Genomic DNA, 127,083 nt, shown 5'->3' on the forward strand with positions numbered 1-127,083 from the left:
AATATGCCGTTTTTCAGAATATTTAGAATATTTTCTAATTTCAAAATTAATTATCTTACACCCAGAGTGATTTAGGAGCAAAATAAAACTGTGAGAGGTGTGGGTTAACCGAAGATTTTCTATAAAAAGTAACAACCATTTTCTACATTACTCTATTAATTTCTGCTTAATTTGTTAATTACTGGGGTGAACATGGTAATTTGATGCATGAGTTCAGTGTGTCAGGATAAACATCAGGCCAGCTGACATCTTTTACCTTGATTCCAAATGACCCTGACACAGAGTCTCATCTAGTAAAGGAGGTGGTTGTGCCAGGGATCCAATGGGAGTGAGGAGCTCGGGTGTGTCCACTGCTCCGGGCTCTCTCAGCACACTTTGTCCTCCAAAGGGAAATTACCGTATCTGCAGCACACTGTGTTTGGGATGACCTAAAGTTCCCTATCAGTAACCTGAGGGGAGATTCAGTAACTAGGGCTGCTAGTTGAGTTTTGTCTGTAGACGTGGAGAACCTGACTAGGTAACTTCCAGCACATTGAACAAATGTGAAATTCTGCTCTTAATGTAATGAAGAGAAAGGAAAATGTATTTTTTCCAGTTTCCCAGTGCTCAAAAATAACTTTAACACATGCAAGGATTCAGCGGACAATGACTAATGCTCTAATGATGAGAAACCAGAACAGGGCTGGTCTTGGTAGCCCAGTATCCCAGCACTCAGGAGGTACAGGAAAGGACTGAAAGTTGAGAACACACCTGGGCGACTGAACACGATGAAGTCCGCAGCCTGACTGCATAGTGACACCTACCCTGAAAAACCAATAACTAAGGGTGTAACTTAGGGGCACCTTACTCGCCTGAGCCAGGTGTTTACACACACACACACACACACACACACACACACACACACACACACACACACAGAGTGGAAATCAGCATAGAACTCCAGATTTTTGGCAGTGACTGGTGCCAGGGTCTGGATAACATCTGAAACCCAAGGCAATTTAGGAGCAAAATGAAACTGTGGGCAGTTTAGTATTTTACTGGCTTGGGAATACTGGGGAGATATGCGTTAACTGAAGTCTTTATATAAAAAGTAACAACGATTTTCTACATTGATCTATTAATTTCTGCTTAATTTTCTTTCATAATTCGTATTTTGAGAATTTGAAAAATATTGCACAGTTTTTCTGTTACTTTAAAGCAGTCTCTTTGCTTTATGCAATAGATGAAATGTATAACATAATAAAATGCTTAATGTGGTGTCACATGATGTTTTCTTGCATTATGTAGTCTTCTTGCAGCCATACAACATTCTCTTAATTTTTACATTGCACAATGATCTCAGTGTTTCATTCATTTCCTGTGTAAATTCTGTGTTTCTATTTCCTAAGACTCTCCTGTCAATACCATTATTCACACAGATAATAGAACCAAGTGAGCTAATGCCATCATGGATAGAGACCCTTGCTCTAGTCTCTGACCAGGAAGAATTTGCAAAGAGGATTAGAAATTTTGCTGAGAATCATGAAACTGCTTATTTTATGATCATTTGAATTTCATTCTGTAATCTCAGAAGGTTTTTTCTGATTTCCTCAGTTATAACTTTAAAAAACCTTGAATCAAGAGGGGGACTGAAGACTCCATCCATGTAGAAATTACAAGGACAGAGAATCAGGAATCCTTTCTTGAAAATGAGTGTGTCTACAGGCATGCATTGAAACAGCAAAGTCTTACACTAATATGTATGATTGCAACTAATATGTAAATTTGCAGGTTAAGCAAAGTTAAAAACATTAAAAATAACTAAAAAAGACTTTTCCCTCCAATAGCCTGAAACACAGGGGAGAAGAGAGATTACCCTAGAGCTACTCCAGAATAATTTATCCCATGATTGTCGTTGGATTTCTTCCCAACAGGAGTCCTTACCAGTACATGCAGATTGTATCTGTTTTAGTGGTTCAGTCTCAGCTATGGAGATAGGAAATCACAGCTGGAGGACAGACTTCATCTTGGTTGGTCTTTTCCAGTATGGCCAGATGGACACTCTCCTCTTCACAGTCATTGCCATCCTCTTTGCAGTAGCTCTCATAGGCAACACCACACTGGTCCACCTCATCAGGTTGGACCAAAGACTCCACACTCCCATGTACTTCCTCCTCAGCCAGCTCTCCATCATTGACATGATGTACATCTCCACCACCGTGCCCAAGATGGCAGCTAACTTCCTGTCAGGCACCAAGACCATTTCCTTCCTGGGCTGTGAGATCCAGGCCTTTGTGTTTCTGAGCCTGGGTGGGTCTGAAGCCCTCCTGCTGGGCTTCATGTCCTATGACAGGTATATAGCCATCTGCCGGCCCCTGCACTATCCTGTGCTCATGAGCAGGAAGATCTGCTGCTCCATGGTGGCCTGTGCCTGGAGCAGCAGTTCCGTCAATGCTTTGGTGCACACGCTGTATGCATTTCAGCTTCCGTTCTGTGGATCTCGGATTGTTAACCACTTTTTCTGTGAGGTTCCCTCTCTCCTGCCACTGGTGTGTGAAGACACATCCCAATACGAGCACACAATCCTCATGAGTGGCCTCGTCATTCTGCTGCTACCCTTCCTGGCCATTCTGGCTTCCTATGCTCGGGTGTTGGTTGTTGTATTCCAGATGCGCTCAGGGAAAGGGCAGAGTAGAGCCGTGTCCACCTGCTCCTCCCACCTGACTGTGGCCAGCCTGTTCTATGCCACTGGACTCTCCACCTACACCCAGCCACACTCCCTGCATTCTCCTGCAAGGGACAAGGTGGTGGCTGTGCTTTACTCAATTGTCACGCCTGTTCTGAACCCATTTATCTACAGTCTGCGCAACAAGGAAGTCACGGGGGCCCTGAGGAGACAGATGGGTTGATGGATACTGGGACAGAAGCTATGGCTTTGGGTCACCTTGTGGACTGATCTCGAAGCTGGTCTTGAACACTACCTGGGAAGATGGCATGATTGACCTTCCTGTGGAAGTTCATCAAGCTTGTCTAACTCACTGAAGAAGAGCATGAAACTGTCCACTCAGTTTCACATTGAGTTGATGGTTTGAATCTGAATGTTGGTTCTGAGGGAGATCAAGGGCTACAAAGCCCTTAGCTCTAGGACCTTTGGCTGCCTGTCAGCCTGGGTTGGCTTTCTGTGGAACTTTATCACCCTCTACCCTGATGCAAGCACTGTGGCTTCTCAGACTGTGTGCGTCGGTACAGTCATCCTCTGCGCACTCACCTACCTCTTGCTCTGGAAGCTCTTACTGCAGTTTTTGAGTATAGCTGTATGTGTGCAGATACTTTACATAAACATGGAATGTCTTATTGGTTTTCCTTTGCAGGTACAACTATTATATAAGAGGGTGTGTCTGTTTTTATAATATGGCATATTTAAGGGACAATTCTGAAAGAAGTAGGGAAGAAGATAAGTGTTTCCTTTGATGCTTGCGTGACTATTACCACACAAATAAGATTTCTAGTCTCCCCTAAGCTGTTCGATGATGTCTCACTAACTCCCCTTTATTAATACCTTTCTCCAAAATTTACTAATGGCTTTGTAATGAGCATCATCAACGGATCTGTCTGTCATCACACACTCTGTCTGCCTCCACAATCACCTTATGCTGATTTCTCAGCATCATGCTAGTTCATGAGAAGGACATTAGGACACACAGAGCCAGAGTGCATCTGCTTTAGAAGTCATAGATGATTTCTGTATTTTGTCCATGGTTAATATGCAATCAATGCTGAGAGCATTAATGTTATTTCGAGGAAGTTTCCTGAATATCATTATAAGAATAAGATTTTTTATACAAGGTTTCTCTATGTAGTCATGCTATCCTGCTGCTCCCTTGGTGGACCAGAATGGCCTCAAATTCACAGAAACACTCCTACCTCTGCCTCACAAACACTGGGGTTAAAGGTGTGAGCCAGCGTGCACAGTTTTCTTCTCTTTCTTTCTTTCTCTCTCTCTCTCTTCTCTCTCTCTTTCTTTTTTTCTTTCTTCTTCCTTCCTTCCTTCCTTCTTCCTTCTTTTCCTTCCTTCCTTCCTTCCTTTCTTTTTCTGCAATCACTAGCTTTTGTTTTTGTTTTAATTTGAAGTTACACATGCATATGGATGCTGGGAATTGAACCCAGGTCCTCTGGAAGAGCAGTCAGTGCTCTTAACTGCTGACCTATCTCTCCAGTGCCCCCTTTTTTCAAATGTTTAAATCATTGCCATGTAGTCCAAGAATCAATAAATGGAAATGTCTATGCACCTATGCAGTGATATAAGTAACATGACAAGTAAGTCTCAGTGTTAGAACATGCATATTGTGGGACTAGAGAGGTGGTACAGCCATTAACAGCACTGGCTGCTCTTCTAGACGACCTGAGTTCAGGTCCCAGCACCCATGTGAGGTAGCTCACCACTGTCTGTAATTTCAATTCCAGGGTGTTCGAGGCCTGTAGCCTCCAGGGGCACCACACTTACATACACATATCCACATCCACACCCACCCTTATACATAATTAAAATAATAATTATAGATACATGATGTGAAATATTTTAGAGATTCATTATTGCTTCTTTGTAATGGATGCCAATAAAATTATCAAAGTGTGATACTTTTAATGACACTTAGAAACACCTGTTCTCTGTTCTAATAAAAATGAATTGCATCCATGCATGTTCTCGCTTTTGTTATTTTATTTTCTTGTAGTTTAATGGAATCCATAGACTCACTCAAAATCGAGAGACTGAAGTCGCTGAGTATCTCCAGGACTCTCCCCTCATGTACCCCCCGCCCCGCCATCGTTTGTGATCTGAGGGTCTGTATAGATTCTATAGATTCCTGCATCTGAATACTCAGTCCCCAGAGAGTAATGGTGTTTGGGGAGATTTGGAGCCTTTACAATATGGAACCTCAATGAAGTGGGTCACTGAGGGTGGGCCCTGATGTTGTGTGCCCTGACCCTATGTCCTGTTCTGTGCTCCAATTCCTGAGTACAGATGCGGTGTGACCAGCCAGCCTCCTGGCCGAACCACCGTGCCCTCCCTTGCTTCATCTTCCTCATCTTGATGGCTGATTTTGTGTGGGGGGGGGTTGTTGTTTTTTTTTTTTTTCAAGACAGGATTTCTCTGTGTAGTTTTGGTGCCTGTCCTGGATCTTGCTCTGTAGACCAGGCTGACCTTGAACTCACAGAGATCTGCCTGGCTCTTCCTCTTGAGTGCTGGGATTAAAGTTGTGCGCCACCATCGCCTGGGCTTGATGGCTTATTTTACTGGAACTGCACACCAAAGCACGTTTCTCCCTGCAGTTACTTTCTTCGGGATGTTTTACCACAGCACCAGGAAAAGAAACTAAGACAGAAATTGGTACCAAGTGGCAGAGTCATTGCTGGGAGAAACCTGAGCATGTGACTCTTAGGACTTTGAAACTGTCTTGTGACTAAAATGCCGAGCTTAGTTCTTTGGAATAGAAAAGCACTAGTGTGCTAGAAGCAGAACTTAGTGGGCCATTCTGGTGGAAGCTTGGAGACAAGAATGCCGAGAGACATGTGGGAAATACACGTCTAGCTTATGAGTTTCAGAAGAGAACAAGGACTCTACCAGGAACTAGGGCCCCAGCCATTCATGTGATATTTTGGCCAAGAATCTGGCTTCACTCAGCCCGTGTCCTGAGAACCTGAGAGAAGTTAAATTTCTTTAAATTTATTCTTCACTCATAAAATACACCTTGACCACAGTCTCCCCTCCCTCCACTCCTCCAAGCCGCACCCTGTGGTGATATATTGTGTACCCCAATAAAGCTTTCCAGGGGATCAGAGGACAGAGCCAGCCACTAAATTAGACATAGAGGTCAGGCAGTGGTGGCACATGCCTTTAATCCTATCACTCAGGAGGCAGAGATCCATCTGGATTTCTGTGAGTTCCAGAACATATTGGGCTACATGAGAGAAACAGAACCAGGCAGTGGTGACACATGCTTTTAATCCCAGGAAGTAATATGGGATTAGAAAGGTATATAAGGCATGAGGAAACAGGAACTCGCTATCTTGAGGCTAAGGATTTCATAGAGGCAAGCTAGTGGCTGGCTCTGTCCTCTGAACCTCTGGCAAGCTTTATTGGGGTGCATAATATATCACCACAAAACCCTCAATTTCTCACCTTGCCCAGATCCACTCCTCCTCTGCATGCCTTCAGAAAAGGACAGGCCTGCAAGGGATATCAACCAAACATGACATAACAAGATACAATAACACTAGGCACAAGCCCTCATATCAAGGCCAGGCAAGGCAACGAAGTAGGAAGAAAAGGGTCCCAAGGGCAGGCAAAAGAGTCAGAGACACCCCTACTCCCACTGTTAGGAATTCTACAAAAACACCAAGCTAACAATCATAACATATACACAGAATCATAGCGCAGACCCATACAGGCTCCATGAATGCTGCTTCAATCTCTGTGAGCCCCTATAAGTTCTGCTTGGTTGATTCTGTGGGTCATATTCTCCTGGTGTCTTTGACCCCTCTGGCTCCTACAATTCTTTCTCCTCCTCTTCGGTGGGGTTCTCTGAGCTCCAAGGGGAGGGACCGAATGGAGATCTCCAATTTGGGTTCTCTCTCTGCTTTATTTGGCTGTGGGGTCTCTGCCTCTGCTCCCATCAGCTGCCAGAGGAAACCTCTCTGGTGACAATTGGGCTAGGCACTGATCTATGAGTATAGCAGGATATCATTCGGGATCATTTTATTGTTTTTTTTTTCTATCCTAGGTCTCTGGGCTTTCCAGTCTCCAGTTCCTGACCCTCCAGGCAGTTTTGGGCATGGGTTTCCTCTCATGGCATGGGCCTAAAATTAAACCAGTGATTGGTTGGCCACTCCCACAAGCTCTGTGCTTCCATTGCTCAGCGCAACTTGCAGGCAGGACAGATTGTAGGTCGAAGGTTTTGTGACTGGGTTAGTGTCCCAGTCCCACCAGTGGAAGTTACCTGGTTGCAGAAGATGGCCAGTTCAGGTTCTGTATGCTCCATTACTAGGAGTCCTCGCTAAGGGTCACCCTCAGAATCCTGGGTGTTTCTATGCACTGTTTCCACACTGCCCCTCAGATGTCCCCCAATTCTAATTGTCTCTCCCTGTGCTCTCTCCCTCCATTACTTCTTCCCTAATCTGATCCCTCCTGTTCCCATTCCCACCTGCTCCAAGTTCACCCACTAAATTTGTTCTGTTTCACCTTCCCAGGGAGATCCATGCATTTCCCCTTAGAGCCCTCCTTGTTAACTTAGCCTTTCTGGGTCTGTGAGTTGTAGCATGATTGCCATCTTCTACTTAACAGATAATATCCACTTATCAGTGAGTACATACCATATTTTCTGGTATAACTCTAACTCATTCTGGTCTGGGTTAGAGTGACGATAAATTTAAGGATAGTGGACTAACTAGTTTGGCAGAGGAAAGGTGTGAGAACAAGCTTAAAGTTTAGACAGCGTACACAAAGGGACACTGAGGTAACTATTAAAGAGGTTAGAGCCATTGAAGAGCAGCTTGGTGCTTGACATGAGGTCAATGGAATAAGTATCTTGATGGCAAAACCATACCCATCAAAGGGTCCAACTTGTAAAGAAGCAAACTTCCATGAAAAGAGAGAGCCTGAACTGAGTTCTTGCTCCTTGAAAGCAACTGCCTAGGAGATGTTTCTCCAGGGTCAGCCCTGATGCAGCTGTGATCAGGTGGGAGATGGCGCAGACAGGCTCCGTGTTAAGCTAGCAGCAGAACTTCGCAGAATTCTCCACATGGAACTGGATTTGAAAACATGAAAAATGAAAAATTGGAGTAGGGCATGGAAAGCAGCTGAGGTCAGGCAAGTGTGTGGCATTACCAAAGTCCCTGCATGAAGCTGTGAAGGTGAAACCTAGACTGAATGGAGAACTGTGGGACATCTGCCAAGAACACTGTGGACATAATGAGGAGCAGGCCCAAGACAGAGTCTATGTGTGCTACAGGCAGCCAAGCTGAAGCCGTAGGGACTACCTAAGCCCTTGGGACTGAGAGGATTCCAAGTCCTTGTTGCCGGACATGGAAGTGCAGGGCTAGGTGTTTGCCTTGCTGGGTTTTGATCTTGCTGTGGTCTGATCTTTCTCCTTTAGATGGGGCATATGTATTATATACCATTATATATTGAAGGTACTGGTTTGGCTTTTTATTATTTTTATTTTATAGGGAGCTATAATTAAGAAATTGCCTTACGTCTCAGAAGAGCTTTCGGACTTTGGACTTTTTGACAGTTTTGGGACAGTTAAAGATAATGGGGACTTTTGAAGCTGAACAAAATACACCTTGCATCAAGAGATGGCATTGGGAACCAGGCATGGAACATGAAGTTTGGAATGAGGAATGTTCCCCAAAGGCTCACGTGTTTGAACACTTGGTCCCCAGCAGCTGGTGCTGTTTCCAAAGGTGCAGTCTTCACGAGGAAGAGTCTCACTGGAGGAAGTGGGTCCCTGGGCATGGACTTCCGGGGTTTTGTAGCCTGGCCCTACTTCCTGTTCTCTGCTTGGCCACACTTCCTGTTCTCTGCTTTGCTTCCTGATCACAGCCTTCCGCCGATACCACCATGCCTTCCCTTCCTGCTGCCCTGTCTTTCCCACCATGATGGTCTACATCCTTCTGGAGCTGTGAGCCAAAATATACCCTTCCTCCCATAGGCTGCTTTGTTGGGGTGTGTTACCACAGCAACAGGAGAAACATGAGTACACATGTGATTCTGAATTGGGGTCTTATTATACTTATCTTATCACGAAATGTATTTGGATGGAATTAGCTTGCTTCAGTCTCCGCAGTATTCTGCTGTCTCTTCCCTGGAAAGTGATTTTATTTTACTATAGTGATGTTGTTTATTGTCACAATAACTTATTGTTTCAGTGGAGGTATAATTTCTTTATTCGTGTATGTATGTGTCTATGTGGGTGAATGTGAGCATGATGGGGAGGAGGGGTGTGGGACTGTGCACAAACACACACACACACACACACACACACACACACACACACACACACGATAGAGGAAGGAATCCTACCTCCTTTCTATCACTCTCCACTTATTCCTTGAGGCAGAGGCTCTCCCTGAACCTGGGGCTCATGTTTTCTCAGCTAGACTGGAGACCAGTAAGCCCCAGTAATCCCCCTGTCTCTGACCTACTAGGAGCTAGGGCTTACAGGTGTGAGGGGGAGGCCTGGCTTGGTCCCTGGGTGCTGAGATGCCAACTTTGATCCTTATGCCTGCCTTGAACTCTGCTTGGCCACCTCGCCAGATTCGTGGTTTTCTTACTAAATATTTTCTTCTGAAACATGGTGAAACCTCTTCTGCAATCTCTAAAGCTTTCCACATGGTGGGTTATGGGAATCCTCCAGACAATGCTCAACGTTGTTTTTTGTTTCTATTTTTAATTTTATTTATTTTATGTGTCTTTTACATCATGTAGCTTCACCTCATTCATTTCCTTCAAATCTGCCCTCTACCCCTGCACTTCCCCCACCAAATAATACAAATTTAGAGCAAAAGGGAAAGAGAAAAAAAGATTAATTAATTACTTTTTTTAAAAGGGAAAAACTTTTATAAAAATCTCATCATGGAAATTGCAGTGTGAGACCGTGAGTCATGCCATGAACTCCTTTGTCCACATATCTTTACTTGCAAGTGTTCATTGCAAAGAGTCATTGGTCTGGTTCGAGGTCTCTGGTTTCTGTTGCCCTATCGATGATGGACACCTACTTGAGCTCCTTCTGGATATCCCGTTGTTGCCCTGTGTTATGGAGATCCTTCATATTTGGGTCTGCAGGTGAGGTCCCTTCTGGTGCTCCAGCAGATCATAGATGGGGTGGGTGATGGGATGAGCCACGTCATATTCTTGGGTCTGGGCCTGGGCAGCTGTGTTCTCATCAACAGAGCGACCAGACAAAGTGCAGGGCAAGTTTTCTCATGTGTTGTTGCTGGTCATGGGTTCGGCTCCCTCACCATCTCAGCCTGCTCCGTTCTCTCTTCAGACATGCCTCTGTCCACAGGACCTGAACCGTTCTGACTCTCCTCTCTCCCATGAACCACCATACCATATCCCTGCTCACACCAATAGTGTCCCTCTGGCCCTCACTGCAAGGTACCAGGTGGGCCTGTGCTCTCCCCTGCCCCACCCCCACCCCTCGAACCCAGAGTGGACAGCCCCAGATCCATTCGTAGGTCTCCTTGTCCCTCTCAGGTCATCCTGGTGGTATGTTGGGCCATGCTACCTTATCACAAAGAGATCACCATAGTGCCCAACCACCTGGCACCAAAGGCTCCTGGTTGGTGAGTTTGGTTGCATGGGGCAGGGTGGGAGGTTCTCTGGACTCCGGTCAGGGGCCGGGGGTTAGCCCATCCTGTGGCTGGCTGGGTCCTGCCCAGCCTGGCCTCATGGCACACGGCCATTTTCTGTTTCTTAAGATGAGATCCAATCTATGTATTTGTCTTTTCACATTCTAGAAACATCCTCAGCATAGAATCCCTACCCAAACTCTGGGTTAGCATTCACTGAAAACTGGACGATTCCTGCCATGGACACCTTTATAAAGTATTGTATAGAAGATGGAGAGAAAAATGGTCCAAACTAATCAATAGTGTATGTTATAGTGAAGGACAGGAGATTAAAATCATGTGTATTGGCTAGGACCATAGGAGCCAGCTGCCTATGAGGCCAGCTGAACCCATATCAGATTCCTCTGGATCTAAGCTCCAGTCCCCACTCTCCAAGCCTCTGCCCCTTTCACCTTTCCCACCTGAGCAGAAGGGTCCCTGATGTCATTTCAGTGTACAAGGAGATCCGTTCTATTCAATCTCATGCAATTCCCCTGAATGAACTTTGTCGCAACAGGAAGAGATTAAGTGGGTACTTGGCCACAATCTAATTTCTTCCCCATGGGGTCCAATGATGTATTAGCACATTTGAATGTACCTGGGAGTTTCAGAAGTGTGAGTCTCCTTCAGTCACCGAAATGGTTTTCAGGGGCCAATGTTATAATATCTGAAACATGCCAAAGCCTGGATTATTCAACCCCTTGCAATAACTTATTGTTACTTTATGTTGTCTTCCAAAGATCTACATATTTCAGTTTGTTACTTATGAGCAGTTGTGTGTATCTCACACAGACATGAAAGCTAGAAAGGGTTTTTACACTTTCAATTGTGACTGATCCTAAGTGGAACAAATATTTTGAGCATTAATTGTGAATGCTATTTTAAAGGCTTTCCTGAAATGAAATGCAGACACCAGCTCTAATGAAGCACATCTTTCGTACACAGTGTGTTTAATTGTGGACGAGAGACTAGTTTTCCCAGAAGGGCTGAGACAGAAGCCCTGTGAGTTCCAACCTTCATTAGGTAGCCTGACCATTGGAGACACTCAAAGCACTTGAGAGGATGAGAAAAATGACAGCGTTTGTTTAAGTTCCACTTTCCACTGAAGTTTTTAGTGCTCATGGAAGGTTCATTTAGTTATGGCAAACGCAATGTTTTCCAATTTCATAGAGTGGTCATAGTTCCTAAAATATGGTTGAGATTAGAGGCTGTAGGATGTTAGCCTTTCCTCTTCTGGAGACTCAGCTCTGGTGGATTCATCTCTCATCACTTTCTTTCCTGTGTCTCTTTGGTAAAAATGACCATAGATATCATAATTTCACTTAAAGCTCATTTAGGAAGACACAGCTGTGCTCTCTAGAGCCCATCTCTCAGGCACACTGTCAGGAAGCTCTTCTGTGTTTGCCTTTGCAGGTCTGATTCCCTGTAACTGTCAGAGAGAAAAGGTTTATGTGCAACAAGGTGGCTAAATGTGCCATAGCTGAGTTATTATTGAATTAGTTATTCTAGGAAATGACAGACAACTCATACACCTAGACATCTGGAGGGAAGAGCCCATCATCATTTCCCATGTTCTAGGCTCAGGTGGGTGGAGTCCAGAAGGTTGATTCACAGCAGGTTTCTTCAGCTGTCAATGAGCTGGACAGCCAGTGAAATACTGAAGTGAACAGAACTGATTGGGAAACCAGCCCCGCCCTGCTGGTTCAGGTATGTCCCACAGGCATCGCCCTGTGCAGAGTGCTGCATCCTTTTCTCATAGGCTCGTGTTCTAATTTAGATTCATTCCAGGCTAGAAGCCTTTCCAGGTATTGCTTTAAAAATATCTGTGTTATTGAGGTGTGTGCATGGAGTTAGTGTTCTGAAGAGTGTAACCATCTCACAGTTTTAAGGATGAGGGCTGTGGCTCAGTGTCCCAGCATAGGAGCACAGGTATGGTAGTCCAGTGAATTCTCCACCTGAGAGAACAGGACCTGGCAGAGTCCCGTTCTTTCTCAGGGCAAGAAGCACATCTCTTCCTCGTTTTGACCTCAGGTTTTAAAACCACTGTCTTCATATAATTACATTCCAAAATATTTCTGATATGCAGGAGATTCCATTATGTTTTTAAAATATTTTTAAAATAGAAAGATTTTCATTTACTTCATAGAGTAAATATTTGTATTTATTTGTATGTTGCATGGTACATTTCATTCTTCTCTTGATTTGGTTCTATTTCCATGCATTTGTCCAGGTCCTGGAGCAGTAAAGTTACTGGACACACTTAAGCCATTCCGTGGTACAATGCCTGACTAATCAGTATTCAGAACTCATACTAAACACACGGGCCAGTGTGAATGGTGAGGCTGGGAGGAGACACTTCCAACCTGCTGCTCATTTTGTTGATAGTAAACTCCTTGCTGAGTCTATGGTGGTCAGGAAAAATACCAAATCACCTCCTCTCTCTCTCTCTGTTAGAAGTTCTGGGATTGGCTGCCAGTACAGTTTAAGTGGGCAGGACTGTATGTCGCTGGACGCATCCTGCAGGGCTTGGCTGGGCCCTCACAGGTGGAAGGGCATCACCACCATTGACAGGGGGCAGGGTGCAATGTGTTTAACATGGTGGTGGATGTGGTGTCAGATGCTACTTCTCCGTGTTTTCTGGAATGAATTGTGATTTTAATTTACTGAGATACAGTGTGTTAGCTTGCTACATATTAGATTACAGGTGGCTAACTAATTCTATGTTGATTTCAAATAGCCCATGTAGGACTAGGGATTTAGTTCAGGAACAATGTACATCTAGCCTGCAGCAAACCTTGGGTTTGATCTACAGGATTTCACAATGTGGGTGTGATGGTACACACTTGTAAAATCCTAGCACTCGGGAGGCAGAGGCAGGAGGACAACAAGTTTGCAGTCTTATGTTTGGATACACAGTGTTCCAAAACAACATGAGTTACACAAAATTGTGTCAAAAAGTTCAAATGACCCTTTATTCAACTTCTCACCTGATGATTGTGACACAAATCCATCAAGAGTGAAGAGCTTAGGGTATGCCTGGTACCCTGGGCTTCTCAGGACACTCTGTCATACACAAGAGAAATAGCCACTTCTGAAACATGCCAGATTGGGGATGGCCTGAAGTCCAAGCCATCAGCCTCTGGAGGGGAGGTTAAAGATTGATGCTGCTGCTGCTACGGCTTAGAGTGACGATGTTTGTTTTCAGAGGTGGAAAAACCTGACTAGGTGATTTCCAACACACTGAAAAAAATTCTGCACTCATTTGTGGTCAAAGGAAGAAAATGGAAATTGGGACTTTTCCAGCTCCACAGACTTTAGAACAGCAGTTCTCAACCTGTGGATTGTGACCCCAAAGACCTTCGGAAAACACAGATATTTACATTAAGATTCATAACAGTAGCAACATTACAGTTATGAAGTAGCAACAAGATAATTCCATGGTTGGGGGTCACCACAACATGAGGAACTGTATAAAAGGATTGAAGCATTAGGAAGGTTGAGAACCCCTGCTTTAGAACACACAAGGTCTCGTGGGCTCTGAGTGTGACTAACACTTCTAGTGATCCAAGGTCAGAGCATACTTGGGCATGGTGGTGCAGGCCTCTGATCTCAGCACTCAGAAAGTGGAGGCAAGAGGATTACTGGCTCGAGGTAAGTGTGGGCTCAAGATCCAGATCCAATCCAGCCTAGTTTCAAGGCAAAGCTCTATGTCAGGAAAACAAGGTCTGATGCTGCAAAGTGGTTCAGCACTTGGCTAGCCTGTCCAGCCCTCTGAGTTAGAGCCCCATGACAGAGAGAGACAGACAGACACAGAGGAGACAGAGAGACAGAGAGAAAAACCAACACTCTTAGCAGTGACAGACATCATGATCTTGACAACACCTGATACACAGGATTGACTCTCAGACATTGAGAGCAGTGCGAGCATTTTATCACTATAAATATAGGAGCAATGTGAAAGCCATGGGTAGTTCAGCATTTCTTCTCAGTGAGAAGAATAGGGGAAGGGGATGCATGGGGCAATTCCACAGTCAAACAAGACACACAAACACAGACCGGAGAGTGTCTCTGAACTTCTCTAGGGATTGCTATTATTATTTCACATTTGCATTCATGTAGCATATTTTACTGCACCGTGAGCAACAGGCATTATAATTGTGCACATTGTGTCTAGGTTTTACAAAGAAAATCTGTCACCAGTGCTCAGAGCTGAGCTGTGAGCAGGTAACATCAACTCATGAACTAAGAATTTTTTTTTGTTTGTTTGTTTGTGTTTGTTTGTTTGTTTTGTCGGAGCTGAGGACAGAACCCAGGCCTTGTGCTTGCTAGGCAAGAGATCTACCACTAAAGCTTCTTTTTAGTGTCATGTGCAGTGTTCCAGATTGTTCTTAGAAAGCAACCTCATTTGACCCCTTTGTATCACAGAGTCATTTTGTTCTTAGAATTATAGACTCAGGAAATTTTGCCACATGTTTATTAGAAATGTGAAACTGTTAGTCCCTAAGGTATTAAATGATAAAAGCTAAGCTAAGTAATCCATATACACTAAAAAAAAAAGTACCAGTGCACAACTGACTATATTCTCAACATAATTTCATCTTGATAATTTTGTGAGATGGTGATGATGATTTTTAGACAGGGTCTCACTGTGTAGAGAAGGCTGGCCTCAAACTCACAGAGATCTGCCTGTCTTTACCTTCTGAGTACTGGGATTAAAGAGATTATTTTATTTAACTAATAGTTATGTATGTTTGTGCAAACCATTTCATAGACTTCTATTTTCCGTTTCCTGCATCACTTATTTACAACTTATGTTCCAGTTACTCGGGTATTTAATTTTCCTGCTGCTTAAGATATATATATATATATATATAATTTCATTTTTAATATTAAGGAGATTAATTTTTACTTCTTTAGAATTTTTTCATACATGTCTTTTTCAAGAAAAATACTAATACATTATAGTAGCCATGGAAGGCATAATCATTTCAAATATTTGAAAAATGTTTTCCATTTTCTTATCATCATTTTAAGAAATTTTTCTTTTTGTATTTTTATTTATTGTTTGAAATTTCATGCACTATATTTTCATAATTTTCTTTAACTGTCCCTAACCCCTCAGCTCTTTCTCCACTTCCCTACCCACTTCCACTGCCCCTACCCACCCAATTTCATGTTCTACTAAAAAAAAATCAAACCCAAACAAAACGCAAAAAAGGCCAAGTCCAACTTGTGTGGCCAACTAGCCCTAAGCACTGGGCAGTTCTCTGTGCTTTCTATAACAGCTTGGCACTATACTATGACATCACAATGCACATGGTCTACTTTGCATAGTGTGTGTATTTCAAGACGAAATTCTCGCACAGCTGGATTACTCTTCTTTATCTCTTCCATAAAATCTTACACCAAATTTTCTGTGTTACCCTCTTGACAACACTTTTCACATTCTTCTGGCTTGCTTTTTCTTTCTCAGTTTTCATGAGTTTTTACATCATGCTTTGAAATGTGTAACCTTGAAGGTTGAGGGTCCATTATCACAAAACAATCTGCTGTCATAGAGTCTATGTGAGTGCCAAGAAGTACTGTCTCGTGAATGTAATACATAAGCTGTTCTTATTATAACCATATTAAAATAGAGCCTGCATATCATTAGGTGTGTTAATAATGTGAGGTGTCTGAGGCTACTGCAAATGGTGAAAAACGTGATAAAACTCTGCTACTTTGATAATCCTAACTCATGCAGTCAGCCTGATTAATGTTTGCAAGGTTTTCTTTTTCACTTTTCTATTTTCAAAACAGTAAAATGGTTCAGTCTCATTGTAATAATTCCATCATCTTTGTGTTTCAGGAATGATTGCTCTCTGTGCTCAGATAGTCAAGGTCAAATAAAAGCCAAGAAACACGAAGCTATTTCAGACCATGTCACCAGGTGTTCAGAACCAGCATTTACCAGGGCGTCAACCCTCCAGCTGCAAACACGGAGAAGCCAGGCTTTGCGTCAGCCCAGAGCAAAACTTCCAGTTCTACAGTTTTGATTTAACAATCTGTGCACAGTACCTCAAAGAATAAGAAGTACCAAGTCAAATTTTTATTTTACTTTGTTATTTTCTGTGCATGGATGCTTGACTTGTATGCATGTCTGTGTGCTGCTTCTGTACCTAGTACTCATGGAGGCCAGAAGAGAGTATTAGATTGCCCTGGAACAAGAGTTGCAGACAGTTGTGGGCTGTCATGTGTGTTCTGGGTCTTGAACTTGTGTTTTCTGAAGGAGTAGCCAGTGCTCTTATCTGCTGAGCCATCTCTCCAGCTCTGACTCATTGACTTCTTAATTCATTGTCCCTTTTTCTCCAGGTTCAGTTTACATTTATAAATTCTAATTAATAAGGGCTGCAAACCTCTCTGCAGATGCTCCAAAAACCTTAATTTCTACTTATAATCAAAACTAAAATGTGGAATAAAGAATCATTAATTTACACTGTATTTGATCAATTCTGCCATACTAAATTAGTCACAAATGTGAGAGAATGTTTTCACTGCCAAAAACCCAAATTCTAGCCCCTCGTAAAGAGTCGACTGAGAGGAATACAGGTTTTGAAAACAAAAAAGATAAACAAATTAATTTGTTGCTTGTATTTCACTTTTGCAATCCTGAAAACCCTTTGTTTCCGTTTCCTCTTTGTGTTTACAAAGACCTTGTGAGGGAAGAGTTTGCAGACTTCAAACATGAGACGTGACCAGGAGCAGAGAAGGTGACCCCCTGACTCAGTGCCTGCATTCTGCATTTTTCAACATATGAAAGCTTGATACACAGGATGGAAGAGAGCTTGCCCTAGAGCTGTTCCAGAAGAGCCTGCCTCATATAATAATTGCCATTTACTTTCTCCCCAAAGGTCCTCATCAGACCATGCCTTTTCCAGATTGTATCTGTTTTGATGGTTCAGTCTAAGCCATGGAGATAGGAAATCACAGCTGGAGGACAGACTTCATCTTGGTTGGTCTTTTCCAGTATGGCCAGATGGACACTCTCCTCTTCACAGTCATTGCCATCCTCTTTGCAGTAGCTCTGATAGGCAACATCACACTGGTCCACCTCATCAGGTTGGACCAAAGACTCCACACTCCCATGTACTTCCTCCTCAGCCAGCTCTCCATTATCGATATGATGTACATCTCCACCACCGTGCCCAAGATGGCAGCTAACTTCCTGTCAGGCACCAAGACCATTTCCTTCCTGGGCTGTGAGATCCAGGCCTTTGTATTTCTGAGCCTGGGTGGGTCTGAAGCCCTCCTGCTGGGCTTCATGTCCTATGACAGGTATATAGCCATCTGCCGGCCCCTGCACTACCCTGTGCTCATGAGCAGGAAGATCTGCTGCTCCATGGTTGCCTGTGCCTGGAGCAGCAGTTCTGTCAACGCTTTGGTGCACACACTGTATGCATTTCAGCTCCCGTTCTGTGGATCTCGGATTGTTAACCACTTTTTCTGTGAGGTTCCATCTCTCCTGCCATTGGTGTGTGAAGACACATCCCAATATGAGCACACAATCCTCATGAGTGGCCTTGTCATTCTGCTGCTACCCTTCCTGGCCATTCTGGCTTCCTATGCTCGGGTGTTGGTTGTTGTATTCCAGATGCGCTCAGGGAAAGGGCAGAGTAGAGCCGTGTCCACCTGCTCCTCCCACCTGACTGTGGCCAGCCTGTTCTATGCCACCACTCTCTCCACCTACACCCAGCCACACTCCCTGCATTCTCCTGCAAGGGACAAGGTGGTGGCTGTGCTTTACTCAATTGTCACGCCTGTTCTGAACCCATTTATCTACAGCCTGCGCAACAAGGAAGTCACGGGGGCCCTGAGGAGACAGATGGGTTGATGGATACTGGGACAGAAGATGTGGTTTTGCAATGCCTGGTGGACTTAAGATTCCATTTAAAACTGGTCATGAAAACAATCAGGGCGATTGCAAAGACTGGTCTTCCGTAAAAGCACCAGAGAGACTGTGTTCTCATCAAGCTTGTATAACTAATGAAGCCACAGCATAGAAATTGTCCTCCCAGTGGGACCATAGTACTGATGTTTCAAATGGTCCTTTCCAATATCCTGAAATGCAGTCCATAGGAAATAGACTCTACCTAAACATTCAACATAGCAGTAATTTATATAGTGTCTAGGGTTGACAAAGAGAAAATCCTAGCACCTGCTCACACTCCCCTTCTCTCCATCAGAGGACTTTTTATGTAAATATTTCACCTAGGGCCTCCAGCAAAGAATCAGACCAAGAATATGTGGGTAGAAATAAAAAATAGAGGCTAATTCTGTTATTAAGAAGGAATTAGGCCGGGCGTTGGTGGCGCACGCCTTTAATCGCAGCACTCGGGAGGCAGAGGCAGGCGGATCTCTGTGAGTTCGAGGCCAGCCTGGCTACAAGTGAGTTCCAGGAAAGGCGCAAAGCTACACAGAGAAACCCTGTCTCGAAAAACCAAAAAAAAAAAAAAAAAAAAAAAAAAAAAAAAAAAAAAAAAAAAAAAAAAAAGAAGGAATTAGTTCAAAAGCACTAAGCCATGAGGAATGTGGCCCTACCTTGGACAGCTACATATCAGAGCCTCTCCAATACTTGTAAATACAGCAGTTTTGGTGATAGAAGAGTTAGAGGCTTCCTTTTTCTCCACCACGATGGCCATTCTGTTCATATTCTCAGCCTTGTGTGGTGTGGAAAGAAGGGACAAGATTTACAAGGTATACTGAAGAGAAGTGGTATCAGACAAAAAACTCCTAAAGATATAAGATATACTGGTAAGATCCTTAGCCAGGGCAGCAATAAAGCCAGTGGTGGTCAGCTCACAGAACTCAGTGGCTACTCCTTTCCAGGCAGAGGAGATGTGCATCACTGAGAATGCTCAGTTGCAGAAACCTCTGAAGGCTCCGGGGCCTCAGCCCTCTACTGGAATTCTAGCACAACCTGTGCTCTCATATTTAGTTCAGCTCCCAGAGCCCATGTTGGGTGGCTCACATCTGCTTCTAACTTGTAACTCCAGGGGAATCTTTCACCTTCTTCTGGACTCCTGGAGTACTTACTGCATTCCGTGTGCGTGTTTTTTTACTATTATTTTACCTAATTCTGACCATAATGAATCTGATATTTAAAGGGATTTAGAGGGTCAGTTATTATCTGGGCATTAATCAGAGGTGTGTCTATCCAAGCTGAAGAATCCATGTTCTGACTCTTCATATTATATTCCTGTGACTGAAGAAAAAAATCCTACTGTATTAAAGACCAGAAAAATTAGAATATTAATCCTCAGCTTTCAAAAAGATGCATTGGTAGGTGACTTATGTTACTTTGGGGACTTAAGATTCCCCATTATTAAGTCTGGAATTCACAGAGATTTTAAGACAGGCCATAGGAATTAGAAATTGGGAAAGGAATTCCAACTGGGAGTAGCAATGGGCTGCTTCAGGGGTCTTGAGGCAGGAGAAGAACTCATCTTCCAGGAAGGAGACTATATCCATATAAATCGGTCTTGGCTCAATCTTTTAAATTTATTATTATTGTTGTGTGTATAATGTGTATGTGTGAACACGGGTATGCACATGCCACAGAGCACCAGTGGAGATCGGAGACAGCTTTAGACATCAGTTCTGGGTTCTGGGAAACGGGGCTCAGGTTCCTACAGCAAGCTCCCCTGCTGGGTGGTCTCTCTGGCACTGGCCTGGCTAGTGTTTCTTTCCTTTCCTGTAAGAGGCTCTGTTCTGTGAGCAAGGCTGAAATAGATCGAAAATGCCCTTCTCTCAACCTTTGTGCAGAACTACAAATAAAAACTTTTCTATTTTCTCTATATTGTCTGTCACTTCCTCTTTTTGCCAGTGAGCATTTGAACCTGGTGCCAGGCCTGGTGACCAGAGCAATTGATCACAGGCTTGCCCCTTTAAGATACTGGTCATTTTGGTGTCCAGATCCCACAGTCTAAAGAAATCGGGCCACACCCTCCTGAGGGCTCCTTCTGGAAGCTAGAGTTAAGAAGCTGTTCTGTGTTGTGGCTTTACACCTCTAATTTATGGGTCTCCCAGAGCCTGGCTCCCCCATTCTGTCACAGACACTCTCCCAGACTGTCATGTGATGTAAAACTCCCATCAGCTCCTGAAAAATGATGAAGTTGGATATTTCCTCTGTTCAGTCAATGTGTCTGAAGGCTCGCTTCTCTGTCCCTTCCTCACTCTCACGGCGGCCTTATCTCTCTGTCTCACACTTATTTCCAGCTGTCCCTCTTAAGGAAGCGCCTCTCTGGAAGAGAAGCCCCTCTTTCCTTTTTGGGCCCTGTTAGGCTGTTTCTGATCAAATTATACTATTCTTTTTTCAATACTGTCCCACCACAAGGCCTCACCACAGTCACCGGGCCCTTTCTTCTAATGACTTCACTCTTGAAGAGTCATCGTGTCTCAGCTCCTTTCCCAAACTAACTGTGCTGCCTGGTTCTTTCATTTGACACAGAATTCTGGTTTTAAATTCATGCAACGTTTTGTTTGCAGATAAGAACGGCAACTGTCTTTTCCCCCTATTGGGGAAATAATCCCAGCACTCAGGAGGCAGAGCCAGGAAGATCTCTGTGAGTTCGAGGCCAGCCTGGTCTACAGAGATCCAGGACAGGCACCAAAACTACACAGAGAAACTCTGTCTCAAAAAAAAAAATGCTGTCAGTATGGGACAATTTAGTCTTCAATTTTAAAATTCACAGAGAACTGCTAGAATTATATTAAATATATCTTATTGCTAGGGTAGGCAATGATTCAGGAAATTGGGAAGGGAGGCAGATTCCCAAAGAGACAACTTAAGTTTCAAACATTAGCCTTGGCACACAATCTTCAAATTGTTTGTTACTGGTTAGTTAGAAATAAACAGGGGTCAGGAAGATGGCTCAGCATGTAAACACACCTGCTGTGAAGCCCAGCGACCTGAGTTCAATAGCCAGGACCCCCACAGTAGAAGACTCTGATACCCCATCCTCTGACTTCCACCTGCGTGCTTTGGAATGCACATTCTGTTCTTGGTTATGTTGGTTCTGGGCCCATGGAAAGGCAGACTTCACTGTAACAGGAATGTGCAGCAGAAACAGCTCACCTCTCAAAGGGTGGGAAACAGAGTAAGGGTCTAGGGATCAGGTACAACCATCAAAGACATCCCTCCCCCCCCCAGCCGCCACCCCTGCCACTGATGTACTTCCTCTAACCAAGCTCTACCCTCCACAATTTCTAACAATTCCAAGAAGGTTTCATCTTCCATATGTCCACCAGTTCTTAAGAATCTACTCACAAATGACTCCATTCTTGGATTAAAGCATCAATCAGTCAGAGCCTTTGCATGAGACTCACCAGAGATTTGCTTCACTCATCTCAGCATCTTTCAGAACAACCAATTTGGTAAGACTGACCATCATGCTGCCACAGTTGCTCTTATAGCGACCTGTTCTATCTGGGTCGATATAGCAAAAGTTCCCCATAATACCACCCACCATTAAAACTGCTTGACTACAGAGAAGAAAACATTCTTCTATATATTCCCTTTATAGAGACAGCCAGGTGACTTTTAAAACAGTCTTAACATCTTCTTTAATTAACCAATTAATTTTACATCCTGGCCATAGTTTCCTGTGGTGATATTGTGTTCCCCAAAATATTATGCACCCTAATAAATGTATCTGGGGTCAGAGAACAGAACAGGCACTAGATACAGAAGCCAGAAAATGGTGGCACACACACCTTTAATCCTAGCATACCGAAGACAGAGATCCATCTGGATCTCTGTGAGTTCAAGGCCACACTGGAAACAGCCAGGCATGGTGACTTACACCTTTAATCCCAAAAGTGATGGCAGGAAGCAGAAAGGTATATAAGGCAGGCGTGAAAACCAGGAACTAGAGCCTGGTTAAGCTTTTAGGCTTTTGAGCAGCAGTTCAGCTGAGATCCATTTGGATAAGGACACAGAGGCCTCCAGTTTGAGCAAATAGGATCAGCTGAGGAATTGGCGAGGTGAGGAAGCTGTGGCTTCTTCTGCTTCTCTGATCTTTCAGTGTTCACCCCAATACCTGGCTCTGGGTTTGTTTTTATTAATAAGACCATTTACGATTAGTTCAACATCTGGCGCCCAACGTTTGTGGTACAAATTTGCAAAAAAAAGCTACTTACTTGCCTGTGGCCTTGCTGGCCCCAGCTCAGGCCCGAGCTACAGTTACCAGTTGTGGTGGTGCACACTGGTAGGATTTGCTGAAGGAGGCAGAGGCAGGAGGATCCCAAGTTTGAGGCCAGCCTAGGAGGCTTGCTGAGGAGAAACGGTGGGACCATGGAGGCAGCGGCTACTGCTTCAAATTGCTGGCTCCTTATCATGTTGGTGACTGCAGTGATACTGCTACCTGGGATGAAGGGTTTACTGCTGCTTGTTCAGAGAAGAATTGCCGGGACCATCGAGTTACAAGTAAACATTGGCAAAGGTCAGTTTGGAAAACTTTGGCAAGACAAATGGTGGGGAGAAATTGCTGTGAAGATTTTCTCTTCTAGGGAAGAATGTTCATGGTTCTGAAAGACATTTATCAGACTGTGATTACTCCAAACCATAGAGGTGGCGCGCGCACACACACACACACACACACACACACACACACACACACACACACACAAATAGGGAACCATGACCACGCCTAACAGCAACTTTGAAATCTTCAAAATGAGGGACCCCACAATGATGATTCCACATGGACTGTGGTAAAGCCATTAAGCTGATTAACACCACCACAGAAAGATCGACTTTGAACTACAAACTACTCAGGACAATTTTGAGATGGCTAGCTGAGATGATCCAGCCTGACAGACTACTTGAACAAGGATTTATGACAAGCCCTGCACTTTCCCATTATGCAGAGACTGAAAAAAATGATACAGGACTTGACAATTAACCCAAAAATTTTCTTTTCAGGATCCCCTAAAGATGCCTTCGCCCCCAGAAAGCAGGAAGTAATTTTAAGAAAATGAGGCCCATATTCCCAACAGGTGGGTGGGTGTTTTTTTGGTCATTCAATGGCTTATGAATAATTTTTATTGTTTACGATGGTTAGTTACAAGTTGTTAATTGTTAATGCTAAAAAAATAAAAGCTAAACAAAGGAGATTAGATACAGGGTTACAGTGTTCTTGTTTAAAGAAAAAAGAAGATACAGAAAAGGATAGATCATTGAATCTACTCTGAAAAAAGGGAAAATATAGAAATGATAAGATACAAGGTAGATTTTTGGATCTACTCAAAAAAAGAGAGAATATGGACATAAGATTTAAATGAGATAAGTAATGAAATTTTTCATCTCAATTTGTCAAATGTTAATGGTCTGGACATTGTTAATATATTATAATGGAGTTTTTTGTCTGAATCTGTCAAATGTTAATGGACTAGATACTGTTAATGTAATTCTTGACTGTATATATTATATATACTTATTGGATATAGTTTTTCTTGTATTAGTTATAAGCTTTTTTAAATTTTAGACAAAAAAGGGGAAATGTAGTGATATTGTGTTCCCCAAAATATTGTGCATCCTAATAAACTTATCTGGGGTCAGAGAACAGAACAGCCACTAGATACAGAGGCCAGAAAATGGTGGCACACATACCTTCAATCCTAGCACCCTCCTCTCCTCCCAGTCCCTCCCCCGACAGCCCCCTTCTGTCCCCACCCCCAATCAACTTCTCTGCTTCTGTTCAGGAAAGGGTAGGCCGCCCATGGATATCAACAAAACATGGCATATCAAGTCACAATAAGACTAAGCAGCTCCCCATGTTTTAAGGCTGGGCAAGGCAACCAGTATGAGGAGTAGAGTCCTGGAAGTGAGTAAAAGAGTCAGAGACAGCCTCTGCTCCGCTGTCAGGCATCCCACTAGAAGAACAAGCTACACAACTGTAACATATATGCAGAGAGCCTAGGTCAGTCCCATGCAGGCTCCCTGGTTGTTAATTCAATCTCTATGAGGCCCTATGAGCCCAGGTTAGTTGATTCCATGGATTTTCTTGTGGTGTCCTTGACCTCTCTGGCTCCTACAATCCTTTCTCCCCCTTGTCTGTAGGATTCCCCAAGCTCAGCCTAATATTTGGTTGTGTGTCTACATCTGTTTCCATCAGTTGCTGGATGAAGCCTCTCTGATGACACTTGGGCTAGGAACCAATCTATGAGTGTAGCAGAATATCATTAGGCATCATTATATTGACATTTTCACTTCCTGAACAGGACACCAATAGTGCTAAGATCAACAATCAATAAATGGGACCTCATGAAACTGAAAAGCTTCCGTAAGGCAAAGGACACCATCAACTGGACAAAACAGCAGCCTACAGAATGGGAAAGGACCTTCACCAACCCCACATCTGACAGAGGGCTGATTTCCAAAGTTTATAAATAAACTAAACATCAAAAAACCAAATAATCCAATTTTAAAATGGGATACAGATCTAAACAGAGAATTCTCAACAGAAGGATCTTAAATGGCTAAGAAACACTTAAAGAAATGTTCAACTTCCTTGGCAATCATGGAAATGCAAATTAAAATGACTCTGAGATTCCATCTCATACCTGTCAGAATGGCTAAGCTCAAAAACACAAGTGACAGCTCGTGCTGGAGAGGATGTGGAGCAAGGGGAACATGTCTCCATTGCTGGTAGGAGTGCAAGCTTGTACAGCCACTTTGGAAACCTACACGGGCAGTTTTTCAGAAAACTGGGAAATCAATCTACCAGTCTACCACAAGATCCAGCTATACCACTCACAGGTATATACCCAAAGGATACTCAGTCATATCCAAGGACACTTGTGCAACTATGTTCATAGCAACTTTATTTGTAATAGCTAGAACCTGGAAACAACCTAGACATCCCTCAACTGAGGAATGATAAAGAAAATGTGGTACATTTACACAATAGAGTATTACTTAGCTATTAAAAACAATGACATCAGGAAATTTGCAGGCAAATGAGTGAGGTAACCCAGATCCAGAAAGACAAACAAGGCATGTACTCATGCATAAGTGGATATTAGCTGTAAAATAAAGGATAACTATGCTGCAATCCACAGACGCAGAGAGACTAGGTAACAAGGAAGGTTCAAGGAGGGATGCCCAAATCTCCCTGGGAAGGGGAAATAGAAGTGATTTTGTGAGTGCACTGTAGGCAGGTGGGGATGGAAACATGAGTGATCAGGTTGGAGTGGGAAGAGTACTGAAAGGGACTAGTGGAAAGTGGGGACATTTTAGGGTCAGGTAGAGAACTGGCACAAAGAAATCTCCCAGGAATCTACAAGGATGACCCCACCTAAAACTCCTAGCAATAGGAAATATGTATCCTGAACTGGTCATCTCCTGTGATCAGGCAAATCTTAATGTCTTATATTCCAACAAATATGAGAATTTCTTCATGCCTAAGTGTCAGGGACAAGGACAGAACCTCTAGCTAATGGAAAAATACAGACCCTTAGAAGAGCTTAATGGAAAAATACAGCGTCCCCCCCCCCATAAGACAGGGAATTAGAACATCTTGAGGTCAGGTTGCCTAGTGACAGGGCATTGAGTCAGAACCCTTGGCCTTTTCACCCTGCCAAAATCCTGCACAAACGTCTTGCAGCTGCGTTAACTCACTTCACGCAGATAACAGCTTCCTGCTCCCCCGACCCTGCAAGAGCTATATAAACCCTCTTGGAGAAAAATAAAGTTGCACTTGATCAGAATCCTGTCTTGGTGTCTTCCTTTGTGTCTCCTGTCCTTATCATTCCATCCTTAGGGTGGTTGAGTTCCTGTTGAAGCCCTGCTGACCGGGGCACCTACGTGTCAATCATAAGTGAGTCAGAAGTTTTCTGATATTGCTAAACTAAGACTGGATGTTGAATATAATATAATCAATGAACTAATGATACTGAAGGATCTCAAGGGATAGCAAAAGATTCTGGATTCTGGATTATAAAATCTGGATTCATTTTAGAGATGCATAAACAGTATTTTAACGTCTATTGTTAATAGTAAGAGTGTGCCTGGGGTTTAAGAGATGACTCAAGCCCTTCTGGACAAGAGGTGAGTGTCTGGGCTCAGCCTAGATCCCATCCCTGGGCACCAGCCACTCCAGGGAAGACCTGCCCAACTTGGCCCCAGGTTCTAGCCATCGGGCAGGATCCCTTCTACCTCCACACCCACACCCACCGGGAAGGCTCCCCTTCTCCAAGACCCCCAGTTGACCCTGCAATCTCTAAGCCCTGCCCCCATGCCCATCATTGCCCAAGATGCCAGCCACTTCCTGAGACTTAGAGACTGGCCCCCAGCTCCCATCCTGCCCCAGACTTCCCATCTGGACAAGAGCTCCCATCCTGCCCCGGACTTCGCATCTGGACAAGAGAGCTCCCATCTGGACAAGAGAGAGAGACTTCCTGAATCTGTCAGCTCTGTCTGGACCAAGTGTGCTGATAAGACCAAAAACAAACCACAAGGAGATGGGCAGACGTCAAGGCATAAGTACATACAACAAAATGAAGAGTAATACAGCATCACCAGAACCTAGCCCTCCTCCAACATCTAGACTTGAATATCAAAAATTGGAAGAAGCAGAAGAAAACAGCCTTATGAATAATATCATGAAGAAGGTAGAGGCTTATATAGAGGGAAAGACAAACAAAAAAATGGGAAGAACGCTATAAAAAAAAAAAACTAGAGGAAAGGACAAATAAAGCAGAAGAAAACAATAAAGCCCTGAAAGAAAATCATGAAAAAGCAATGAAACAGATGAAGATGAAGGAAATAGTCCAAGACCTGAAAAGGGAAATAGAAAAAATGAAGAAACACAAACAGAGGGAATGCTGGAAATAGAAAATCTGAGTAAACAAATGGGAACTTCAGATACAAGTATAACCAACAGAATGCAAGAGATGGAAGAGAGGATCTCTGGCTTTGAAGATACAGTAGAAGAAATAGATTCATCAGTCAAAGAAAACTCTAAAGCCAACAGAGTCATGACCCAAAATGTCCAAGAAATTTGGGACACCATGAAAAGACCAAACCTACAAATAATAGGGATAGAGGAAGGAGAAGAATACCAACTGAAAGGCAAAGAAAATATATTCAACAAGATCATAGAAGAAAACTTTCCCAACTTAAAGAAGGAAATGCCTATGAAGATACAAGAAGCCTATAGAACACCATACAGACTAGACCCCCCCAAAAAAAGTTCCCTCGCCACATAATAATTAACAACTAAATGTACAGAATAAAGAAAGAATATTAAGAGCAGCAAAGGAAAAAGGCCAAGTGACTTATAAAGACAAACCCATCAGAATAACACTCGGTTTCTCAATGGAGACTTTGAAAGCCAGAAGGACCTGGAGAGATGTAATGCAGACAATAAGAGACCATGGATGCCAGCCTAGACTAATATACCCAGCAAAACTTTCAATCATCATAGACAGAGTGAACAAGACATTCCTAGACAAAGCCAGATTTAAACAATACTTATCCACAAACCCAGCTCTACAGAAAGCACCAGAAGGAAAATTCCAACCTAAGGAAGTCAGATACACCCTCAAAAACACAGGCAATAGATAAAGCCACAGCAGTAAACTCCAAAGAAGAGAAGTAGACACACACTACCATCAAAAAATAACAGGAATGAACAATCACTGGTCATTAATATCCCTTAATATCAATGGACTTAATTCACCTATAAATAGACACAGGCTTACAGAATGGATACAAAAGCAGGACTCATCTTTCTGCTGCATACAAGAAACACACCCCAAATTCAAAGATAGATACTACCTAAGAATAAAAGGCTGGGAAAAGACTTTCCAATCAAACGGTCTTAAGAAACAAGCGGATGTAGCCATCCTGATATCCAGCAAAATAGACTTCAAACTAAAATCAATCAAAAGAAATCAAGAAGGGTATTACATACTCATCACAGGAAAGATCCACCAAGATGAAATTTCAATTCTGAACATTTATGCCCCAAACACAAGTGTACCCACATATGTAAAAGAAACATTACTAAAGCTTAAACCACATATAAAACCCCACACATTAATAGTGGGAGACTTCAACACCCCACTTTCACCACTGGACACATCTTCCAAATCGAAACTTAACAGAGAAATAAAGGACTTAACTGATGTTATGACTCAAATGGACTTAATTGATATCTACAGAACATTCCATCCTAACAAAAAAGAATATACCTTCTTCTCAGCACCCCATGGAACCTTCTCTAAAATCGACCACATACTTGGCCACAAAGCAAATCTCAACAGATACAAAACAATTGAAATAACCTCCTGTGTTCTATCAGACCACCATGGTTTAAAGTTAGATTTCAACAACAACAAAAACTACAGAAAACCTACAATCTCATGAAAACTGAATAATGCTCAACTGAATCACCAATGGGTTAAGGAAGAAGAAAGAAAGAAATTAAAGACTTCATAGAGATCAACAAAAATGAAGACATCACATACCCAAACTTATGGGACACTATGAAAGCAGTGCTAAGAGGGAAATTCATAGCACTAAATGCCCACATAAAGAAGTTGGAGAAATCTCACACTAGTGATTTAACAGCATACCTGAAAGCTCTAGAACAAGAAGAAGCAAAGTCTCCCAGGAAGAATAGATGCCAGGAATTTATCAAAGTGAGAGCTGAAATCAATAAAACAGAAACAAAGAGAACAATACAAAAAATTAATGAAACAAAGAATTGGTTCTTTGAGAAAATCAACAAGATAGACAAGCCCTTATCCAAACTAACCAAAAGACAGAGAGAGAGAGAGCATCCAAATTAACAAAATCAGAAATGAAAAGGGGGACATAATAACAGACATTGAGGAAACCCAGAGAATCATCAGGTCATACTTCAAAAACCTCTACTCCACAAAACTGGAAAATCTAAAAGAAATGGACAATTTTCTGGATAGGTACCACATACCTAAGTTAAATCAAGACCAGATAAACTATTTAAATAGTCCAATAAACCCTAAGGAAATAGAAACAGTCATTAAAAGTCTCCCAACTAAAAAAAGCCCAGGACCAGATGGTTTCAGCACAGAATTCCACCAGATCTTCAAAGAAGAGTTAATACAAATACTCTTTAAATTGTTCCACACAATAGAAACAGAAGGAACATTACCAAACTCCTATGAGGCTACAATTACCCTGATACCTAATCCAAACAAGAATACAAACTGTTGCTGGAGGGCTTCTCTCCAGGTTCCCCAAGCCCCGCAGTCCCACAATCCACTTATAAAATAATCACTCAGATGCTTATATCACTTATAAACTGTATAGCCGTGGCAGGCTTCTTGCTAACTGTTCTTTTATCTTAAATTAACCCATTTTTATAAATCTATACCTTGCCACGTGGCTGGTGGCTTACCAGAGTCTTTACATGCTGCTTGTCCTGGCGGTGGCTGCAGTGTCTCCCTCCTCAGCCTTCCGCTTCCCAGAATTCTCCTCTCTCCTTGTCCCACCTACTTCCTGTCTGGCAACCTACTTCCTGCCTGGTCACTGGCCATCAGTGTTTTATTTATATAGAGCAATATCCACAGCATACAACAAAGAAAGAGAACTACATGATCTCCCTCATGAACATTGATGCAAAAATACTCAATAAACAGAATCCAAGAACACATCAAAACAATTATCCACCATGATCAAGTAGACTTCATCCCAGGGATGCAAGGGTGGTTCAACATATGAAAGTCCATCAATGTAATACACCATATAAACAAACTCAAAGAAAAAAAACCACATGATCATCTCACTAGATGCAGAGAAGGAATTTGGCAAAATCCAACACCTCTTCATGATAAAGGTCTTGGAGCGATCAGGAATACAGGGAACATACCTAAACATAATAAAGGCAATTTACAGCAAGCCAACAGCCAACATCAAATTAAATGGAGAGAAACTCAAAGCGATTCCACTAAAATCAGGAATGAGGCAAGGCTGTCTGCTCTCCCCATACCTGTTCAATATAGTACTTGAAGTTCTAGCCAGAGCAATTAAGACAACATAAGGAGATTAAGGGGATACAAATTGGAAAGGAAGAAGTCAAGCTTTCCCTATTTTCAGATGACATGATAGTATACTTGAGTGACAAAGATTCAACCAAGGAACTGATACAGCTTATAAACACCTTCAGCAACATAGCAGGATATAAGATCAACTCAAAAAAAATCAGTAGCCCTCCTATATACAATTGACAAACAGGCCGAGAAGGAAATCAGAGATATATCACCCTTTACAATAGCCACAAATGATATAAAATACCTTGGGGTAATGCTAACCAAGCAAGTGAAGGACCTATATGACAAGAATTTTAAGTCCCTGAAAAAAGAAATTGAAGATGTCAGAAAATCAAAGATCTCCCATGCTCATGGATAGGCAGGATTAACATAGTAAAAACGGCAATCTTACCAAAAACAATCTACAGATTCAATGCAATCCCCATCAAAATACCAACACAATTCTTCACAGACCTGGAAAGAATAATACTCAACTTCATATGGAAAAACAAAAAACCCAGGATAGCCAAAAGAATCCTGTACAATAAAACAACCTCTGGAGGCATCACAATCCCTGACTTCAAGCTCTACTATAGAGCTACAGTAATAAAAACAGCTTGGTACTGGCATAAAAACTGACATGTGGACCAATGGAATCAAATTGAAGACCCTGACATTAATCCGCACACCTATGAACATATAATTTTTGACAAAGAAGCCAAAAGTGTACAATGGAAAAAAAGAAAGCATCTTTAACAATTGGTGCTAGAATAACTGGATATCAACGTGTAAAAGGCTGCAAATAGATCCATATCTGTCACCGTGCACAAAACTTAAGTCCAAGTGGATCAAAGACCACAACATAAATCCAGTTGCTCGGAACCTGATAGAAGAGAAAGTAGGAAGTAGTCTTGAATGCATTGGCATGGAAGATCACTTCCTAAATATAACACCAGTAGCTCAGACACTGAGAGAAACAATCAATCAATGGGACCTCTTGAAACTGAGAAGCTTTTGTGGAGCAAAGCATATGATCAACAAGGCAAAGCGACAACCTACAGAATGGGAAAAGGTCTTCACCAACCCCACATCTGACAGAGGACTGATATCCAGAATATATAAGGAACTCAAGAAATTAGACATCAAAATGCCCAACAGTCCACTTAAGAAATGGGCTATAGAACTAAACAGAGAATTCTCAACAGAGGAAGCTCAAATGGCTGAAAGACATTTAAGGAATTGCTCAACATCCCTAATTATGAGAGAAATGCAAATCAAAACAACTCTGAGATACCACCTGTCAGAATAGCTAAGATCAAAAACACTGAAGACACTTTATGCTGGAGAGGATGTGGAGCTAGGGAAACTCTCCTTCACTGCTGGTGGGAATGCAAGCTTCTACAACCACTTTGGAAATCAATATGGCGCTTTCTTAGAAAACTGGGAATCAGTCTCCCCAAGATCCAGCTATACCACTCTTGGGCATATACCCAAGGAATGCTCAATCATACCACAAGGGCACTTGCTTAGCTATGTTCATATCAGCATTGTTTATAATAGCCAGAACCTGGAAACAACCTAGATGCCCTTCAACTGAAGAATGTATAAATAAAAGGTGGTACATATTCACATTGGAATAGTACTCAGCAGAGAAAAACAATGACTTCATGAGGTTTGCAGGCAAATGAATGGATCTAGAAAAAAATCATCCTGAGTGAAGTAACCCAGACTCAGAAAGACAAACATGGTATGTACTCACTCATGGGAGGATACTAGATGTGGAACAAGGATAACTGGACTGCTACTCACAACACCAGGGAGGCTACCTGGAAAACAGGACCCCAAGAAAGACACAGGGATTGCCCAATGACGGAGAAATGGATGAGATCTACATGAACAGCCTGGACAGGCAGAAACACAGCTCACTTTCTTTCCTTGTCTTTTCTTCTTCTTTGAGCCCCGTGGAAAGGCTCAGAACAGTGTTTTATTCACCATGTGTAACTATGAAATAGCATTCATCTGTGGCAGAGAGACGGACTAAGTGCATCTGACATCTCTTGATCACTGGGACAAAATATGGAAATGTCACTGATTCTCTTTTCCCAATTAAAACTTTTTTCAAACTAATGAATGGGTCAGGAAAAGAAGAAACAAGCATTGAGGCCAAAATCAGAGCTAAGGAGAAAAGAAATAGACTGAGTCTTCTTCTGCAGAGGCCTGACTTCCATAGGGAAACTCCCACCAGCAGATCTGCCCTCCTAGCCAAAGAGACAAGAATCTCCCACGAAGAAGCAGTGAAATGGGCTGAATCATTTGACAAACTGCTTTCTCATGGAGATGGACTGGATGCTTTTACTAGAGTTCTTAAAACTGAATTCAGTGAGGAAAACATTGAATTTTGGGTAGCCTGTGAAGATTTCAAGAAATGCAAGGAACCTCAACAAATCATCCTAAAAGCCAAAGCAATATACGAGAAGTTCATTAAGAATGATGCTCCCAAAGAGGTTAACCTTGATTTTCATACCAAGGAAGTAATTGCTAAGAGCATCACAGAGCCAACTCTCCAAAGTTTTGACCCAGCACAAAGCAGAGTCTATCAGCTCATGGAACAAGACAGTTATATGCGTTTTCTGAAGTCTGAGATATATTTACATTTGCTGGAAGGAAGACCTCAGAGACCAACCAATGTGAGGAGACGATCACGATCACTTACCTACAATGAGTTTCAAGATGTAAAGTCAGATGTTTCCATTTGGTTATGAGTAAAAGTAATGTCTCTTATTTTGATGGGAAATGTATACATCTGCTTCTAAAATATAGCTTATGTACAGTAAGAAGTGATCACACTTTTAAAATAAACCAAGCAAACGCATTTTTAAAATGTAATAACTTTTATATTAAAATAATACTCAAGAGGCAGAGCCAGGAGGATCTCTGTGATTTCGAGGCCAGCCTGGTCTACAAAGCAAGTTCCAGGAAAGGCAAAGAGCTACACAGAGAAACCCTGTCTCGAAAAACCAAAAATAATAATAATAATAATAATAATAATTCATAGTCTGTATTCATGAAAACCTATTTTGATATTCTGCTCATAATAAAAAAAACCTTTATTTCTTCAATAATCATCAGTAAAAAGATATCAGCAAAGTTTTGTAAAATGTTCAAGTATAATGTAAACTTTGCAGTTATGTCACATTTAGTTTGGATTATTTTTCTAGGTGTAAACAATGTACTTAGATAACTATATATCCATATGATATTGTACAGAATGATGGGTTGTAGCATATAGAAATTATCCACTTCTTATAAAGTGGAAGTTTGGACATCTATTGTTGCATTCTGATTCTGACTCCAGAATAGCTCTCTATCACTTCCATATTTAAGCCAGCAACAAGGGATCATATAAAGACACATTTCTCTCTACCCATTAAACAGGTTAATGATGACCCAGTTAGATATGTGAGACTAGACTTTGCAGTCATATTCACTGTAACTGGTGAACATCTTTCATTAGACAGAGCTACACCCCTGGACACTGGAGCAGGCTCATATTAACATATCTCTACATATCCACTAAGTGGACAGCATTGTCTCCTAGTAAATGAACATGCCACTGAAATGACACCAATCAGTGCCTGGATGATGATGACCACATGCTTTCACAGAAGTATGTATATCTGGAATGGTATGTACATTTGGAATTTTAAAGTTGGGGTAGAAATTTAAAATGAGAGGCAGTGAAAAAAGAAATCTAAAAACTTGACAACATTGGCATCTGCCAATTCTGTTCTCTCACTATTATGTTCTTGTAATTTTTGCCTAATAATAAATTATGAAGTAAGATTATACTAATAAATATATGTCTCTATATTACAGAAATATTTAATTGCAATGTGTTACATGGTCTGTAAATGTCTGTATTAAAGATGGCATATTTTCAGATTATTAAAGTTATCATTTTAGTTGAAGTGTAAAACAAATTCTACCATCTATAATAATAAACTGTTCAAACTTAAAAAAAAAAGAGAGATGACTCAACAGTTAAACAGGTATTGGTCTTGCAGGGGACTTAAATTCAGTTGCCAGGACCCATCAGGTGACTCACAACTGCCTGTAACTCTAGCTTCAGAGGATTCAGTGCCCTCTTCTGGCCTCTGTGGATATTTCACTCATATGCACATGCCCTCACAAAGACATACACACACACACACACACACACACACACACACACACACACACACACACGTAAAAATCAAATAAATATTAAAAAAAATTTTTCTTAATTTTGGGTTGAATATCTTATTAATTGTATGTTAATCTTTTTATACAATGAACACAAAATAATTGTTCTTGTTTATGGCATACAACATGATACATATATATAGTGTATGATGATCATTTGAGGGTAATTAACGTGTCTGTTACCATAAACATTTATCATTTCTTTATGGTAAAAAATATTCAGAGTCCTCTGTTCAGGTTTCTTTGAAATGAACAAGTGTTTTTATTAACACCAGTCACCTTACTGTGACTTACCAGCAAGAACTGTTTGATTGTTCTTCCATATGCCTATAGGTACCAATCTATTTAAATACAAGATTCAAAGAGCTCTGTTTGTTGACTTTAAGAATTCCTGTATAGCCAGGCGGTGGTGGCACACGCCTTTAATCCCAGCACTCAGGAGGCAGAGCCAGGTGGATCTCTGTGAGTTCGAGGCCAGCCTGGACTACCAAGTGAGTTCCAGGAAAAGGCGCAAAGCTACACAGAGAAACCCTGTCTCGAAAAACCAAAAAAAAAAAAAAAAAAAAAAAAAAAAAAGAATTCCTGTATAATTGTGAGAACACAACTCAAGCAGACTTGTCACTTCTCAGCCAGTTCACACTGAGAAGTATGCATCCAATCAGTTACAGCTTAGTTAAGTAGAATAACATAGATTTAATTTATATTTTTAACCAGTCAGAGCTGTCCTCCTTCACCTGGCTAGCCAGTGTGATGGATGAGGACCAAGCCCAGGCTTGCACCCTAACCCTTCAGGCTTACACCCCCAAGCTCTGAGTTCTCAGGGTAAGGGGTTTTTAAAGGGAAAAACCGCAAGCAGGGTGGTACAAGCCTTGGCATCATATGATTGGGTGAGGGTATGTAACCTTTGAATTTACTGGTTGGGGGTTACAGTTATCATTTGGGGAAGGCCTGGAGAAGCCCCAGGCTCTGCCCTTGAGCTGCCATGGGGGCTGGCTGGCCTAGCACGTTCACATTGACCCATGCACGTAACTCTAAGTTGGTGAGGGGTCCCAGACAGTAAACAATTGGCTGAACCTTGAACAGTCAGAGTACATGCAGAAAGGGAGTTACTGCAAGGACTATGTCTTTTGTTCACAGCCCTCCCAGAAACTGCTTGCTCAAGTCTCAGAAAACTGAAATTGAGGCCTGATCTCTGAGAAAAGACTGAGCAGCCTGTTATGGAGTCTGCTTGGATCTTTCACTTAATTCTTCTTTAGGTGTCGATCCTAAGAGGTCTTCCCAGCTTCCTGGATGCCTGTCCCAGTCTGTGTATTCTCCAGGAATCTCAAGAGTGCCTTCTCTGAGTGGGAAGGGCAACAGCAGAGTATGTATCTCTCCCATGTTCAAGATGGCTGAGCAGGGCCTCTGGGCTGTGCTTTTTGGCAGATACAGTCCATCTTTGTGATGGTGACCTCGCTACTCACCCTTAGTCATACAGTCCTTAAGGAACCCACACCAGATACTCACATGGAGGCACCCTCAGCTCCCCAGAGCTTCTGAACCCCATTCTTTCTCTTGCAAGACTCTGAATGCCTCTCGCCATTTTTGAACCCCATAGACCCTCTCAAGACTTGATGTAGTCATGCAACAATGTCAATTCTGTGACAGAGCAGCATCACTTGATAGCCTCTAAAGACCCCAGCACAGCAGTGGCCAAAACAGAAAAGGACCTACGCTCTGTTAGGAAGGATGGCCATGCTCCTGTAGAAAGCTTCTACGCTGAGTATCATGGTGGTCGCACTTTACTCACCTGGAGCCTAGAGGGTTTTGCTGTTTGCTTTTTCAGAAAATACAACAATGTGGGTTTAAATTTAGACTATACACATTCGATCGATCATAAATTCAAGTGGGATTTGCCAGTTTGATAAAGTTCCACATCTGATGAAAGAAATGTATGCAAAGAGCTGGGGGAGTAGCTCAGTTGGTAAATGCTTCCATCTCCAGTAACATATAAACAAACCCACTGTGGTGGCAATCCCGGCACCTGGGAGGTGGAGGTAGGAGGATCAGGAGTTCAAGGCCAACCTCTGCTACTAAGCTAGTTTGATAATTTGCTAGTAAGCTAGCCTGAGCTACATGACACTCAGTTTCATAAAAATAAGTAAATGTTAAGTAATGTAAAAATCTGCACTTTTCTCTAAATAAAATTAAATGGGGATTGTAGCTTACCAAATTATCTTATATTTTTTACAAGGTCCATTTCCCTAACACATAATCCATGATAAAGAATTTTTGTTTGTTTCCAATTATCTGTTTCCAGTTGTAGAATCTTGGGTTTCTATAGAGCAGTAGATAACTCAGAATTTATAAGGTATGGATCCCAAGTTCCCAGGGTGCTCAGGACTAAAAAACATCAAAAACAAAAGAGTCAGTCAGGTAGTGATGGCACACACCTTCAGTCCCAGCACTTGGGAGACAGAGGCAGACATCTCTGTGAGTTTGAGGCCAGCTTGGTCTACAGGGCGAGATCCAGGACAGCCAAAGCTGTTACATAGAAAAACTTTGTCTCAAAAAAAAAAAAAGAGCAAACGGTCAAACATCACGAAACACAGATCCATATACAGTCAACCAGGGAAGTGTCATCGATATGAATACAGCCTGGAGATGCTGTCACTGTTATTGTTATTGTTATTGTTATTATTATTATTTTACTATACAGACACACAAAAAAAAAGAAATTTAAAATCAAAATATAACAGCATGTTGCAAATGCACACAAACAAGCACATACAACACAACCTTGTCTCAAATTAAGTCCAAGAAGGAAAAAAAAAAAAACTCCACAGGCTTCATTTATTTCAATTGCTGTTTTGACAATTGAGCTGGTCTGAATGAAAGACAGTTTAATCCTCCTATCTGCTGAAGTCTGTGCAAGGAATATCAGAATCACATGACACCAGAATCACATGATTTCTTGATTCATACATTTGAAATCACAATCCCCTTTCAAAGACATTTATTTTCTTTTTTTTTTCTCTTGCGTGATTCTCTGCCATTTCCATAATTCATGACTTTATGATATGTGTAAAAAATTCACAATCTCTTGGGAATTTTTTTAATTTCTCAGCACAGTGAACACTGTTGGCAACTGAACTGTCACTCCAGCAGCTCTGGGGTATTGTTGATAGGATAGTGTCTGCAGCCCAGGCTGGCAGTGGGCCATCCTCACGACAGGTCAGTCCAGGCAGAGATATAAGGGAGGTGGAGGGCCAGGCTAGGCACAACTACCCTCCAGGTGGAGACATCCAGATGTGTCACTGAGGGCACAGATCCAGGCTGCCAGACATCAGTTTTGACTCTTGTAGGTAGGTACGACAACCTCTTCATGTCTGATTATTTCTTTGTGTAGTTTAACTCTAGAAAATGGAAAAACCAGCCCCACCACCCTGTACATTTTACAAAGAAATTCTTCCCAGTTACACATCTTGGTACTTGACGAATTAAAATGTGTGCAAGTGGGTGCTGACATTAGTTAGGTTAATTCTTTCAAAACAAACCCATAATTTTATTAATATAAACAAGTCCTCTGCTGCTACATTTATTTTCACATGCAGATTAATTTTCATTTCGGTATCCTAAAATTAGACTTTTAAAATTACATATTAACAATGAATTTGGGGAAATGTGAAAAGGATATTATGCATTCTGACTTTTCTGTGGTTTCTCAAGAGGCTTTTGTAAGAAGGAAATGAAGGCATCTTTCTCAGCCTGCAATTTCAAATGCAAAAGATGTGAGTGTAGTTTTGAGTAAAGATGCTACCATGTTCCCACTATTCTAGAAAGAACTACAGAAATGTAGCAAGGGGATGTCTGGCTCAATGGACACAGAGCAAGGACAGGAAAAGGAAGCCCTTATTTTCCAGGGTAAAACAGCTCCCCATTGCCTGCACTGGTCAGGCTGGAGGTCTTCCATTCCACAGTAACACATTTAGCATGTTTCCCAAATGAGCTAATTCTTTAGGACCAGTTTTAACCATGATGTATTTCCATGGTCAGTTTTTTAGGATTTTCTCCCTATAGTGGAGGTTATGAGCTTTTTAATTAGTAGTAACTTGTTTCATTTGTATAAACAGATATAGGCAATACTTTAATAAAGACAAGTTGACCACATGACTAGATTCATAATGACTGACTTTTAATCATTTATTTCACCTTTAAAATGTATACATATATCACATATTGCCACTAAGAAGTTGAGCAGATCACTTCTAATGTTAATATTATTTATATATAAGTAGAAACTTCATAATATATATTTTCTAGGGCTGGGAATATAACTCATTGATAGAGAGCTTGCCAAGCCTGTATGAGACCCTATGTTCAGTCTTCAGTGTTGTATAAATAGAATAAAACAGAAAACGTGTTCTAAAAAAAAAAAAAACCCAGAGAGGTAAGGGAAAGCTGTTGAACTGGTTTTCTGAAAACACATATACCTCTCTTGCATGTTTTAAACGAAGATTCATCACTGCTGCTTTGTGTGGTACCTTATTTCTTTACCAAAATACAAACTCCAACATCTGTTGTCAAGTATCTTATTAAATTGGTGCACACATATCCACAACAGGAGAGAAGGGCCTGCTGTACTGGCCACAGACCAGTGAACAACAATCACAATATACCACACAGTAGACCACTGACTTCCTGAAAAATGAAGTCAGTTGTAACATCCATGAGCCCTCAGGACTTCAGATATGGTTTGAGGTACAGTCACAAATAGATGGGTGCTGTGGGATTCCAGCATCCATATGTCTCAGGGACACATAAGAGAGAATAGCGGCTGGCAGTAGGTGTGGGGCAAAAAGAACAGGGAGTTGCCTAGTAGAGTGCAGAGTTCTCATTTGGAGGCATTAAGAGAATTTAGAAGATGGATTCTGGCAGGGAAGGCGCCTAATGACAACCCGAGTGACTATGTCACATAAAACAGTTACTGTGGCTGCAGAAATTAATTGAAGAAAGTTGCTCCCTGCCCTCCAGCGGCTAAATGACACCAACTTAGAGTTTCACCAATCTTCGATAACGAGAAGTTGGAACAGTGAAAAAATGTTAGAAGGGTTCTGAGTGGTCAGCAGTGTGATGTCCTGAGAGAGGTGGCCATGGTTCCATAGAGTTTCCATGGAGCAAAAGTGTATGTTAGAACTGGGAATGTGGGCAACTCCCGAGCTGAGCAAAGAGAACATACTTTCAAAGTTAACTTTCAAAAAATAAAATAATTTCCAAAATATTTACCTTTCAAACAACTAACTAAAATTCTCAGGGCCTTGGTCAGGGGCTGAGTGAGTCATAGTGCCATTGTTTCAGCCATAGTTGTGATTTTTACCTGGGAAGACACCCGGGAGGTACCCCAGAAGGCACAGGCTCCCTCAAGATATTTGAACTCGACAGCGACCTTGAGAATGAATTGTCCACAACTTTGTACGGTGGACGTTTTGATTCAATAAGCTCAAACAATCTTGGCACCAGCAAGTCAAAGGTTAAAATGAAAGTAAAGCTTTAAAGTCTCTTGAGAATGAAGCAGGAATCACTGTTTTCTCTACATTTAGGCAAGAGTTGGGGTCTCTGAGTTATCCACTAAAGGGGGAGTTTGTGCGGCTGTAAAGAGGGAGGGGCTCTCTAATAGAGCAAATACTTTGGAACAGTTCACTAAAGTGTGCATTTAGCATTACAGCTTCGCACTGGAGAGACCACCAAGAAGGCTGTTGTCATTTGAAGGGTCAACATATGTAAACATGAACCAAGTTAACTCCTACCCCAGGGCGAGTTAAGCCTCTGTCCACAGAGTCTGACTTTCCTTTTCTAGATCCAAGAGCAAACACCCCTTTGTTTGGCGAGATCTTGATCATTCAGTGTCAGAACCATGTGAATTTGGTGTTTTCAGTAAAGTGATGTGATTTGGGAGGTAGAATTTTTACATGCCATGCACAAAGCCCTGTGTCCAATCCCCAGCGTGACATAAATCAGACCTGGTGGCACATGACTATAATCTCAGCAATCAGGAGGAAGAGACAATGAGATCAGAGTTCCCAGATCATTTTCTACGACATAGCAAATTCGAGGCCAGCCTGGGATACATGATCCCTTGTCTCAATAAATAAACAAAAATTTTGATATAGTAAATATGTCATCTACATTAACAAGTCCCTAAGTTGTATATAACCAATATTTACTTAAGCTCCTAAGACTTGTTGATGCAAAACGGAATGCCCATGAAACCATAAATGACAAATTCACAAGTAGTTCTCAACCATTTATGTGGCTATCAGGTAATGGAAAGTCAGGAGTTACTTGCAGCTTACAGAGAACATTGATTCATTATACCATTGAACTCACCGTCCTGGTGAGATGTGTCAGGTAGACCTTGGGAATGAAAAGACTTATGTTAATGTGCGACTGTGTTGGAACATTTTGCAAGCACAGACGGGCTTGAAGTGGGTTTCACCGTTTCTCATAGGCAACCTTCCAGGCATGTGCAGTTCACACAGCATTGCTGATGATGAAACTCTCTTCCGTTCTTCCGTTTGAGGTGTCGCTTCTGCTGTAGATCATGGACATGGGGAATGCCACAGCAGGGTTCATTCTCCTGGGACTCTTTAACCACACCAGAGCCCACCTGGCTCTCTTTGTGCTGGTTCTGACTGTGGCCCTCAACTCCGTAGTAGGCAACGCCCTCCTGCTTCTCCTGATTCACCAGGACCGCCGGCTCCATACACCCATGTACTTTCTCCTGAGCCAACTCTCCCTTATGGACATGATGCTGGTCTCCACCATAGTGCCCCAAATGGCAGCTCATTATTTAATGGGCAAGAAGCTCATCTCCGCTGCGGGCTGTGGCTTCCAGATCTTCATCTTCCTCACACTAGGAGGTGGAGAATGCTTCCTCTTAGCAGCCATGTCCTACGACCGCTACGTGGCTATCTGCCGCCCACTGCGCTACTCGGTTCTCATGAGCTGGCAGTTATGTCTGAGACTGAGCTTGGGGTCTTGGCTCCTGGGAGCCGCTGATGGAGCCATGCAGGCCGCTGCCACCCTGAGCTTCCGGTTTTGCCGCGGGAATGAAATCGATCACTTCTTTTGTGAGGCCCCTGTGTTGTTGCGCCTGGCTTGTGGTAACTCGGCTGCCTTTGAGTTTGTCATGTACATCTGCTGTGTGCTGATGCTTCTGGTCCCCTTATCCCTCATCCTGACGTCGTATGGCCTCATCCTGGCCACTGTCCTCCAAATGAGATCCGTAGAAGCCGGCAAGAAGGCCTTTGCCACCTGCTCCTCGCACCTGGCAGTGGTGACGCTCTTTTATGGAGCTGCCATTTTCATCTACATGAGGCCCACGTCTTCCAGGTCAGCTAAGCATGACAAGATTGTATCTGCATTCTACACTATTGTCACCCCCATGCTGAACCCCCTCATCTACAGTCTTCGGAACAGTGAGGTCAAGGGCAGCCTGAGGAAGCGTGTTGCCCACTGCGTTCCCCTCATGAGAAAGGATGCCTTGGGTTGCTTGGGTTTTGGTGGTTGTACAAAGAGGAAAGGTATACGGTAGCCCCTTCCAGGGATAATCTCTCAGGATGCCCAGGGGATACCTGAAGCCACTGAGAATTCCAAGCTCTGTTGTTAAGAATCTTTTCTACCTTAAGTCTTCTATCCTGTGCTTGGAATGGGGGAAGCTGAGGAACCTCAGCAAAACTGAAAGAGTTTCTTTGTCCTTCCTCTCAATTTCATAGACAGCTTTATTCCTACTGTGGGCATTAGCAAAATCAGCAGGCTACTTCCTTCTTTAGTAAATGGGGAGCTTCCGTAGTTTAACTTGGTAAGTACCTTACAGCTTGTCTTTAGGGATAGGGTTTTCAAGACAGGGTTTCTTTGTGTAGCCCTGAATTTCCTGGACCTCACTCTGTAGACCAGGCTGGCCTTGAACCCAGAGATCCTCCTGCCTCTGCCAACCAAACACTGAGATAAAAAGTGATGTACCATCAGTCTCTGGCCAGTTTGTCTTTAACACATCTAAATTTCAGTATGACAGCCTTTACACTTTGGGGAAATAAAGGTCACTAGAACTGAGGTGGCTCCTATGTGACAGAAGTGTGGGTCGCATACACAGAGTAGATATGTTGGCCAGAACTGGATGCCAGCACTGTAAGCCATCTCGACATGTTGCTCAGCAGGCAGCACTGGAAGTTGACTCCCTCTGGAAGTTCTCACTGTTATCCAACTGGCAGTTGTCTCAGGCAGCTATGGGTGTGGAAAGCAAGGCCACAAGTAAGGACTGTACGTGTGTGTCTGTGCCCGTGTCCTGGTTATTTTCTGCTTTACTCTGAGGTTTTGGTAAAACCACATGCTGGGAGCTGATTACAGAGCTGCTGTCTCATTTCAAAATGAACCCTCAACAAACCTGAAAAATCACAAATTCGCCTAGAAAAGCTCTCAGGCCTCACCACACCCGGATTTTGGTGCCAGCAGGGAATGAAGTAACTTTGAGTATTAACTGCCAGTCGGTTTCAAGTCACCCTTTTCAAGGTGGAGGACACTCACAGCAAGCTTTATCTTCCTGACAGTTTACCGATCTCAGCCTTTGTGCCTGCTTGTTACCAAGAGATGCAAAGTCCAAAACTGCACAGGGGTCTCTTGAGCCTTTTCTAATGAAACATCTGCCTATGGACTCAAGACTAGTCTGAATTCCATTTCCATCCTATACTGTTCCATCGCTGGACACTGATGGCAGTGTGTGTGTGTGTGTGTGTGTGTGTGTGTGTGTGTGTGTGTGTGTGTGTGTGTGTTTAATACGTTGTGAAAATTCTCTGCATTTTACACACTCCGGAAGCTATTATTTTAAATTGATAATGGTGCCCAGTGTTTCAAAAAACACCACTTGTTCCCTGATTTGTGATGGATATGTGGAAGGCCTTCAACCTTATTTCAATTACATTTTTATGTAGATACACTTGTTAGATGGATGATGAACCTTTTATCAGATTGTTTAATTTTGAACTCCCACAAGCAGTTCACTCAGGGTGCAGCTGCCCCAGACTTTATCAACCCTTTCCACTCAGGAAGTCTGGAAACATCTCATCCTGCTTCCTGTGTGTATTTCCCTGGTAGTTTCTGAGGCTGAGTGTTTTTATACAGATTTACTGCTAGGCTGGGTATCTTCTTTTGTTAACTTTGTATTTCAGTCTTGGAAAATAAAAATAAAAAATGCTCCTGGTTCCCCAGCAAACAACTAGTGATTCACTCAGATACTCATAGGAGTATTTGGAATTTTAAAATAAAGCTGTATGTTAGAATGTTCTCATTCAATGTCTGGGCTTTTTCACTTCGTGTGGACTTGGGGTTCCTTTTCAATCTCTTCCACTTTACTCGAAGCAACGAGCCTGACTGTTGGTTGAGATGATTCCAGCTCCTGTTTCTGTTCCATCAAGGAATTCAGCCCCCAAAAAACCTGAAACCTTTCTTATGAAGAATAGTGTCCTAATACACAACATTTCAGGTAAAGGATGAAAATAAAGTTTAAAAAAACAAAGCTTTAGATGGCAGAGCATACATCCCATCATTTTCTGGCAATTTATAAGCCTACAGTAAGTTCTAAAAATTTAGAACATTTTTAAATTATCACTCTTACAATAAAATAATTACTAATATACATTTATATATTAGAAATGTTTATAAATATATTGTTTTCCAAAGACAAAAAAATGCAAAAGCAACTTTAAGATAATGATCTATAATAACAAAGATTAATCTTTTTATCCCTCTACTTTCTTCAATGCTGTTTTCATCTGAAGCCCTTCTCCATAGTATTTCCTTTTCTCCAACAGCATTAATGTTGCCCTGCACATCTCACATAAGATGGCAGGCAGAGTCTACGGAAGGTGAACCAGAAGGTGTGATGTCATCCACCTCTGCAGGTCCTTCAGAGCTTTTGAAAATGCCCCAAATATGAACATGAATCCAGGACTCTGATGCAGCTCAACCCATTTGTGATGTTAATTCGGTGGCTCCTGTGACACAGGGACACTTTGATCAAATGATAACCACAGTAACTATTTAGTTTCTGCATTATCCTTAGGACACATTCAGTAGGTTGGTGTACTCTTAGCCTGGATGGAATTGGAAATTTTTAACTTGTCATAAAATAATAATAAACTTACAATCATGATAATCATTCATTCAGTACTTCCTTTTGGACTGAATTGGTTTACTTTTGACTCTGATTTCCCCTTTCACTGAGGACCACATCCTTAGCTGTGTTTGATGTTAATCACTATGAAAATGAAGACAGCTTAGTAGAGCAAAGGGCATTGATTTTCTTTTTCCTTTCTTTTTGTCATTATGTTTCTTGTTTTGTCTTGTTTGCTGTTGTTTTAAACTTGAATTCCTGATTTGCCTGCCTCCACCTACTGAGTGCTAAAGGCCAAGTTCTGTAGAGACACCAAGTGTTCTGGGATGCTCTGCAGACCGAGCAATGGGCTGAAGCAGGAAGCGCGCTTGGGTAAACATCTCCTCTGCATGTTGTACAGGAGGTGAGCCATCTTGCCAACCCGTTTACCTCCTCAGCTCCCTTTGCTCTCGTATGGCAGAGGTCTTCAGGTAGGACCTCATTCATTAATTCTGGATTTCCATGTGTTCATTGGTATCACTTCCTCTTCTGCTCCACTGCTCAGGAGATGGAGGCAGATAGATCTCTGTGATTTCAAGGCCCACCTAGTCTACATAAATTCCAGTCCAACCATAGTTACATAATAGGACTATCTCAAAATAATAATAATAATAATTAGTAAGAAAAAGAAGGAAGTGCACACTCATTTTACATGGTATTGTGTTACACAAGGACATTTTCATTCCAGTATACGTTGGACTGGGAGTAAATCCCCCTCCATATTCCCTACCCTACCCTTTCTCACCTTCCCTCCCATCAACTAGTCACTGTTGTCCTGCACAATTTCACTTGTACATACATAATTTTGTTTTGCTATCAGATCTAGGAAGCTCAAATGAGAAGAACATACAATATTTGTCTTCCTAAGATGGCTTTAATTCACTTAATATCATATCCTGTTTTATCCATTTTCCTGCAAACTACATAATTTCATTTTTATGACTGAAGAAGATTCCATTGTGTATGTAAACCCCATGTCTTCTATCCATTCCTCTGATGATGGATACTGAGTCTGGTTCCACAGTTCATCTATTGTGAAAATCACTGCAGTAAACACTGACATGCTAACTTGGAATCCATTGGGCAGTAGGGTTTTTTTTTTAGGTTTTGTTTCGTTTTGTTGTTTGTTGGGTGTTTTGGGGGTTTGGTTGTTGTTGTTTGTTTGTTTGTTTGTTTTTCAAGACAGGGTTTCTCTGTGTAGTTTTGGTGCCTGTCCTGGATCTTGCTCTGTAGACCAGACTAGCCTCGAACTCACAGAGATCCACCTGACTCTGCCTCCCGAGTGCTGGGATTAAAGGCATGTGCCACCACCACCCATTTTTTAGTTTTTCTAGTAATCTCCATCTTGACTTGCACAGTGGCTAGACTAGTGTACACTCCCACCAGCAGTGAGTGAGCGTTCTCTGAGTAAGCTGGAATCCCTGCATAGTTCTGATCTGCATTTCTCTGGTGGCTGGTGAGACTGCACATTTTTCATGTGTTACTGGCCATTTTGTTTCATTGTTTGAGAACTGCCCATTTCCATTGGGCTGTTATTGATTGGATTGATTTCTGGCTTAATTTTCTGAATCATTGGTATGTTCTAGATACTGATCCTCTGCACAAATAACACAGACTTTTTTTTTCTTATGTGGGCATGCTCTCAATTAACTAGTTTCTTTGCTTTGCAAAATTCCATTTGTCTGTTTTGGGCGCTTTTCTGTATGTGGTGTGCTGGTTAGTTTAACTGTCAACTTGACACAGCCTAGAATCTCCTGAGAAGAGAGTCTTTATGTGAATTGTCTAGGTCAGGTTGGTCTGTCGGCATGCCTGCGGGGTTTGTATTGATTGTTAAGGCAGGGTGACCCACCCTGAATGTGGGGGGCAGACCATTTCATGTCCAGACTGAGCAGCAAGCAGGCAGTGTGGATGCACTTGTTTCTCTGCTCTTGACTGAGGATGAGACCAGGTTGAGTTCCGGCCTTGACTTCCCTGAACTGATGGAACCGTTTCCAAGTGACCCCTTCCTCCCCATGCTGCTTTTTCTCGGGTGTTTATCATGCAACAGAAACAAAAGCAGAACACGGTAGTCAAGTTCAACTTAACCTGTTGTGCAACACTGAGACTCTCCTCTCCTTTCTCTCTCCTTTTCTTCCTTCCTCCTCCTCTCCCTCCCTCCCTCTCTCCCTCATTTTTTGAGACAAGGTTTCTCTGTGTAATCCTGATTGTCATGGCACTCTGTAGACCAGGCTGGCCTCGAACTCAAGAGATCTGCCTGCCTCTGCCTCCCAAGCCCTGGGATTAAAAGCGTGCACTGCCATGCCCGACATTTTGTTTGTTCGTTTTGTTTTATTTTGTCTGAGACCTTCTCTCACACAAGCAGCTGAGCTTCAACTCCCATCACCAATGGCCAACTGTTCAAACCAGTACAAATAAGATGGGCACAGGTTACAACCAATCAGGTTGCTTCTTTACCTCACTTCCATTCTCCGTGGATGCCTCCTCTTCCCTCTGCCTATGTGATGCTGCAAGGCCTCCTGAAGCACTCTTTAGTCAGACACTACCTGACTCTAAATCATAATGTGATAGCCTGTGAAATATGTCTTGTGTAATTTTTAACAAGAGCAGCATTTATTTCGCTGGGCGGCGCACACCTTGGGAATTCAGCGTGCAACCTCACTCCCCTGAGAGAGAATGCTACTTCTGGTGATCATCTTCCCCCAAGCTCCACAGTTTAGCCTTGTACAGAGTGATGTCATTGTAGACCCTTGTAGATGTAACCAATCGTCTTATTAAAATAAGAAACACAGAGCCAATGTAAAAGAGAAAGCCGAGAGGTCAGAGCTCAGAGATAAAATCTTACCTCCTGCAGTGCTCCTAACTTCCCCGAGAGAGCTAATTTTTGTCTGTGTTTATAGTCTTTCTTTCTGCTTCTCATTGTTGTAACCCAACCACATGACTGCCTCATCACTGCTGTAAGTAGCCTCTCAGGTCTAAAGGCATATGTCCAATACTGGCTGTATCCTGAACACACAGAAATCTACTAGCTCTTCTAACCACACGCTCTTGCTATGGCTCTAATAGCTCTGACCCAGGGCAACTTTATTTATTAACATAAAATTAAAATCACATTTCAGTACAAATAAAATATCACCATAGACCCTGAAGTGGTTCAGCCTGTTGTCCTGACGTTCTGGATTGACCTAAAGGGGAGAGGACAGGATCAGAAGGAAATCTGTCAGGGAGGGGGCAGACTAGGGTTCACATGATGGAGAGTGGGGTCTAAATCAGGCCCACACCCCTGTGACATCAGGCCTTTTCCTTTCTAAACCCTGCACTGTGACATGGATCTGTGAACGTTCACATCGAAGATCCCCTGCTGCCTGAAGGGGGCCTTGCCTAAGGACTCACCACCCCTGGAAAGTAGCTCACAGAGAGGCGCCATATATATATATACTGTAGTCAGGCTACTGGGACAGCCCCTGCATAGGCTACCTCACAAAAGTGTGAGCGTGTTGAGAGATTATGGAGCATGGGCACTGTGACACATAAATCTCATTCTATGCAAAGAGGCTGGCTATTTTCCTCTTGAGTAACCATCTATGAATCCACAATAAACTTCTCTCTAAAAAGGGAGGCATGCTGAGTCAAATAATTTGTACTTTGCAATAATTTTCTGTATTGATCTGTTACCGAATGAGCCCAATTTCTACCTTTGCCATGATTTTCTTTCCTTTTCACGTGGAAAAGATTCTCTCATTGACCAAACTGCTCAGGCTGGTCTGTGCTCTATTTAATTAGGTCTGTCTCTCCGAACCTCCATATCCATCCCTGTCTTGTCCAGTTTTAGCAAAATCCCTGCTAAGTCCACTAACAAAAACCACCACCTTTAGTGGTGTGTTCTCTCGCTCCAAATTCCACCAGGATCCTCTGTCTCCACCACCCCACGTGTGAAGTCTGCTCACCTTTCCTGCCTTCAGCAATGATCCCCTCAGGTTAGGTCAAGTATAATGTTCACTTAATGTAAACTTTGCAATTATGTCACATTTAGTTTGGATTATTTTTCTAGGTGTAAACAATGTACTTAGATAACAATATATCCATATGATGTTGTACAGAATGATGGGTTGTAGCATATAGAAATGATCCACTTCTTATAAAGTGGAAGTTTGGACATCTATTGTTGCATACTGATTCTGACTCCAGAATAGCTCTCTATCACTTCCATATTTAAGCCAGCAACAAGGGATCATATAAAGACACATTTCTCTCTGCCGATTAAACAGGTTAATCATGACCCAGTTAGATATGTGAGACTAGACTTTGCAGTCATATTCACTGTAACTGGTGAACATCTTTCATTAGACAGAGCTATACCCCTGGACACTGGAGCAGGCTCATATTAACATATCTCTACAAATCCACTAAGTGGACAACATTGTCTCCTAGTAAATGAACATGCCACTGAAATGACACCAGTCAGTGCCTGAATGATGATGACCACATGCTTTCACAGAAGTATGTATATCTGGAATGGTATGTACATTTGGAATTTTAAAGTTGGGGTAGAAATTTAAAATGAGAGGCAGTGAAAAAAGAAATCTAAAAACTTGACAACATTGGCATCTGCCAATTCTGTTCTCTTACTATTATGTTCTTCTAATTTTTGCCTAATACTAAATTATGAAGTAAGATTATACTAATATATATATATATATGTCTCTATATTACAGAAATATTTAATTGCAATGTGTTACATGGTCTGTAAATGTCTGTATTAAAGATGGCATGTTTTCAGATTATTAAAGGTTATCATTTTAGTTGAAGTGTAAAACAAATTCATACATCTATAATAATAAACTGTTCAAACTTAAAAAAAAAAAAGAGAGATAGAGATGACTCAACAGTTAAGCAGGTATTGGTCTTGCAGGGGACTTAAATTCAGTTGCCAGGACCCATCAGGTGACTCACAACTGCCTGTAACTCTAGCTTCAGAGGACTCAACACCCTCTTCTGGCCTCTGTGGATATTTCACTCATATGCCCATGCCCTCACAAAGACATACACACACACACACACACACACACACACACACACACACACACACACACACACAAAATCAAATAAATAGTAAAATAAAAAATTGTTTTCTTAATTTGGGGTTGAATATCTTATTAATTGTATGTTAAGCTTTTTATACAATAAGCACAAAATAATTGTTCTTGTTTGTGGCATACAACATGATACATGTATATAGTGTATGATGATCATTTGAGGGTAATTAACGTGTCTGTTACCATAAACATTTATCATTTCTTTATGGTAAAAAATATTCAGAGTCCTCTGTTCAGGTTTCTTTGAAATGAATAATGTGTTTTTATTAACACCAGTCACCTTACTGTGACTTTCCAGCAAGAACTGCTTGATTGTTCTTTCGTATGCCTATAGGTACCAATCTATTTAAATACAAGATTCAAAGAGCTCTGTTTGTTGGCTTTAAGAATTCCTGTATAATTGTGAGAACACAACTCAAGCAGACTTCTCACTTCTCAGCCAGTTCACACCGAGAAGTGTGCATCCAATCAGTTACAGCTTAGTTAAGTAGAATAACATAGATTTAATTTATATTTTTAACCAGTCAGAGCTGTCCTCCTTCACCTGGCTAGCCAGTGTGATGGATGAGGACCAAGCCCAGGCTTGCACCCTAACCATTCAGGCTTACACCCCCAAGCTCTGAGTTCTCAGGGTGAGGGGTTCTTAAAGGGAAATACTGCAAGCAGGGTGGTACAAGCCTTGGCATCATATGATTGGGTGAGGGTATGTAACCTTTGAATTTACTGGTTGGGGTTTACAGTTATCATTTTGGGCAGGCCTGGACAAGTCCCAGGCTCTGTTTTTGAGCTGCCATGAAGGCTGTTTGACCTAGCATGTTCACATTGACCCATGCACGTAACTCTAATTTGGTGAGGGGTCCCAGACAGTAAACAACTGACAGAACCTTGAACAGTCAGAGTACATGCAGAAAGGGAGTTACTGCAAGGACTATGCCTTTTGTTCACATCCCTTGCAGAAACTGCTTGCTCAAGTCTCAGGAAACTGAAATTGAGGCCTGATCTCTGAGAAAAGACTGAGCAGCCTGTTATGGAGTCTGCTTGGTTCTTTCACTTAATTCTTCTTTAGGTGTCAATCCTAAGAGGTCTTCCCAGGTTCCTGGATGCCTGTCCCAGTCTGTGTATTCTCCAGGAATCTCAGGAGTGCTTTCTCTGAGTGGGAAGGGCAACAGCAGAGTATGTATCTCTCCCTTGTTCAAGATGGCTGATCTGGGCCTCTGGGCTGTGCTTTTTGGCAGATACAGTCCATCTTTGTGATGGTGACTTCGCTACTCACCCTTAGTCATACAGTCCTTATGGAACCCACACCAGATACTCACATGGAGTGCACCCTCAGCTCCCCAGAGGTTCTGAGTCCCATTCTTTCTCTTGCAAGACTCTGAATGCCTCTCGTCATTTTTGAACCCCATAGACTCTCTCAAGGCTTGATGTAGTCATGCAACAATGTCAATTCTGTGACAGGGCAGCATCACTTGATAGCCTCTAAAGCCCCAGCACAGCAGTGGCCAAAACAGAAAAGGACCTAAGCTCTGTTAGGAAGGATGGCCACGCTCCTGTAGAAAGCTTCTACGCTGAGCGTCATGGTGGTCGCACTTTACTCACCTGGAGCCTAGAGGGTTTTGCTGTTTGCTTTTTCAGAAAATACAACAATGTGGGTTTAAATTTATACTATACACATTCGATCGATCATAAATTCAAGTAGGATTTGCCAGTTTGATAAAGTTCCACATGTGATGAAAGAAATGTATGCAAAGAGCTGGGGGAGTAGCTCAGTTGGAAAATGCTTCCATCTCCAGCAACATATAAACAAACCCACTGTGGTGGCAATCCCGGCACCTGGGAGGTGGAGGTAGGAGGATCAGGAGTTCAAGGCCAGCCACTGCTACTAACTTAGTTCAATAATTTGCTTGTAAGCCAGCCTGAGTTATATGACACTCAGTTTCATATAAATAAATAAATGTTAAGTAATGTAAAAATCTGCACTTTTCTCTAAATAAAATTAAATGGGGATTGTAGTTTACCAAATTATCTTATATTTTTTACAAGGTCCATTTCCCTAACACATAATCCATGATAAAGAATTTTTGTTTGTTTCCAATTATCTGTTTCCAGTTGTAGAATCTTGGGTTTCTATAGAGCAGTAGATAACTCAGAATTTATAAGGTATGGATCCCAAGTTCCCAGGGTGCCCAGCACTAAAAAACATCAAAAACAAAAGAGTCAGTCAGGTAGTGATGGCACATACCTTCAGTCCCAGCACTTGGGAGGCAGAGGCAGATATCTCTGTAAGTTTGCGGCCAGCTTGGTCTACAGAGCGAGATCCAGGACAGCCAAAGCTGTTACACAGAAAAACTTTGTCTCAAAAAAAAAGCAAACGGTCAAACATCACGAAACACAGATCCATATACATTCAACCAGGGAAGTGTCATCGATATGAATACAGCCTGGAGATGCTGTCACTGTTATTGTTATTTTATTGTTATTATTGTTATTATTTTACTATACAGACACACAAAAAAAAGAAATTTAAAATCAAAATATAACAGCCTGTTGCAAATGCACACAAACAAGCACATACAACACAACCTTGTCTCAAATTGAGTCCAAGAAGGAAAAAAAACTCCACAGGCTTCATTTATTTCAATTGCTGTTTTGACAATTGAGCTGGTCTGAATGAAAGACAGTTTAATCCTCCTGTCTGCTGAAGTCTGTGCAAGGAATACCAGAATCACATGACACCAGAATCACATGATTTCTTGATTCATACATTTGAAATCACAATCCCCTTTCAAAGACATTTATTTCCTTTTTTTTCTCTTGCGTGATTCTCTGTCATTTCCATAATTCACGACTTTATGATATGTGAAAAAAATTCACAATCTCTTGGGAATTGTTTTAATTTCTCAGCACAGTGAACACTGTTGGCAACTGAACTGTCACTCCAGCAGCTCTGGGGTATTGTTAATAGGATAGTGTCTGCAGCCCAGGCTGGCAGTGGGCCATCCTCACGACAGGTCAGTCCAGGCAGAGATATAAGGGAGGTGGAGGGCCAGGCTAGGCACAACTTCCCTCCAGGTAGAGACATCCAGATGTGTCACTGAGGGCACAGATCCAGGCTGCCAGCCATCAGTTTTGACTCTTGTAGGTAGGTACGCCAACCTCTTCATGTCTGAATATTTCTTTGTGTAGTTTAACTCTAGAAAATGGAAAAACCAGCCCCACCAAACTGTACATTTTACAAAGAAACTCTTCCCAGTTACACATCTTGGTACTTGATGAATTAAAATGTGTGCAAGTGGGTGCTGACATTAGTTAGATTAATTCTTTCAAAACAAACCCATAATATTATTAATATAAACAAGTCCTCTGCTGCTGCCTTATTTTTCACATAGAGATTAATTTTCATTTCAGTATCCTAAAATTTAGACTTTTCAAATTACATATTAACAATGAATTTTGGGAAATATGAAAAGGATATTATGCATTCTGACTTTTCTGTGGTTTCTCAAGAGGCTTTTCTAAGAAGAAAATGAAGGCATCTGTCTCAGCCTGCAATTTCAAATGCAAAAGATGTGAGTGTAGTTTTGAGTAAAGATGCCACCATGTTCCCACTATTCTAGAAAGAACTACGGAAATGTAGCAAGGGGATGTCTGACTCAATGGACACAAGGCAAAGAGAGGAAAAGGAAGCCCTTGTTTTCCAGGGTAAAACAGCTCCCCATTGCCTGCACTGGTCAGGCCAGAGGTCTTCCATTCCACAGTAACACATTTAGCATGTTTCCCAAATGAGCTGATTCTCTAGGACCAGTTTTAACCATGATGTGTTTCCATGGTCAGTTTTTTAGGATTTTATTCCTATAGTGGAGGTTTATGAGCTTTTTAATTAGTAGTAACTTGTTTAATTTGTATAAAGAGATATAGGCGATACTTTTAATAAAGACAAGTTGACCACACAACTAGATTCATAATGACTGATGACATTTAATCATTTATTTCTCCTTTAAAATGTATACATATATCACATATTGCCACTAAGAAGTTGAGCAGATCACTTCTAATTTTAAAATTACTTATATATAAGTAGAAATTTCATAATATATATTTTCTAGGGCTGGGAATATAACTCATTGATAGAGAGCTTGCCAAGCCTGTATGAGACCCTATGTTCAGTCTCCAGTGTTGTATAAATAGAATAAAACAGAAAATGTGTTCTTAAAAAAAACCCAGAGAGGTAAGGGAAAGCGGTTGAACTGGTTTTCTGAAAACACATATACCTCTCTTGCATGTTTTAAATGAAGATTCATCACTGCTGCTTTGTGTGGTACTTTATTTCTTTACCAAAATACAAACTCCAACATCTGTTGTCAAGTATCTTATTAAATTGGTGCACACGTATCCACAACGGAAGGGAAAGGTCACAGACCAGTGAACAATAGTCACAATATACCACACAGTGGACCACTGACTTCCTGAAAAATGAAGTCAGTTGTAACATCCATGAGCCCTCAGGACTTCAGATATGGTTTGAGGTACAGTCACAAATAGATGGGTGCTGTGGGATTCCAGCATCCATGTGTCCCAGGGACACATAAGAGAGAATAGCGGTTGCCAGTGGGTGTGGGGCAAAAAGAACAGGGAGTTGCCTAGTAGAGTGCAGAGTTCTCATTTGGAGGCATTAAGAGAATTTAGAAGATGGATTCTGGCAGGGAAGGCACCTAATGACAACCCGAGTGACTATGTCACATAAAACAGTTACTGTGGCTGCAGAAATCAATTGAAGAAAGTTGCTCCCTGCCCTCCAGCAGCTAAATGACACCAACTTAGAGTTTCACCAATCTTCGATAACGAGAAGTTGGAACAGTGAAAAATGTTAGAAGGGTTCTGAGTGGTCAGCAGTGTGATGTCCTGAGAGAGGTGGCCATGGTTCCATAGAGTTTCCATGGAGCAAAAGTGTATGTTAGAACTGGGAATGTGGGTAACTCCCGAGCTGAGCAAAGAGAACATACTTTCAAAGTTAACTTTCAAAAAATAAAATAATTTCCAAAATATTTACATTTCAAACAACTAACTAAAATTCTCAGGGACTTGGTCAGCGGCCCAGTGAGTCATAGCGCCATTGTTTCAGTCATAGTTTTGATTTTACCTGGGAAGAAACCCGGGAGGTACCCCAGAAGGCACAGGCTCCCTCAAGACATTTGAACTCGACAGCGACCTTGAGAATGAATTAGTGTCCACATCTTTGTAGGGTGGACATTTTGATTCAATAAGCTCAAACAATCTTGGCACCAGCAAGTCAAAGGTTAAAATGAAAGTAAAGCTTTAAAGTCTCTTGAGAATGAAGCAGGAATCACTGTTTTCTCTACAATTAGGCAAGAGCTAGGGTCTCTGAGTTATCCACTAAAGGGAGAGTTTGTGCGGCTGTAAAGAGGGAGGGGCTCTCTAATAGAGCAAATACTTTGGAACAGTTCACTAAAGTGTGCATTTAGCATTACAGCTTCGCACTGGAGAGACCCCAAGAAGGCTGTTGTCATCTGAAGGGTCAACATATGTAAACAGAACCAAGTTAACTCCTACCCCAGGACTAGTTAAGCCTCTGTCCACAGAGTCTGACTTTCCTTTTCTAGATCCAAGAGCAAACACCCTTTGTTTGGCAAGACTTTTATTATTCAGTGTTAGAACCATGTGAATTTGGTGTTTTCAGCAAAGTTTAATGTGGCCATGATGTGATTTGGGAGGTAGAATTTTTACATGCCATGCACAAAGCCCTGTGTCCAATCCCCAGCGTGACATAAATCAGACCTGGTGGCACATGACTATAATCTCAGCAGTCAGGAGGAAGAGACAATGAGACCAGAGTTCCCAGATCATTTTCTACTACATAGCAAATTTGAGGCTAGCCTGGGATACACGACCCTTTGTGTCAATAAATAAACAAAAATTTTGATATAGTAAATATGTCACCTACATTAACAAGTCCCTAATTTGTATATAACCAATATTTACTTAAGATCTTAAGACTTGTTGATGCAAAACAGAATGCCCATGAAACCATAAATGACAAATTCACAAATAGTTCTCAACCATTTATGTGGCTATCAGGTAATGGAAAGTCAGGAGTTACTTGCAGCTTACAGAGAACGTTGATTCATTATACCATTGAACTCACCGTCCTGGTGAGATGTGTCAGGTAGACCTTGGGAATGAAAAGGCTTATGTTAATGTGCGACTGTGTTGGAACATTTTGCAAGCACAGACGGGCTTGAAGTCGGTTTCACCGTTTCTCATAGGCAACCTTCCAGGCATGTGCAGTTCACACAGCATCGCAGATGATGAAACTCTCTTCCGTTCTTCCGTTTGAGGTGTCGCTTCTGCTGTAGATCATGGACATGGGGAATGCCACAGCAGGGTTCATTCTCCTGGGACTCTTTAACCACACCAGAGCCCACCTGGCTCTCTTTGTGCTGGTTCTGACTGTGGCCCTCAACTCCGTAGCAGGCAACGCCCTCCTGCTTCTCCTGATTCACCAGGACCGCCGGCTCCATACACCCATGTACTTTCTCCTGAGCCAACTCTCCCTTATGGACATGATGCTGGTCTCCACCATAGTGCCCCAAATGGCAGCTCATTATTTAATGGGCAAGAAATCCATCTCCGCTGCTGGCTGTGGCTTCCAGATCTTCTTCTTCCTCACACTAGGAGGTGGAGAATGCTTCCTCTTAGCAGCCATGTCCTACGACCGCTACGTGGCTATCTGCCGCCCACTGCGCTACTCGGTTCTCATGAGCTGGCAGTTATGTCTGAGACTGAGCTTGGGGTCTTGGCTCCTGGGAGCCGCTGATGGAGCCATGCAGGCCGCTGCTACCCTGAGCTTCCGGTTTTGCCGCGGGAATGAAATAGATCACTTCTTTTGTGAGGCCCCTGTGTTGTTGCGCCTGGCTTGTGGTAACACGGCTGCCTTTGAGTTTGTCATGTACATCTGCTGTGTGCTGATGCTTCTGGTCCCCTTATCCCTCATCCTGACGTCGTACGGCCTCATCCTGGCCACTGTCCTCCAAATGAGATCCGTAGAAGCCAGCAAGAAGGCCTTTGCCACCTGCTCCTCGCACCTGGCAGTGGTGACCCTCTTTTATGGAGCTGCCATTTTCATCTACATGAGACCCACATCTTCCAGGTCAGCCAAGCATGACAAGATTGTATCCGCATTCTACACTATTGTCACCCCCATGCTGAACCCCCTCATCTACAGTCTTCGGAACAGTGAGGTCAAGGGCAGCCTGAGGAAGCGTGTTGCCCACTGCGTTCCCCTCACGAGAAAGGATGCCTTGGGTTGCCTGGATTTGGGTGGTTGTACAAAGAGGAAAGGTATACAGTAGCCCCCTTCCCAGGGATAATCTCTCAGGATGCCCAGGGATACCTGAAGCCACTGAGAATTCCAAGCTCTGTTGTTAAGTTTCTTTTCTACCTTAAGTCTTCTATCCTGTGCTTGGAACTGGAAGAAGGAAGCTGTGTGTGTGTGTGTGTGTGTGTGTGTGTGTGTGTGTGTGTGTGTGTGTGTGTGTGTGTGTGTGTTTAATTCGTTGTGAAGATTCTCTGCATTTTTACACACTCCAGAAGCTATTCTTTTAAATTGATAATGGTGCCCAGTGTTTCAAAAACCACCACTTGTTCCCTGATTTGTGATGGATATGTGGAAGGCCTTCAACCTTATTTCAATTCCATTTTTATGTAGATACACTTGGTAGATGGATGATGAACCTTTTATCAGATTGTTTAATTTTGAACTCCCACAAGCAGATTCACACAGGGTGCAGCTGCCCCAGGCTTTATCAACCCTTTCCACTCAGGAGGTCTGGCAGCACCTCATCCTGCTTCCTGTGTGTATTTCCCTGGTAGTTTCTGAGGCTGAGTGTTTTTATACAGATTTACTGCTAGGCTGGGTATCTTCTTTTGTTAACTTTGTATTTCAGTCTTGGAAAATACAAATAAAAAATGCTCCTGGTTCCCCAGCAAACAACTAGTGATTCACTCAGATATTCATAGGAGTATTTGGAATTTTAAAATAAAACTGTATGTTAGAATGTTCTCATTCAGTGTCCGGGCTTTTTCACTTCGTGTAGACTTGGGGGTTCCTTTTCAATCTCTTCCACTTTACTCGAAGCAACGAGCCTTGACTGTTGGTTGAGATGATTCCAGCTCCTGTTTCTGTTCCATCAAGGAATTCAGCCCCCCAAAAACCTGAAACCTTTCTTATGAAGAATACACAACATTTCAGGTGAAGGATGAAAATAGAGTTTAAAAAAAAAGCTTTATATGGCAGAGAATGCATCCCATCATTTTCTGGCAAGTTATAAGCCTACAGTAATTTCTTGGTAATAAATTTAGAACATTTTTAAAGTATCACTTTTACAAATAAAATAATTACTAATATACATTTGTATATTAGAAATGTTTATAAAAATATTGTGTTTTCCAAAGACAAAACAAATGCAAAAGCAACTCTAAGATAATGCTTTAGAATAACAAAGATTAATCTTTTTATCCCTTTACTTTTTTTAATGCTGTTTTCATCTGAAGCCCTTCTCCATAGTATTTCCTTTTCTCCAACAGCATTAATGTTGCCCTGCACATCTCACATAAGATGGCAGGCAGAGTCTACAGAAGGTGAACCAGAAGGTGTGATGTGATCTACCTCTGCAGGTCCTTCAGAGCTTTTGAAAATGCCCCAAATATGAACATGAGTCCAGGACTCTGATGCAGCTCAACCCATTTGTGATGTTAATTCGGTGGCTCATGTGACACAGGGACACTTTGATCAAATGATAACCACAGTAACTATTTAGTTTCTGCATTATCCTTAGGACACATTCAGTAGGTTGGTGTACTCTTAGCCTGGATGGAATTGGAAATTTTTAACTTGTCATAAAATAATAATAAACTTACAATCTTGATAATCATTCATTCAGTACTTCCTTTTGGACTGAATTGGTTTACTTTTGACTCTGATTTCCCCTTTCACTGAGGACCACATCCTTAGCTGGGTTTGATGTTAATCACTATGAAAATGAAGACAGCTTAGTAGAGCAAAGGGCATTGATTTTCTTTTTCCTTTCTTTTTGTCATTATGTTTCTTGTTTTGTCTTGTTTGCTGTTGTTTTAAACTTGAATTCCTGATTTGCCTGCCTCCACCTGCTGAGTGCTAAAGGCCAACTTCTGTAGAGACACCAAGTGTTCTGGGATGCTCTGCAGACCCAGCCCTGGACTGAAGCAGGAAGCGCACTTGGGTAAACATCTCCTCTGCATGTTGGACAGGAGGTGAGCCATCTTGCCAACCCGTTTACCTCCTCAGCTCCCTTTGCTCTCGTACGGCAGAGGTCTTCAGGTAGAATCTCATTCATTAATTCTGGATTTCCATTTGTTCATTGGTATCACTTCCTCTTCTGCTCCACGCCTCACGACATGGAGGCAAATAGATCTCTGTGATTTCAAAGCCCACCTAGTCTACATAAGTTCCAGTCCATAATAGGACTATCTCAAAATAATAATAATAATAATTAGTAAGAAAAAGAAGGAAATGCATACTCATTTTACATGGTATTGTGTTACACAAGGACATTTTCATTCCAGTATGCGTTGGACTGGGAGTAAATCCCCCTCCATATTCCCTACCCTATCCTTTCTCACCTCCCCTCCCATCAACTAGTCACTGTTGTCCTGCACAATTTCACTTGTACATACATAATTTTGTTTTGCTATAAAATCTAGGAAGCTCAAATGAGAAGAACATACAATATTTGTCTTCCTAAGATGGCTTTAATTCACTTAATATCATCTCCTGTTTTATCCATTTTCCTGCAAACTACATAATTTCATTTTTCTTTATGACTGAAGAAGATTCCATTGTGTATGTAAACCCCATGTCTTCTATCCATTCCTCTGATGATGGATACTGAGTCTGGTTCCACAGTTCATCTATTGTGAAAATCACTGCAGTAAACACTGACATGCTAACTTGGAATCCTTTGGGCAGTAGGGTTTTTTTTTTTTTTTTTTTTTTTTTTTTTTTAGGTTTTGTTTTCTTGTTTGTTGGTTTTTGGGAGGTTTTGTTGTTGTTGTTTGTTTGTTTTTCGAGACAGGGTTTCTCTGTGTAGTTTTGGTGCCTGTCCTGGATCTTGCTCTGTAGACCAGACTAGCCTCAAACTCACAGAGATCCACCTGGCTCTGCCTCCCAAGTGCTGGGATTAAAGGCGTGCACTGCCAGGCCCGACATTTTGTTTGTTCGTTTTGTTTTATTTTGTCGGAGACCTTCTCTCACACAAGCAGCTGAGCTTCAACTCCCATCACCAGTGGCCAACTGTTCAAACCAGTACAAATAAGATGGGCACAGGTTATAACCAATCAGGTTGCTTCTTTACCTCACTTCCGTTCTCCGTGGATGCCTCCTCTTCCCTCCGCCTATGTGATGCTGCAAGGCCTTCTGAAACACTCTTTAGTCAGACACTGCCTGACTCTAAATCATAATGTGATAGCCTGTGAAATATGTCTTGTGTAACTTTTAACAAGAGCAGCGTTTATTTCGCTGGGCGACGCACACCTTGGGAATTCTGCGTGCAGCCTCACTCCCCCGAGAGAGAATGCTACTTCTGGTGATCATCTTCCCCCAAGCTCCACAGTTTAGCCTTGTACAGAGTGATGTCATTGTAGACCCTGAAGTGGTTCAGCCTGTTGTCCTGACGTTCTGGATTGACCTAAAGGGGAGAGGACAGGATCAGAAGGAAATCTGTCAGGGAGGGGGCAGACTAAGGTTTACATGATGGAGAGTGGGGTCTGAATCAGGCCCACACCCCTGTGACAGCAGAGCTATTTCTTTCTAAACCCTGCACTGTGACATGGATCTGTGAACGTTCACATCGAAGATCCCCTGCTGCCTGAAGGGGGCCTTGCCTAAGGACTCACCACCCCTGGAAAGTAGCTCACAGAGAGGCGCCATATATATATACTGTAGCCAGGCTACTGGGACAGCCCCTTGCATGGGCTACCTCACAAAAGTGTGAGCTTGTTGAGAGAGTATGGAGCATGAGCACTGTGACACATAAATCTCATTCTATGCAAAGAGGCTGGCTATCTTCCTCTTGAGTAACCATCTATGAATCCACAATAAACTTCTCTCTAAAAAGGGAGGAATGCTGAGTCAAATAATTTGTACTTTGCAATAATTTTCTGTATTGATCTGTTACCTAATGAACCCAATTTCTACCTTTGCCATGATTTTCTTTCCTTTTCACGTGGAAAAGATTCTCTCATTGACCAAACTGCTCAGGCTAACCTGTGCTCTATTTAATTAGGTCTGTCTCTTGGAACCTCCATATCCATCCCTGTCTTGTCCAGTTTTAGCAAAATCCCTGCTAAGTCCACTAACAAAAACCACCACCTTTAGTGGTGTGTTCTCACACTCCAAATTCCACCAGGGTCCTCTGTCTCCACCACCCTATGTATGAAGTCTGCTCACCTTTCCTGCCTTCAGCAATGATCCCCTCAGGTTAGGTCAAGTATAATGTTCACTTAATGTAAACTTTGTAATTATGTCACATTTAGTTTGGATTATTTTTCTAGGTGTAAACGATGTACTTAGATAACGATATATCCATATGATGTTGTACAGAATGATGGATTGTAGCATATAGAAATGATCCACTTCTTATAAAGTGGAAGTTTGGACATCTATTGTTGCATACTGATTCTGACTCCAGAATAGCTGTCTATCACTTCCATATTTAAGCCAGCAACAAGGGATCATATAACGATACATTTCTCTCTACCCATTAAACAGGTTAATGATGACCCAGTTAGATATGTGAGACTAGACTTTGCAGTCATATTCACTGTAACTGGTGAACATCTTTCATTAGACAGAGCTACACCCCTGGACACTGGAGCAGGCTCATATTAACATATCTCTACATATCCACTAAGTGGACAACATTGTCTCCTAATAAATGAACATGCCACTGAAATGACACCAATCAGGGCCTGAATGATGATGACCACATGCTTTCACAGAAGTATGTATATATCTGGAATGGTATGTACATTTGGAATTTTAAAGTTGGGGTAGAAATTTAAAATGAGAGGCAGTGAAAAAAGAAATCTAAAAACTTGACAACATTGGCATCTGCCAATTCTGTTCTCTCACTATTATGTTCTTCTAATTTTTGCCTAATACTAAATTATGAAGTAAGATTATACTAATAAATATATGTCTCTATATTACAGAAATATTTAATTGCAATGTGTTACATGGTCTGTAAATGTCTGTATTAAAGATGGCATATTTTCAGATTATTAAAGGTTATCATTTTAGTTGAAGTGTAAAACAAATTCTACCATCTATAATAATAAACTGTTCAAACTTAAAAAAAAAGAGAGAGATGACTCAACAGTTAAGCAGGTATTGGTCTTGCAGGGGACTTAAATTCAGTTGCCAGGACCCATCAGGTGACTCACAACTGCCTGTAACTCTAGCTTCAGAGGATTCAATGCCCTCTTCTGGCCTCTGTGGATATTTCACTCATATGCACATGCCCTCACAAAGACATACACACACACACACACACACACACACACACACACACACACACACACTCACGTAAAAATCAAATAAATATTAAAATAAAAAATTGTTTTCTTAATTTGGGGTTGAATATCTTATTAATTGTATGTTAAGCTTTTTATACAATGAGCACAAAATAATTGTTCTTGTTTATGGCATACAACATGATACATGTATATAGTGTATGATGATCATTTGAGGGTAATTAACGTGTCTGTTACCATAAACATTTATCATTTCTTTATGGTAAAAAATATTCAGAGTCCTCTGTTCAGGTTTCTTTGAAATGAATAATGTGTTTTTATTAACACCAGTCACCTTACTGTGACTTACCAGCAAGAACTGTTTGATTGTTCTTCCGTATGCCTATAGGTACCAATCTATTTAAATACAAGATTCAAAGAGCTCTGTTTGTTGGCTTTAAGAATTCCTGTATAATTGTGAGAACACAACTCAAGCAGACTTCTCACTTCTCAGCCACTTCACACCCAGAAGTGTGCATCCAATCAGTTACAGCTTAGTTAAGTAGAATAACATAGATTTAATTAATATTTTTAACCAGTTAAGACATTAGACAAACACCTCCCCTTATACATAAATCAGAAGGCCAGGTGGGAGCAGATACCTTTGGGGTAAACCTAATGCTTCTTGGTAACCTCACTGTTCAGTAACCTCTGTAAATAAACCAGCCGGGGTTAGATATCTTAGCCCTTTTTATAGATGATTAGCCTGAGTCTCAAGGCATTCAGGTGCCAAGTCTTACAGCTACAAACTTGAATTCTGCAGTTGAGCCATCACCATTTTCAAAGAGTACCTTTATAGGCCAAGTATTTCTTACATTCTTGTCCATCTCCATCTTGCTTCCAGATCATACCACACACAGAGATTGTCATTAATGCACAGGTTAATGTGACTGATGCATTCCCAGGAGTGAGATCATGAATTTACTGTCATAGGTAATGATATTAAAAAGTGGATCCCTTTCAAACTGGCTGTCTCCTGATGTCACCAATATGGGTAGTTACATCAGGGATCAAATATCCTGGGATTTGAAAATTAACTTTAGCGAGCTGATACAGAGAACGTAGTTTCAGCTGGATTTCACTAACGGTGCTCTTACTGAGGATTGTGCGCTCTGACTGTGGGATAACCTGGACTGTGAGCAGGTGTGCTTCATACCTCACAAGTGGCACTAAGCTTTGGGTGGCAATTCATGGGATCAGAGCCACAGAGTCAGGATTGTCCTGCACAGCTCCTGACACAGGTAAGTGCAAGGACTGCAGGTGGTATTCTCTCAGGGTTTTGTTACAATATATTTCACTTACACAATTTTAGGGACTAGGCCATAATTCATAGCATTTTTGAGAATAGAAAAGCCAATGTATCTACACCTCCCTTCATAACCTTTTAAGCCTGCTCTCCTAACTCTGACATCACCTTTTGTAAAGTCCACAAAGTGTGATGCTGGTCTCTACCAATTAACGTGACATGAAAGATCATTGGGTTGTTAGATGTCCCACTGTAGCAGCCCAGTGGTCCTCCACGGCTTTTCTCATTATACATTTTAGAGGAATATTAAAAAACCTTTGTGGATATAATTTGTTCCCCCCTTTCTTTTAAGTTATTTCTTAGGATAAAATCCAGGACAACTCTCAATACTTCCTCGGAACAGAGCCAGCTCTGTTTCCACTCCTGATTGACGACTATAGATTACAATAGTTCTGTTTTATGTTCACTTCTGTCCTGAGATAGACTTCAGTACAACCCAACTTATAGTGTGAAACACAGAGGAAAGCTTAGTACTATATTAGTGCATAAGCATGGTAATTGTCTTAATTGTGCCCTTAGTGTCCATTGAGACTAGATATTTTCAGTACTTAATTGAAAACTTATAAGATTTATAAATTTTGATTATATATAGTTTTTCTTAGCAAGGTGAAGTTATTCAGACAATACCAAAGAAGTTTAGTCCAACCCTGAGATAGATGGTGCATTCTATTCCATCATTTAAATAATTCATGCACTTCCTTCTAGGAGTAGTAACAGTTCTGTCATTAAATTGTATTTTTATTATTATTATTATTATTATTATTATTGTATGTGTGCATGCACACACAAGTGAGAGGACAATGTTGGGGAGTCTGTTCTCTCCTTTCACTGTTACACAGGTTCTGGGGATCGAATCCAAGTCCTCGGACTTTCGTAGGATGTGCTTTACCCACTGGGCATCTTGCCGGCTCCAGTAATGATTCTTGAGCAGCTTCCTTGAAAAGAGCAATTGGTTAAGTACTCCATTTAAACTACCGTATTTCATTAAAACAAGTCTATATAAGACAGTTAAATCCCTACTTTAAAATACTGACCGGGGACTTTTTTGATCTACGACAGTGGTTCTCAACCTTCCTAATGCTTCCACCCTTTAATACAGTTCCTTATGTGGTGGTGACCTCCAACTGTAAAGTTATTTTTGTTGCTACTTCATAACTGTAATTTTGCTACTGTGATGAGTCATAATGTAAACATCTGACATGCAGGATATCTGATATGTGAGACCAGAGGGGTTGAGAACTGCTGTTCTAAGAGATGTGTTTAACTTTAAAGTGCTGTAATCACACGGATACACTACAGATGTGGAATCTGCAGGTACATGAACAAGACCATGGATCCACACTGACTCCTGACAGGATGGTAGTATCCCTGGAATGTACAGACTGGGTTTTCATGTCATTTAAACAACAAAAGTATGCTGTTTTTCCTTGGCCAAAGCAGCACAACTGTAATAATCTACGCTGCTCTGTGACATGCATTTCTCATCCCAGCACTCAGGAAGATGAGGCAGGAGAACTCCAAGTTCCAGGACAGCCTGGGCTACACAGTAAGACCTTGTCTGAAAAATAAATATCTGAAGTCAATTGTTCCTTCCTTCCATTTTGCTAAAGCATATTTTTGGTAGCAAAACAGCCTACTATTGCCCCTACATGGGGTTATATGTGACAGATGATATAACCTATCTGAATTCAACTTATCAATTCCTTGAAAGTTGATCATTTCATCTAGCCTAGGAATTCAAGAGTCTACTGTTTATTATATTTTTCTTTTTTGATTAAGACAATAAATGCGAGAGGGAATTTATCTGTTTTCTGTGTATAGCATAATGGAATACAAAAATGACAATTCTTTTGATCTCCAAATTTAGCTTGCACTTTATTCTTTGAAATCACATTATTATATTCACCTGAGTAAATATCTTTGTCATGAAATGACACATTATAAGATTTTGTTTGTTACCTGATTGCTTCAAACTTAAAATAACTTAAAAATTTGAAGCATGAATAAAATTCTGTGACATATAAACATCTTATTGGCTTTTAGAAGGCAATACTTTAGTGAAGGTGTAGAGAAAACTCTCATAAACACTAACTATAGACTCTCAGACATCAGAGTGACTGAATTAACTTCTGTCATGTAGGATTACTCTCCAGTCAGAAGAAATCCATGAAACATGAATGACAGGAGAGTCCAAGGAGACACTGAAAACATTTTCATGTTATTAAAACATAAGGGAAGTTCTATTGTAAGTTAGTTCTGAGATACATTTTTTCTTAAAAAATATTTGAGTATGAGACATCTATTTTCAGATCATTGTAATAGTTCTTTGTGGCTATGGGAACCAAACCCACATGGAAGGTAAACGCTCTACCACAGAGCTGCTCTACTGATCCTGGAAAAATACTTTCATTTAAACTTATTTTAAAATATTTCTCTCTGTCTCTCACTCTCTCTCTCTCATGTGTATGTCTGTTTGTGTCTGTATCTATGTGAATATGTGTGTGTATCTATCTATATGTGTGTGTCTGTGTTCATGTTTATGTGTGTATATGACTGTGTGTGTTTGTGTCTGTGTCTGTGTGTCTAGAAGGGGGTCTCATGGGTGTCACAGTATGTTTTCAATGCTATCACACAGTAATATCAAATTTACAATGATCATAGATGCCTTTCATGTATTAATAACTACTAACCTTCCCAGTATTGCACTAGTCAAACACAGTTTCTGATGTCTGAAAAACAATAATGTGCTGTAGCATTCCGAACATGCCATAGGTTTAAAACGATGCAATGAAATAACTTGAAATGAGTGAAATACATTGAAGATATATGCAATAAGTGCAACTATGATAGGCCGCTATACGTAAGTCACAAAATACTTAAGAAACATTTTTAATAGAAAACAGGAAAAAAAATTACTTCTTTTTTTTTTAATAGACTCTCACTGTGTACTGTTGGCTGTCCTGGAACTCACTATGTAGACCAGTCTGGCCTAGAACTCACAGAGATCCACTTGCCTCTGCCTCCTAGGTGCTGGAATTAAAGGCATGTGCCAGCATACCCAGTGAGAACAAAATTTCACATGCAGTTTTTCAGATTAGCCCAAAGATTAAGGGGGCCAGAGTTTTTCTGCCTCAGCATGGAACACACATGTCTTAAAACTAACAACACTCTCAATGTTCCATGAATGATGGCTATTGTTACACCTGACAACACTCTCGATGTTCCATGAATGATGGCTATTGTTACACCTGACAACACTCTCAATGTTCCATGAATGATGGCTATTGTGACACCTGACAACACCTAACTGTCAAAATAGGGAGATGAGAACACACATGGTGGGTGTGCTGGCACACATCTTTAATCCCAGCACTCGGGATTAAAGGCAGAGTCAGGCAGATCTCTATGAGTTCGAGGCTAGCCTGGTCTACAAAGCAAGTTCCAAGACAAGCAGGATTGTTACACAGAGAAATCCTGTCTTGGAAAAAAAATCTGTTGGAATTTATACAATGTCTAATACCCACTCACAAATTTATCTTTCCATTCTAGTCAAGCTAAAGAAAAACTAGAAAATGATTCTTACATAAAGATTATGGTTGAAACTTGAACAGAATTCCCTTGGCAATCATTGGTCGGCTGCTCTTCAGCTATTGGAATTTGGGAGGAAATGATGAACTTCATGCAGATAGAGAAGAAAGTCCTGAGTCGCCTTCTACTGAACAGATCTTCACAGGAAAGAGATTTAATCTAGAGTGTTGGTAAGTCAAGAGCCCCCAACACTGGGGTCCCGGGAGGTGTTCTGCATATTGTTTGTTAGGGACACTGGAAGCCCACATGACATTTTCACAAGTGTTGACTGTCTGATTCTTAAGAATATAGCATTAGTCTTAAGTGTGAAAGTCTGTAACACAATTTATGTTCCCCCTTACTTCTATGTCTTCATGAAATTGTCGATTTTCCATAGGAATATTTGATGAAATTTAGTATCATTTTTGAGAGTGTACTAGGTAAAGGTAATTAATTAGTGTAAGAAGAAATCTGCATGAGCTAGTCAGTGGTAACACATGCCTTTAAACCCAGCACTCGAAAGGATGAGTCGGGCAGATCTCTGTGAGTTCAAGGCTAGCCTGGTCTACAAAGCAAGTTCCAGGACAGCCAGGACTGTTACACAGAGAAACCCTATCAAAAAAAATTTAAAAAGAAGGAAGGAAGAAAGAAAGAAAAGAGAGGAGGAGGGAAGAAATCTACATGAACCAACGACCCTTCTCATCAGGAAAGAAATCTTGATAGTGTGAGGCATGGCACTGGGGTGTGAAGCATCTGTGGTCATTACATATGGTATAGGACAGCAGGGCCTCACACACAGAATAGAGAAATTCAGCCATGTGGTTTTCCTTTATGGAAAAGTATGATGACAAGAATGTTGCCTTACTTTCATCTGGAACTACTTTAATAGATACGTAAGAAAGGTGCAAAGGTCATGAGTCGGGTCACAGTAGCACTCACAAATTTACAGGAATTTAGGGTTCTTTCAACTGAGAAATATCAAACTGCAAGAAATTGAAATCACACAACAATGCCTCTTTTATGCTGTGATTAAAATAAGCATAGGGGTAAACACATTATGAGGCAGTAGACTATTTGTTCTGTTTTATTTAATTCAGTTGAAAGTTAAAATATGATGCAACAAATGTGGACAATGCAGAAGTGTGTGTGTGTGTGTGTGTGTGTGTGTGTGTGTGTGTGTGTTACACACTCAAGTGTATGGGTTCACTGACAGGCCAGAGGAGGGTGTTGAGGTCCTCCTCTCTCAGTCTCTGTCTTACTTCCTTGAGGCAGAGTCTCTCCCTGAACCATGCTCTTGCATTTGTGGGGCTAGGCTGGCAGCCAGAGAGCCCTAGAAATCGTTCGGTCTCTGCCCTTCACAGAGCTAAGCTACAGAGACATGAGGACCACACCTAGCTTCTTATGTGGGTTCTGAGATCCAAACTCATATCTTTAAGCTTGTGCAGCAAGTGCTCCTTACCCACTGATCTATAACCTCAGTGTCAGGTTGTAGAAAAAAATTTAATTATCCCACTAAATTGAAATCTTCTGTCATTTGAACAAATATTTTTTAGGCTGTTGCAAGTTACTTAAAAAAAATCATTCTCAGACTAGGCATGGTGGCACATGCTTTTAATCCACCAGCACTCAGGTGGCAGAGGCAAGAGGATCTCTGAATTTGAGGCCAGCTTGGTCTACAGAGTTAGTTCGAGGACAGCCTATCTCAAAAAAAAAAAAAAAAAAAAAAAAAAAAAAGTATCCTCCTGTCTTCCAGGTATGACCAGAGTCATGGAGACTCCCAGTAACACCACAGAGATGGACTTCATTCTTCTTGGGCTCTTCAGCCACACACAAGCCCACTCCTTCCTGTTTTCTGTTGTGTTAGTAATCTTCACCACCTCCCTGATGGGCAACACCCTCATGATCCTTCTCATCTGCAGGGACCCCAGGCTCCACACACCCATGTACTTCCTTCTCAGCCAACTCTCCCTCATGGACATGATGCTCGTCTCCACCATCATCCCCAAGATGGCAGCCAACTACTTGATGAGCATGAGGGCCATCTCCCCTACAGGCTGTGGCTCCCAGATCTTCCTGTTCCTCACCTTGGCAGGGGGCGAGTGCTTCCTCCTGGCGGCCATGTCCTATGACCGCTACGTGGCTATCTGTCAGCCCCTGCGCTATCATGTCCTCATGAGCCCCAAGCTGTGCATGCACCTGACCTTGGGCTCCTGGCTCCTGGGAGCCGCTGACGGGTTGATGCAAGCAGGCACCATCCTGAGTTTCCCCTTCTGCCGCTCTCGAACCATCAACCACTTCTTCTGTGAGGCGCCTTCCCTGGTGCGCCTTGCCTGTGCTGACACCAAAGTCTTTGAGTTCTTCATGTACATCTGCTGCATCCTGATGCTCCTGATCCCGCTGTCCCTCATACTGGCTTCCTACTCGCTCATCCTGGTCGCGGTGCTCCGCATGCGATCCTCAGCAGCCCGGAAGAAGGCCTTTGCCACCTGCTCTTCACACCTGACGGTCGTGGGCCTGTTCTACGGGGCTATCATGTTCATCTACATGAGGCCCAAGTCCCAGCAGCCAGGGGCGCGCGACAAGGTGGTGTCTGCCTTCTACACCATCTTCACGCCGGTGCTGAACCCCCTCATTTACAGTGTGAGGAACAAGGAGGTCAAGAGAGCCTTGAGGAAGTGGCTGCTGAAGGCGCTGTGATAAACGTGCAGGGGACGTTCACCAAAACAGCTCTTCTCACGTTAGGCACACCTCCCTCACAGACTCAGCTCATCTAATCCACCGAACTCACTCTTGTGTGCTCTGTCAACTTCTTTGATGCTCGTTTGTTGTTTTATGTTCTTTTACCAAGGGTTTGGAAAATCAATTAAAAATCAGCTTGCCCTGCTGGTGTCCCTTGCGCCAGCTACTCTGTTTTAAAATAAGGTCTTAGAGATGAGAGCCAGTGACACGGGTCTGGTTAGCTAGACTTTAATCATGTAACTCAGTTCTTGTTATATGATGTAAAACATCAAGAGATAGAAGAAGAAACGGATAGTAACTTTTTAAAAAAAATGTAGTGCCTGATTTATTGTTATTATGAAGTAAATTGTAATGACATACATAACCAATAAGGATTATTAAACATAAAGCATTTGTCAAAATGTTTCGGGAGAATTTTCCAAAACTATTTGCAATTCAGGGAATTCTTACCAAGTATATGAGCAGGTAGGGCTGGTGGTTTTAAAATTACAGCTATATTTAACGTCTTTAACAAGAGAACAAATATCACTAACCAAAACATAACTCAATCGTAATGAGATTTCCAAGTGAGTGTCTAGAGATGAAATCTTTAAGAAGTGACTGGGTCTAAAGGTTCTACTCTCATGATGGAAGCGCATTCATGCCATTATAAAAACATTAGTTCAACATGGTGGCAAACACCTGTGATCTCAGTACTTGGGAAGCTGATGCAGGAGAGCTGGATTACATAAGATCCTGTCTCAAATAATAAATGAAATAATAGTGAGTGTGGCCCTTTCCATACAAAAAAAAAAAAAAAACCACAACTCACTTAAAAATGAATAAGAGATAGTTTATCCTGGAGCCAAATATGAGTGACCATGGCCCCTCCAGATTTAGGTTACCCTCAACTCCATCTTCCAACATGGTGCAGTTTCATAAGGTTTTTATAGTAGTAGAATGAAGAAACTTAAATCAAGACGCCTTCCAAACACATTTGGGGGGGCAGCAAGTAGGCAGGAAGAGTGGAGCAGGGACATCTCGGGTCCAGGCTCCCATGCCGTCTGGCAGCGTTCTTGGTCTGCAGGCTGTTGGAAGCCAGCGCTCTGCATATCCCAAAGGATTTTCTTAACCGTCGTTCATATGTTAGGTCATGTACACGTGAAGACTAAAGACTGCCAAAGATAATTTGGTTCTGGACTTGCAACCTTGCAATCCCTCCACAATCACTGAAGCGTCAATCAGTCAGTCAGTCTTCAAAGTGCAGTCCATTCCACAAACGCCCATCGTTAGCCCCTCTCATCTTTTCTGGTCCTTCCACCATCTGCTAATACACAAGCAGAGCCCTGACAGATGCAGGGCCTGGAATTTAGAGAACTACCATTCCTTCCTTGGTACCCAGGATGTGGTATTCTGTTATGGCCTCAGAGAACGGAGGGAGACACCGAGTACAGGTGTACTAAAGGACACAGCAGAGGCAGAAGGACAGGAAAGAGTCACAGACTCCAGGAACCTCCACAAAGGCCAACATCACAGTCCATCACCCTGTTGACTTCTTTGAGGCAACTTTCAGCCTCAGAGCTTGTCATAGGAAAGACAGACAGTTTGTATATATGTTTGTTGTGTACCAGTTTTTCTACTGAGGGACTCACACCTTTCGACAAAACCGAGGCACACTGGGCAAGCCACATCCTTGGATCTCATGAGAGACAATATCAATAGCGTCTGAGCTGACCATGAGGCTACTCTGTAAAAAGGCAGAGCTAACCCTTTTCACACACCCCTCCTGTTCCCCAAATTGGAAATCCTTTCTCTCCTGCATCTTTAACATTTGAATACTGAATTTGGGGTTTTCTGTCAGGGCATGCTCTTAGTGTGTGAGCACCAAACTCGTTCCAACCCTTCTCTGGTACTGGTGCTCTCAGGAAGCCATCTGTTTTAGTGAACTATTGACCTGTGTTGTCTGTCTTCTGTGGGCACCACAAAGGTGAAGGAAGACAGATGAGGGGTTTTTAAAGGGAAAAAAACGCAAGCAGGGTGGTACAAGCCTTGGCATCATATGATTGGGTGAGGGTGTGAAACCTTTGAATTTACTGGTTGGGGGTTACAGTTATCATTTGGGGAAGGCCTGGAGAAGTCCCAGGCTCTGTCCTTGAGCTGCCATGGGGGCTGGCTGGCCTGCACTTGACTGGGGCTGACCATGCCGGCTGTCCTTGAGCTGCCATGAAGGCTGTCTGGCCTAGCACATTCACATTGACCCATGCATGTAGCTCTAAGTTGGTAAGGGGTCTCAGACAGTAAACAACTGACAGAACCTTGAGCAGTCAGAGTACGTGCAGAAAGGGAGCTACTACAAGGACTATGTCTTTTGTTCACAGCCCTTCCAGAAACTGCTTGCTTAAGCCTCAGGAAACTGAAATTGAGGCCTGATCTCTGAGAAAAGACTGAGCAGCCTGTTATGGAGTCTGCTTGGATCTTTCACTTAGTTCTTCTTTAGGTGTCAATCCTAAGAGGTCTTCCCAGCTTCCTGGATGCCTGTCCCAGTCTGTGTATTCTCCAGGAATCTCAGGAGTGCCTTCTCTGAGTGGGAAGGGCAACAGCAGAGTATGTATCTCTCCCTTGTTCAAGATGGCTGAGCGGGGCTCTGGGCTGTGCTTTTTGGCAGATACAGTCCATCTTTGTGATGGTGACTTCGCTATTCACCCTTAGTCATTCAGTCCTTAAGGAACCCACACCAGATACTCACATGGAGTGCATCTCATCTCCCCAGAGCTTCTGAACCCCATTCTTTCTCTTGCAGGATGCTGAATGTCTCTTGTCATTCTTAAACCCCATAGACCCTCTCAAGGCTTGATGTAGTCATGCAACAATGTCAATTCTGTGACAGAGCAGCATCACTTGATAGCCTCAGCAGTGGCCAAAACAGAAAAGGACCTACGCTCTGTTAGGAAGGATGGCCACGCTCCTGTAGAAAGCTTCTACTCTGAGTGTCATGGTGGTCGCACTTTACTCACATGGAGCCTAGAGGGTTTTGCTGTTTGCTTTTTCAGAAAATACAACAATGTGGGTTTAAATTTAGACTATACACATTCGATTGATCATAAATTCAAGTAGGATTTGCCAGTTTGATAAAGTTCCACATCTGATGAAAGAAATGTATGCAAAGAGCTGGGGGAGTAGCTCAGTTGGAAAATGCTTCCATCTCCAGCAACATATAAACAAACCCACTGTGGTGGCAATCCCGGCACCTGGGAGGTGAGGTAGGAGGATCAGGAGTTCAAGGCCAGCCGCTGCTACTAACTTAGTTCAATAATTTGCATGTAAGCCAGCCTGAGCTGTATGACACTCAGTTTCATATAAATAAGTAAATAAATGTTAAGTAATGTTAAAAAATCTGTACTTTCCTTTAATTAAATTTAAATGGGGATTGAAGTTCACCAAATTATCTTACATTTTTTAACAGGTCTATTTCCCTAACACATAATCCATGATAAAAAAAAAATTTTGTTTTGTTTTGTTTCAAATTATCTGTTTCCAGTTGTAGAATCTGGGGTTTTCTATAGAGCAGTAAATAACTCAGAAGTTGCAAGGCACGGATCCAAGTTCCCAGGGTGCCCAGCACTGAAAATCATCAAAAGCAAAGAGTCAGCCAGATAGTGATAGCAAACACCTTTAATCCCAGCACTCGGGAGGCAGAGACAGACATCTCTGAGTTTGAAGCCAGCTTGGTCTACAGAGCAAGTTCCAGGACAGCCAAAGCTGTTACACAGAAAAACATTATCTCAAATTAAAAAAAAAAAAAAAGCAAACGGTCAAACATCAGGAAACACAGATCCATATACATTCACCCTGGGAAGTGTCATCGATATGAATATAGCCTGGAGATGCTGTTACTGTTATTGTTTTTATTATTATTATTACTATTACTATTTTATTATTTTACTATACAGACACAAAAAATGAAAATATAAAATAAAAATATAACAGCCTGTTGCAAATGCACACAAACAGGTACATACAATACAACTTTAATTGTCTCAAATTGAGTCCAAGAAGGAAAAAAAAATTTCACAGGCTTCTTTATTTCAATTGCTGTTTTGACAATTGAGCTGGTCTGAATGGAAGATAATCCTCCTATCTGCTGAAGTCTGTGCAAGGAATACCAGAATCACATGACTTCCTGATTCATACATTTGAAATCACAATACCCTTTCAAAGACATTTATTTACATTTTTTTTTTTCTCTTGTGTGATTCTCTGTCATTTCTGTGATTCATGACTTTATGATATGTGCAGAAAATTTGCAATCTCTTAGGAATTGTTTTAATTTCTCAGCACAGTGAACACTTTTGGCAACCGAACTCTCACCCCGGCAGCTCTGGGGTATTGTTAATAGGATAGTGTCTGCAGCTCAGGCTGGCAGTGGGCCATCCTCATGACATGTCAGTCCAGACAGAGATATAAGGGAGGCAAAGGGCCAGGGTAGGCACAGCTTCCCTCCAGGTGGGGACATCCAGATGTGTCTCTGAGTTGTGCAGATCCAGGCTGCCGGGCATCAGTTTTGACTCTTGTAGGTAGGTACGACAACCTCTTCATGTCTGATTATTTCTTTGTGCAGTTTAACTCTAGAAATTTCAATTGCAAATCCCAGAATTTAAGAGGTGGAGGCTGGAGGAACAAAGAGCCCTCAGCTACATAGAAAAACCAGCCCCACCACTCTGTACATTTTACAAAGAAACTCTTCCCAGTGACATGTCTCGGTACTTGATGAGTTAAAATGTGTGCAAGTAGGTGCTGGCATTAGGTTAATTCTTTCAAAAGAAACCCATAATTTTATTAATATAACAAGTCCTCTGCTGCTACCTTATTTTCACATACTGATTAATTTTCATTTCAGTATCCTAAAATTTAGACTTTTAAAATTACATATTAACAATGAATTTGGGGAAATGTAGAAAGGATATTATGCATTCTGACTCTTCTGTGGTTTCTCAAGAGGCTTTTGTAAGAAGAAAATGAAGGCATCTGTCTCAGCCTGCAATTTCAAATGCAAAAGATGTGAGTGTAGTTTTGAGTAAAGATGCCACCATGTTCCCACTATTCTAGAAAGAACTACGGAAATATAGCAAGGGGATGTCTGACTCAGTGGACACAGAGCAAGGAGAGGAAAAGGAAGCCCTTGTTTTCCAGGGTAAAACAGCTCCCCATTGCCTGCACTGGTCAGGCTGGAGGTCTTGCAATCCACAGTAACACATTTAGCATGTTTCCCAAATGAGCTAATTCTTTAGGCCAGTTTTAACCATGATGTGTTTCCATGGTCAGTTTTTTAGGATTTTATCCCTATAGTGGAGGTTTATGAGCTTTTTAATTAGTAGTAACTTGTTTCATTTGTATAAAGAGATATAGGCAATACTTCAATAAATACAAGTTGACCACATGACTAGATTCATAATGACTGATGACTTTTAATCATTTATTTCACCTTTAAAATGTATACATATATCACATATTGCCACTAAGAAGTTGAGCAGATCACTTCTAATTTTAAAATTACTTATATATAAGTAGAAATTTCATAATATATATTTTCTAGGGCTGGGAATATAACTCATTGATAGAGAGCTTGCCAAGACTATATGAGGCCCTATATTCAGTCTCCAGTGTTGTATAAATAGAATAAAACAGAAAATGTGTTCTAAAAAAAAACCCAGGAGAGGTAAGGGAAAGCAGTTGAACTGGTTTTCTAAAACACATATACCTCTCTTACATGTTTAAAATGAAGATTCATCACTGCTGCTTTGTGTGGTACCTTATTTCTTTACCAAAATACAAACTCCAACATCTGTTGTCAAGCATCTTATTAAATTGGTGCGCACGTATCCACAACGGAAGGGAAAGGCCACAGACGAGTAAACAACAATCACAATATGCCACACAGTGGACCATTAACTTCCTGAAAAATGAAGTCAGACGTGACATCCATGAGCACTCGGGACTCCAGCTATAGTGAGGTACAGTCACAAAGAGATGGTTGCTGTGGGATTCCAGCATCCATGTGTCCCAGGGACACATGAGAGAGAATAGCGGTTGCCAGCGGGTGGGGGCAAAAAGAACAGGGAGTTGCCTAGTAGAGTGCAGAGTTCTCATTTGGAGGCATTAAGAGAATTTAGAAGATGGATTCTGGCAGGGAAGGCACCTAATGACAACCCGAGTGACTGTGTCACATAAAACAGCTACTGTGGCTGCAGAAATTAATTGAAGAAATTTGCTCCCTGCCCTCCAGCAGCTAAATGACACCAACTTAGAGTTTCACCAATCTTAGATAACGAGAAGTTGGAACAGTGAAAAAATGTTAGAAGGGTTCTGAGTGGTCAGCAGTGTGATGTCCTGAGAGAGGTGGCCATGGTTCCATAGAGTTTCCATGGAGCAAAAGTTTATGTTAGAACTGGGAATGTGGGCAACTCCCGAGTTGAGCAAAGAGCACATACTTTCAAAGTAACTTTCAAAAAATAAAATAATTTCCAAAATATTTATCTTTCAAACAACTAACTAAAATTCTCAGAGCCTTGGTCAGGCGTTGAGTGAGTCATAGTGCCATTGTTTCAGCCATAGTTGTGATTTTTACCTGGGAAGAAACCAGGGAGGTACCACAGAAGGTACAGGCTCCCTCAAGATATTTGAACTCGACAGCGACCTTGAGAATAAATTAGTGTTCACAACTTTGTAGGGTGGACGTTTTGATTCAATAAGCTCAAACAATCTTGGCACCAGCAAGTCAAAGGTTAAAATGAAAGTAAAGCTTTAAAGTCCCCTGAGAATGAAGCAGGAATAATTGTTTTCTCTACAATTAGGCAAGAGCTAGGGTCTCTGAGTTATCCACTAAAGGGGGAGTTTGTGCGGCTGTAAAGAGGGAGGGGCTGTCTAATAGAGCAAATACTTTGGAACAGTTCATTCAAGTGTGCATTTAGCATTACAACTTCGCACTGGAGAGACCACCAAGAAGGCTGTTGTCATCTGAAGGGTCAACATATATAAACATGAACCAAGTTAACTCCTACCCCAGGGCAAGTTAAGCCTCTATCCACAGAGTCTGACTTTCCTTTTCTAGATCCAAGAGCAAACACCCCTTTGTTCGGCGAGACTTTTATTATTCAGTGTTAGAACCATGTGAATTTGGTGTTTTCAGTAAAGTTTAATGTGGCCATGATGTGATTTGGGAGGTAGAATTTTTACTTGCCATGCACAAAGCCCTGTGTCCAATCCCCAGCGTGACATAAATCAGACCTGGTGGCACATGACTATAATCTCAGCAATCAGGAGGAAGAGACAATGAGATCAGAGTTCCCAGATCATTTTCTACTACATAGCAAATTCGAGGCCAGCCTGGGATACACGATCCCTTGTCTCAATAAATAAACAAAAATTTTGATATAGTAAATATGTCACCTACATTAACAAGTCCCTAAGTTGTATATAACCAATATTTACTTAAGTTCCTAAGACTTGTTGATGCAAAACGGAATGCCCATGAAACCATAAATGACAAATTCACAAATAGTTCTCAACCATTTATGTGGCTATCAGGTAATGGAAAGTCAGGAGTTACTTGCAGCTTACAGAGAACATTGATTCATTATACCATTGAACTCACTGTCCTGGTGAGATGTGTCAGGTAGACCTTGGGAATGAAAAGGCTTATGTTAATGTGCGACTGTGTTGGAACATTTTGCAAGCACAGATGGGCTTGAAGTGGGTTTCACTGTTTCTCATAGGCAACCTTCCAGGCATGTGTAGTTCACACAGCATCGCAGATGATGAAACTCTCTTCCGTTCTTCCGTTTGAGGTGTCGCTTCTGCTGTAGATCATGGACATGGGGAATGCCACAGCAGGGTTCATTCTCCTGGGACTCTTTAACCACACCAGAGCCCACCTGGTTCTCTTTGTGCTGGTTCTGACTGTGGCCCTCAACTCCGTAGTAGGCAACGCCCTCCTGCTTCTCCTGATTCACCAGGACCGCCGGCTCCATACACCCATGTACTTTCTCCTGAGCCAACTCTCCCTTATGGACATGATGCTGGTCTCCACCATAGTGCCCCAAATGGCAGCTCATTATTTAATGGGCAAGAAGTTCATCTCCACTGCTGGCTGTGGCTTCCAGATCTTCATCTTCCTCACACTGGAAGGTGGAGAATGCTTCCTCTTAGCAGCCATGTCCTACGACCGCTACGTGGCTATCTGCCGCCCACTGCGCTACTCGGTTCTCATGAGCTGGCAGTTATGTCTGAGACTGAGCTTGGGGTCTTGGCTCCTGGGAGCAGCTGATGGAGCCATGCAGGCCGCTGCCACCCTGAGCTTCCGGTTTTGCCGCGGGAATGAAATGGATCACTTCTTTTGTGAGGCCCCTGTGTTGTTGCGCCTGGCTTGTGGTAACACGGCTGCCTTTGAGTTTGTCATGTACATCTGCTGTGTGCTGATGCTTCTGGTCCCCTTATCCCTCATCCTGACGTCGTATGGCCTCATCCTGGCCACTGTCCTCCAAATGAGATCCGTAGAAGCCGGCAAGAAGGCCTTTGCCACCTGCTCCTCGCACCTGGCAGTGGTGACCCTCTTTTATGGAGCTGCCATTTTCATCTACATGAGGCCCACATCTTCCAGGTCAGCCAAGCATGACAAGATTGTATCCGCATTCTACACTATTGTCACCCCATGCTGAACCCCCTCATCTACAGTCTTCGGAACAGTGAGGTCAAGGGCAGCCTGAGGAAGCGTGTTGCCCACTGCGCTCCCCTCACGAGAAAGGATGCCTTGGGTTGCCTGGATTTGGGTGGTTGTACAAAGAGGAAAGGTATACAGTAGCCCCCTTCCCAGGGATAATCTCTCAGGATGCCCAGGGATACCTGAAGCCACTGAGAATTCCAAGCTCTGTTGTTAAGTTTCTTTTCTACCTTAAGTCTTCTATCCTGTGCTTGGAACTGGAAGAAGGAAGCTGTGTGTGTGTGTGTGTGTGTGTGTGTGTGTGTGTGTGTGTGTGTGTGTGTGTGTTTAATTCGTTGTGAAGATTCTCTGCATTTTTACACACTCCAGAAGCTATTCTTTTAAATTGATAATGGTGCCCAGTGTTTCAAAAACCACCACTTGTTCCCTGATTTGTGATGGATATGTGGAAGGCCTTCAACCTTATTTCAATTCCATTTTTATGTAGATACACTTGGTAGATGGATGATGAACCTTTTATCAGATTGTTTAATTTTGAACTCCCACAAGCAGTTCACACAGGGTGCAGCTGCCCCAGGCTTTATCAACCCTTTCCACTCAGGAAGTCTGGCAGCACCTCATCCTGCTTCCTGTGTGTATTTCCCTGGTAGTTTCTGAGGCTGAGTGTTTTTATACAGATTTACTGCTAGGTTGGGTATCTTCTTTTGTTAACTTTGTATTTCAGTCTTGGAAAATACAAATAAAAAATGCTCCTGGTTCCCCAGCAAACAACTAGTGATTCACTCAGATATTCATAGGAGTATTTGGAATTTTAAAATAAAACTGTATGTTAGAATGTTCTCATTCAGTGTCCGGGCTTTTTCACTTCGTGTAGACTTGGGGGTTCCTTTTCAATCTCTTCCACTTTACTCGAAGCAACGAGCCTTGACTGTTGGTTGAGATGATTCCAGCTCCTGTTTCTGTTCCATCAAGGAATTCAGCCCCCAAAAACCTGAAACCTTTCTTATGAAGAATATATACACAACACTTCAGGTGAAGGATGAAAATAGAGTTTAAAAAAAAAAAGCTTTAGATGGCAGAGAATACATCCCATCATTTTCTGGCAAGTTATAAGCCTACAGTAATTTCTTGGTAATAAATTTAGAACATTTTTAAAGTATCACTTTTACAAATAAAATAATTACTAATATACATTTATATATTAGAAATGTTTATAAAAATATATTGTTTTCCAAAGACAAAACAAATGCAAAAGCAACTCTAAGATAATGCTTTAGAATAACAAAGATTAATCTTTTTATCCCTTTACTTTTGTTAATGCTGTTTTCATCTGAAGCCCTTCTCCATAGTATTTCCTTTTCTCCAACAGCATTAATGTTGCCCTGCACATCTCACATAAGATGGCAGGCAGAGTCTATGGAAGGTGAACCAGAAGGTGTGATGTGATCTACCTCTGCAGGTCCTTCAGAGCTTTTGAAAATGCCCCAAATATGAACATGAATCCAGGACTCTGATGCAGCTCAACCCATTTGTGATGTTAATTCGGTGGCTCATGTGACACAGGGACACTTTGATCAAATGATAACCACAGTAACTATTTAGTTTCTGCATTATCCTTAGGACACATTCAGTAGGTTGGTGTACTCTTAGCCTGGATGGAATTGGAAATTTTTAACTTGTCATAAAATAATAATAAACTTACAATCATTGATAATCATTCATTCAGTACTTCCTTTTGGACTGAATTGGTTTACTTTTGACTCTGATTTCCCCTTTCACTGAGGACCACATCCTTAGCTGGGTTTGATGTTAATCACTATGAAAATGAAGACAGCTTAGTAGAGCAAAGTGCATTGATTTTCTTTTTCCTTTCTTGTTGTCATTATGTTTCTTGTTTTGTCTTGTTTGCTGTTGTTTTAAACTTGAATTCCTGATTTGCCTGCCTCCACCTGCTGAGTGCTACAGGCCAAGTTCTGTAGAGACACCAAGTGTTCTGGGATGCTCTGCAGACCCAGCCCTGGACTGAAGCAGGAAGTGCACTTGGGTAAACATCTCCTCTGCATGTTGGACAGGAGGTGAGCCATCTTGCCAACCCGTTTACCTCCTCAGCTCCCTTTGCTCTCGTACGGCAGAGGTCTTCAGGTAGGACCTCATTCATTAATTCTGGATTTCCATTTGTTCATTGGTATCACTTCCTCTTCTGCTCCACGCCTCACGACATGGAGGCAAATAGATCTCTGTGATTTCAAGGCCCACCTAGTCTACATAAGTTCCAGTCCATAATAGGACTATCTCAAAATAATAATAATAATTAGTAAGAAAAAGAAGGAAGTGCATACTCATTTTACATGGTATTGTGTTACACAAGGACATTTTCATTCCAGTATACGTTGGACTTGGAGTAAATCCCCCTCCATATTTCCTACCCTACCGTTTCTCCCCTCCCCTCCCATCAACTAGTCACTGTTGTCCTGCACAATTTCACTTGTACATACATAATTTTGTTTTGCTATCAAATCTAGGAAGCTCAAATGAGAAGAACATACAATATTTGTCTTCCTAAGATGGCTTTAATTCACTTAATATCATCTCCGGTTTTATCCATTTTCCTGCAAACTACAGAATTTCATTTTTCTTTATGACTGAAGAAGATTCCATTGTGTATGTAAACCCCATGTCTTCTATCCATTCCTCTGATGATGGATACTGAGTCTGGTTCCACAGTTCATCTATTGTGAAAATCACTGCAGTAAACACTGACATGCTAACTTGGAATCCATTGGGCAGTAGGGTTTGTTTTTTCTTTTTAGGTTTTGTTTTGTTTTGTTGTTTGTTGGGTGTTTTTTGGGTTTTGTTGTTGTTTGTTTGTTTGTTTGTTTGTTTGTTTTCAAGATTGGGTTTCTCTGTGTAGTTTTGGTGCCTGTCCTGGATCTCGCTCTGTAGACCAGACTAGCCTCAAACTCACAGAGATCCACCTTGGTCTGCCTCCCGTGTGCTGGGATTAAAGGCATGCGCCATCACCACCCATTTTTTAGTTTTTCTAGTAATCTCCATCTTGACTTGCACAGTGGCCAGACTAGTGTACATTCCCACCAGCATGAGTGAGCATTCTCTGAGTAAGCTGGAAATCCTGCATAGTTCTGATCTGCATTTCTCTGGTGGCTAGTGAGACTGCACATTTTTCATGTGTTACTGGCCATTTTGTTTCATTGTTTGAGAACTGCCCATTTCCATTGGGCTATTGGATTGATTTCTGGCTTAATTTTCTGAATCATTGGTATGTTCTAGATACTGATCCTCTGCACAAATAACACAAACTTTTTTTTTTTTTCATTATGTGGGCAAGCTCTTCAGTTAGCTAGTTCCTTTGCTTTGCAAAATTTCATTTGTCAGTTTTGGGAGGTTTTCTGTATGTGGTGTGCTGGTTAGTTTAACTGTCAACTTGACACAGCCTAGAATCTCCTGAGAAGAGAGTCTTTATGTGGAATTGTCTAGGTCAGGTTGGTCTGTTGGCATGCCTGCGGGGTTGTATTGATTGTTAAGGCAGGGTGGCCCACCCTGAATGTGGGGGCAGACCATTTCATGTCCAGACTGAGCATCAAGCAGGCAGTGTGGATGCACTTGTCTCTCTGCTCTTGACTGAGGATGAGACCAGCTTGAGTTCCGGCCTTGACTTCCCTGAACTGATGGGACCGTTTCCAAGTGACCCTTCCTCCCCATGCCGCTTTTTCTCGGGGTGTTTATCAAGCGACAGAAACAAAAGCAGAGCACGGTAGTCAAGTTCAACCTAACCTGTTGTGCAACACTGAGACTCTCCTCTCCTTTCTCTCTCCTTTTCTTCCTCCCTCCTCCTCTCCCTCCCTCCCTCTCTCTCTCATTTTTTGAGACAAGGTTTCTCTGTGTAATCCTGATTGTCATGGCACTCTGTAGACCAGGCTGGCCTCGAACTCAAGAGATCTCCCTGCCTCTGCCTCCCAAGTGCTGAGATTAAAGGCTTGCACTGCCATGCCCGACATTTTGTTTGTTCGTTCTGTTTTATTTTGTCTGAGACCTTCTCTCACACAAGCAGCTGAGCTTCAACTCCCATCACCAGTGGCCAACTGTTCAAACCAGTACAAATAAGATGGGCACAGGTTATAACCAATCAGGTTGCTTCTTTACCTCACTTCCGTTCTCCGTGGATGCCTCCTCTTCCCTCTGCCTATGTGATGCTGCAAGGCTTCCTGAAGCACTCTTTAGTCAGACACTGCCTGACTCTAAATCATAATGTGATAGCCTGTGAAATATGTCTTGTGTAACTTTTAACAAGAGCAGCATTTATTTCGCTGGGCGGCGCACACCTTGGGAATTCAGCGTGCAGCCTCACTCCCCCCGAGAGAGAATGCTACTTCTGGTGATCATCTTCCCCCAAGCTCCACAGTTTAGCCTTGTACAGAGTGATGTCATTGTAGACCCTGAAGTGGTTCAGCCTGTTGTCCTGACGTTCTGGACTGACCTAAAGGGGAGAGGACAGGATCAGAAGGAAATCTGTCAGGGAGGGGGCAGACTAGGGTTCACATGATGGAGAGTTGGGTCTGAATCAGGCCCACACCCCTGTGACAGCAGAGCTATTTCTTTCTAAACCCTGCACTGTGACATGGATCTGTGAACGTTCACATCGAAGATCCCCTGCTGCCTGAAGGGGGCCTTGCCTAAGGACTCACCACCCCTGGAAAGTAGCTCACAGAGGAGAGGTGGCATGTATATATATATACTGTAGCCAGGCTACTGGGACAGCCCCTTGCATGGGCTACCTCACAAAAGTGTGAGCTTGTTGAGAGAGTATGGAGCATGAGCACTGTGACACATAAATCTTATTCTATGCAAAGAGGCTGGCTATCCTCCTCTTAAGTAACCATCTATGAATCCACAATAAACTTCTCTCTAAAAAGGAAGAGATGCTGAGTCAAATAATTTGTGCTTTGTAATAATGTTCTATATTGATCTGTTACATAATGAACCCAATTTCTACCTTTGCCATGATTTTCTTTCCTTTTCACGTGGAAAATTTTCTCTCATTGACCAAACTGCTCAGGCTGGCCTGTGCTCTATTTAATTAGGTCTGTCTCTTGGAACCTCCATATCTATTCCCTGTCTTGTCCAGTTTTAGCAAAATCCCTGCTAAGTCCACTAACAAAAACTACCACCCTTAGTGGTGTGTTCTCACACTCCAAATTCCACCAGGTTCCTCTGTCTCCACCACCCCACAGGTGAAGTCTGCTCACCTTTCCTGCCTTCAGCAATAATCCCCTCAGGTTAGGTCAGCCTGAGTCCCCCTCATCCCTGGAGCTTTCTGTCAGTAGTCTCTGTTCTGTTGACCCCCACACATCGGTCCTCAGTCAGGCTCTCTCGCTTGCCCACACTGAGTTCAGCCCAGTCTCTGTTCACTGCAAATCCCAGTCTTGGGCTACTGCCCAGAGCACCATTCCCTCATCTGAATAATTCCTTCCTTCCATTTTTAAAGCAATCACCGGATAACTGATTTATCATCCATCTACAGCAATGTCGTTGAATAATTTCTTCTTTCACACTCCTCCCTCATTCACAAGTTTCCTTTCTACCCCTCTCTTTTCTGCTTTGAATGGTCTTTGCTTCTCCAGCTCTCTAGCCATCCCTTTCTCTCTCTTTTACATTCAGCCTTCTTTAGGTCAGTTCTAGGTCCCTACTGGCATCCTTCCCCCGTTTCCTGAAGGATTCTCTCTCCCAGACAATACCCTGTTATCTGAAAAGGAGCCATTGCAGGTGAGCAGTGGTAAAGACTGGACTTACAGAGTTTTGTTTTGTTTTTTATTGAAATCCCCATGGAAAAGAGTGGCCCTGAAAAGTAAACTCTGCACTGTGACATGAATCTGTGAACATTCACATTGAAGATCCCCAAACGGAAAGACAGAGACTGCAGAGACTAGAACTGTAGAATGGGTGAGAAGCTGGGCCCCTAGAACAGGAGAGAGACACACAGGATGCAGAGAGCTCTTGGGAGTGGAGGATGCTTCAAAGTCTCTCAGTGGATGAGGAGGATGTGTATCAAGCCAAGAAGCCCAGGGTCAGCATCTGACTCGGGGCTCAGCTGGATGCTGGACTCCCTCTTCTGATTGTTCCCATCCAACTTACAGCAGCCCACCCCATGTTTATTGAGAAGTGGTGTGTCTATGTGCCAGGCTCAGTTCTAGGCATCTTACAAATATTCTTTTTATTTTCATATTTCACTTTACCTTTATTATTCTCTCTATATTCTTACACCTTCTTTCTTGCACTTAAAAACCCTGTGAGATAGGTACAATAGTATTTCCATATCATAACTATGAAACGAAGTCACAAAGCAACTTAGTGACTTGTCCAAGGTCATATAACTAGGAAATATAACCCAGATTTCAACCTCGGGCGAGACTGCCTCCCCAACCTGTCCTCTTGGCTGCCCCCGGCCATGCTGTTATGCTCCCAGGAACCACTAAGCAAAGGAGCCATGCTCACCAACGGATTTGGGTCCCATCCAATTTCTTGGGTTTCAGTCTGTGTCTCTGCATATTTCTTCCTTGGGCCCTGTGCAGCATGGTGGATGAGGTTCAGGAACTTGGCTGGAATTGAGGCACAGTTAAAAAGGGGAGCAGAAACCACCACAACAACCAGCATGGCATGATAAACCTAAGGGTGTAATAGTGGCGTGCATACCTTGGTAGAAACCAACAGCTCTCTAGATGGCCTTAAGGCCCGCTCAACAAGGGGAAACCATGCCTGGAACTAGAAAACTAGCCAGCTGCCCCGGACTAGTGAAGTCATGGATCTTAGAGGAGAATCTACACCCATCACTTTACTAAAGCAGCACAAATCCCTAATTGCATAGTAAATATTTAGCTGTATGCCAACAGATGAGAGCAGTTCTCACTCCTCATCCAAGAAACTTCTCTCTGCCACAGATAGAGACCATTACAGAAAAACAAGCTGTAAAGAGCAAGAGATCATGTGACGTCCAGTCCCGGTTAACACAGCTACCACACAGTTCCTGTACCTAAGGCTCGGAGACTATTGAGGAAGAGAAGGTAGACAGGTTGTAAGTGCTAGAGAAACAGGAAGTTTCCTGTGAGATTATGTATCCTAGATATTCCATAGACGCCACCCCCCTGAAGTCTCACCAACATGGCTGCCTACACAAGACCTGAAGAATAACACCACCAACAGACGTGCTAACATGGAAGGATAAAGGCTCATGAGACCTCAGCCCTAGACCAAAAACTACAGACAACTATAGGATGCTGAGAGCAGGGGAAATAGTCTTCCCCAGGGAAGAGCCCTCAATTGGTTAGCCAATAATACCAAGTGGACAGCCCTGAAGTCATATAATACAGGTAACATTACATAGACTGATCAGGGTGTGTATGTATAACAATGATTAAAGGAAAAGGCTATAGATTTGAGAAAAAATAATGTGGGAATACATGAGAGGCAGTGGAGGGAGGAAATGGAAAGGACTAAATGATGCAATTATATTATAATTTTTTAGAAATTAGAATCTGAGTCAGACTCTTGGACAAAAAGTCTGTTCCCTATCTTTGACCTAGCCATGGGATCCCATAGAGAAAAAGTAATGGCCTCAGATTGGCCCAGGCCCCAAGATGTAGAAATCTGGTTCTCTGCCCACCTTGGACTACTCTGTCAGGCTGGATTCTGGGTCCTGGGGGCAGAACCTCAGGCAAGACAGACAAGAGCCCTGCTATCCTGTGGCTTGTGGTATAGATGGACAACAAAGGACAGAATATTCAAGCATACACATAAACCTCCCCAAGAGTGACCCATGCTTCAGAGAAAGGAGCAGGTACTGCAATACCTCCATGTATGACGAAGAAACTGAGTCACAAAGCAGCTTAGAAACTTAGCCACTGTCACACAGCTAGTGAGAGAAGGGGGACTCTGGATGTTGAGCAGGAAGCAGCCCTGGGAAGATGTGGGGGTCCAGCTCCCACTTTTTGAAGGGTTCTTAGGTGGAGGAGAGAGGAATCAGGAAGAAATAGAAAGAGAGACCTAGCCGACAAGAAGAAATAAATACAAGATAGCTTTGAGAGGGCCTGGGTCAGTACCCAACAGCCTTGTCCTTTATTGAAAAGGGCTTTTTATCATATGCCAAGGGGAGAGGCAAAAGACTGCCCCCTTGCAAGATCAAAGCACACCGTACGGCCAAGTGTAGACCCTTTCCAAACACCTGGTAAACACACCCATGCCCAAATCACTTCATTATGCAGCCCTGCTGGGGAAAGCAAGCCCAGATTCTCTGACCCTGAATAATTTGGGCCTCCACACGGAGAGACAGAGGGACAGCCCACTTCGAGCAGCAAGGACAAGAGCCAGGCTGTACACAGTTCTCAGACCATGCTGCTGTCTCTCCCTCCTGTGCCTTTTCACAAACTATGAAATGTCCTTGCACAGGCTTCCCCTGAGAGGCTCTGCCTCCACCCGGAATCTCCAAAAACTCTTCCCAGAGTGCCACTGCCTGGCAGAGGCACCACTTAGATATGGGCTCACACATCCCATTTCCTAACTCCTCTCCAGGTAAGCACAAACCTCCTTCCTTCTCCTTCATAATGAGGCCCTCTTCAGCCCCAGCCCACAGACTCTCTTACAGCATAATTAAGAAAAGAACAGCCAACATTTACACACCCCATCCTAACCACTTGCATTATTTTGCCTAGTTCTGATAACAACCCTAAAAATTATTTTAGAGAAGTTAAAAAAATAAAAGCCAAAACATTGGTTGTCCTAGTTAGCTTTAAGTGTCAATTTGGCACAGCCTAGGGTCATCTGAGAGGAAAGCCTAGATCGAGGAATTATCTAGATCAGGTTGACCTGTGGGCATGTCCGTGGGGGACTGTCTTGACTGATAATTGATGTAGGAGGGTTCAGCCCACTGTGGGCAGTATCACCCCTACTCAGATGGTCCTGGGCTGTATAAGAAAGCTAGCTGAGCATGAGTGTGTAAGCAAGTGAGCCAGACTGAGCTAGCAAGCAGCCTTCTACCATGGCTTCTACTTCAAGCTCCTGCTTGAGTTCCTGCCCTGATTTTCCTCAAGGGAAACTGACCTGGAAATGTAAGATGAAATAAACCCCTTCCTCCCCAAATTACTTTTGGTTGGAGTGTTTTACCACAGCAACAGAAGGAAACTGGAGCACTACCCAAAGTCACTTGCTTAGTGGGTAGAGGGATGGAAAATTAAAATCAGTTAATATGATAATAATCAGGGGATGGATGGATGGATGGATGGATGGATGGATGGATGGATGCATGGATGTGGGCTTAAGACATTAGGAACATCATTGTTGGCTTCATGGTTAATAACCTGGCATTGTAGCTGAATAAGTCAGTCTCCTGTGACCTTGGTTAAATCCAGTTTAAGAGGACCCCATACTTGCCTCAAGGCGGCAGAACCCTGAGAGGTGTCTACCCCAGCTTGCCCCTCTGTGTCCTGAGCCTCAGTGTTCTCAAGCCCAGAACTCACCATCTGCAGGCTCCTCCAAGTTATCGTGCCAAGACATGGGCTTCCTGGCAATTGTGTGAACTAGAGAAAAAGAAGCAGCACAATTCACATTAGCAGGTCCTAAGACTGTCCTGAAAGTCACCTTAGACTATCTCCCTGGTTAGCACTCACTAAGGAGTCTGGCATCTGCCAGGAAGTGTGCACGACTCTGAGGAGCAAGGCCTCACAGCAAGCATGTCACTCCAGTGCCATAGCCAGGAGTGCCTCCTTGACCTGAAACGATCAAAATGAAGCACAGCTAATAGTTCCTGGCCATGGGGACAGTCTCCAGGTGTCCCACATGGATACTGGCTTCAGGTTTCCAGCATGGAAAAGCATTCTCTGCCCAGTGCTGGTTGGCAGAGAAGCCAACATTCCTGAAGGGCGGTTCCTGAAGACCATCCAGATGGGGATGGACACAGAGGAGGCCATCCATCAGAGGAACTGAATCCGCATCTCCCCGGTCCTGGTGTTGACAGGAGCACAGCGGACAGTGCTGTGGGGGAGACAGGGAAGCTCTCCCTGTTCGGAGCCTTCCCTCCATGTGTGGTGACTGACAGCACACCAACATGGGATAACATGTGAGAGAACCCGAGAACAGGCTATGTGTACAGAAGTGACGGCCTGGGTGTGTGGTGAGTGTCCCAGAGAGGTGCATGTGAGTCCTGAAGGAAGGGGGTGGGGCACACTGTGTGCGAACATGTGGAAAGAAGATGAGTGAGAGTCTGGTGAAGTCAGAAACACCCAAAGGGGGTGCTCAAGAGGAAACAGCTGGTGAGAAGCAACAAACATGAGCAAGGTGATGGGAACCAATACCACCGAGAAGTTCTTTGTTCTCAGCCCCTATTCGCTGTTTTCATCCCAGCCACACCCAAACACCTACGATGTTTATGTCAAGGCATTTATGTCACTTTCCTTGTGTTACCACAATCTTTATGGATAAAAGCACGCACCAACACGCTATAGTATACTCTAAATTTATTCCAGGGAACCCCATTAGTCATATACCCAAGGGAGCTGGGTCAGGAGATAGCACTGTCTAAGAAGCCTGCATGTGGCCTTCAGGGATCATTTTCATTCTTCAAATGGACACTGTTCAAACAGAACTGGAGAATAATTTTTCTTCCCACTGTGGTGATCAGGACTCCTGACGAAAACTAGGTTACATATGGGGAAATGAAGTCTCTGCACTTTCTGCAGACAGCCGGGCTGCTGGGCACTATGGCTAAGTAGGAACAGACGTTGGAGACAAGGAACTCGTAGGGATGGGAGATGGCCTGACACATTTAGGAAATCTGTTTCTCCAGGAGTGAAGGAGAGAGGAGTGTGTGTGTGTGTGTGTGTGTGTGTGTAGCAGTGGCTGGGGCAGAGCAGAGTAGCACTGTGACTTTACTGGAGGATCTTGGTTGGGATCGGGTGGGGTGGAGTTAATATGGGGGATTCGGAATGGATGGAAGCTGGATAAGAACCAGAGCCAGAGCCAGTGGGGCCTTAGAGGTTGCTGGGTTGAAACCTGCTCAGAACCCGCAGGAGGCCACCAAAATGTTTACAGAGGGATTGGCCTCCTCTGTTTGGTCTTTTAACATAGGTAGCAGGAAGGAATGTGGGGAAGGAAGTTGGTACTCGGAGGGAGAGTAGCTTGGAGCCCCTCAGACTACCCCAAAACTAGGGGGTCTGGAGTCCACAGCAGCATACTCAGACACTATTAGAGAGTGAATGGCCTGAATGGACAGAGCGGCTGCCATGTCCATTGTGACCTTTCACCAGGCGTCGCAGACGTTAACTGGAAAAACTGAGGAATGATCAATGTGTACAGTGAGGTGGAGTGGGCTGGGGGGGGAGAGGTAACTCCTTAGCTAGTGCAGCAGGATGGTTAAACCAGGCCAGCAGAGCAGCAGAGGATGGGAAACCGTTCAGCTAGCAAGGTACCCGTGAGCTGCTCCCGGGAAGGCTTCTGGGAAGTGGTGGGACACATGAGTCTGGAGTTCTGTTTCAGGCCCAGAAGAGTTTTCACAGAACCTGACCGAGTCACATAGGCAGGAGCCAGTGGGAGGCTGGGGGCAGGAGGCGGTTTTGCTGGGGTGGGGGCGAAGGGGAAATTCAAGCTCTGAGCCTGGTAGCCCACCACTTCTGAGTTTAGGAAGGTCTGTGGCAAGAAGTCAAAATAATAATAATAACAACAAACCATACAAGAACAAAACCCCTTGGTGTATTAAAAAGAAACCAAACATAAAAACATAACAAAAAGCAGATATTAAAAAACCCTGCACAATTATTTGAGAAACAAAACTACCCTTCCCCCGCAAAAAAAAAAAAAAAAAAAAAAAAAAAAAAAAAAAAAAAGCATTTACCTTTATTTTGCATCTAAAATACTCAATTCTGGATGCATTTGAATGCATCTATCATGCCTGTGGTGACATGGGGGAGAGATCCCCTCAAAGCTCAACATGTCTGAACTCTAAGGAGATCACTAGAGGCAGGGGGTGCTTGCTCTCCCACGCCTCCAAACCCTCTTGTGCCTGCTCACCCTTGCGCAGGGGATTCACGTGATACTGAGTGTACAACTTCTGTGCTCGTAGCTCTTTGAGGAACAGTTCTCGCAAGATCTGATTCTGATGAACTTCATCCTGAATCACCTTCTGTCCCGCGTGTCCTGCCATGGCCTTGCCCTTGCTCTGAGAGGTCAGGCTATTTGACCTTCCCTTACCTGGAGAAAGGTCGCCTTCTACTGTCTCCTAGCAACAGTGTTCCCCTTGTGTTCAGGCAACAGCGTCCTTTCTGTCTCTAGGCAACAGCGCCCAGATTCCACAGCACCACCCTCCCTGGCAGTCTTTCTCTGGCTTCTGTCCACTCCACCCCTCCCAGTTCTCAGGCTCCTTGGTGTCTCATTAATCCTCCACCAGTGTCCTCAGACCCGGACCCAGCATCTGGATCTAGAGCGGCCCGGGTGCGCTGCTAGGAAAGGGCTGCTGTCCCTTCCCCCACCCAGCAAGAAAAGACTGAAGAGTGGACCTCAGCATGGCTGATCATTTCCTAAAAACGGTTTGAGGAGGAGACAGAAACTTATAGGTTTGAAAGTAGGTGCCCAGAATTGGGGGGGGGGGGGAGAGAGAGAGAGAGAGAGAGAGAGAGAGAGAGAGAGAGAGAGAGAGAGAGAGAGAGAGAGAGAGAGAGAGAGAGAGAGAACAAAACACCTCTGGCACACAGGAACACATGAGGGGGCCGGCAGAGACAGAGACAGAAAGAGTTAAATATTGCTGCTACCCTCAGAACCAGCCTCCAGCAGCTCAGGGCTTGAGATAGGGCCTACGAAGTTGGCAGACCTTTGACTTTTCTATCTGAGGGAATAACACTTAATCCTCTGGGGCCAGCAAGGGGTTGCTAAACTTTACTCTCTGGGGCAGGAGAGAGAGGGAAAGAACACACATACACTCCTAGAGTCTTTCTATCATCTTCTGTCTCATTTCTGTCTTTATTTTTCCTTTACAGCTTACATATCCCAACAAAATCTTTCAAACAATATAAAAGCTACAATGTGATTACATTCTATTTTTCAAGTGAATGATTACAACAAATACAAATAAAAAACATGTTTTCTATATCCCTTACATGATTAAACATTTTACATATTACAGATGGAAAACAAATTGTCCCAAGAACCCACATACATTCATATCCAAGCAACTTGTTAGAGATTAACAGAATGTAAGCAAGCAAGGTATTTTTCTCAGCCAGTTCTTTTGCAGGCAGGCTGCATTTTGCAGTTAAGAAAAAGAATCAATCATTGTATTACTATCTTAAAAGTGAATCTTATAAGAAATCTTAAAGGAATCACAAACCTAAATTTTTATCTATGAAAAAGAAATAGCTCTGTTTTAAGTCCTCAGGGTGCATGGTACACACTCATCAACAGTTTTCTTTATCAGGAAGCCAAGGGCAGAAATGGGTACAAGGTATTAATCATCACCTTTGGTCATCAACTGGTCCTAGCAAGAAAGGCATGTCAGCTAGTAATAATTGGGCTGCTTTGTTCTTGTCCCCCGACTTGAATGAGTCCCTCACTCAGCTCTGTGCCTTTCTAAACTTTAAATTGTGTCCTAGGATTTTTCACCTCAAGGCTATTGACAAAAACATCTTAGTCTAACCTTAAGTCATTTTCGAAGCTTTGTTTCTGCTATGATGCACTCTGAAACCTAGAAAAGCATCTCCCAACATTAAAAGAATTTAAGCTAGTTGGGCCTCTGGGACTCAATTGTTTTTCTTAATCATAAATCTAAGCCATAGTTTATATATATATGGCTCCTCAAGAGAAACTAGCTGTGTGACCTTTCCTTGTTTTATTTTTTTATTCTCTGCAGCCTCTGCCTTATCAGAGGCAGGGGCAACATTTTATCCTATGTTAATTTTTCCACTCAACTAACCTCTAGCATAATCCCTTACTATATTTATTAAAAACCCTCAACCATCAAAATTCTATTTAAACTGATACTATTATTATATATAAAATCACTGTTTCAGTTAAATATTAAGAGGAAATCATCTTCATAATAACCCACATGTAAAAATGCCCAGCAGAATGGGATATTCCCAAGACTACATTAAGGGCAGTGGAGATCTCCCCACGCCCATTCACACCATGCCAGATACCAGAGAAAATGGCAGCGGTAAACTTGCAAAGACACAGCAGGAGCAAGAAACATCCAGGGGCCAGGCTCTCAGGGCCTCACCTATCCAAGAATCACCCATCGGAGCTTTGCTTCCTGGTGGGCCGGCTTCCTGAACCTCAACTGCCACCTGCTGGTCCTCTGACAGGACACCTGCAGTCATTCTTCTGATCAGTGCCCAGAGACAGACAGGTCCACTGCTGTAGCTGTAACCGTCTTAATAAATAAGAAACACAGAGCCAATACAGAGATGAAAGCCAAGATGTCAGAGCAATAGCTAAGAGCTAAAAACCTTACCCTTCACTGTCGCTATTGTCCTACCTCTCAGAAAGAGACCTACTTCCTGTGTGTGCTTTTTATTGACTTTCTGTTCTGCCTTCTTATTGGTTGTAAACCCAACCACATGACCTCCTAGTCACTGCCTGTCTGTACAGACCTCCAGGTCTTCTATGGTTGGTATTGAGATTAAAGGTGTGTGTCTCCAATGCTGGCTGTATCCTTGAACACACAGAGATCTACCTAGCTCTACCTACCAAGTGCTGGGATTAAAGGTGTGCACCACCGCCGCCCAGCTTTCGCTATGGCTTGCTAATAGCTCTGACCCCCGGGCAACTTTATTTATTAATATACAAATCACATTTCAGTACAAATAAAATATCACTATACACTGCCCTTTCTAATCTAAGTAATTCACATCTTTATGATTTGTTTTATTTATTATTCTTGCTATACTAGGGGTTGAACTCAGAGCTTCTGCATGTTGGGGAGCTGCTCCAACACTGAGCTATACTCCAGCCTTTTCATTTTAAGACAGGACCTTGCTAAGTTGCCCAGGTACAGGTTGAACTTGTAATCCTCCTGCCTCAGCCTCCTGAGTGCTGAGATTATAGGCCTGCCCCACCAAACCCAACTACCTTCAATTTTTCATTGTAGTAAAATGCACATCTTCTAAGACCTCCCATCTTAGCCATGGTCAAGTGCGCCGTCCAGCTGCATGAAGTACAGGCACAGTGTGAGGCTCGCCCAGCTCCAGAATTCACCCCTTAGGCAACTGTCTTCTGCCCCATCCCCTGGCAACTGCCATCTTTCTTTCTATTCCTATGTTCAACCCTTAAATGCCTTCTATAACATAGTTTATGTTTAAATAAGCAGAAGTAGCCTACAGTAGGGAGAGAAGCCATCCCTGGCTGTAGTGAGCAGCTAAACACAAATGCTAAAGCTTGTACTCGTTCATTCATTCACTCATTCATACATTCATGACCCAGGATAGTTGATGTGTGACACTATTTCAAGAGTTTGTGGTCATTGCTTCCCATCCCCAAATCCCCATGTCTACCAGTGACTTCATAATCAGCTGCTTTTTCTCCTCGGCCTGTAGGGTCCTCTGCCTCTTGTCTGCAGAACCTTTCTACCCAGTGTTTCTATGAGTTCACACGCAATCGCCTTTCAAAAGCCTGGCCAAGCTTCAGAGTCCCTGTCTGTTGATGCTCTATTGCAAACTTAGTTACTTCCCTAAATGTACTTGTTTAGATCTAAGCTACTTAAGATGAGATATATCATGTCTCTCTGCATTTCCAGGCCATGCGGTAGAGGTAGGTATGTGTTTTGTGTTTGCTGGCTGGCTGGGTGTCTGTAGTTTTGTTTGTTTACATTATTATATAATCCCTTAAAACATTCAGATAGACTGTTTCACACTGACTTAATAATACGTTTATGACTTATCAATATGACCATGCCTGGCCCTCTGTGTTTCAAGCAAGGCTCAAATTGCCTCTTGGAATCTTCACTGCCTTCTGGAGGGTAAGAAGGAATAAGCTGAGCCTTCAAAGCCACATGGTTGGTTTAAAGATAATTTACAAGATTGCACCTGTGCTCTGTCAATAACACGTCCACTCAGCTTGAATTATTAGCCTCGTATCTGGGACCCTTCATGCAGGGCTGGTGCTAGGGTTGCCTAGAAGGTCAGAGGAAATCCTAGACTGAGAAGAAATGGCAATTAAGGGCACAATGAGATGTTTAGGGTGTGGAGGCTGAAGATGGACACTTAACCAAAAGTCAAAGAGGAAGTGAATATTTAAAATTCTTCAGGATGGGACAAAATCAGAGGAAGATCCAAATGACTGAAAGAGTAAAACAGTTTGACATTGAAAGAGAAGGAACAGTTAAAGTGATTTAAAAAAAAATGTGTTGCTTGTGGGATATCCAGGAAAAATGAAGCATAAAAAAATAAACATTGAAAATCCAAATTAGTGGCCATTTGCACCAGCTGATGAAAAAGACCTGAGATTCTTGTCTCTTGTAACGAGCATAGCTCAGAAAACATGATTCCACAACTATATCAGGTGGGAGATTTGGTTGATTCACTTTGTGTTTCTTATATGTATGAGTGTTTTGCCTGCATGTATGTAGTGCATCACATGATGCTTTGCCCACAGAGGTCAGAAGAGAAGGTTGGATTCCCTTGAACTGGAATTGCCGGTGATTATGAGCTACCTTGTGGGTGCTGGGAACTCAACACAGGTCCTCTGTAACAGCAGCAAGTGTTCATAATGGCTAGGCCATCTCTTCAGCCCCTGCTTTGGTTTTTTTGAGCTAGGGTCTCATGGGGACACTGGCTTTGAACTCACCACACAGCTGAGGTTGAATTTGAAGTCCCGATCCTCCTGCCTCCACCTTCCCAGTTGATACAAGCCTGGGCCACCATATCTGGCTTAGAAAAAAAAACAAGACTCATGGATGTTTCTGGAGAAATGTCATTTGTATGCCCTGTTGCAGGAGCCATAAGCTGCTGAAGTTAAAGGTCACTGGGAGGGAGTGAAGCATATCTTCAGGGACTGGGGAGGCTCCCACAGGGCCTACAACAGCCTTGATCAGCAATGCCAAGTGGCACAGGAAGGTAAAGGGGATTGGGAGGATGAACAACTGTCTGGCTCCAGCCACAGCCATCAGCCCCTAAGAGCCACACACCGCAGTCTTGTAGGACTCAGGACTTTCTTCCACAATAAAGTTTCTGCAGAGCAAACTTCATGTCTTTGTTCCTCAGACAATAGACAACTGGATTCAAAGAAGGAGTGAGGACAGAGTAGAAAACAGATGCCAGGCGACCCTGGATGGCAGAGTACCGAGAGGCAGGCCTCAGGTACATGAAGCTTCCAGTTCCATAGAACAAGACGACTGTGGTCAGGTGAGAGGAACAGGTAGAAAAGGCCTTCCACCTGCCATCCACTGAGGGGATGCGGACAACTGTGGACACGATGCCCACATAGGAGAGGACCGTGAGGGCGAAGGAGCTCATGACAATGCAGCTGCTGACGGCAAAGCCCACCTCCTCGTGGAGACGGTAATCAGTGCAGGACAGTCTCATGACTGGGGGGATGTCACAGAAGAAGTGTTCAACAACATTGGGTCCACAGTAGGGGAGGGAGAAGGTGTTGAAAGTGTGGAAGGCTGAGTAGATGGCCCCACCCACCCAGGCAGTGACCACCAGCTCAACACAACATTTCTGGCTCATGATGGTGCCATAGAGCAGTGGTCTGAGGATGGCCAGGAACCGGTCATAAGCCATGGCCGTGAGCAGGAAGCATTCAGTACATCCAAGTGTGAGAAATATGTAAAGCTGCGCTACACATTCGAGATAGGAGATGACTCCCGAGCCTGTGAAGGATATCAGCACTGCCTTGGGGATGGTGGCTGAAGTGTAGCTCATGTCCAGGAAAGATAAATTCTTCAGGAAGAAGTACATGGGGGAGTGAAGCCTACTGTCTCTCATCACTGCTATGATGATGGAGCTGTTCCCCAGGAGGCCAAATGTGTAGACGAGCAAGAAAAACGGGATGACCACCAATCTCAGCTGTGGGACATCTGAGAAGCCCCTGAGGATGAAGTGAGTCACTCTTGTATGACTGCTCACATTATGTTCAGATGCAGGGACCACACACAGCTAAGGGAGGGGACAGAAATAGGAGGCAGGCTCAGAACATGTGTCTGCAGCTCCATGTTGTCTACAGAGTCATGGCTTTCACCAGAAAACTAACACCAAAAAGCAGCTTATCTAAATGGCATTTCAAGGAAATGAGAAGGAGGAAAGGGAGGAAGAGGAAAAGGGAAAGGGAGAAGAGAGGAGGGCAGAGAGGGCACACTTGCTCTTGAATTCTCCATGGAGCCAAGTGGGAAGCAGTCCCATGCATTTGCTTTCTATGTGTTGAAGCAAGTCAACTCATAAACATTTCAATGTTGTTTCAAAGGACAGAGCAGTTTTATTTTTACTCTCATTATTAATATATTTCTTAATATCCTACAGATTTTCTGAATCTCCTCATATATTCTTTCTATTGCTGATTCAAAACACACACACATACACACACACACACACACACACCTACCTTCTTTAGTAGTAATTTCATTATTAATTTTTCTTAAGAGACTTTTTTAATTAATCATTCTACCAACACTGTTGGCCAGATGTCCTCTTGAAGAGCACATGTAACATGAAACACTTGAGTTCAAGGTTTCTGTAAATCCCTGTTCCTAGAGACCTTGCTTTTATTTATCCTCCTGGTTTGTTTTGTTTTTACCCACCCTGTGGGTGTGTGATGCAGGAACATGCTATACTCTTTCTCTGCCTGTAGAGATGGTCTGTATCTGATGAGCCCTCAGTAGACATTAGTGACTGTAATCACCCTCAGAGATCAGCCTCGAAGCCTAACTCTGAGCTCTGGGGACTGAGCTGTGAGCAAGCTCATGTGTGTGGACAAACATAAACCCCCAATACTCACTGATGCCAAATGTATAGCCTGCTGATTAGGTTTAGTAGAGTATATAGTATACATCCATGGAAGTATCTGCTGCTCTGAGTCCTTTCTCTGGTTCATCAGCAGCTCCAAAGAAGACAGCCATGGTCTGAACAGGGGGGCGCTGAGGCTCCCACTTTCATCATGTATTCCCTACACTCCTGGGAAAGACTGCACTACTATTTGGCTGAGGACGACCTCATGATCATCCCCAGGTCAGCTGGGAGTGAGCAGTGCAGGCATTGGGGCCAATGAAGGCACTGGCTACAGCCTGGGTGCTGTACCAGAGCCTGGGCAGCTGGAGAGAGCAGTGTGGGGATTTCCCTTAGAAAAGGCAAATGTGCACCGTGTTTGGGAAAGGGCAAAGTTTATAGAAAGTACAACTGCTGGGGTACTCTGGGTGGGACAGAGTGGCTTTTGTCTTACCTGGAATTCCTGACACAGCATATCAGATATTCCCATCAAAGGAAGAAGCCTGAAGGAGCTGGGTGGAAAGGATGCCCCTGTTAAAACTCCGTGTTTCCTGCAGTTTGGGAAATATCACAAAAATAAAGCACAATTATTATTCCCCTAGGATAGAACTGAGAAACCTTCTCCATCTCTGGTGGGCATGGACCCACCTGGTACCTGGCCTCAACTCCTCTCATGAGCTCTCAGTCTTGCATCTTTGGCTTCAGAACCAGTACAGCTGGATGCCACTCACATCACTGCAAAGTTCTGCTGCCTGCTCAAGATGTAGCCCGGCCCTTGAAACACGTTATAACAGGTCCTGGGAGCTAACCCTGGGGAAACACTTTCGCCAGGGAGCTGCTTTTGAGGAGCAGGGAAGGAATCCCTTGGCTGAGGCTTTTTCTCATTAAACAAGATGGTGCCTCCAATGAATCAGGTTTTCCCTCGGGACGCTCTTTCCATTAGGACACTTTTTCCACTCTCCCCATGCTGGAGGCTTCTCTGCGATGGTGCTGCTCTCTCTATTTCAGCCTGAACACCAGCCTGCCTTGAAATTTCCCCGGCCAAACAAATGAGTCCATTATCTCTCAGTTCAACCTCACTCAGGTTCGCAGGACAAGAAGCCAAATAAAGCCAAATTCTTGGCCAAAATATCACAGGAATGGTTCTGTCCCAGTTTCTGGTAGAGTCGTTGTTCCCTCTGAAATCTCACGAGCTGGCATCTGTCATTTCTCTGCATCTTGTTGAAAGCTCTGCTTACAGCACTCAATGGCTTTTTCAGCCCAAACTTCCAATTCTTCTACATTCCTCGAAACAGTCCCAAAGGCTTAAAAGCTAGGTAGGGGAGATCACAGCATTTAGACTGTGCTAAATTGACAAAAAACATCACAAACACCAAGAAAAATATCAGAATGGATCATGCAGGTGGCTGTAAAACCATTGTAAGAGTCTGCAGGAAAAAATAGCTTGAGTATATAAAATCTACAAATTCATAATTCACCCACAGGAGCACGACAGCAACAACTTTGCACCAACCAGGAGGGTGCTGGGCAGTTGGGCACTATTATGATCTCTTTGTGATGAGGAAGCGTTGTCCTGCCCAGCACCATGACAGACAAGGAGAACCACATGCAAGCCTGAGGAGGTTTGTTCCGGGCTTTGAGGAGAAAACACGGACCCACCTGGCACCTTGCAGCGCCAGACAGATGGGCACTATTGTGGTGAGCAACTGCATGGTGTGGTATGGGAGAGAGAGAGAGAAAATGGTTCATGTCCTGTGGACAGAGGCATGCCTAAAGATCAGGAGAACGAGGTGAGGAGTGGGCTGAGGTAGGTGGCTTGATTGCCACCCAGGGCCATGGTGATGTATGGGCCTGGGCTGCTGCTAGGGCCCATGTCTGGATTCATGGCACTAAAGCAGCCACTGTCTCTGTTGACATCCGGGGCTCCTAATACCGTCGAAAGCCAAGAGGATAGGGCTGTATAGAGTTGGTCCCGCCCCTCACTGACTGCAGCACTTGTGAGAACTGGTCCTGCCCCTCACCAGCTGAAGCACTCAGGAGAGAGGGTTCTACACCTCACCTGGGCAGCAAAATAGAGCTCGCCCTGTTGGCAGGGGCATGGGTGAGCTGGCCCTAAGGGCATGAGAATGGGAGAGTAGGTTGTGTCCCTCTCATATGCCACGTGGTACCATGGGTAAGGGAAAAATGCCCTCTCCCCTCACTCCTGCAGCAGGTGGAAGACCTGACTCGACCCCTCACCAGCTGCAGCACTTGGAAGAACAGGCCCTGCACCTCACACAGGCAGCCCAGTAGAGCCGATCCTGTTGACAAAGGTGTGGGTGAGCCAGCAGCAAAGTTGTGAGTGTGGGAGAGATGTCCCCACGTACTCCTTGCCCTTTGCTGCCTGTGACAGATGAGGGGGGCCCCCACCCCCTTACCAGCTGCAGCACTCTGGAAAGCAGGCCCTGCTCCTCCCCTGGGCAGCACGGTAGGGCGGACCCTATTGACAGGGGAACGGGTGAACCTGCCCAAGAACATGAGCATGGGAGATCTGGCCCCACCCCTCATCTGCCATATGGTGGTGTGGGTAGGGGAGAGATGCCCCTCTCCTGCGCCCCGCGCCACCTGTGGCAGTTGGGAGAGCTGTCCCTGCCCCTCACCAGCTGCAGCACTCAGGAGAGTGGCCCCTGCACCTCACCTGGGCAGCACAGTAGAGCTGGCACTAGTGGTCCAGGTGTGAGAGAGCCAACCCTGAGGGCATGAAAGCAGAACTGGCCCCATCCCTTCCCCATTGCTGCAAGGGGCGAACTATCCAGAGCATTGCTGGAGAGCTCCCCCTGGTGGTGGAAATAGGGGGTGGGGGTGCTGGCAGACCAATCCAGAACCAGGTCTATGAGTTGGCCCACCCCAAAATCCACCCCATCTATGATCTGATGGAGTATGTGAAGTGGCTGGTCCTGCAGACCCAAAGCTGCAGGATCTCCACGACACAGGGCAACAACAGGCTATCCCAGAGGCAGTTTTGCAAGAGCAGAGGATGGATGCAAAGGGATGGGGAAATGAATGGGATCAAGATGCATAATGTGAAAGACACAAAGAATAAATAAAGTTTTAAAATTCACAATAATATATAAATGATTCAAAATCAGTTGTTAATAAGCAAACAACTTTCTATGTGTAAAACAAACACAAGATATTCCTTTCCTGAAGCCCCTTCTACGTCCATTCTGCTCTCTGTCTGGGTTTCCTTATTCTTCTTGCTCATGAGACATCAAAATTAGAATCCACTGGCCCAGGAAACCACTGGTTTGGGGTCATTGTGATGGTGATTGATTATCCAGGACCCTAGCACCCTGAGCTAAGCTCAAGCAAGAGCCATGAAAGGCTCTGCCACACTCTAAGATCTCACATCAGAAGAATCAGATGGTCTAAGAAACAAAAGATGAGGACTTAGTGTTTTGTGGTGGGATTGAACCCAGGGCCTCGTGTGCTGGACAAGCACTTTATCACCATGCTCCATCTGCTGCCGCAACTTAGGGCTTTGAATAGGAAGAGGTTGCTGTATCACCATTTATTCCTGAAGTTCTTTTCCTAGGGACAAAAGGGTTCATTTTAATTATATACTTGATTTTTTCAAACATAAGCAACTTAATGTTTATTTATTAATGTTGAATTATCAAATTTTGCAGAATCAAAATGTATTAAATAATATAGATAAGTACAAACAATATGGGGAGTTCTATTTCTATTCTATTACAAAATATCTTATATACTAAAAAGGTACAGACAGATTGTATTTAGTAAGTATAGATTCGGTGTGTTTCTAATACTTAGCACAAGCGTTACTATGGCCACACCACCCTGAACGTGCCCGATCCCGTCTAACACTTAGCACAATTGTACTGAATACGATTTTTGTTAAAGTGACTAGTAAGATGGCTTCCATCAGGCAGCTCACTCAGTAACTGCAAATGGTTCCTGGGATTGCTAATAAAAGGTTGACCCTCACTCCAGATCAGAATCTTATAAAAAAAATAGTCCAGTGATTATACTGTATCCTTTTTGATACGGGTTTTGAATATGGAGCTAAATTTCCTGATGGCCTTTTCAGGTACAGTGAGGACTTTTTTTTTTAAGATTTATCTATTTACTATTATTTATTATTATTATTATTATTATTATTATTATTATTATTATTTGGTTTTTCAAGACAGGGTTTCTCTGTGTAGCTTTGTGCCTCTCCTGGAGCTCACTTGGTAGCCCAGGCTGGCCTCAAACTCACAGAGATCCGCCTGCCTCTGCCTCCCCAGTGCTGGGATTAAAGGCGTGAGCGACCAACGCCCGGCTAAGATTTATCTATTATGTATACAGTGTTCTGTCTGCATGTTTGCCTGCACACCAGAAGAGGGCATCAGATCTCATTATAGATGGTTGTGAGCCACCATGTGGTTGCTCGGAATTGAACTCAGGACCTCTGGAAGAACAGTCCATGCTCTTAACCTCTAAGCCATCTCTCTCCAGCACCCCCTAGTGAGGACCTTTTATGCAAACCCACATATCACACAGAGATAAAGACATTGAATCAGTAATGCTGGCTCAAGCCCCTTGAGCAGGAAAGATGGAGATCAAGATCTTTTGTCAGTCCAGGACGCAGAGCCATGACACCCATATCCTGAAGGTTGGGTGATACTCTTAGCTCAGGAAACAGATCCTCCTGCCGTATTTCCTGTTGAAGCCTGGGTGCCTAGTTCACCTGCGCATGCATTTGCAGCGTCAACTTCATTACTCAGATATCTGATATGTTTGAGCCCTGGTTTTCCCCAAACTGGTTCATAATCTGAATTCCTAAAGGACAGTTTTAAAAGGCAGATTTTGTTGCAAATGTTATTTTCATTATCTGTGGGATTGTAATCTTAGTTCCTGGAAACTATGAGCTATCTTAAATTCTAACCAAGAAAAAAGAAACAATGAAATACAGTGTTGAACCAAGTTATCCTATACTCGGAGTTACAGCCTGATTGGGCATTCACTCTAGGATTGGAAACCACCATTCCCCACTCCAGTGATTTAATTGGCTTCTCTGAATTCCACAGATATTGATTACATGGCTTCATTTATTGCAGTTCTATTATCAGCCATTTGTAAAGTTGGTGCTTGGAGAAAGGGGAATTCTGGTCATGCTGGCATTGACAGGCTGGGAAAGATGGTAGGCTTCATGGTGGGATGGGCAGAATATGTGCAAGAAGTTCAAGTTACCTGGGGAATGTGTGTGCCCAGGAGCAGTGAAGGACAGCCCTAGACACTTATAAAAGGAGAGAGCTTGATCTACGACACCCAGTGCTTTTCCTTCAGTCAGATCTTTCCATGACAGTATAAAGTGTTTATGTTGTTGCTGGTTAATATTTCAGTTGCTGCAACATGTCTGTCACCAAAATGGTGACTCTGGAGACGAAGTTTTAGAGGATGGACTCTATCAGCATGGGCATGGCAGACATGTTCACGCCAATGCAGACATCTACCTAGACTGAGATGCAGAGAACACATTAAATCACTCATATAGTTTCAGAAAAAAAATGGACTCATGGGCTTAAATGTCAGATTCTTTCTCTGCAGAGGTTCTAGAGCTGGTAGTAAAATGTTTTTAGTATATTGCTGTAACGTTACATTTGGAAGAGAAACTAAATAAAGTGAAAATAAAATGACTTCAGGTAGAAATCAAACTGTAAAAGCCCCTTTCAAACCCCCTTTGTTATGAACAACCTGTGTGTCTTAAAACCTACTGCACCCGAAGACAAATGTTTTTGTTTCTATCTTTAAAAACTATAAATTACCAATATTCCTTAATTTACAATGGGGCTGTATTGGGATGAACACATCATAAGCTGGAAGCTTTTTAAAATATTTTTTTTATTTATGTGCACAAGTGTGGCTCACAATCCCTTTTGATTTTCAAACTTGAGCTGCAGACATTTTCTCTCAAGAGCCTTCTCTACCTATCTGCTCATCTGTCCATCTATCTGTCTGTCTGTCCGTCCGTCCATCTATCTATACATCTATCCTCTATAGTTTTATATATGAGTGCTTGTTCATGGAAAAGGGGCAAGGAAGGAATAAAGAAAACAGGATCCACTGCCCTCTTCTGGCCTCTGCAGGCACCTACACAGAGGTGGCATGCACACACACACACTCACGCAGACACACACTTGTGCACATAAAGTTAAAAAAAATTAAAGTTTCCAACTTATGCCATGTTCATCTCAATACAGCCTTATTGTAAGCTGAATAACATTGGTAATTTATAATTTTTACAGATAGAAACAAAAATGCCTGTCCTTGAATGCAAAAAGTTTTAAGACACACAGGTTGTTTGCTCATAACAAAGAATGTTTGAAAGAGACTTTCACAGTTTGATTTCCATCTGAAGTAATTTCATTTTTCCTTCTATTTAGTTTCTCTTTTAAATGTAATTTGTTTGTTTGTTGTTTTGTGTTGTTTTGTTTTTTTGAGACAGGGTTTCTTTGTGTGATTTTAGTGCCTGTCCTGGATCTTGCCCTGCAAACCAGGTTGGCCTCAAACTCTCAGAGATCTGCCTGGCTCTGCCTCCCAAGTACTGGAATTTAAGGCATGCACCACCACTGCCTGACTTAACTGTAATTTTTTACAGCAACATACTAATTTTTTTTTTTTTATTTAAGCTCTAGGACTTCTGCAGAGAAAGAATCTGACATCTAAACCCATAAGTCCATTTTTCTGAAAATCCAGGAGTGGTTTAGTGTGTTCTCTGAGTCTTAGTCTTGGTAGACACGCTGCTGGAACAGGAAAGGTGTTGGGAGCCAGGCTGGATGGTTAGAATCCCTCAGTACAGGGAGCAAGGAAAGGCACAGTCTGTCTTTCGGCCTGTGGTCCCTGGTCTTCCGGAACCCAATGTAGCATCATTACCTTTGACTCAACTCCAATGTCGAGTGGTTATTGCATACAGTTGATGTAGGGTCTTTGAGGGTCTTTTTACATCATACATATATACTGGCAGTCTCCTCTGAAATGGACAATGTTTAAAAAAGAAAGAAAGAAGGAAGGGAAGGAGGGAAGGAGGGAGGAAGAGAAAGAGGAAAGAAAGAAAGAAAGAAAGAAAGAAAGAAAGAAAGAAAGAAAGAAAGAAAGAGAAAGAAAGAAAGAAGTAAGGAAGGAAGGAAGGAAGGAAAAAAGAAAGAAAGAAAGAAAGAAAGAAAGAAAGAAAGAAAGAAAGAAAGAAAGAAAGAAAGAAAGGAAGAAAGAAAGAGGAAGAAAGAAAGAAAGAAGAGAAAGGAAAGAACAAAAGAAAGAAGAAAGGAAGGAAGAAGAAAGAAAGAAAGAAAGAAAGAAAGAAAGAAAGAAAGAAGAAATAGAAAGAGAGAGAGAGAAAGAAAGAAAAGGAAGGAAAGAAGGAAAGAAAGAAAAGGAGAAACTCTTCATTTCTTGCTCTGCATCTGATAAGATGCTCCCAGATCTGCAATGCTTCATACCTCAACTACATTCAGAGTGATGCTGGTTTTGTGTGACCATATCATACACATTCACACTTAAAATCCCCCCCAATGCTGTCCAGCTTTGCAGCTGAAGGTGAAATCCTTTTCGTGCTTGCAGAGTTGTGTTGGGCCAAGCTTGGCTGACCCTCAGCCTCTCTTCTGCCTTGGCTTGTGTCCTCTAGCCCTCCCAGGCTGCTAGCTGTGTCTTTTATCAAACTGTCCCTGTGTCTGGTGTTCTTGAGTCCTTTGGATGTCTTACATTTTGCCTCTTTTATTTGTCATATTATGTGTGCACAACATGTATGTGTGGAATCAGTTCTCTCCTTCCACATTTATGTGGGATCTGCGGATCAAAATTAGGCCATCAGGTTTGTAGAGCAGGTGACTTTGTCTGTGGAGCCATCTTGCTGGTCTCTTTCAGCATCATATACCAACCATGCATATGACAGTATAAGCAGAACATATACTGTCTCTTTCGTGTTGGATTGTGATATTAGTCTGAATCTTCTAGAGTATTGCCATTGTCTCCTAATATTTTTTGTGACCTTATTTGGGATCCAAACATCTGATAATTCACTAATCAGCCTTTCTTCACACACTTCCTGACCTCTCCATCTATGTTCTGGGAGCTAATGAGTCCACTCTGAACTTTCAGAGTCCACTTAGTAATAAGAAAAATTTGCCAGTTTCTCCACGAAGTTCTTCATCATGTGCTGCCTAATTCCTGTCCACTGGACCTGGTGTCCTGTGACTCAGCATCACACCAGACAACTCTTTTGGTTCTAGTGTCCTCCCGACCCTTGATGTGTGTATTTCCATCCAGAAATTCCCCACAAATGCTGAAACTTAGAACCAACTCCCCTCCTGTCTTCCTCTTAGTGTGGAGAAGCTAAATCTGTGTGTTTCCCCCACACTGTGTGGCACTGTGTGAGGTGGGCACTGTGACAGTGTGTTTTTGTGAGGTTTCCATGGGACTTGATATGGCAGCCTCTGTTTTCTGGAACCATACAGAAGGCCTGAGTCTGAGAACTGATGAATGGAGCATTTTGTGGGATCTAGGATCATCTGGGGCTTCCTATTCTGCTATGATACCAAATTCCCATCCTTTGCCTCTTCTCAAATTGCAATGCTTTTATTTTGGTGTTGAGAGATACCTTTATATATCCAGACTCCAGAGCATTGTCAGATTATGTTCTGTGAATATTTTCTCCAGCTACTTGGGTGGCTTGGTAAGTCATTTAATCTTGAGACCACCCTTCTTGATATGCTTTGTCAATGTCATAGACTGCAACCCGCCTTTTTTATGTCTTGCAATTCAACGTGTTCTGTGTCATATTTAGGAATCCATTAGAAAACCCAAAGTCAGGAGTATTCACCCCAGTTTTCTCTAAGAAATTTTTATTTGTCACAGTTAATATTTGATAACTTTTTGTAGAAGATACAATATGTTAGTTTCACTGTTTTGTTGGCCAACTAGGTGACTCAGAATTATCCAGAACCCACTTAAGCAAGACAAACCAAACACAAGACAAATGCCACACATTCTCACATACTTAAAGAATGAGACAATCATACAGAAATACACAATGGAGCACTGATTGCTAGAAGGGGAAGTGTGGAGTAGAAGAGAACAGAAATAAACGCAAAGGGTCTTCTATGGCCTAGGAAGGATGCTGAGAGGGAGTGGCAGAGGCATCAAGGGTAGTAGAGGGGTGTATAGACTTGACCAGTTCATGACAGAGACATGTGTGAAAATATCAGTAAATCCCATTCATTTGTTTGATGCTATAATAAAGGTTAATTCAAAAAAATTATTACATGGGGCTTCTTCCCCATGTAGACAAACTCAGTTTAAAACAATTGAAAACCATTCTGAGAACAACTGAAAAAATAACTCAGATCATCTGAACCTAAACAGCTTCCCTAGAATGAGCAGGTTTACAGGGAGGGACTAGCTCTTGTGAACTCATAAGTGGACAAAGCTGGTCAAAGACAAACATTTTAAAAGTCTTATGATGAACAAAACACAGTAGGAGTCCTTAGGATCGTCCAGAAATATGTTCTCCAAGGACCATTGACAACTCGCTACTCAGAGGTCCTGTTTTCATCCAAACACAGCTTCCTGAAAGATGTAATATGTAGACACACCAAACCAACACCTGAGAAAACCAAAGCTTATCTCTTAATTTTAGTATAATTCCTGGTATCCTCTCTGGTTTTTTGTTTTGTTTTTTCAATCTTAAAATATCTTTACCTCTTCCTTAAATGTTTAACTCTCTTCCCTTCTATATAAACCATTTAGTCCTTTTGCATCTTCAGGCTCTTGCAAGCTTGTGTCTTACCCTCTAATTTATTTCCAAGTACCTTAGTTTTTATTTTTTCACTCTTTATTGTATCAATAGACATGCTTGTCACAAAAGCCTTAAAACACAAGTGACGCTTATTTATTTTACTTCCTGGGTTTTTGTTTTTGTTTTTGTTTTTGTTTTTGTTTTTTTTTTGTTTTGTGGTAGGTAGACCGGAAATTATGTTTTTGAGATCTGATTTGTAAATAATTGTTGAAGTAAAATGTATAATGAAGGTTTCCTGCCCAACCCCCCTGCCCACTTTCAGCACAGAACAGTCATGGTAGCCAATTAAGGATGAGGGCAGAGCATGTACTGAACAGAGGTTTGAGAAAACAAGGTTAGGCCCCCAGAAGTACATGATTAATGACCAATGTCAACAACAAAGACTATGCAGAGGAAAAAATCAGAGGAAATATTCCCTGTTCGGATCTTTTAAAGGAGATATTTTCCAATCAAATTCATTCTTCTAAAGCTAAACTCCTAGTCTTTTACTCCCATGTTATGTGACGAAGCTGACTGGCAGCAAGACCCGCAGAGTCACCTAGCTGAGGTAACAGAGTCACAGCTAGCTGAGGTAACAGAGTCACAGCTAGCTGAGGTAGCAGAGTCACAGCTAGCTGAGGTAACAGAGTCACAGCTAGCTGAGGTAGCAGAGTCATCTAGCTGAGGTAACAGAGTCACAGCTAGCTGAGGTAGCAGAGTCACAGCTAGCTGAGGTAGCAGAGTCACAGCTAGCTGAGGTAGCAGAGTCACAGCTAGCTGAGGTAGCAGAGTCACAGCTAGCTGAGGTAACAAAGTCATCTAGCTGAGGTAGCAGAGTCACAGCTAGCTGAGGTAGCAGAGTCACATAGCTAAAAAAAAAGAAAAATAACAGAGTCACAGCTAGCTGAGGTAGCAGAGTCACAGCTAGCTGAGGTAACAGAGTCACCTAGCTGAGGTAGCAGAGTCACAGCTAGCTGAGGTAGCAGAGTCACAGCTAGCTGAGGTAAAAACAAAAAGATCACAGCTAGCTGAGGTAGCAGAGTCACAGCTAGCTGAGGTAGCAGAGTCACAGCTAGCTGAGGTAGCAGAGTCACAGCTAGCTGAGGTAACAGAGTCACACTAGCTAGCAGTCACAGCTAGCTGAGGTAGCAGAGTCACAGCTAGCTGAGGTAGCAGAGTCACAGCTAGCTGAGGTAACAGAGTCACAGCTAGCTGAGGTAGCAGAGTCATCTAGCTGAGGTAACAGAGTCACAGCTAGCTGAGGTAACAGAGTCACAGCTAGCTGAGTAGCAGAAAAAAAAAAAAAAAAAAAAAAAAAAAAAAAAAAAACAGAGTCACAGCTAGCTGAGGTAACAGAGTCACAGCTAGCTGAGGTAGCAGAGTTCTGCCCACTTACTCTAGCTCCAGCCTTCCAAGGACAGCAGGTCCACTGGGGCCGCTTCTTTCTTGGTGCATTCCTCCCAGAGAAGCTCTGGGACACTGATTTTTTTTTTCAGCCCCAGGGTGACACTCACTCTTTAGTCCCTTAATTTCCCCAAAGATCCCAACTTTCATCAGAAGTGTGGCTGCGGTGTAAGTCCCAAGACTCACCAAGGAACTCTGAGAAACAGTCCCAGGAGACTGCCATCTTGTTAGCTTAATGGGTCCCATGACTATTGTCCGAATACTTCATTTACAAAAAGTTTTCCTACATTCCAAAACCACACCTCATTATTTCAGCCATTAATGCCTCCGTGTTTCCCCTCATTGCATCACTTTTGCATGTGGTGCTTTGGCTTTGCGTGGAGCATGGGGCATGCATCCTGATGTCTATAGGAAAGCCATCTCCATGATCCCAGTGCTGGGGTTGCACAATAAAGTCAAAATATTCTTAAATCTTCCTAAAGGGAGTGCAGACATCAGTTAGTGACTTGGTTAAGTTTATTTAGAATTTTCACATTGACTTTTGCCTGCTCAAAATCAGTGTCCATTAAAACACAGGAAGAAGTATGGCTATAATGGAGTCAATTCAAAAGTTGAAATTCTTCATGCACTGGCTGATGATATCAGCCACCTTCAGGCACATCCAGTGCAGAGGTCACATCCAGGCAAGCAATTCAGACAAATAATTTACTCTGTAGTAGTAAATTCACCACCACAGAGATACAAGGCAGCACTAAGAAAAAGGATTAAAAATGGAAATCTCAGCTGTTAAGTTTGTGTAGTCAAATTCATTTATGAAGTCATGTTCATAAACCTTGCTCTCAGGTTTTCAGGCCCAAATGTTAAAAAAAAAAATCTTACACTAAATTCATACATCAAATCCCATAATTTTATTGCAGCTTTAAAAATCATTTTGTGTGTCTTTTGAGGAAAACAGGGCATGAACATTAGGTTCTGATTATTCCATAGCGTTCAGTGGTACACATCTTTAATCCCGGAATTAGAGAGGCAGAGGCAGTTATATCTTCTGTGGATTTGAAGCCAGCCTGGACTACATAGAGAGTTTCAGGCTTGCCAGGGCTACATACACATAGATAGATAGATAGATAGATAGATAGATAGATAGATAGATAGATAGATAGATAGATAGATAGATAGATAGATAGATAAAAAAAATAAAATAAAATAGATAGATAGATAGATAGATATAGATAGAAGGTGTTCTCATGACACTTCCATGCACATACAGGACATGCTCTGAGCACAATCACTCATTAACCCGTCCTGTACCCCCTTCCTCCCTCCAGTCCCCTGTCTCTCCCCAAGTCATTTCCTTCTTCTCTTGCTGGTTTTCAAACTTAGATTACACATACGACAGCAAGTGTGTGGTGTTTGTCTTTCTGGGTTTGATTTCTCCCACTTAACATGAAGATCCACGGTTTCATCCATTTTTTTCTGCCAATGACATGATTTTTTTCCCCTTTAAGGATGGACAAACTTTATTTTTAAATCTATGTGTCTGTTGATGAGTACCTGGGCTGGTTCTCTTCCGTGCCACAGTAAGCGTGGCTGAGCACACATCTCTGTAGCACGCTGACTTCGGGCCCTCCAGTCACACACCGTGGAGGGCTCCAGGTGGATTACACAGAGGTTCTGATGTTCGTCTTTTATCAACCTTGGGCTGCATCAATGTGTGCCCCCGGTATTGATGTGCACAGGTTCCTTTCCCGTTCTCCTCACCAGCACGTGTTCACTGCCTCCTGGATGACAGCCACTCTGACTGGTAGGAGAGGGAATCTGAATGCCACTTTGGTTTGCATCTGCCTCATTACTAAGAATGGCCAATGTTTTTACCATGTACCTCTTGGCCATTAATACTGTGTTGAGGTGTCTATTCTCTTTAGTTGCCTGCTTCTAAACAATTGATTCTTTTTTGCAGTTTAATTTTATAATATATTTACTATATATTATATTGTATATATTGTACTATATCATATTATATATCTATATTAATCCCAGAACTAGGGAGGCAGAGGCAGTTATATCTCTGTGAGTTCGAGGCCAGCCTGGACTTCAGAGAGAGTTCCAGGCTGGCCAGGGCTACGTAGTGAGACCTGGTCTGACATACACACAAACAAACAAACAAACAAACAAACGAATGAATGAATGAACAAATGGTTTTATTATAACACTTTCATATATCTATATAGTTTGTCAGATGAATACCTGGCAAATGTTTTTCTCCTGTTCTGTAGGCAGGCTCTAATGTTCTCTAAAATGTCAGTTAGAGGTATTGTTTTATTCTGTTCTTTGAGTCTTTGATTTTTTTGGGGGGGTGTGTAAAAATATGATATGAGGCTGGAGAGACGGCTCAGGGGTTAAGAGCACTTGCTGCCCCCACCTCCCCAGGGTGGCTCACAACTTCTGTGACTCCAGAGCCAGAGGATCTGACGCCCTCTCCTGGCCTCTTAGAGTACTACATGCATATGGTGCTCAGGCATACATGGCAGGCAAAATATCAATATACACAAAATTAAAATAAATCCAGCTTTTTAAAAATTATATATTCCAGGTACGTGTGTGTGTGTGTGTGTGTGTGTGTGTGTGTGTGTGTGTGTGTGTGTGTGTGTGTGTGTTATAACTTGTGGCTTAAAAACATATGCAATGTAGGATGACAGGACCAACCTTTGGGCATGTATTACTTCATACAATTTTCATTTCTCTGAGAAAAAAACTTTGCAACACAGATTATATTATAGCTGTAGTCATTATGTTATATGTGTAGGGGGCGGTAGGTGCACATGAGAACAGTGCCCTCAGAGGCCAGAAGAAGGTGTCTGATCCCCTGAAATTGGAGTTATGGGCAATTGTGAGTCCCTACATTAATGCTGAAACCCAAACTCTGGTCTCCTATGACAGCAGTACACCCTCTTAACCACTGAGACATCTCTCCAGCCCCCAACTAAAAGTTTCTACTTTGAACAACATTTCTTAGGCCCCTTTCTCCTGTAGCCTACAGTAAACATTGTATTCTATGCACTCAAACTTTTTAAAAAATATATATGCCTAATAAGTAAGAAAATGTGGCTTAGTTTTTCTGTGCCTGACTATTTTACTTAATAATAGTGGGTTGTTTTGGTTTTTTTTTTTTTTTTTTTTTTTTTTTTTTTTTTGGTTTTTCGAGACAGGGTTTCTCTGTGTAGCTTTGCACCTTCCCTGGAACTCACTTGGTAGCCCAGGCTGGCCTCAGACTCACAGAGATCTACCTGGCTCTGCCTCCCGAGTGCTGGGATTAAAGGCGTGCGCCACCACCGCCCGGCTAATAATAATGTTCTTTAGTTTCATTTATGTTATTCCAAATGATAATTCATGCTATTCTAAAAGGTTAGGATTTCTTTTCCTTTTTGAGGATGTAAAGCATCCCCGTAGAAAATATTATTTATTATACTCTTTACCCATTCATGTATTAGTGGGACTCAGGTTAGGTACCTGTAGGAAATGAAATAAGTATGTCTTGGCTATTGTGAATACATTTGCAATGAACACAAGGTGCAGGCACTTCTCCTTGGCACACTGGTTTCATTTCGTGCAGGTAGCTAACCTGTGAGGGTTTTCAGTCCGGTGGGCTAACAGACCTCATGCAAGCTTTACTTCTAGCCTTGCAAGCAGCTCCCATGCTGCTTTCCATAAGGTCTGTTCTCATTTGCACTCTCGGCAATTACTATGTATTCTTTCTCTCCTGATTCCAGTATTCTTTTTTCTCAGATGTTAACGAGTATGGACATCTAAGGAATAGTGTCACTGAGGAAATAATATCCTCATGCCAAATAATAATAAGAATGCATCAGGTCATTCAGTGAAAGACAAAGCCCATTTAAGGTGTATGAGAGGTGGTGGAGTACCTCTGTGATCCAGCATGGAGGCAGGGGAATCAAGGTCATCCTCAGCTACATAGTTTGAGGCTAGCCCGAGCTACATGTGACTTGATCTCTAAAAAAGAAAAGACAGAAAGAAATTTAGTTAGTATACGCATCAGTTTTGAAAACCATCAATATTAATTTGCAGGTGAAAAGTTTTTGGCATGGGTAGCATTGAAAAATCTTTGTACCATAATAATTAGCCCAAATAAAATATAAATTATGTATTAATACAAGATATCATATAAAAAGATGTCCTTGTTAATTTTTATTCAAAAATGTTTTATTTTTAAATATAGACTATTAAGTTGAAATGTTAGAATTTTTATTAATTAACTGTACTTTTTTTCACTTAAGTTCTTTCCATTTTTTTTTTGAGAATTTCCTACGTGCGTACTGTATTTCCATCATTTCCACCCGTCCCTGTTCTCTGTCCAATTCTCTTATTTAGGCAACCATATTACTGGGATTTCTTGAGACAGCTTCCTGATCTTGTCCAGAAGGCATGCTCTCTCAGCAGGTGTCCTGGTTCGCCATCTCTTAAAATCTTTCTGCTCCTCTTCCATGCGTCCCCTTGACTCTGGAGTGTAGGGTTATGCTGTAGATGTATCAGTTAGGGCTGCACCCCATGGTCAGTTGTCGGCATTTTGGCCAAGTGTGGATTTCTGTAGTGATCTCCATCTGCTGCAGAAAGACATTTCTTTGCTAAGGGAGAGAGCTGCACAGCCCTATGGGTGTGAGTATTTTGAAGACAGTTAGAAATTATATTTGTTTAGAAAAGTGACAGGGCTAGGTTCTCCTCCAGAGTCTAGGACCTCCCTGGTCATGGGTACTTAGCTAGGTGTGCAGTACCATCCATGAATTCACTCCTATTGAACAGGCTTACAGTCCAACTAGACAGCTCTTGGTTATTAATTTGAAATGTAATTTTTAGATGTCTATACCTTTTAAAAAATGATCTTGCAACTGGGTGGTGGTGATACACTCCTTTAATCCCAGCACTCAGGAGGCAGAGGCAGGTGAATCTCTGTGAGTTTGAGGCCAGCCTGATCTACAGAGTGAGTTCCAGGACCGCCAGAGCTGTTACACAGAGAAACCCCGTCTCGAAAAACCCAAAGTAAAATAAAATAAAAATGATCTTGTTGTGTCTTGAAGCATTCCTCAAATCCCCCACATATCTCCTTCAATTACCAACTACCAAATATTTGCTCACTGTTCAGCGTAATCTAGATCCAAATAATGAACTCAGTGCAATAGTGTTAAGTCTGGTAGTTTCCATAATTGTATTGAATTAAATGTTTTCACATGTGTTAAGAAAAATAAAATGATATTTATTTACATAGTATTTTATTCTGGGATTCCTTTTCTCTCTTTGGCTAGTAAGCTAATGTGTTTTAAGTTATTATTATTAAAAGTTCAATATAAAAAAAAAAGAAGCACCAACTCAGTACTCATTTTAGCAATGAAATTGCTTGATTAAAGTATGAATATTTTTATGTCGCATATGATGGTTTTTAAGTACTTTTGTATGAACTGGGAAGGCAGAGAATATTGTGGCTTGCCATGTTGTGCTCTGTACTTTGCTGAAGGGGTCTAGGACTCAACTTAGACTCTTTGAAGGATATGTATACGTCCTTGTAACTCATAAGCCTGTTTTATCAGTATGGCCCAGAATTCTTTCTCAGTCTTAAAATGTCACCAACATCCATTTCTTTCCTGTCCATTATCAGAGCTTTCTGGGTTTTGTTTTTCATTTGGGGTCTTGTTCTATCATGTTACATATTTTGAGGTGCCACAGTCCTTTGGGTCTTCATATCCCTTAGTGTTTTCTGTGAGTTTGAAGATATGCACACACTTTGGCTTTTATCGGTACTCTTTGAGGGTAGACGCTTAAGGGGCAAGTGAAGATGATGTGGGACAGCCCAAGTGTGCATGGTGTCTCTAACTGGTTAAGGTGCTGCCTTTGCTCTGCTGTTGGGTGAGGGGACCTGCTGGACTCCATTATCCAGTGAGACCGAAGGCAGAACTATGTGTGCATCGGGTAGAACTGCTGGCTGGGACTGAGGTCCACTGGACAGGTGTCCACAGATGCTCACTCTGGGCGGGCAGTTCTGCTACTGGGTTACAACCCGGGCACAGATGTTAGGTGTAGAGTCTCCCTAAGGCGAGTCTTACAAAAATCCAGTTGAAACTTGCTTTGTATCCAGAAAGTCCAGGCCCTGTCCTCTCCGTGTGGAGATGGCACCTCTGCCTAGGTGTGGCTGTTGGACACTGCATTAAGCAGAGCCACTGCTCAAGTTCCAGGTCAAAGTCTGGCCACTGTGCTTCTCCAAAGTGTTCCGACAGGAGTCTCCCCGTGAACATGTGGTCACTTCGTGCATCTTTGTTGTGAATAGGGAGGCTGCTCTCCTCATGAGCCAGGCCTGTTTACTTACCATCCTTCTCTGAAGTGTGTAGAGTGAGAAGTCTCTCCCCTAAGACATGAGAGACAGATAGGATTTGTTTTGCTTTTATTGGCATGTGCCAAGCTCTGGGTACCGGTCTCATTCCTAGCATTCCTGTTCTTGGCATTGTGTTGGAAATCTATTGGCTGTAAATGCCTACACTCATTCCTAGGCTCTTTCTTTACAGCACAATATGGTTTTAGTTACAAGTAAAAATGAAATTTAATTTTATATCATACTGTCTTATGATATAAAACTGCTATAACTAAAACCATTTGCTGAGGTAGGAAAAACCTCTTTAAATATGAAGTTGTGGGGGAAAAAAGAGTGTCCACCTGGAGAAAAATGAAATTAGACACTTACCTCTCCCCCACATCCAAAAATCAGCCTAAATGAATTGCAGGGTTTAATATATGACCAGTGTAAACATATTGGAAAAAATATACGGGAAAAACTCCATAGTTTGGGGCTGGACCTGATTTGGGAGGTATGACACCAAACCACAGGCAACTAAGCAAACACAGTCAAGTAGGATTATATCAAACCAAAAATGCCTTGCACAGTGAAGGAGGGAAGCAATCCAATGAAGCAAAAGAGAAAAATGCAAACTTTACATTTGAAGATAAACAACATTAAAACATATCCCTAGTGGTAATTTTAAGTTTCGTGTATCTATTGGGCATGTGTATACCTTTTGACAAATATCTGTTCGAAAACTTTGCCCATATTTTAAATTTTTATTTTCCTGCTATAGATTGGGTTCTTCATATGTCTGACTAGCAGACCCTCCTTAAAAAATAACAAAACTTGGGAATACGTAAAGATACACATTGGAATTATAGAAAACAACATGCATGAATCTCGCATACAAAATGTAGGTCAAAGAAGCCAGATGCAAATGCCAATCAGAGCATATTGGTAAATGTAGGTGCCTGCTCGTCAGATTAGCTTGGCTATCCATGGAGGTATGTTGATTGGGAGGAGGTATGAAAGACATTCAAGCTGATGGTCAAGTTTTGCTTGACCAGAGCTTTGGTTGCATAAACTTCTTCACACAGCAAAATCACATAGACCTTTAGACTTTAGATTTGCATGTTTCCTTTTGTATTTATGCTTCCACAATGACCTTGGCAAAGCTCAAGAAACAAACTGTACCAGAGTAGATATTGTAGAGAAAACACCAATAATGTAGGTACACACACACACACACACACACACACACACACACACACATTTTGCTTTGTTTATCTTTAGACAGGACCCTGCTACATAGCCCAGGATGGCCTCAAACTCATAGTCCTCCTTGCCAGCCCCATCAGGGCTGGGTTTTGTTTTCTGTCCCCTAACCTAGATATATTTAAAGTATGATAGATTTCGTTGTGAGCAATAGATAAAGAATTAGTTGTAAGCTTCAAAGGATCACTTATGGCATGTAATAGTAAACCTAGCACTTAAATGATGTCATCCTTGGATATCTGTAAGACAATACAAGGCTCTGAGAGAGCAAGTGTTTGAGGTCACAGGTCACAGTAGCAGATATGAGTGTAATGGAGTTGTCTGATGCTTCTAAGTACCCTAAAAACTCAGACAAAGAAAATGATGAATTCATATTTCACAATTTAATATTTGTGGCCTGAATAGAATACAGATATTATTGTCTTAAAATAATTATCTGTCTCATTGAGTTTTCTAAAATCTGAGCTTTCTAAAAATTCAAACCATAGTTTTGTTATACCCACTGGCAATTTCATGTGGCCCCAGGAAACATTTTATTTTAAGTTCTGTAAGATAACCCATAGGGACCCTGAGAAGTCTTAGTCAATGGTACTAACAGGAACCAAACATATTCCCAGAGCAAGCTCCCCAGATAGCTCAGATCAGGCTATCTCCTTTCCCAGATGAACTGGAAGGCGAATCAGTTCACAGTATTTAAGACATGCAAATGGAATCACACAGCTTCCTCCGTCCACACCTCCAGCAATTCCTTGCCAGGGCAGCCGACCGACCTCCCGAGACTGTCCTGCTGCCTTGTCATCACTTGATGATCTTTGGACACAGAAAGTGAGCATCATTCCACCAGGTAAGAGCCAACTGAGACAAAACAAAACAACAAAACTCCTCGGTGGATAATCGCAAGTGATGGGCTTATCGACTATCAATCAACTTGTACTTCTTTTAGGAAAATTGAAGGTCTATAAATTAGAGAAATTTTTATGAAAAAGCTGATCATTTTTATATCACAACTTCTCTGAATATGATTCCACCACTGCCTCTTAGTATATCATCAGCTGGGCACAAGACAAAATATGTGCTTTTTGCTTAATGGATTTGTTTACATATTGGAATAGCAACTGCTATAAATTACTATTTCTAAAGTTGTTCAAGTATCTTCAGTCTAACTCAGAATATTGACAATGGCCTGATAGTACAAGAATGTCAACCCAGCTATGTCAGAGGCAAAGGCAGGAGACATTAGGGAAGTGGGAGGAAATGGGGTTAAGGCCAATGAAGATTTAGACTGGACGAGAAAAAGCTTTGATTTTCAAACCTGAGCCCCAGACTCTATTGAGAGAGCACTTTGATTTAAATATATGTGCAGGTGTCTCTCCCCATACTGGGGGCATCTTTTGCTACTTGCCTATATATTTTGAAAACAACATAGGCTCTGTTTAAACAATTTCTGGCAAACTGCAAAGTAACTTGCTGAAAGCCCAGACTCTGCATCTTGGAAAATGTGATACTTAACACCAGGCCAAGTACTGAGCAGATTCCCATACATACTCATGTGATGACTGTCCCTCATTGTCAGCTTAACTGGATTTAGAGTCACCTAAAAGACTGATGCCATTTTCTTTGCCTCTGGGTGTATGTTGATGTTAGCTACTCCTCCCTGCCATGTCTTGCTCTTGTTGATGGATCCTATCTTCTAAAATTTCATACCCAAGTCAAGCATTTTGGTGATAGACATGGTACAGTAACTAAGACAATTTTCTAATAAATCATTTGCCATCAATAACCTAAAACATTTACACTGTCATTGAAATATCTGATTGAAGGAAAAGCACATGGTTATATAGACTGAGTTCTCCAACTTCACGAGTGTCTCAAAGCCATCCTTCATTGCTCCTGAGTACACTTCCCCCATCTAGATAGATTCAACCTCCTCCACACATCCTCTGTTGGCACCACCATGAAACCTGCCTGCTATCTCTCCTAGCCAGTCAGTACCACCAGTGGCCAGAATTCCACTTTCTCCAAGCATCAACTTTACAAATCGCGGATAATAGAATTGCTATAAATGAAGCCATGTAATTAATATCTGTGGAATTCAAAGAAGCCACTTAAATCACTGAGGTGGGAGATGGTGGTTGCCAATCCGAGAGAGAACGCCCGTTGAAGATGGAATGCAGAGCAGTGTCGGAGTTAACTGCTCTGCACCCCAACATTGTATTTGTCTCCTTTATTTTTTGGCCTGAGTCTAAGCTGGCCCTTCTCTCACAGTGTCTAGGAACTAAAATTACAAACTCATAGAAATTGGAAATAATATACACAATAAAAAAATCTGCCTGTTAAATTGTATCTAAATTCAGTTAATGAGCCATTCTGGGGGGGGGTGCGGGAAGCAGGATCTGAACACACCAGAGATCTGAATAATGAAGTTGACTGGAAATTCAAGCCCAGGTGAGTTAGGGATTCAGGCTGCAACAGAAAACACAGCAGGAGGAAATTCCTCCTCAGTTCACATCATATGTCATGACAATTCCATCAACTGAGAGAAAAGGCAGGTAGGTCCCCACCTCTCATGCCTAAGGAACTACAATATTTATTCTCATTTGCCAACTTGATCAGATCTAGAATCACCTAGAAAACAGAACTTCTAGGCACACCTATGAGGTATTGTTTACACTAAGGTGAGCCTCTGAGAATGTCTTGCTTGGATTAAGTGATGTGTGTGTTCACATTACATGTGTTCCTCAATAGAGAACATTTATCCAACAGTGTTGGTAGAATGATTTTTTAAGTTAAAAAAGGCTCTTAAGAAAAAATAACAATGGAATTAATACTAAAGGTGTGTGTGGGGTGAATCAGCAATGGAAAGAAAATGAGATTCAGAAAATCTATAGGATGTTAAGAAGGAAATGTGTTAATAATGAGAGTAAAAATATAAAACTACTCTATCCTTTAAAACAACATTGAAATGTTTATGAGTTGACTTGCTTCAATACATAGAAAGCAAATGCATAGGACTGCTTCCCACTAGACTCCATGGAGAATTTAAGAGCAAGAGAACTTGGTAGATGTGCTCTCCCTTCTTCCTCCCTTTCCTCCTCCTCCTCAGTTCTTTGAAATGCCATTTAGATAAGCTGCTTCTTGGTGTTAGTTTTCTGGTGAAAACCATGACTCTGTAGACAACATGGAGCTGCAGACACATGTTCTGAGCCTGCCTCCTATTTCTGTCCCCTCCCTTAGCTGTGTGTGGTCCCTGCATCTGAACACAACTTGAGCAGACATGTCCAATCACACAAGAGTGACTCACTTCATCCTCAGGGGCTTCTCAGATGTCCCACAGCTGAGATTGGTGGTCATCCCGTTTTTCTTGCTCGTCTACACATTTGGCCTCCTGGGGAACAGCTCCATCATCATAGCAGTGATGAGAGACAGTAGGCTTCACTCCCCCATGTACTTCTTCCTGAAGAATTTATCTTTCCTGGACATGAGCTACACTTCAGCCACCATCCCCAAGGCAGTGCTTATATCCTTCACAGGCTCGGGAGTCATCTCCTATTTCAAGTGTGTAGCACAGCTTTACATATTTATCACACTTTCCTCTACTGAATGCTTCCTGCTCACGGCCATGGCTTATGACCGGTTCCTGGCCATCCTCAGACCACTGCTCTATGGCACCATCATGAGCCAGAAATGCTGTGTTGAGCTGGTGGTCACTGCCTGGGTGAGTGGGACCATCTACTCAGCCTTCCACACTTTCAACACCTTCTCCCTCCCCTACTGTGGACCCAATGTTGTTGAACACTTCTTCTGTGACATCCCCCCAGTCATGAGACTGTCCTGCACTGATTACCGTCTCCATGAGGAGGTGGGCTTTGCCGTCAGCAGCTGCATTGTCATGAGCTCCTTTGCCCTCACGGTCCTCTCCTATGTGGGCATCGTGTCCACAGTTGTCCGCATCCCCTCAGTGGATGGCAGGTGGAAGGCCTTTTCTACCTGTTCCTCTCACCTGACCACAGTCCTCTTGTTCTATGGAACTGGAAGCTTCGTGTACCTGAGGCCTGCCTCTCGGTACTCCCCCATCCAGGGTCGCCTGGCATCTGTTTTCTACTCTGTCCTCACTCCTTCTTTGAATCCAGTTGTCTATTGTCTGAGGAACAAAGACATGAAGTTTGCTCTGCAGAAACTTTACTGTGGAAGAAAGTCCTGAGTCCTACAAGACTGCGGTGTGTGGCTCTTAGGGGCTGATGGATGTTACTGGAGCCAAGTGTTTTACACACACACACACACACACACACACACACACACACACGCACACACACATCATACCCCCTTTCCCTTCCTGTGACACTTGACATTGCTGATCAAGCCAGTTGCAGAACCTGCAGGAGGTCACCGCAGTCCCTGCAGTGACCTTTCAACTCCAAGGGATTCTATACCCTCTTCTGGCCTCCATGGCCTTCCTGACCTATGTGCACTTCTCTACATGCAGATATACACATCAATAGTAGCATTTCAAAAATTCAACTATGTGTCTCAGAATGTCCTAAGAAATTACCGATTAAATAACAAATCAAGTGAAAACAATTCTACCTAGATAGATTCTTGAGACAGAAAGACAAACAAGCCAACAAAGAAATATATGTGTCTGCCACCAGAGACCTCTGACCTGTATTCAGCTGATGAAGATGTGTGGTGATTGGTGTTAACCATATGCTGACCTGCCTCCTACCTGCCCAGTCTTGTACCACGGGGTGACCTAGACAGTTCCTTCAGTCTTGTTCTCATCTCCGTTTGCAGAACCTGAATTTATACACGAGGAAATGGCCAGCCCTCTTCCCAGGCTCTATCAGAACTCTCAGGAGCACCGTTTTTATTGAGTGGCTGCGAAGTCCTCACATGGCATAGACTTTCTCCCCTAACCAGATCCTGTATCGCTCCCTCTGTTTCACTATGAATAATGTGCTATTGTTTGATTTCCACTGGATGTCTTCTACAGATCATAAAAGTGATTTTACTATGTCAGTCCTAAGCATCTTCACCCCAGTTCTCAAATGTACCTTTTGGGTTTTACATACTTCAGGAACAGGGCTTCTCACTGCCAATGACAGACACTGTCTCTCTGACAAGCTCTGCAATGTGATTTTATCATAGACCTTCATCTGTTGGTTCAGGGCTTTGCCTTTGTGTGTATGTATTTATAATTGGATACTGTCCACTCTTCCATAAAGTATTTAAGTTCCTTTGTAATTAAAAATTTACTCAAGTCAATTTATGAGAAATGTGGTCTCATCCCGTATACTTCAGGGATTGTTCTGTAGTGCTGTTTTAACTCCTTCTTTTCCTGCCTCCGCTTCCCACGTGCTGGCATTATAAGGAAGACTCACAAGGGTTTAGTAGTCAGTAAGAATTCTGAGTCCTGTTTCTTACTTTGTAACAATCATGGCACCCCCCCAACTCAGTATATTGGGGTACTTATCAAATTTTGTTTCTCAAAACTTACATTAGTGTTGGGTGCTGTGAGCTCAAGTCAAACATCTAATATTTAAAATAAATAAAAAATAACTTTCTTAAGCTGGGTGGTGGTGGTGCATACCTTTAATCCCAGCACTGGGGAGGCAGAGGAAAACGGATCTCTGTGAGTTTGAAGCCAGCCTGATCTACAGAGTGAGTTCCAGGACAGACAAGGCTACCCAGAGAAACCCTGTCTCAAAAAGAAAAGAAAAAGGAAAAGAAAACTAACTTTCATCTCAAAAAAAAAAAAAGATGTGATCATAATGTGTGATTGTAAATATTTATAATGTTCGGATATTTCCCTCTCTTAAATTATCATCAAGTTATACAGAAACAAACATGTTTTCTCATACAGTCCATACAACAGAATCAAATATACATGAAGAATGTGAAGGTTCACAATTTATTTTTAGTGCTTTTCTGATAGGGAATGTTTTATCTAATGCTGCATGATGTAGAATGGATATTATTTTGTGTATCTACATTACATAAAAAGTGGTGAGACAGTGTTATTTTTACATTAGCCTAAGTTTTTAAAAAGATGCATTTTAGAAACTCAAGAAAAGAGTTTTAAAAAATAAGTGTAACTAATATGCTAAAAGAAAAAATGAAAATAAAAATAGAAGACAGAAAATGATGAGAAATGGAAAAATAATTATAAAACATTTACAAATATGATAGTCAAATCTAATTCTGTCAATAATTATTTTAAGTATAAATTATCAAAATATACCATTAAAAGACAGAGACATGCATAATTGTTCATGCTCTTAATCCTAGCATTTCAGAGACAAGGATGGATGGACCTCTATGAGTTTGAGACTAGCCTGGTCTATATAACAAGTTCTAGGCCATTCAGGGATACACAGTAAAACCTTGCCTATAAAAAATGATAGTTTAGATTTTTTTAAAGATACAACTATATTCAATCTATAATTCCATTTAAATAAATATGTAGATACACACAAACTAAAAGTTAAGAAATTGAGAAACGTTGGGGCCAGCAAGATGGCTCAGATGGTTAAGGCCACCATCCACAGATACACACATCCACACAGATGCAAACATGCATATACACATACATGCACACCACACACATACACATGAAAGAGAAAAACAAAAACAGAAACGTGTTGCAATACTATCATAGACTCACTTTTCTAGAAAAACATGAAGAATATAAATGCCCCTGTGTTCATTGCTGATATCATTTTTCTTCCCCATTTTTCTGGTTCATGAGGTCTGGAAGAACATGTTGATTTAGATTCATTTCTTATCAAATTTCTGCCTCAAAGGCAAACATTATCTGACTTTAACCTTTGCTACTCAACACTTAAAGAACAGTATCTCAGGGAGAAATACAAACTTTCTACCTTAAATAATTCACAAGAACTTTTTGTTTTAATTAGCATACTCACTGTCCTTTCCCCTCCGAGAAGTGGCCCCATCTTTCAAGGCTACATTTTGCATCTCAGTTTCATGAACGAATAAGATGATTGAGATTCATGTAGGTTGTTTAGTACACAGACCTGTGTGAAATGACCAGGGAACAAAAACGCATCCTGAGCATTCTTTCTGTACCTTCTCTCTTACTGTTCCCAGGCTTGGGTACAGCTCCTTGCATTCACATTGAACCATGTCACACAGGAACCCTGTGGTGACCTAGTACTCTAAGGATGGTGCCCAGAGTCTGAAGGGCATCACAGGAGCACACAAATACTGTGCCTGGTCCTGCTCTGAGGCTCAAACAATATAAGTGGCCTGTTCCACATGGAAACATTTGTCACCCTGAGGGAAAGTTCAGCAGAAGCCACATCTCCATTCACCAGGAACCCTATCTTCAAAGTAGAGAAGGAAAGACGGTGTTTCATGGCAGGTGAGTTCTTCCAAAGTCCTGATCTTGAGATGTTGCTGATGGAGGTGTGACTAGCAAACACCTGTAACTGTGAGACCTAGATGAATGTTTAACTTTATTCATGGAGAACTCCAACTAAATTTACCCTTTCTCATATCTTACATTCTTTTGGTCAAAGACATAACTATTTCACTTTATAAAAATGAATACATGACTTAGTTCCCACATGGCAATTCACAACCAAGTGCAAGTCCAATGCCTCTTCTGACCTCTACAGGCTTATGCATTGCACATGGTGCCCATACACATACAATTAACTAATTTTAAAATCATTTTTAAAAGTAGGCAAGATGTATTAATAGACATGTCTTACAAAAACATTGGAAATGAACATCTTCATACATAAACAAAGTAGGCCAGACTCAGAAAAAAAAAAAACAAATATTGTGTGTTTTTCCTTGGAAGTAAAAACTCAATTTCATATGTAAGGTTTTATTTATTTTTATTCATACTATCTTTTAATGAACCCAACTTCCCAGTGTTAAAAATCAGGGAACCAAAAGGTTTCCAAGCAGTCTTATTACCCAGATATATATTAATATAAGGAAATCATCTCAAAACAGCACGCAAACACAATCCCCAGAGCACAATATAAAAGTCTTCTAATAAATATAAATATTTAGTACATAAGAATGTGAAATTACATAAGCAAAAGTCTGTCATTAGCTAATGTTCACTTGCAAGGTTTACTTATTGCACATTGCATCAGTTTCTCCTAAGAATAAAACAGCTTCCGCTGCCCTCAGTCTTTACAGCAGTACACAGCTAAACTCATCTTCTGAAATCCAGTGTCTACAGCATCCGAGTAAACCCAGTTACTGAGTGAGCAGAGCACTAACAGTCCAAATTACAAAAGGTCCCCAGAGCAGGAGGCAGTTCACACATTGCAGAAGGCACACGATTCTCTACTATGGTAAGTGCATTCAGTATTATTTTAAAAAGACAAAGCTGTACAGAGTAGAAAAGGTGTATATATACTCGTGAGACAAAGCGACAACTTTATGATCAGATACTACTGCAGGCAGGCCCTACCTACCATCCACATATGAAGAAAGATGGGCAAAGAGCTTTGCTCATTTACTTGATGAGGCGAGGGGAGACACTGGCATCTCACAGTGGATCAGTTCGTATCTTGGAGCTCAGACTGTAAGAAAAGGGCTGTGGACAATATCAAGTCACTGGATTCACCATTTAATTCCTTCACATGTGAAGGATTCTGGGGAATCAAAGTTTTGTCTATTGCTGAAAAGATACCAAACCCATAAAGCTATGTTCTTCATTTTCAGAAACATTTTTCAATTAGGCAATTTGAATTAAACCAGCAAGACTAATACAAAAGGACAATTTCGATTTTTAAGGCTGGAAAATATTTCATAGGGTCACTTATCTCAGGGTTTTAAAAATGTTCCACAGAGCACTTGAGAATCAACAAAGGAAGTCGAAACATCTGCAAATACAAATTTTAAAACGTTTTAAAGATTTATTTTTGGGGTGTGTGTGTGACAAGTACGCAAGTGCCTTAGAAGGTCAGAAGAGGGTACTGGATCCCCTGGAGCTGGAATTACAGGCTGCTGTGAACCACAAACACGGGTGCTGGGAATTAAACTCAGGTCCTCTGCAAGAACAGCAATTGCTCTTAACCACTGGACCAGTTCTCCAGCCTCTACCCACAATTTTTTTGAAACAGGGTCTCAATGTAGCCCAGGCTGGCCTTGAATTCACTGTGCAGGTGAGGACGTCCTTGAACTTCTCAACTTCCTGCTTCCCCTCTCAAATGCTGGGGTTCCAGGCACCACCAGGACTGTTTGTTTTTATGCGGTGCTGGGATGGAGCCCAGGGCTTCACATATGCTAGGCAAACACTCTACCAACTGAGCTACACCCCCAGCCCTGAAATATTATTTTTACAAAACAAAAACTTCTCATCACACCAATTGGTTACTCACTAAATTCTAATGAAACTATATCACCAATCATTGTGATGTTTTCCTACACTGACGTAATGGTGACCACACTTCATGAAGTTGATAAAAAGGACCCCATATTAATAAAATGCAGCTTCTGTATAACTGCGGTAGCATGTGTGCATACACTCGGTGCATATGGACTCTCACATTTTACTGGAAGTTTCACTGCTAAGGTTTGAAAACCACAGATACAGTCTGTTTCCCAACAGAAGCCTACAGCAGATAAGGCTGGCTATCTCGGGCTGGGAAACATCACACACAGCCAGGCCAGGCCAGAGGCCAGCACTGCACTGGCCTCCACACCCACGAGGACTCCTCAGCCATTTGGTCCTTCACTGTCCTGTAGTGACAGTTGGTAGACAACTGAAGTCTTCAGTATTTGGGGGGCAGAATCAAGTCAGGTCTTTTTCTTTGAAAGGGAGTTTATTTGCATGCTCATTAAGATTTTAATCAAAAAATCAATAAGCAGCAAATTCAATCATGTACCTTTGTACTTAGGAAAATAGGAACATTTGCAATTAATCAGTGAGAAAATTTCTATGGAATGCTAAAATTTCTTAAAGGTGACTTGATTTCATGCACTAGTTTTATTATAGGTTGAACTGTTAACATCAATGTTCTTCTCCATTAGCCATGGCCGAGATTGTCCGAGAGCTGTACTCCTATTACTGTACTCTCTTCTGACTTCGAAGGAGTTCAGAGAAACGGGAAGAAAGGTAATCGCTCTCTGGATTTCAGAGGTTTACAAATGTGTGGTGAAAAGCTTCATCTGATCTTCCTTTTCTTTTAATCTAAGAGAATTGAGGAAATGGAAGCCTCTGAACAATGTCTTTCTCTAAAATAAACACTCTAGCTCAGGACTGGATGACTCAGTGTAACCTGGAAATATAAACGTGTGTCTGCAATAACCTTCTGAAAAGCCAAGGCACATGGGCACAATGAACACCTCCCCAAGTCCAGAGAACAGCCACAAAGATTCTTCCAGTGGAGTCCATCTGCAAGACGAAGTCCCAAC

At 42.3% G+C, this 127,083-nt stretch overlaps 9 protein-coding genes and 1 pseudogene across 10 annotated transcripts; 8 read left to right on the forward strand and 2 right to left on the reverse strand.

The window, feature by feature from the left end:
* Positions 1 to 1,967: 1,967 nt before the first annotated feature.
* On the forward strand, positions 1,968 to 2,888 carry LOC114683012 (olfactory receptor 2AK2-like). Its single transcript, XM_028857177.1, has one exon. It carries the CDS (start codon positions 1,968 to 1,970, stop codon positions 2,886 to 2,888), a length of 921 nt encoding a protein of 306 aa, XP_028713010.1.
* A 14,391-nt stretch (positions 2,889 to 17,279) lies between these two features.
* On the forward strand, positions 17,280 to 18,250 carry LOC114683013 (olfactory receptor 2AK2-like). Its single transcript, XM_028857178.1, has one exon. The coding sequence runs from the start codon at positions 17,321 to 17,323 to the stop codon at positions 18,239 to 18,241; it is 921 nt and encodes a 306-aa protein (XP_028713011.1). The 5' UTR covers positions 17,280 to 17,320; the 3' UTR covers positions 18,242 to 18,250.
* A 14,252-nt stretch (positions 18,251 to 32,502) lies between these two features.
* On the forward strand, positions 32,503 to 33,330 carry LOC114683018 (regulator of G-protein signaling 18-like). Its single transcript, XM_037201269.1, is given in 2 exon segments — positions 32,503 to 32,530; positions 32,533 to 33,330. Coding segments are annotated over 2 exon segments (684 nt in total). The 3' UTR covers positions 33,189 to 33,330.
* Positions 33,331 to 41,248: 7,918 nt separating this feature from the next.
* LOC114682979 (olfactory receptor 2T8-like) lies at positions 41,249 to 42,241 on the forward strand. The gene has a single exon (XM_028857131.1). It carries the CDS (start codon positions 41,249 to 41,251, stop codon positions 42,239 to 42,241), a length of 993 nt encoding a protein of 330 aa, XP_028712964.1.
* Positions 42,242 to 56,324: 14,083 nt separating this feature from the next.
* On the forward strand, positions 56,325 to 57,317 carry LOC114683016 (olfactory receptor 2T8-like). Its single transcript, XM_028857180.1, has one exon. It carries the CDS (start codon positions 56,325 to 56,327, stop codon positions 57,315 to 57,317), a length of 993 nt encoding a protein of 330 aa, XP_028713013.1.
* A 3,173-nt stretch (positions 57,318 to 60,490) lies between these two features.
* Positions 60,491 to 91,144, reverse strand: Fam183a (family with sequence similarity 183 member A). 2 transcript variants are annotated; one of them, XM_037201250.1, is made up of 4 exons: positions 90,951 to 91,135; positions 88,406 to 88,465; positions 85,392 to 85,495; positions 60,491 to 60,689 (listed from the first exon to the last, which is right to left on the reverse strand). In XM_037201250.1, the coding sequence occupies exons 1-4, from the start codon at positions 91,081 to 91,083 to the stop codon at positions 60,579 to 60,581; spliced, it is 408 nt and encodes a 135-aa protein (XP_037057145.1). In that variant the 5' UTR covers positions 91,084 to 91,135; the 3' UTR covers positions 60,491 to 60,578. The 2 variants fall into 2 exon arrangements, with proteins under 2 accessions (XP_037057145.1, XP_028712987.1); XM_028857154.1 differs by lacking the exon at positions 60,491 to 60,689 and adding an exon at positions 83,181 to 83,376 and having other exon boundaries at positions 90,951 to 91,144.
* On the forward strand, positions 69,186 to 70,500 carry LOC114682998 (olfactory receptor 2T33-like). Its single transcript, XM_028857153.2, has one exon. It carries the CDS (start codon positions 69,203 to 69,205, stop codon positions 70,142 to 70,144), a length of 942 nt encoding a protein of 313 aa, XP_028712986.1. The 5' UTR covers positions 69,186 to 69,202; the 3' UTR covers positions 70,145 to 70,500.
* LOC114682997 lies at positions 78,031 to 79,022 on the forward strand (annotated as a pseudogene).
* Positions 91,145 to 95,699: 4,555 nt separating the features above from the next.
* On the reverse strand, positions 95,700 to 100,372 carry LOC114682978 (olfactory receptor 1019-like). The gene is made up of 3 exons (XM_028857129.2): positions 100,267 to 100,372; positions 99,909 to 99,961; positions 95,700 to 97,027 (listed from the first exon to the last, which is right to left on the reverse strand). The coding sequence occupies exons 1-3, from the start codon at positions 100,370 to 100,372 to the stop codon at positions 96,071 to 96,073; spliced, it is 1,116 nt and encodes a 371-aa protein (XP_028712962.1). The 3' UTR covers positions 95,700 to 96,070.
* A 19,507-nt stretch (positions 100,373 to 119,879) lies between these two features.
* LOC114682970 (olfactory receptor 1019-like) lies at positions 119,880 to 120,950 on the forward strand. The gene has a single exon (XM_028857124.1). The coding sequence runs from the start codon at positions 119,957 to 119,959 to the stop codon at positions 120,881 to 120,883; it is 927 nt and encodes a 308-aa protein (XP_028712957.1). The 5' UTR covers positions 119,880 to 119,956; the 3' UTR covers positions 120,884 to 120,950.
* Positions 120,951 to 127,083: the final 6,133 nt, after the last annotated feature.

This window comes from Peromyscus leucopus, chromosome 8b, assembly GCF_004664715.2.
Source record: "Peromyscus leucopus breed LL Stock chromosome 8b, UCI_PerLeu_2.1, whole genome shotgun sequence".
NCBI classification, from domain to species: Eukaryota; Metazoa; Chordata; class Mammalia; order Rodentia; family Cricetidae; genus Peromyscus; species Peromyscus leucopus.

Bases quoted from the DNA above. Each gene is read 5' to 3' on its own strand.
- LOC114683012 (XM_028857177.1), top strand. From the start codon at position 1,968: ATGGAGATAGGAAATCACAGCTGGAGGACAGACTTCATCTTGGTTGGT.
- LOC114683013 (XM_028857178.1), top strand. From the start codon at position 17,321: ATGGAGATAGGAAATCACAGCTGGAGGACAGACTTCATCTTGGTTGGT.
- LOC114682979 (XM_028857131.1), top strand. From the start codon at position 41,249: ATGGACATGGGGAATGCCACAGCAGGGTTCATTCTCCTGGGACTCTTT.
- LOC114683016 (XM_028857180.1), top strand. From the start codon at position 56,325: ATGGACATGGGGAATGCCACAGCAGGGTTCATTCTCCTGGGACTCTTT.
- LOC114682998 (XM_028857153.2), top strand. From the start codon at position 69,203: ATGACCAGAGTCATGGAGACTCCCAGTAACACCACAGAGATGGACTTC.
- Fam183a (XM_037201250.1), bottom strand. From the start codon at position 91,083: ATGGCAGGACACGCGGGACAGAAGGTGATTCAGGATGAAGTTCATCAG. The intron at 85,496-88,405 runs GTGAGTTCTGGG...CCTCAATTCCAG, and splicing joins CTTGGAGGAGCCTGCAGATG to CCAAGTTCCTGAACCTCATC. The intron at 60,690-85,391 runs GTGAGCATGGCT...TCTCCCCTTTAG, and splicing joins GATGGGACCCAAATCCGTTG to GTCAATCCAGAACGTCAGGA.
- LOC114682978 (XM_028857129.2), bottom strand. From the start codon at position 100,372: ATGCTCATGTTCTTGGGCAGGTTCACCCGTTCCCCTGTCAATAGGGTC. The intron at 99,962-100,266 runs GTAAGGGGGTGG...TCATGCCCTTAG, and splicing joins TTTCCAGAGTGCTGCAGCTG to GGCCAGCTCACCCATGCCCC. The intron at 97,028-99,908 runs GTGAGGTGTAGA...CCCCTCCCTTAG, and splicing joins AGCTCTATTTTGCTGCCCAG to CTGTGTGTGGTCCCTGCATC.
- LOC114682970 (XM_028857124.1), top strand. From the start codon at position 119,957: ATGTCCAATCACACAAGAGTGACTCACTTCATCCTCAGGGGCTTCTCA.